Consider the following 144,179-nt stretch of genomic DNA (forward strand, 5'->3'; position numbering starts at 1 on the left):
CGTGGGTTCAATTCCTGGACCATGTACCCAAAAAAGAATTTTAAAAAAAGGCAAAAAGAAACATATCATATGACGTTCTGTTGAAGTAAGTGTCTCATCTTTCTGCATGCCCTTAAGTCCATACAAACACATACTGTGTCCTATAAAACCCCTGTTTTGAGCTGCCTAGGGAGACATATAGCCACCTAGGTTTTTCTTCTCTTTGTCACCATCCATGCTATGCATTAATGAATCATACCACTACCTGGTCCTTAACCTTGTTGCAATTCTTGATTTTTGAGTTTGAATTCTCTGACTTAAAATTCTGCATCTTTATTTCTGCAGTGCAGTCATAAATTAAGATACCCAAGATCACACCAGGCTAATACCATCCCTAATCTCTCTGACCCCCGTGTGGAAGGTGCCACCTGGGAGACACTAGAGAATGACAGTCTTAGTTATTTCATGCTGCTTCATACAACCCAACCAAATTTCCTATAGAGGCTTGGCATTTAGCTGGCCTGGAGCCTGAGGAAACAGTCTTCCCTGGACTTGACTTCCAGGTAGAACCATCTTCATAATGCCAATTAGATTGATGTCGTTTGTACCCATTATCATTATACCACCTGTTCTATGTTATTTCTCTCTCTAAAGCATTACTCAAATAATTACTTAAATTAGGCTTCCTTTGTAGCACATAGACCCAAACCATGCTCAAAGAGTGGTTTCTTTGCCTTTGATGACCTACTGTCTTCTTGTCAACATAAGGTTATTTTTAATGGACAAATCAGAGAGATATGTTTACTCTCGAGAAATTAAATGGCAATCAGTCTAAATACCCAGCACACAGAAGAGAAGATGAGGAACATTTCCCCATTTTCTTGTCATTCCTTCTGCAACCTTGCCAGATACTGCATTTTCATTTCTCTAAACCTGTCCATTGCTCTTTTTTTGGCTCCAATTTCATATTGGTTTAGGAGACAGTAACACTTGGATGAGCTTTTTGTCTTTGGCATTTATCAATTGTCTGTGTCTCAATTTCCATTTGTAAGATGGCATTATCTCAGTACTTATTTCACAAGCTTTTTGAGAAACTTCTACTTGACAGTGATAGACTTTTTGATCAAATGCAGATGTAACATTAGATTTATTAAAAATTAGGCAGTAGATCTAGAAAACTTTAACATCTTACAGCTCTTATTTTTCACTCAATTTGATATTGATAGAAATCTGTTGTCTTATTTCTGGAGACTGGGAAGGAGTGTTCACTGAAAGAGAGATATACACTTAAATCTTAGTTACTCACAGGACCTGAGATAATAGCTTCAGATTTATAAATACTCAGATCTTGATTCTGTTTCCTTAGCTGATAAAAAGTTCACAGTTGTCTTCTCTAGTTATTACAGATATTGAAAAGGGCCGTATTATAATTAAATATACCAAGAGATATGAGCTGAATGTGATTTTAATATGCTGGCTTGTTATTATACTTCTGACTTTGAAAAGTATCCTGCATGATTAAACCTCTTCACTTTTCCTGAAGAAGGATAATTTGCTTCAGATTAAAGCCAAAACAATGAATCTGCATATGGAAAATGACCTTTCTTGTCCTTACATGTATCAAATAGATTTTCAGGGAAGCAAGCTCAGCAGGGATTCCATTTAACTAACTGACTGAATCCACAAGACATGAAGAAACCATTATTTACTTTATTATGCTAAACCAATGTGTTCTGTCCCTGGAAGCCTACAAGTTTCCATGGAGTCACCTTGTTGAGACAATATTTGTTAGACCCAGCTTGGTGACATTAGCTTTCTTGTTTAAGTCAAAGGTTATATTTTCATTTTTAATATTTATAGCAAGATGCCTGTGATGTAATCTCATCAACATCTGATCACATCAGGATTGAGAACCTGGTTTGAAATCTTGCTCACACAGGTAAGGCTGAATATGTTGGTGTGTGAAGATGCATTTTCATCTGCTATTTCTTTCTTCCTGGAACGAAGATAGTCTGCACATTTCATGGTTTTAGGTTTTAGTTCCTTATATATTCCTATATATTCTTAGGTATGTTCTTGGTTAAGATAGATCTAGATTAGGATAGATTCATTAATTTCTAAAGAATCATCTGGAATAATAAGTGGAGCTGATTTACATAAAAAGGTAGCAGAGAAATATAAAGATGAAAAAATAGAACATCTCAAATGAGTAATCTACAATTGGCTGCATCTGTAAGAAGAGTATATAGCAAACAGCATGTTTGCATCATTTGCTTCTATACTCTTATACAAGAGGTATATAAAGGTTTTTAAACATGTATGCGGGCAAAATATTCATTGGTAAGTCTGCTTCTATCTAAAGAAAAATTGACCTCTTTTTGTGTCATTTTTTCAGTTTCTATGATGATTTCTTTTTGCAAGTGCTGCAAAGGGTCTTAGATTTTACCATTCTTGCACTCTACAAGGTGAGTCTACCATAGTTTCTACCACAGCTGGCAGAGGGCACAAGATTCTTGAGTCTGAGGTAAAGGACAATATATCACTCAATGCAATTATAGTTACCTAAATAGCAACATTTTTCTTGTTCTGGTTCCCGAAAACACAATTTCCATCGGGTGATACAAAGAGATCCAGGTGACAACTGCATACACATTGGTTTGCATCACAAGCATGGAACCCAAAACCTAAGGATCCCATATCTTTGATAATGAGCAATAAATATGTCTGACCTTTGCTCCATCTTCCAAGACTACAAGCAACCTTGCCCTATGTCAGAAGGTGTCATTATCTCTATCTCCCAAGGCTATTCATATACAAACATGCTTGAAAAGATAGTCCAGAACAAAGGCCACCAGTGCATATGCTTACATGCAAACTCAAGAGATTCAGGAAGAACTGTTTTCCAACATTTCATTCTTCCCCTTTAACTCCATAGTACTGTGTCAAAACTTGTGACTAAAGTAAATTATTTGCCCCATAACAAGACTGATTTACCTCTCATCTCATTTTTTCAGGCATGCTTGTATTTTAAAAATAAGTATTGCTAATTGTAAAATTAGAGACTTTATGTTGCTGTTACACAAACTTCAACTTTCTTGAATAAGTTGGAAATGTATCTGTGTACCAGGCAACTTTCCTGTATCATGGGTACCATGGCAGAAGTAGTGTGTTTGGCTCCCAGAATTCATGCTCCTTTTTCCATCCTAGGAAGTTGTTACTCAGCCAGAGATCACATTTTCTAGACCCTCTTGCAACTAGATGCAGCCCTGTTAATGAGCTTTAGGGAATGGAATGTGGGCAGAACTGGCGTGAGTTATTTCCAATCCAGGCCCATATAAACTCCCCATGGGGCACTCTTCCCTGCTCTTTTCCCTTTTGGCTAGACAAGATGAGTGACCTTAGGAATGAATTGGTAAAGCTAACAGAGTCTTTGTTTAGAAGTTGAGAATCCATTAACTGTTCACTCAGTCTGTTACATTACACTATTCTGTTTAAACTGTTACATGTTTTGGAATAACCCGTTATAGCAACTAGCCTACCCTAATTCACACAAGTAGATTGACTTGGGGGAGAAATGTGGAATAATCTCCTGTCTGCCTCAACAGTCTCCATTCTGCCCTTCATAATCTAGGTGAAATGTTTTGCCAAGATTTTAAGATCCTCTTTTCTGTCTTGTAACAGAACATAAAGTTGATTAGAATGAAGACTGCAGGAAGTTGAAGTAACAGAAATGATTAGTTGCCCAATACCTTCCTTACACTTGAGTTCATGTAATTTATGTCATCCTGTGACTGATGAATTAACTCAATATGCCTATTCAATAGTTGAGCTCTCGTGTCATGTGGAAGATGGACACCTCCACAGTTTCCAGACATCAATATATTTATTTACTTGCTTGTTAAAATAAAACACAACAGAAATCAAAGTAATTAAAAGAGTTGGTGGGTTTGTGAGTAGTATGTTGTATTTAAAAAAATACATTTTTGGCTTACTGGAGATGGATGTCCACTGCTAAGAAGAATCTTGTCTTATACCATTGATTTGGGAACACCAGTGCCCTGACTGGATACTCATTTACTAGAAAATAAATGCATATATAATTTGGCTTCTATGAATTAATCTAAAGCAGTGTCAACAAACTTTTTCTGTAATAAGCTAAATAGTAAATATTTTAGGTTGCACGCCAGACAGTCTCTGTCTCAACTACACAACTCTGTTATGTACTTGTGGAAAGCAAACATAGCCATTACTTGGACAAATGGGCATGGTTGTTTTCCGATAAAACTTTATTTACAGAAAAGGTATCCAGGCAGGATTTGTCCCATGGGCCTTAGTTTGCTAGTCCCAGATCTAAAGAGACTGTGTTCTTGTGAATGTAGAAAACACACCACACTGGCCTTGAGATTACCTTACTATACCACCTTTTTCTAAGCAGCATAAAGAATGTAACAGCTCATTCTGGAGATTACTTAAATTGGTTTGTATATATAGGTAATATAGAACATACACAAAAGTTAAGATTTACTTTTCAAATTCTAAATTTGTGTCATTAGCAAGTTTATTAATGCTTTAGTCTGTTAACTAATTATCAAGTTTATATGCAATCAAGTTTATATGCATTTTTCAAAGTTATTTCTTGATATAAGTCATGATTTTCCAGAGGGAAAAGCAGGATATGTGTATAGATACACACACACACACACACACACACATACATACATGCATATGTAAACTTACATATATACATATATAAACTTAAATATATATGTATATAAACTTCATACATGCATCTATAAGCTACATATATATATATGAGATTCATTTTAAGGAAATGGCTCACAAGATTGTGGGGGCTGGTGAGTCTGAAATCTGTAGGGCAGGCTGACAAGCTGGAAACTCAGACAGGAGTTGATGTGACCATTTTGAGACAGAATTTCTTCTTCTCCAGGAAACCTCAGTTTTTGCTTTTGGGGCCTTCAACTGATTGGATGAGGGGCCCATCCATATAGTTGAGGGCAAACTCCTCTATTTAAAAACAACTGATTTTAGATTCTAATCACATCTACAAAATACCTTCACAGCAGCATCTAGACTAGTGTTTAACCAAACAACTGGACACGATTCCTAATCAAGTTGACACACCATATTAACCATCACACTACTCAAGACACACTTTCCCCTTGATATGAAGAAATAAAGCAATCTCATAATAAGCTGCAACTCATAAAGTGAGGCAGTTAGAAAAAAATTATGGTCTGCTGGTGCCATGAAGAGAACATACAACAGCTCTCTGCCTTCCTGAAAGTTAAAGCAGGTAGCCTTTTCAATGTTGTTTGTAAATTCTTTAAACTTGAGCATTGTGCAGATTTCAGGAATAAAAACTCAACTGGAGGAACTTGAGTGCATATGGATGGAAGTACCTGTAAAAGCTGATTTCAGCTTCTGCTTAGAATCATGTACAGGAGACTAGAATAATAGATTGCAAATGGCTGAATTCAGGGTCACTCCAGTTAATAGTGTTGTCAGACAATATTTGAATCTCTTCTGTTTTTAATCACATGCAAGGAGGTAGACAAAAGATTACTATGTGCATTCATCGGATCTAGGACACTATAACAATATGTGACATGTCTGAGCATTTTCCAGAATAATTATAGGAAAAGTGTGCAGTGTTTCTATTTTAGAGTTTGATGGAGGAAATTTTCAGAGTAGATGATCTTGCTCATAAGACTATATTTCAACTAAAATTAGTATTAAGTTTGTTAGAGATTTGAAGGAAGGCGTAAGCAGATTGTAGACTTGAGGCTGACATTTTCGGAAGTTTTTACAGAATCCAATTTTATGACATTGAGGATTTACATTTGCATTTTTTCTTCTATTCAGAGACAATCAACACTATATATTTTTTCTTAATATTTGAGGAATCATTAGGAACTCTGTTCTTAAAAATACATAAAAATACAAATTTGTTTACTATTTTTCACCTCTATGATTATTGTAGCACTGTTATATTATATATTATGTATATATAGTATGTATCCTAAATTTATACATGGCTGAAGAACATATGGAATGAAACTTATGATATTTAAACTTCTATTTACTCAAGCCACTTAAATTTGAGATATTTAATGCATCATTTTAATTGTTCACAGCTATTAAATGCCTGAAATTACTTTCCTATGTTTAAGGGTAAAATTAAATCCCTGATACACTTGTCTGAATATATTTCACTTTTATGATAAGCTGATGGATACTTAAAGAGAAACTGTATGCACGTGGTTTCAAAACCACCAAGGCTAGCTCACAAAGACTTGGGTTTAAAAAAACACTTATATATACATATATATATATATTTTTTTAAGAAATCCATTGAATATATCTTATGAATCAATAAGAAATCAGGAAGAGAAAGCTGCAGATTCCAGGAAGAGAGAAAACATATCCCAAAAGGTAAAGTTACTGCTGAGACTTGGAAAACAGGAAATTTTAGATGGTTTTTGGCAAACCACATGGGCCCCTCCTTCTCCTTGTGCATTAATTTTTTTCCCCCAGTCTATGCCTTCCTTATAACTCAGGAATTCTCTAAAGGCCAAAATTTCAGTTCCAAAAGAAGGATTAGTAACAACAACAAAAACAAAAACAACCTTAACAGTAACCAGTAAATAACATCGCCATTGTAGTTACACAGCAAAATCGTACATTTCAAAGCGCTTCCTGCAGAACAGGACTTCTCCCAGACAGCTGGGGAATAACCTTCCTAGTGGTGGAGGGAAGGAGCTATTGTTCAGAAAAGGAAGTTGTGTGTGTGAATGAGCCTATTATGTGGCTCACCCATGATGATAGGATAAGCTACATCATAGGGTTGGGCAGGGCTGTGTGTCTTCGAAATATATGTGTCTTTGTTATGCCAATTCCCCAGGAGATAAGTGAGAACACAGACTCACCCCCTCTTTTTTTCAGTCCGGAGGAAAACACCCATCAACAACAACATCCACAACGAGAAAAATAGAGTGGGTGTGTTAGAAATTCCATTTCCATGAAGTATGTGGGGAAAATCCTGGCAAGTAGTTGTGGATGGTGAAAAACAGATCCAGTGCTTATTGTTTGGCTCCCATGAGTAAGTCGGTAAAGAAATGTGGGTGTGTGCAGTCGGGAGAAAAATAGAATTAAGCAAAATGGATGACTCATTTTAAAGTTGTTAATGAAAATATAGATTAAATGATTGGACCTCCCCTAAAATGATTTTAAAAAAATAAAAATAATCAAGTGTCCTCCAGCCTCCAATACAATAAAAAATGCACTTAAAATTGAAAATGGTAAACAATGCAAACCAGTGCAGTCTGACACAGTCAACTAAGGAGGCATGTATCTCCCAAGATGATTAAAAATATTTTAGTGTAATGAACCTTGGGCTATTAGAAATGTAGCCAACCCTCCCTCATTAGGCTCTAAGAAGGAATGCAGTGAGCTGGAATTTTGAAAGTTAGGACTTAAATGATGATCTAAGGCTTTTCCTCCTCCACAATAGGTCACCATGAATCAGAGCTATTGCGGTTAACCTATTCAAACAGGCAAGCACTTGGTGGTTTGCCTTTTGTTTAATTTGCTACAAAATCACACAAGATATTTTTCAACAGAGTTTCAGAAAGCATCTTGGGAAATCCACAAAAATGGGCTGAATCATCTAACCCAAAACAGTCCATACCACATCTGACTGACTCTAAAAGCCTTGCCCTTCTTTCTCTTGAGACAATGTTCTCAATCTCAGTTAGACATGAGAACAGGGATGCAGTGATTGCTTTTGAGTCACACAAAAAATGTAATGCAGACTTGTGAGCACTGACACCCTGAGCACACTTTAGTTAAGAGGGGCAAGTACATGTGGTTCAACTGGCCAATGGCTTTTTGTCCTCTGGTTGCTTATCAAAAGGGTCAAACTAAAATGGACATAATCTTATGCAAAAGTTCCTAGGTAGTAGCAAAAGCAGCTATTGTTAAAAGTGGTGACTCAGTAGAGGAGAAGCTGCATTCCATCTTTCTCCATGTCACCTATCTCACCTTCCCTTAAGGTGGAGATCAAGCAAGTTTTTTTTTGTTTGTTTGTTTTTCTTTTTCTTTGTTGTTGTTGTTCTTTGCTTTGGCTTGATTTGGTTTTAGCTCAGGTACAGCACATTTTTGTCTAAATCCACAAAGCAGGTTGTGTTTCCTTTGGCATGTGATCTAATCCTTAGTATTCGAAGAGGTGCTAATTTGTTTGCTCAGATGTAAACCCCAAGGAGAATTCGGCTTCTTGATTTCTAACAGGATTAGATTTCAGGCGTCTAACAGTTTAACCTTGTCTTCATCATAGAAATCGAGCAGGAAGAATGAAAAGAACACCGAGTGTGGATGAGCTGCTTGGTGTTTTTACACAGTCTGTTTTTTAACCAGAATCACATTTCAAGCAGGAAGGTGTTTCCCCTTTTTGAAAAATGCTTGTGAAACTCATGACTCATTATGGCATTGGCAACAGCCAAAGAAGTTTCACAGAGTCTAGGGCAGGACAAACCAGAGCTAGTCTAATGTTTCAGACTCTTGCTGAGACAGATTTTTCCCATTTTGGTCTAGAGAGAGGTGGGAGTAGAGAGTCCCCCACTTCAGTTCCCTAATGTGTTCAATTGCTCCCTTTCTTAGAAAGAAGTGAGTCCAATATAAGGTAGCCCTGGGCCAAACTGCCCTTGAGCAGAGCCCAACTCTGATTCTCATGGGGACTTTGGGTATTACTGAGTCTCAACATTTTTCTTTGCTTTGAGGAATTTGGCTCAGAGCACAAAGTGGACAGGGGAGAGAGAGGAATACCGAAGCCTCAATTATTGAGAGAATGGGGACAGGTTTTCTCTAGCAGTGAACCTGAAGTATGAGATTGCTATTTTCCTATCCCCCCAAAAAAGGTAAAATGAATTTTTCCTAACATAGCTGGAGATATCAAGCTGAAAAATAGATGCTGGCCCAAACATGGCCCAAGTTTTGTTTGGCTTCCATGAGGGATGTATCACTGTCCCTGTGCCATTGGATGCCTGTGTTTTCTATTTGCCATTATGTCACCGCAGTTACGATAGCTTTCCCTCTCAAGGATGACTAAGCTTGGTTTCCAAATGGAGAACAACAAAAAAGGAACACAAATGTCCATAGTGAAGCATCTTCTTTACATAATCATGTTGACTTACAGAAAGCTTGATAATGAAGGCCAGTTTTAATAATGTCTTTTAGACTGATGAGGGAAATGTGCGATTGTATAGTTGAAAAACAACACCAGAGATCACCATCACCGATTTATGTCCCCACTGCACTTACGGATATTGTTCTGGGTAAGCTCATACATACTGAGGAGATAAATGCTGTCAGAGAGGCTCCTGTCCCCTTGTTCCAGAAGGGAACATAGCAATAGAGGGTTGACTTGTTTAGATTTTTTTTTTCTGCTACAAGCTATGCGTTGAGTTTCTAAGGGGAATTTCTAATTTTTTTTTTTAACTCCAAAAAATATCTTGGGCATGTGTGTGTGTGTGTGTGTGTGTGTGTGTGTGTGTGCAATAAGTCAAAACTGTAGAACAACTGGCATACATTTTGGCAATCTTATATCTTTGAACAAAGTTACAAAACAACTTGACACTGGCCCAGGATGCATTACCAGTGAATGCCATTAATTGACCTAAATAGAGGACCTTTTGTAAAGGCTTTTCCCTGGTAATCAAGTTTCTTCCAAGCTTTTTATCTTCTGTTCTCACCATTATTCACCCAGATCAAACTTCCCATGTAGTAAGTTTCCTCCTATTCAAGTGGATTCTTTAAGAAGTCTCTCTCTTTTTTGACCAAAGAAACTTTGATTGCATTCTTAGTCATTAAAGCCTCAATATGTTTATGTTTATAGGCATCCTGTAGTTTCTCAAAAACTGTAATGAGGAATATGGAAGCCAAATAATCTTCCTGAATGCAGATTTTGTTATCTGTATTGTTATATAGACATATTATATAACAATATGTTACTATGTTGTTATATAGACAATCCTCTATGTTTATTGTTATATAGACATATTATATAACAATATGTTACTATGTTGTTATATAGACAATCCTCTATGTTTCAAAGCTGTCATTTCCCTTCCAACAATACACTAAGGGTTTTTTTTTTGTTTCAAAAATTTCATTGCTTTTACTTTCCATTAGTTATTGAATAATAGTATCTCTTCTCTGCCTGAACTCATTACTTGTAGGATGGCATTTTTTCCATGTAATGAATGGTTTATCTTTGATTTGGGAAGAAGTAAGCTGACATCTTTATTTGGCGTGGTTCTTCTCTCCAACCTGAAAGAGTTAAATCATCAGCTAAGGACAGCAGTGTACCTTCAGAGAACACGTTATAGTGATTATGAGACTAAGCTGGCATTTTGGTTTTCAAGGCATGCAATAAACTCAGCTAAAATGCATTTACCAAGCCACAAGCAGAATCAAAAATCCTCAACAGCACATTTTTGCTGGGGACAGAGGGAAAAAGACGATCCGAATAAGGAAATAGTGTGTATATTTACTTTGCTTATGCTCAGAAGAATAAGAATGCCAAGAAAGGAAGGGTCTGGAAAGTGAGAGAACAGGAGCCATTGTGTTGAAATAGTGTTGGCAGCAAACAGAGACTTTCAGTGTGTGGTGAATTTACACTGTTACTAAGGACAGAAAACAATGAGGGTTTTATGAGACTTGTTTACACACCCAGAAAAGACATTTAGCTTTTAGAAGCAGAGTGGTGTGGTCAATGTCGGACATTCAGTTATTAAACTCAAAATAGTTCCTTTTTTAATGGGTCAGCAAGTTCTGGAAGTCCGTCTATGTTTCAAGGTACTGTGAGCTATAAATCCATATTTAATTAGCTTTGAATGAAATGCTAAAGATGATAGGATCTTTGTGTTAAAAATGAAACCAAATTGGGTTTGGTTGATTTATGTCTAATTCAGAGTTATAATTTAATTAAAATGACATACTGAATTTAAAAAATCTCCCTGGCAAAGTCCTTCCCACGTGAAATTCAAATTCAGTGTCTTATGGTTTAGGAATCTCCATGTTCTATTTCTTTGTTGCATTGCTTAATGTGTTTATTCACTCCTCTTCCAACAGCTTGCTGTCTTAACTGGTATGTTTCTTATTAAATTACGGATCCTTAGTGACTCAAAATCATAAAACTAAAGTTTGAATACAAACACATCTTTACTTCTTAATGCATAACTTATTTGACAGTTCTTTGAACATTTGCTCTCTTCTTTTACCAGGCTTATATTTATGGAAGAAGGAGAATGATGAGTTTAAGTATAGTGGCTGAGGCAAAGTTACAAACAAAAAGGTAACTGCTGTGATGGAACTTTTCAAATATTTTCATATTTTATTAAAGGGTAAAACTGAGATATCAATATGAAAGTAAAATTTTTATAATAGATCTGGAAAATGCAGATTTTCCATCAAACCCTTAATACATGCCATTTTTACAAAGAATAAAACAAATCCCTGTAAGTAAAAGTTTTCTATCTTCTTCCACTCTATTAAGGACAAAATGTTTCAAATTCAATTAAGTTATAAGATCATACAATTCAAAAGCAGTTTAATAAATTACTTTAAAAGAATTTGAAAAACATATTTGCAATATTCATTTGCCAGGATGCCCAGACACTTCGTTTTTACTGAAGTATAGTTTGCTTACAATAGAACGCCATATAACTATGACCTGTGCCACCATCTCTCAAAATGATACATAGAATGTTTCTATCATGCCAGAAAGTTCCTTTGTATCTTTTTCCAGTCAATCCCCCTAAAAATCACTTTCAGCATTCCTTATGCCGACCTTCTTTTGCATAACATGATGTTTATGAGAATCATCCATGCTGCTGCCTGTTTCAGTAGCTCGTTCTTGTTTATTGCTGTGTAGAAGGGCTCAGGTAGAGACCCGGGTGGTGGATGGAACCTCCCTCTGTAGCTGGGTTCCTTGGGAAGCCAATCCAACATGGCAGCCCACACTTGTGAAAACTTCAGCTGGGTTCTCTTTATTCACATCTATGGTTAATTGCTCCTTATCTCAACACTTCACCAGGGATGAAAACAGCTTGCGTCACTTCCCTTTGGGAATGGGTTTGTCACTTTCTGGAATTTAGTTCATTTAGGTATTTCTGGGTCCTCGACTCTAGTGGTTTAAAATACCTATGGCTTTTTAGCTTCTCGAGCTATTTCTCACTGTTAGGATGGTCTGATGCCTTCTTACAACTTTTTATATCTTAACTAGAAGTGAAAGCCCAAAAATACTTTTAATATATACATTTATATAGCTCCTTAAAAAAAGAAGAATATTTATTTTTCTCCAAGGCTACTGAAAGTACACAGTAATATGAGTTACACATGTAGTATAGATAATGTTGAGAAGATTGAGGGTCCTTTGGAGTCTCACTTTCTCCCTATCCCCAATTCTGGACAACACTTTTGTCACAGAAAGTTGGCCCTTCTTTCCCAGGATGTCAATTTCTCCCCTTGAACTGGAGTTATTTTTGAAGGTAATCATCCATCCTGGAGCCTCAGACTCTTGTTTTGCAGAATTGGGGAGGTTATCTGATTTGAACAAAATTTTATTTCATAAGTTAGAAAAATGTGGCCCAGTAATTTCAACCATTAAATAGTATAATATAACCACTTTTCTCCAGGGTGAGATGATTTTAGCATTCTCTAGAACCCAGAAAATATTTAATTCAGTCCTTCTTTTCTCAGGTGAAGTACCCATCTGCCACTGTAACACCAATCTTCATTAACCAATCACAAAATAGATACAATGTAAAAAAATAAAAATCACCCCACCTTTTCTATTTTTATGAACTTTGTTTAATAAGCATTTCTTTTAAATAAAATGAACACTGACAAATAAAACAAGTATAGTTTTGAGTCAGATTTTCAGGAGGTATAAAAATTAAGTTCCTGAAATAAATTTACGTTTAAAATATTTAGGTCAATATTAAAATGTTATTTGAGTTGTTTATAATAAGAGAGAGATCTCCTTTTATGAACTTTTAGTGGACCAAATTAGAATTCTTCCCACTAAGTATTGTAAGAACTTATAAAAGAAAGCATTAGAAACTTTGGTTTAGCACTGTTGACCCACAGGGTTATGCTTAACCTTAATACTTAATTTCTCAAAACTGTGATTTTAAATTCTTCCTTTAGAGCTGAGGTTTTTTTGCATTTACTTTTTGATCCCAGGGGACTTTCAATTTCACTTAGAGATCACTTTCTTTCCTGCACTTTCAGCTGTGAAGAAAGAAAACAGATTCTTAGAATTGTAGGAAGTCAAGGCAAGAATAGTCCAAGAGGTCATTAGCTTGCCACTCTAGCACTTATCCTTTGGGATTTTGATCTTTCTGGGTCAGTCATCCCAAGTAATTATGTCCTCATTCTATATTCTGTGAATCTGCTGCATGGTCAACTGGCCACCCCATTTGGAATATTCTTCCCAATACGACACAATCTAAATTCATTTCACCTGTGCCTGGTTATTCAGATTGGGAGGAGGCATATTTGCCTCAGGTATGAAATTTCAAGCAGTGCCAACAACCCAGTAATCAAGACAAATATTTTAATGCAGTCTAAAAATTTAAAAATATCCATAAAGAGTAAACTGTCAAAATTTTAACTGACAGGATTATGACCCTGTTCTACTTATTCTTCCAAATTTTCTAGCTCTAATAAACATCAGTGCTTAAAATATACTGTTCTATGATCTATTTCTATAATATGTGTAAACTTTAACCTTACATTATTACCTTTGTACTTTTATTCCTATTATTTAATTTGTGAGGGGGTGGAGAGGTGGGGGAAGGTGAAAGGAGTTTTCTTTTTCATCTTTTGATTATCATTATTATTATTAATGCTGCTATTATTAATATTATTATTATTTGCTACTAGCTGTGTTACCTTCAATAAATCACATAGTCTTTCTGTTCTTCAATTTCTCTATCTGTAAAATGGGGTTAGGGTTATTGGGAGGATTGGTTGAATGGATATATGTTAAGAACTTAGAACAATGCCTTGCAAAAGTTGGCTTTTATTATTGTTGTTTTGTGGCTGCTGTTTATATTGTTTATATTGTTATTGAAAGTAAATTTTTTTTTCTGTATTGTTTATATTGTTATTGAAAGTAAATTTTTTTTTTCTGTATTGTCCATAGTGTTTGAGATAAGGAACACAAGGCCTTAGAACGGTTGCCATATTTCTCATTAGCATTATCTTTCCTCCTGAACTTGAACTCTTTTAGCCCTCAACTCCTGAGAGAGCTGCAACAGAGATTTACATTACCTGCCTCACATCTACTTAGATTCAAATGCTGTGGATGGGGAAGGCAGAATAAACTAGTTGCCTATAACTGGAGGATACTAGTCAATACTCTCATGCCGCTGAATTATGGCAGGTGTAAGGAAGCAACTAAACTCTATGTGTAAACTGAGGGATTAGACTTCCTCCTCCTAAACGAGCTATGAGGGTGGGCACTAACCTAAAATTCTACCATTCCTTTCAAGTTAAGCTTTAAATTCTCAACTTGAGGCCCTTCAAATGCCAATATCATGGAAAACTTTGCCATTTTAAGTAATTTAAGTAATTTAATGGATAGCTCAGAGGTGGAGGAGTCCAAAGAGGGAAAATATCTAGGAGTCCAAGAGCATAATTACCAAAGTGTCAAATAAAGAGGTATTAAGCATCTTCTATGTGTCCAGCACTCTACTGGGAACAGAAGACACAAAGCAATCAGTGACATGGTTCTTCACCTCATCCCTCAGAATTCAATGGGCTAAGTAGATACGTGCAAAGAACAGTAGAGTGGACATTGGCTAACTTGGTGACCCTAACTTTCCTGGGTCTCAGTTTCTATATTTCAAGTGGTCAGCAGAGAGAAATAAATGAAAACAGTGTACAGTAAGCTATTATTATTATTATCAACCATAGGAACAGGACAGTTTTGTTATGGCCAATGAGCATGGAGGCTTTCTTTTTGGAAAGGATGGTTGAGCTGGTTTTGAGGAATGAGTAGGAGCTCGCTAGGTAAGAAGGAAGTAGGGGTGGGGAAGAGGATTTGGAGAGAGGAAACAATAGAAGTAACAGAGATGTGACTGGTATGTGATAGTCGGGACTGCACATGGAGCGTGCCTCGGAGTTACTGACAATGCCAAACATCTGTTGACTATAGGCCGCAAGGAATTGACACTGCAGGAATAGCTAGTGAATAATGCAACATGCAGGGTGTTCAAAACATTTACATAAATAATGAAATAGCATTTCTTTCTTTCCTTGCAAATTTCTTGTTTTTTCTTCTCTTCTGACTTCTCTCCTCCACTCTCTCTCTTCTCATAGGAACTACAGATAACTCAGAATCAAACACTTGTTCTCCCCTACTGTCAAGATTTTAAAAGGTAGAAGCTGTGTGGTTTCACTGTAGTATCTGTCACGTTTGGGACAGTGTCTCAGAGTAGATACTGAATTCTTTCATCTGTGTAACAACTATTTACTGCTTGCCTATTATGAGTCAGGCACTGTTCTAGTTCCTTGGAATACCTTATTAAATAAAGTAGGGCAAAAATTCCTGTCCTTCTCTAGCTTAATATTCTATCAGAGGGAGTGAGGAGGTGGTGGTGATGGAGACAGATAATAAACAAGAAACATAATGCATGCCTAAGTTATATACTTTATAATATGAGAGACATTCTATTTACTTTTAGCAATGAATACTTGACAAAATAGTAAATGACAGGCTTGGTATGGAAGGGAGGTAAAGGTTTAATTAGGAACTTAGTGACAGCACCTTAAAATGTTTAGTAATAATTAAAGCTAACATGTATTTATGATGTTTATTAGCTGGCCTTGAAAAAATATTTGTTAAAATCCAACCAGGGTGGGCCATGGTGGCTCAGCAGGCAGAGTTCTTCCCTGCCATGCTGGAGACCTGGGTTCAATTCCCAGTGCCTGCCCATGCAAAAAAAAAAAAAAGATCCAATGATTCTCAAACTCTAAATAGATATTTTGCCCACAGGTTCCATATATGCAGGAGGTTTGGGATTTAATGAGCATCATAATTTTGTATTTGGGAAATAATCAGGATATGGAAGCTAGAGAACATACAGAGCCAGAGAAGAGAGGAATTAACTCCCAATCTCAGAGTAGCCTTTTAGTATCAACATATGGTCAAAATCCATTTATAGGTGTAGCATTTTTAAATTTCAGTCATCTTTGACTACTTCTGACTCCATGGAAGTGTAAAAGCAAGGACAAACTATTGACTCATGTTTTGTCACAAAGTCTCAGCTTGGCTAGTTGTTTCTTCACCAAACTTTCACGAAATACTTGACAGATGCTTTTTGAGGAAATGAAATGTTAAGTGTTAAATTTAGTTATTTACTGACCACTTTCAATGTCTAGGCGTTGTCAGGGGTGATAAAGATACAATGGTGAATAAAACCACACAAGTCAATGCCTTCCAGTAGGCATTCTAGTAGGAAATTTACATAATTTCCTATGATCCCAGCAGGTTATAGGTGAGTTAAAAGAAAGTCAAATGAGTTATTTTCTCTATTGCCTAACACTCTGCCAGTTGCAAATCCATTGTATTGGTTCTTCTCCCTTTGTCCCATCCCTGCTATTTCCTTACCCATTCTCCAAGATCCCTTTTCTGATCCTGTTCCCTGGAGGCTGACTCTTAAGAACATAGTATTACGTGGCTCCTTTGCTGGCTGGTTTCCTGTTGGGTTTGGCCCGTGAGAGTCACTGGCAGATGACAGAAGGATGGGATAGGGAGGGAACGTGGCATCTCTTCCTGCTCTCTCCATGGATCAGGTCTCAGGCAGTAGAGAAGTCCACACATAGTGGTAGCTCTATCAGGTGACCCCTCCTCCAGGACTCACATTCCCACTGAACTCTGGGTCCAACATTGCTTTTCCTTGTTCACTTAGGTCTTCCTACTAATTCTTGTCTCTAGTTGTCTTAATATCTCATTGGTGCTCTTAATCCTACCAACATGCCTGGAAATAGTTTTTTCATATGCTCTCTCAATTGAATTATCTGGGTAGAATTCTGCTAGCTGCTGGACCTCTAACTGGTATCCCAGTTTTACACCAAGCATGAAAATCTTGGTGAGGGTTGGGGGCAGGGTTTGAGCTTCTGCTCTAAGCATTAGAATCAGAGGCAGAGGTCACATTCATGCACAGATCTTATTGACAACTGAACATAGTAACAAAAACATATATTGATAATCCATTATTATGGCATCATGCTGAAGACCAGCTCCATTGGAGATTAGCGAGTGGAGGGTAATTTATGGGATTTGTATGTTGGTGTAAGACATTGTGTCTTTTTCAAGAAGCTCAAGAAAGTCTTACTTAAGAAATAGGCTTCTAGGAGTTACTTGGTTAAAGGTAAGGGCCTAGTCTGCTAGTATTCCACTGAATGTTTGAAGGTTCAGAAGTAGAAAAGAGTGCTGTTCAGTCAAAGATAAAACTGAGCAAATTCAGTGGAGATGACTATATAACCTATAGAATTAGATCAAGAAAGGAAGATTAAGGTTCGTAATATTTTCATGACAGATAAGAATTGCTGAGAAGTTGGTATTTTATGGGGAATGTGATGAAAAGCATCCACAAGCCTGAAAAATAGCAGCATGCTCAATTTCACAGATGTTTTAAATAACATTATTGTCCACATGAAGAAGTGACTGGCTGGGGAAGACTGTGAATTGGCACAGTCTTGGGGCCACATGGTAAGCGCTTATAAAATCCTGGCACATGGTTAAAGGAGAAGAACTGGATTAGAGAATTGAATAAAGCAAGATAGGTTTAGCAACCAAATTGTGGAGCAAGGAACAAAGTCACATTAAAAAGAATGTTGAGTGTCTGGTTTGGGAGGTTGCTTCTTACTTATTTTAATGGGTCACTTAGGATCAAGGCAGAAGATTAATTCTGACTTCATCCTGTTGGATTACAGTTAGTATAGGAACATATTTTCCAAAAGACTTGTTAAAAAAAAAATCAGCCAATGAAGATGGGTAAATTTATGTTTTGTGTATGACTGTGTTCTTCAACCTATTTTTGTATTGTACTGTACAAAATGGTACTGTATTTACCAATATACAGTGAGTATTTCTTATGACTGAAAGACAGCAGACCTTGTAGTAACATAGACCCAAGGTCAACCCACAGCTCTGTCATCACTGGCTGTGTGACTGTGGGACAGTTACCACGTTTTAGGTGACTCTTTTGTATTATGAGGATAGCAGCCTTATAGGACTGTGGTAATAAATAAACGAAATCAGTGTAAACCTGTAAACACATAACAGGCATTCCCACAAATAGCAGTTCTCATTTTGAAGATAAATTCCAAATTGTCTAGTTGAACTCTCTCTCTCTCTCCCTCCCTCCCTTCCTCTCTCTTTCGAAATATATATATATCACCCTCTGCACTTCAACCCTCTATACTCACCCCCTAAAAAGAAAATTGCAAATATTTTGAGTTTGGATTATGCCTTATAAATAAATGTTACCCCATTATCATAGGCTCTCAGGAATTGAATTGGATAGCTATCCACACTCATCAGCCTGACATTCATCAACTCTTGGGTATTTGAAAAGATGAGCAAAACATGAAGCTCAGAGTCCTACTGGGAAAGCAGATGTATTAATTAGAGTTTTCTAAAGCAGTGGTTCTCAATCTTGACGGTGCATTAGAATTACCTGGGGAGGATTTAAATATCCCAATGCCCAGACCTCACTCCAGACCAATTAAATCAGAATGTCTGGAGATAGGACCAAGGCCTCATTCCTTTCAAAGCTCCCTAGTGATTTTAACTTGTAGCCAACGTTGAGAGTCACTGTTTAGTCCAAATTATAACCTGAAGGAACAGTGAGGAATTATGGCTATATCAAAATTACTAATTCAATGGGACAAACTGCCTACTGATCAAGCAAATATAAGTTTTGTCCTTCTAAACTTGTTGATTATAGAATGCACTGAAATTACTCAAACTGAATAGACTGTGCTTTCATTTTTGAAATCTCACTTAGGAATTTTGTGACTTGAAAATATAAATATAGAAAAGAGGGTGATAAAATATTTCATTTCCTGTACTGCAGTATACATATCGTATTAAAAAACAAATTCCTAAATACTCTCACCATGTTTCTATTTTTGTAGTCTCAATAATGAAAACAGAGTTAATCCGCTCCTTTATTCATCCCTTCACTCAGTTACTCATTCTGCTGTAACCTTAAACTGTCATCTGACTTCATGTGACTTTCCTTCTAGAACATAAGCTCAAGAGAATATTGATTTTTATCTGGAAGGGCAGGGTGTCCTGAATAGCTAAAAATAATCCTGAGAAAGAAAAATGAAGTTGCAGGTCTTACACTACCTGACTTTAAGCCCTATTACAAAGCTACAGTGGTCAAAACAGCATGGTACTGACATAAAGATAGACATACTGACCAATGGAATTGAATAGAGTGTTCAAATATAGACCTTCTTATCTATGGACAATTGACCTTTGATAACGCAGTCAAGCCAACTCACCTGGGACAGAACAGTCTCTTCAATAAATGGTGCCTGGAGAACTGGGTATGCTCTTGAAAAAAATGAAAGAGGATCCATATCTCACACCCTATACAAAAATTAGCTAAAAATGGATCAAAGACCTAACCATTAGATCTAGGACCATAAAACTTTAGAAGAAAATGTAGGGAAATATCTTATAAATCTTATATTAGGGGGTAGTTTCCTAGATCTTACACCCAAAGCATGAGCATTGAAGAAATAAATAAATAAATGGGAACTCCTCAAAATTAAACACTTTTGTGCATCAAAGAACTTTGTCAAGAAAGCAAAAAGACAGCCTACACAATGGGAGACAATATTGGTAAACAATATATCAGATAAAGGTCTAGTATCCAGAATATACAAAGAGATTGTTCAACTCAACAACAAAAAGACAAACAACCCAATTACAAAATGGGCAAAAGACATGAACAGATACTTTTCAGAAGAGGAAATATGAACGGCCAAAAGGCACATGAAAAGATGCTCAACTTCCTTGGCTTTTAGGAAAACGCAAATCAAAACCACAATGAGAAATCACCTCATATCCATCAGAATGGCCATTATAAATAAAACAGAAAAGGACAAGTGCTGGAGAGGATGTGGAGAAAGAGGCACACTTATCCACTGTTGGTGGGAATATAAAATGGTACAACTGCTGTGGAAGGCAGTTTGGTGGTTCCTCAGGAAACTAAGTATAGAATTGCCATATGATCCAGCAATACCATTGCTAGGTATCTATTCAGAGGACATGAGGGCAAGGACACAAACAGAATTTTGCATACCAATGTTTAAGGCAGCATTATTTCAATAGCCAAGAAATGGAAACAGCCAAAATGTCCATCAACAGATGAGCGGCTAAAATAAGCTGTGGTATATACATATGATGGAATATTATGTAGCTGTAAGACAGAATAAAGTTATGAAATATGTAACAACATGGATGGACCTTGAGGACATTATGCTGAGTGAGATTAGCCAGAAACAAAAGGACAAATACTATGTGGTCTCACTGACATGAACTAACCTTAGTGAATGAACTTAGAGAATTTCAGTTAAGAACAGAGACCATCAGGAGATAGAAATAGGATACATATTGGGTAATTGGAGCTGAAGGGATACAGATTGTGCAATAGGACTGATCGTAAAAATTCAGAAATGGATAGCACAATACTACCTAACTGTAATATAATAATGTTAGAACACCGAATGAAGCTTAATGTGAGAATGATAGAGGAAGGAAGGCTGGGGGCACAAATGAAATCAGAAGGAAAGATACACAATAAAGACTGAGGTGGTATAATCTAGGAATGCCTAAGAGTACACAATGATAGTGACTAAATGTACAAATTAAAACTGCTTTTGCATGAGGAAGAACAAGGAATGTCAATATTGTAGGGTGTTGAAAAAAAACCGTAACTTATGGGTGAGGTGAAAGTTAAAAAAAATGTTTTTTGGTACAAAATTTATATTTGACAAGTACATTTCCTAATATAATTTATACGGACAGTTTAATTGAACACCATAAGTACATGGAACTTGTGTAGGGCATGAGATTTTGTATGTTTGTCCAGAGTGATGCCTCGATAAATCCCAGAGTGATTTGAACAGCGAATAAAAAAGTATTGGCCAATTCCCTTAGGGGAATGGTGAGAAAGGGGGGAAATTCAACTTCCCCATGTGGAGAATTTCTGATATTCTCAAAAGCAATGGGGACAACCAAAGCAATAGGCTGAGCCCTCAATTTTGGGATTTGTTCATATGAAACTTATCCCCGCAAAGGATAGACTAAGCGTACTTAAAACTAGGCCTAAGAGTCATCCCCAGAGAACTTATTTTGTTACTCAGATGTGGCCTTTCTCTCCCAGCCAATATAACAAGCAAACTCACTGCCCTCCCCCTCTCCATGTGGGATGTGACTCCCAGGGGCGTGAACCTTCCTGGAAATGTAGGACAAAAACCCTAGAATGAGCTGGGACTCAGCATCAAGGGATTGAGAAAACCTTCTCCACCAAAAGGGGAAAGAGAGAAATGAGATAAAATATCAATGGCTGAGAGATTTCAAAGAGTCAAGAGGTTACCCTAGAGATTATTCTTATACATTATATAGATATCACCTTTTTAGTTAATGTAAATTGGAGAGGCTGGAAGGAAGTGCCTGAAAATGTAGAGCTGTGTTCCAGTAGCCATGTTTCTTGAAGTTGATTGTATAGTGATACAGCTTTCGCAATGTGACTGTGTGATTGTGAAAACCTTGTGTCTGATGCTCCTTTTAGTTACGGTATAGATAGATGTGTAAATCATATGGATTAAAAATAAGTAAAGAATGTTAAAATGTTAATGTTAATGGATTAAAAATAAGTAAATAATGTTGAAATAAATTTAGTAAATTGAAATGCTAGCGATCAATGAAAGGGAGGGGTAAGGGGTATAGAAAAAAATAGGGGAAAGAAAAGCTAAAATATTTTGGGTAGATGGAATGAGAGGGAATCACTGAGAGGGAGGCGTAAGGGTATGTATGTATGAGATTTTTCTTTTTATTTATTTTTCTGAATTGGTGTAAATGTTCTAAGAAATGATCATGATGATGAATATAACAACTATGTGATGATATTGTGAGATATTGATTATATACCAAGAATGGAATGCTCATATGCTAAGAATGTTCCTGTTTATATGTTGTTATGTTTTAAAAATAATAATAAATAAATAAACAAAAATGAATAAATAAAAAAGAAAAATAAATTTTAAAAAAGAGAGAACGTTGTTTTTTGTTGTTTAATTCACCAATGTGTCTTCACCACTTCTAACAATGCCTGGCACACCGTAAGTGCTCAATAGAATTAATGAATAAATGAAAATGTTCTAATAATAAAATTAGAGGCAAAACATGGAAATTAATTTGGAATAGTTGTTAGATTCCAAAAGGAGTAAATGTGGGGTGAAATGATGAAAATTCAATGGTGGTCTGGGGTAAATTGTCTTTATTCTTTACCCGTGTCTTTTGGGAAAAGCTGTATGTCAGCTCCATTCCTTTAAGGACAGGAGAGAAAATCAAGGACAAGTTTATCTTTGCACGAAGATCCCCAACCAGAAAACATCTCCCGATGTGTATACAGGAGAACTCTTTTCTCTGAGGCAGCAAAACCTGAAGCAGTGATCAACAGAATAGGAAAAAAAAGAAGAGCAAATGATTGCATCCATTTACCCTTTAAAGTTAGCATCATCAGGCTGTGTGTAAGGTGCCTGTTGATAAAGAGATGGTCACTTCACACTCTAAACATTAAGGACGTGTCAAAACATTTGCTGTCAGCTGCTCCTTAGTTTCCTTCAAACATCAGTCAGAAAAAGTGTGCCAGGGTTTTGCCAGTAATTTCATTACCTGTTGCAACTTGCCACTGTTTTTGCATAAAGTTTGTAATTAGGACATTGAGCCAAGGAACCTGAAAAACCTGCCATGAATTCTCAGCAAGGTAAAAATTGTTGCAAGAGAAATCTTATTCAAAGATTGCAGTGTACATTTGGGATCATTTATTATATGCCACAGTCAGGGGAGTTAAGAAAGCTTTAATGAGATTATTCTTCCTTTAAGTCCAACTCATTGAGTATTTAGGGATTCCTGCCACCCTTTTTTTAAAAAAAAATCATATAATATTGCCATTGAAAGTGCTTATGATTGCATTGTTGCTTGCCTGTGCTTGATTGGATCAACACTTGAGTCAGTACTTTCTCAGGAAACGATCATGCGCTTTACTTAGTAGTAATATATGTGCGTACATCATTGATTTTAAATACACTAAGGGCATTTAAGAGGTTCCCATGGAAAGGTGAGTGAAGATTCAAGTTGGGGTAAATTTGGCAGGTGAGTTAGATATCCCTTGCTGATGAGACAGGAAAGTAGGAGGCAATTTGATTTTTAAGCAAACAATTATTACTATAAGGAAAATTAATATAAAGAATTAATGTTTTCTTTCCAAATGGGAGGGGATAGCCTAAGAAAAGTCAGTTTGAATACTGTGTGTGTATGTGTGTGTGTGTGTGACTTGGAACAAAATGTTGCAATAAAATGGGCTAGCATCACGTTTAGGAGATAGCTCATTCAGAGAAGAGAATAAAGTAAAAGCTACTAGGCATTTCCTAAATAAGGCAAGATGGTAAACCCTGGAAAAACAGGCTCTACCTAAAAGATTGTCTCCCTGGGGTTTGATCAGTCTTTGCTAACACCTACACATGTTTAAAGGGGGGACATGTTTTCCTACTGATCCCCTGCCTCCTAATAGCTTGGTTTTTTCTCACTGGACTGCTTCTGTCCAACACTTAGAATCTCTTCAAGTGGATGATGTAAGTGACTTTAGAGGTGGGGAATAAACAGTTTAAGTGTGTTTAATGGACATAGTATTACATGGTTCCACTTTTTTTTGCTATACTGGTTGAACCCACTGAACAATTCTTTCTAGGTCCTCCAAAGTCTTTACTTTTCTTTGTCCTTTCTCCAAACCCTACTGCTGATGGTTATATGGTTTTATGAAAGTTGTAATGATCACTGACATCAGCCCATTATTTCATTTGACCCTCACAACATACAGTGGAATTCAAATTCTGACAGCAAACCCAAGGCTTTTGGAAACTCATCTCCCAGGTTCCTCTTCTTTTTGGTTCCTAACAAAGTAAATTCCACTCTTTGGGATCCATTGTCACCTAATCAACTTCTGATTGAAACTGACTAACTTTATGGACCCTCCCTCATATACTCCTGCAGTACTTTGTGTTATTTATAATAAAATATAATATAATTCTCTGTACCAGGTATAGAGAAACAAGACTGTACTTTTCTAAGGCTACAGGGACTCTGACTTCGGGGAGCAAAAGCTTATGCTAAAACATCTTAACCTAAGATTTTTTTCATTGTATGACACTGTTAGGGCAGGGACAGTTGTTCTTAGGAAATGCCACAGGCAATGAGTTTATGCAAATAATTCCAGAGAAGGTGCCATGGGATTCTGGGAGAGAGTGGTAATTACAGTTTTCAACCACAGCATTTTTAGTGATCAAGCCTTTGGAATGTAATCTTTCCATATGCCTCCTTCAAACTCCTGAAGTGATAAACAATCATTTGTGATAATTGCAAAATAGCAGCCTCTACTCTTTCTCAGAGAGGCTGTAGAAGACTCTGAATCTCTGCCTTTAACAAGGGGGTTGTTTGGCCAAATTCCTCATCTGTTTTGGCCCTCATTTCTGCAACTGTAAAATGAAATTTTTCTACTTCACCGCCCATCAGATCCACCTTCGGGAATATAAGTTCTTTGAAAAATAGGGTCTATTTTTGTTTCAACACCCAGTTCAATGTGATGCCACAAATATGGCTAGCTGTTTGAAATAATTTAAGGAATTAAACATTAAAGACAAGCTCCAACCTTCCAATGTACACTTTAAGTATTTTATCACAAGTGTCAAGATTGTATGCATTACAGTATGCTCATGATATTTTCCCCATGTTTTATTTTGGGCATTATAAAATCTGTACCAATTAGCTTCTCACAAGTCTATTTTATGCTCAAGAATCTGTTATTTCCTATCCATGTGATTTCTACGGTTCTACCTTTAAAAGGAAGGTCTACATTTCCCAAATTGATATTCCCACTTGCGATTCTGCAATTTTCCTTTGCTTGTGCCTTTGGGTTATGCTCAGTCCTTTTTAAATGCCTATTTGGTAAGGAATCAAGTGCAAATTAGGAGGAAGCTATAGGCTAGTGAACTGTAAACATGATTTAAATAGCAAAGTGTTTATAGCTACAGGAAATGAGAGCCTGTGTATGTGAAGATAATGTTATCGTAATTTCATATTTTAATCTTGTCTGAAATGTATACATTTCTGCCACAATTGCCAGCCATAGAAACAGAAATAAGGTTGTATAGGACACCATAAGTAGATTACTGTTAGCTAGGGAAAACATTCAATTGTTTGCATAGAGAGAATACATTTCTCTGCATCCCTCTGAATTCTTCATTTTTACTCCATTTCAACCATTTTCTAAACCTTGGTTAAATTGTTAATTGAGACATGAATTCCATTTTAGAAATCTCTTATATAGAGTTATGTAGCAGATATTTAAAATGCTATTCTGAAATTAGGAAGAATGAAAGAAATAAAGGGCAAGCTTAAGACAGACTTTCTAATGTGTATGGAAATATTTCCCTTTTTCAAAAACATAAAAGTCTGAATTAATTAAAATTGTTGAGCCTTAATCCTTAAAAGCTTCCAATTGAGGAAAGAATATTAGTAAGCGCTGAAAAGACTTCACAACCTTCAAGCTATTATTAAATGTATATGTATATATATATATATATCACTGATTACCTCCTTTAGAGAATGACTTTTGGATTGTTGATGGAAGGCTTTTATTTGCTATAATTAGCAGGTTATTGTGACATTACAAACATTCATTAGGAAGTATTTCTGTATTAGATTTTGTTCATTTTCAAAAAGCATGGCTAGAGTGTGTACTGTGATTTTCCATCCTACTCTCCAATCTGTCAGGACAAGGGCCTGCCTCTCTAAAGAATCTACTTGGTGGCTGACTTTAGAGTATCACCTCCCACTTAGCAACCAGCATTTCTGGAAGTTCCTGTGCAATTTGAAAATATATAAAATATTTTCATATATACATGCTTTTTTTTTTTTTTTTTAGGTCCGCTTGTTTCTGCCACTAGGTCCGTACTCTCTATTTCTGAAGTCTTTCACGCCTGCTTTACTTTTAAATTTTTTTAATAAATGAGAGTTTGGGCAACATTCCCGCCTCCAACTAAAGGTAGTGAGCATATTCGGAAACCACCTGCTTAGAATGATGTTACCACAACTACCTTTCATCTGGGCATCTCCACGTGCTTTATAAGTGTTTACTCATCTAAGCCAATAACCCCCAAATGGGGAGGTAAATGACATTATCCTCAGAATACAGATGGGAGGAGAAGCTCAGAGAGATGGGAGTGCTTTCTCTTAGCCAGTGCCCCCGAGCTAAGCCTGGAATCAGCACAGGAAACCCTAGGTCCCTCACCTTCTTAGCTTTAGTGCTTTTAGTGGGGGCCAAATTTGAGACACTTAAGTAGCTCCATTGTGTATGCTCCACTTAGGTTAGGATCCAGCTAGAGTTTAATTTTAAATTCTTACCAGGTGAGAGCTAAACTTGGCCATAAAAAATTGCTGTTCAAACTATTTATAAAACAGAGCCCAGGATTTTGTCAGTCAATTTGCATTTGTTTATTCCTACCCATTCTGAGTTCTGAGGATTTTAACTGGCAAACATTCAGGTAGCTAGCTATGTATTGGAACCCAGCTATAACAAGCTCCGTGGGAGTTACAGTGACAGCTCTGTGATGCCCCTCTCCAATAAAGAGGTATTTGCTCTAATGGGGGCAGATTAGGCCTTTATGACATCATAATAGCTGTATGTCTCCATAAAACACATCTTGGAGGGGGCCATGTTTCAAGTTGTTAATGCTACATTCAATCTTAGTTATTGTCCCTGCTAGAGTTGGATTATTGACCTTAGTAGACAGTTCTCCAACCAATAATAGGAAAATTTTCAAATCAAATTCTTAAAAATATCTTTGCCAATAAGCTCTTATAAATCATGTTTCTCTTGGGATAATATTTAACAAGAATTTTCTGGTCAAAGCCAAGTTGTCCTTTCTGATTAGATTGTCCTTATTATATTGATACCAAATATCTACTTTGAGGCTGTTATAAAAACAAACAGAATTAATAAATCGGTTTTCTTGCTTGATTAAAATGCAGAGAGACCCCCAGGTGAAGCACTTGGTTGTTGTTTTTATTTCTGGATGAAGTATATTTCTCCTTTCTTAAGCGAGTGGGATTTCTGACTGTGCTTGTTATACCACAGCATACCAGCTTGAGATTTTGGAGTTCTTTGGACGATTCTGATTAAAATGAGTTTGTTTGTATTTTTTTTTTCCATGTATATTTTGCTTGAGGAAAAGGGGATGATGGGCACATGGCGAAAACAAACAAAAACACTACATTGCATATGAGTGCAGGAATAATTAAAACAGGTATTCACTGTTCCTTGCCTCTGAGTGCCTCCTTGATTTATGCAACGGCCCAATGTGCAATTATGCACCCTGCCATCTTACCAGGGCTAAATGAGGCACTTGGGGTCTTTTTTTTCCCCAAACAGTAGATCAGCAGAAATAATTGATCACAGGTGTTTGTGTAATTGGCCCACACTGGGAAATCTCACAGCACTCAGCGGCCTTTAAATTCTGGCTGCCACCTGTGAGTAGGAGCCCACTAGGCCAGCAGAGAGGGCAGGATTGGGATACTCTTCCTTGAAATGTTAATATATGTGAGAATGCTGCCAACTGTTTTATAACCTGCAAAAGGTTTTATTGTCTGCCTAAAGCTTATTTATCCAGGTGGGAGACTTTGGGTTGTACGTGCTTCTCATTAGGTATGTATTTAAACTAAGGTCACTTTCGTTTACAAAAAGAAAAGAAAAACAAAACAGAAAACTCTGCTGTCTGGGCCCAAGATCCGTGCCAGCCTCACATTATCAGTTTAAAAATACATGGCCTCGGAAAAAGGCATGAGAGTGATGACAGCTTTGAGAGTAGTTCAGGATTTCACGGTCTCCATGGTAACAGCGGGGTTTTCCCAGGTGGTTTCTCACATCACATTGGATTTGTGAGATGGGGTTGAAGATTAGAGGGTTAAGGATCACTTCTTTTTATCTTGCTCCAACTCTTTCTATTTAAGCTGAAGCAAGCCATTGTTCCCCATTTTAGCACCGAGAACCGTTTCCTCAAATTGCTTGGGTGACCCAGTGGGTCCTAAATGCTTTAGAAAGGGAAAAAAAAGGAACGTATTTTTAAATAAATGGATTGCTGGGCGGGATATGTGGGGAGTTGGAAGGGAGGGAGGGAGAAGGGGCCTTTGCTCTCTAAAACTCGATTCCTTTGCAGTGACATGACACCACAAAGAACTGAGTGGAAGTGTGTGAACCCCAGGACCTGAGACTTCTGAGGAAAAGCAGAAAAGGAAGGCACCTGTTTCCTTCACCTGCTCCTCCATTTTCCAACCAAGTTTTCTCCCAGGTTTGACTTTCCCCTCCATGATAGAATTTTGTAGGTTCCATCTTGAGGTCATGCTCATCCTAGCTGCTGCCAAGTTGCAGAAATGGAGATTTGCTGGGGAGGTGAGAGAGGTGGGTGCTCTCCCGAGGTGGGTGCTCTCCCTCCGCCAGCTGTAAGAGTCTCTGCCGTCAAGCAAGTTATAGTTTAGGTCCTAGACTACTTTTTCATTATGAAGTATGTGTATAATAGGAAAATTATGGGTTTAAATGAAGAGAGAGACTTGTTATGTGAAGGTGAAATATTTATGACTTACAGCAGGTATAACCATCCCAAATGCCTACAGTGGCAAGACAGGAGATATGAAAATATGGCAGAGGGTAAAACAATTAGGATTACTATGACCTGTGACTAGAAAGTATGTGCCCCTCATATAATAATAGCTGATATTTACTGAGTGCATAAATATGGCAGACACTACTCAAGAATTTTACTTATTTTGTTATTTAATCTTCACTCTCAGTCTATCAGATTTGTGCTCTTATTAGTTCTGTTTTACAGATGAAAAAGCCAAGGCACAGAGAGCTTAAGGGATTTGCTGAGGTCACACAGCCAGTGAATGGCCGAACTGGGAGTCAGAGCCAGCAGTCTTTCTCTAACACCTACTCTTCAGTGAAATCACACTGCCTCTCTGGTTGGCCATCAGAAAGCATATGTTTTACAAAGACTGGACTCAGAAAACATGATTAAAAAACGAAGATTTGTAAAATTCCATTCTCTTGTTTTATAGATGAAGAAACTGAACCGCCAGGGGCAAAGTTAGTTCTATTATAGAAGGGCCGCCAGACATATAAGATGCCCACTCAGATTTGAATTTCAGATAAAGGACAAATAATTTTTTACTGCAGGGATGTCACCAAATTTACTTATTCTAAAAGAAAAAATTGTTGTTTATCTGAAATTTACATTTAATTGAGTGTTCTGTATTTTTATTTGCTAAACTAGGCAACCCTAATTAGAGGCAATCTCACCAGTGGATGGCCATAGTTTAGGTGTGCTATAATCTTGACCACCTGTACCAAAGCTAAGTATTCCCTCAAGACCTGCCTGGAAAAAAGTATTAGAGGGCTGAATGATATAATCACAGAAAATGTTGATGAGGATAGATGAGGTAGGTATAAAAAGGAACAAACATGGCTGCATAAAGAGCCCTCTGATAAAAGCACATTGAAAATGTCATGGAAGGAAGATGAAAGGCTGGTCCCAAACCAGGAACAATGGTTGAGACATTGGTGGAAACTAAAAAAACAGAGTCAGCAGCACTGAAGTCCAGAATAGGTTTGGGTTTATTTTGTTCAAGCTGTCTGAGGAAGGTTTGGGACTTATTAATGATTTTAAGAAAAGCAGAGATGATTTTATTAGCTGCACTGGAGTAAAAAAAAACATAAAATTTACCACTTCAGGCATATGGTATAATATCAACAGATGACTGGCAATGCACTGATGACAGAAAGTGAAGCTGTTCAGCAACGAGCTTTCCTTTTCATCACCAAAAAAATGTAGCCTTCAATCTGGAAAGGGTAAAAACCATATCTGAGGGAACTGAAGCCCAAGATAGGGGAAGAGATAGAGAGGACATGGCCAACTTATTTGAATTACAATCTCAGGATGCTGAAAGATTGTGCAGAAATGTAGGTGAAACCTCTGATATCAAATTCTGGGAAATTGAAGAGACAGGGAGTGGTTCCAGAAGCTGAAATGTATTTGGTTTTCTCTTGCTTTGGACAGCTCGCAAAAAAATAGGCATCCCAAAGCTGACTGTGGGAGGAACACTGATTAGATTGTGGGACTAAATGTGCACAGGGTTGAAATATTTTGCCATGAGTTCCAGGGTAGGATGAAAGAGAGGAAGAGAGAATAAGAAAGTGCAATGGAGAACTGGGAAGGGCAGAAGAAGGGCGAGCTTCCTGGGTATGTACCTGTGCATTCCCACACCCAATGGCCAGAAGAGTTTAGTGCTTTGTGTTTGCCATCTGGAAAGACTTACTAATTTCATTTTGGAACTGTGTTTTGTAAGTGAAGTCTAAAAGGACAACAGAGCTCACTCACATGTCTTCTGCTGCCTCCCCAAGACAGGTTCTGGGACAGAATCTAAGCTGTCTACTCTTTGCAACTATACGCACTGGGAATGCATGGCCTATGGGGCTGTTGGGTTGATTGACTTCCTTGCCTCAATTGGCCCTGCATTTCCATTTTGCACTGGGTTTGGAGAATGATGTAGCTGGTTCCACTTTGAGAGAAGAGATGATCAGAAATTTGTAGTGAATGAATTTTGATGGATGATGTTTTAGTTCCTTTGGCTGCTCAAGCAAACACCATGCAATGGGTTTGCTTAAACTGTGGGAGTCTATTAGCTCATGATTTTGAGGCCAGGACAAAGTCCAAATCAAGGTATCATCAAGGCAATGTTAGCTTCCCAAAGTCGGTGACAATCTGGGGCTGGCTGCCAGGAACCTTGGTTTTTGGCTCTTCTGTCACATGATGATGTACATGGCAGCCTTCCCTGGCCTCTCCATACTCTTGTAGATCCATTGAACTTCAGCTTCTCACTTCCTGTGGCTTTCTCTCTGTTTGAATTTCCTCTGCTTGTAAAGGACTCCTAGAACAGGATTAGGACTCATCCTGATTGAGGTGGGGCTCACCTTAATTGAAGTAACCTCATCAAAAGGTCCTACTTACAATGATTTCATGCCCAAAGAAATGGATTGAGTTTATGAACATGCTTTTCCAGAGTACCTACAGCTCCATACCAGCACAGAGGATTCGAAATGAATTGGGTTCATGGCAAAGGCTACTTAGAGTATACATGTAAATTTTGGAATCAATCAGAAAAATTTTGAAGCCAACATTCAGATAAAAAAACAGGAAAACAGAAAATCAAGATAAAAGAAGATACCAAAAGATCAATTAACACACAGAGAAATTAATGCCACATATTCTACATCATTACTATATTTAAGTTGCTTCCAAATGGCTAGAGAAAAAGGAAAAATGAAACATATAATAATTTACATTCCATAAAATAATATGCCAAGTTTCCAAAAGAAACATTATTTTTCTGTTGTTTTTGCCTTTTTACCCCCAGGCACAGACATGTGAAGAGAAAACTTTCACTTGAGTATTTATAAGGAAAGGACTGAGTGATGAGTGAAAAACTTCCTAAACAGCATATCATCAAAAATGTGGTTGGAGTAATCTTCTTATAGTTTTCCTCCATTTTGGTGAAAAGCAGAATGCTGAAGACAATTCAGTAAAAGTGATTCCATGGGGGACCAAAAGGCTTGCCTAAGTTCACAATTTTTTGCTAGTCTAGTTTTCTCCAGTAGTCAAATCTAGACTAAATAAATAGATGAAATGGTTATCTTTTAGGCAATCCTACAGAAATATTACTTCTCCAAATCAGTCTTTTGAAATAATGTGAAAGAACAAATGCATCAAATTTATCATTGTAATAAATTTGTATAAGCATATCAGCAGGAGATATCATTGGTTTCCTCTCATGAAATAAGGATCTGCCACCTCTCATTTTTATATGGAGGAAGGCACAGGATGCTTCCTCCTAAGCCAGCATGCACATTTGTTTTAGAAGATAATAATTATGTTGATATAACCCATATCATGTAAATTAATCGATAATTGAAGTCCCAGTTCTACATTATACAACATAAAAATAGAACTCTGAAGTTCAACCACCTGGATAAGAATCAAGCATTTTACCTCTGGACCAGTGTGCTGGTTGGAAAGGAAGTGCGCCCCCTAAGAAAAGCCATGTTTTAATATAAATCCCATTTCATAAAGGTATAATAATCCTTATTCAGTACTGTATATTTGAAACTGTAATGAGATCATCTCCCTGGTTGATGTGATTTAGTCAAGAATGGTTGTTAAACTGAATTAGGGGATGACATGTCTCCACCTATTTAGTTGGGTCTTGATTGGTTTATTGGAGTCCTATAAAAGAGGAAATATTTTGGAGAATGAGAGATTTGGAGAGAGCAGAGAATGCTGCAACACTACGAAGCAGAGAGTCCACCAGCCAGCAACCTTTGGAGATGAAGAAGGAAGACGCCTCCCAGGGAGCTTCATGAAACCGGAAGCCAGGAGAGAAAGCTAGCAGATGACGCCGTGTTTGCCATGTGCCCTTCCAGCTGAGAGAGGGGCCCCTGAATGTGTTTGCCATGTGCCTTCTCACTTGAGAGAGAGACCCTGAACATCATCGGCCTTCTTGAACCAAGGTATCTTTCCCTGGATGCCTTTGATTGGACATTTCTATAGACTTGTTGTAACTGGGACATTTTCTCGGCCTTAGAACTGTAAACTAGCAACTTATTAAATTCCCCTTGTTAAAAGCCATTCTGTTTCTGGTATATTGCATTCCGTCAGCTAGCAAACTAGAACAACCAGGTACCAATCCAAGCTTCAAATTTTCTATCTATTGGTTGGGGATAATCATAGTCCTTGCATTTTTAGAGGTGAGAACTAAATGTGATTTTACATGTAAAGTATTTGGAACTGTGATGCATAAGGATATGTAGTTAATGATGAATATATATTGTGATTGTGTGTGATGATTTAGTTTGGGCAATAACAATGGCTCTTATGGGCATTGAAAAAAAAATCTCAAAAAAATTTCCAGCCAGATCAGTTTGTAAGTTGTGGACCTTTGAATAAGTTGCCCTTGTACCCCTAATTAACCAAATGAATTGATTTGTTCCATTATTATTAGAATAGACAGTTAAATGTTGAGTTTAGAGGAGTAGATCCTAAGCCATTTTTTCCTGACTTGCAGCAGAGAGAACTTGATATCTCTCTTCTGCATTCAGGAATGTGTGTGTGTGTGTGTGTGTGTGTGTGTGTGTGTGTGTGTGTGTGCGCGTGTGGTGGGGGGTGTCAGAGAGCACCTCAGCTCATTCAGATGTAATTTCAAAGCAAGACACAAATTAAAAATCAAGGGGCCAGAAAACAGTTTTGTTTCCATGACTCCAAATCTGTCTAGACACTGGAGCTGTTGCTCTAACTCTCCCATTTTATTAAAAAAAAAAAAAAGAAAAGAAAAACAAGATAGATGTCGGTTCTATATAAGCAGAAGTCACTGCAGCATTTACTGAGTTCAGACAGGTTGGTCGGTTTCACCAGCTGATAGATATTCCATAGAAGCAGATCACAGCTCAATATAAGGACAAAGTGTGAGTCCACATCTGACACAGTTGTTTGCTTCTTCTTTTCTTATATAATTTACACCTTACTTTGCTACCCAAATTATTTTAGCTATTTAGATGGTCTATTGTTTTATAGAAATAGGAAATCTTGTTACATTAGGGATGAGACACTGGAATATTTGTAATGATACAATTTAGTCTCTATCCCCTACTTTTCCCACTGAAACAATAGTTTATATAGCAATTCTTAACTTGGTAAGTAAGCTTTCTTGGAAACACAGCTATCCTGTTACATGCAAACAAAGTGCATTGTTGTTATTTTGAGAAGTAAATATATTTCTAGGGATATAATGCAAACAAACTTCATATAAGTAAATTTTAAATAATTTCTATTTAGGTGCTGGGAATATAAAACAAACTTTATATTAATAGATTTCAAGTACCGTTTTGTTTCAATTGAGTTCTTCCTGAAATGTTATTTTCATGACTAGAAGTTACTGTGGTGAAATTAAATGGTGCCTTATATCAGATTAGTAATTTAGTATTTTTCAAGTGCTTTCACATAAAACATCTCATTTGATCTTCACAACAATACCTGCTCTGACATCATCAGAACAGGCATCATTATCTTCCTTTTCATTTGGTTAAATTAAAGCTTGCAGAAGTCAAGTGACTTGCTTGAGACTGGTGCAGTATCTCTCTTCTAATCCCTTGCCTCCACTGCTCTGACACTTTGTTCACCAAACCTCTTAATATAATTTCTATCTGCTTGCTTGTTTGCTCCTATGGAGGAGGCTGATCTTTTTAAGCAATCCTACTGTCCATTTTCTAACCGGGAAATACAGACTTCCTTTCAGAAGATTTCCATCACAGGAGGTGTATTTAAAGGCATGCTGGGAATTGGCTGGCTTCTGCAGTAATGTACTCCAAAACTGGAGCACATCAAGAATCCAGTCCATGTCTGGAAGCATGGATGTTATGGATTGAGTCCTGTTCCCCACATAAACTCGTTCCAGTCCTAATCCCAAACCCCATCCTGTGGATGTGAGCTCATTTGTAAATGGTATCTTCAAAGACCATATTTCCGTGATTCTGTAATTGCTGCAGTACTTCTACTCTTTCCTCTCTACCACTCAGCCAAGACTTATTTAAAGCAACTTGGTTGAGTGTGGATTGTTATGTTTTTTATCAAAAGAACAGGGACATCAGAGAGACCTTGTGAATCCCTAACTGCTGGCTACCATCTGACTTGACTGCTCTCCCTTGGCTTCTATTGGGTGATTATCATCATGTTCTGTTACTTAAATAATAATGGCTTCTAAATACATAGCTCTGAGATTTATAGGAGTTTTTCCAGTAAAAGCACATGTCTAACCCATGAGAAAGAAGGTTATGGATGAAATGGCACTTGTGGTTGTGACTCATGTGGTTTCTTAGGTGGAGGAAGTGATGACACAAGGGGAACTGGTAGTATGCATTGGCTGTTCTTAATGTAGTCTCGGAAAGTTCTGTATGGGTCATCAGAACAGAGAAAGTATTTTTTGTTAGTTTGTTTTCCTTTTCTGGAGCAGCCATATTTCCATAAGAAAGTAACTTTATCATGCCATGCCACAGAGGAAAATGTAAGCCGTCTCAAAATTAACCTTATGCTCTGTGCAGTATTAAAGTTAAATTGGGCTTGGTTCACGAGTGAGTCATTGCACTGGTATGGCTTTATTTTTATTTCTTTCGCATTTTAGGGATTAAAGCCTCAAGGAAACTGTCAGGGGAGGGTGGCAAAAACGGGAAAGGAATTGGGACAAACAGCAGAGTAGCGATGGACAAAGAGGATAGCAACGGGTGCAGAGTACTCTCTGGCTCAGAAACTTTGAGCAGGGTATTTAGACTCTGTGTTTTGATTTCATCAATCGTAAAATGTCAACAGTGACAAACAACCTACAAAGGTGTGCTGAGTCCTGGGCAGTAAGGAGATGCCCGGCAAATCTTGGCTGTTGCTATTAATAGCCGTTAGAATGGAGAGAAATCTGTGATCTGGGAATATAGAATTGTCAAAATAATGACTCTGTACTACATTGCCAATTTTTCCAGAATAAAATAACAGTAAAGATATGACTCATTTATAAATCCCCATAAATAAATCTGTTTAGATTGAAAACATGTTGAGCCACATTTACTATCTGCTATTTTGGGAAGACAGTGGGGAGTTTGCCTAAGAAAAAGTTTATACTTGCTCAGCAGAAAGGCAATTACACCCAACCCAGTGCCTTTTAAGTCAATTTGAAGTTTTGTGGGACAAATGCTAAAAGTCTTCTCTTTCTGAAAACCAGGGATAGTGAGAAGAAGGAAAAAGAAAGAAGGCCAAGCATTAGAAATGAAAATTCTCAATGCGGACCCAAGATAAAAAAAGAAGTTAGAAGTATTTGTCCTTCCTTCATCTCTCTACACGTGTGCCATGTGCAGAAGCAATAACTCAGCGTTATAAAACATGGAGAGTAAAACTCTACATAAATGGAGTCTTTGAGCAAGTAGTTATTCTGGATGGCTGAGGTATTAGGCATCATCATTTTTAAAAACCAATTTTAAATGATAATATTCCACATAACTAATGTTTCTTTTGCATCTTTTCGTCATTGTTTCATTTTGTTTTTTTGATTATAGAAGCAACATGTGATGAATACAGTTCAATTTATATAGTAAAGTGTAATGAGGAAAACAAAATCACTGTCCACCTATAACCCAGAGATAACTTTATATTGTCTCTAAACTCCTTAAAGAGCAGGCAGAGCCTTCAGGATGCGGCCAGGTCTTCTTGGACTCATAGCTCAGTATAGGGTGCAGATTAAGAAATTAAGAAAGCAAAGAATATGAATGTTATTACAACTTGTGGTAAGGGTAAGTGTTATGAAGAAAATACCCTCATGCCGAGATAGAGAATAAGGGGCAGAGACAGGAGGCGTTTTTAAACAGAGTGATCAAGGAGGGCCCAACATTTAAGTGGACTCCAAATGAATGAAAAGTGAGGGAAAGGGTTTTCCAGGCAGAAGGAATGGCATGTGTGAAGCCCCTAAATCAAGAAGGAGATGGCATGGGTGAGATTTTACAAGGATTTGCTGACCTTGATAAGCAGTTCTTTTTTTTGGGGGGGGGGGGCGGGTATTATAGTAAGCCACACAATGATTTTTTTTTAACAGACCAAGTAGAGTAAATGAAGGAGCAAATGAACTTAAGTGTGGCTTAAGTGGCTGGGTAGATGATGACCCAGTTTACTGATAAAGAAGACTATTAGAGGAAAGAGAAGGGGTATAAATGGGGGTTCAAGGGTTTGGTTCCCTCCATGTTGGACATGCAGTGATGTTAAGAGATTTGATGGGAGAAGGTGTTAGGTGGATTTGAGGGTCTGGAGTTCAGGGAAGAGAGTAGGACTGTCTGTCCCTCTGTCATTAGAACATACATGATACTTAAAGCCAGGGAAATGGGAAGATGAGTGAGGCCAATGAGGGATAAAGTGTAGGGACAGAAATACAGAGGGGTCAGAATTATCCTGTTAATATCAACATCTACAGGTCAAATGAGAAGTCTGTTAAAGAGACCAAGAAGAGGGACCACCCAAGTAGAATGGAATTGAGAGAGCTTGGTATCACTGCCACTAAGGGAGACGTTTCCAAGGAGGGGAAGCTAGGACCTATGTAAGGTGAAGTAGGGAGGTTGAGGAAGGTAGAGTGACAAGACACATGCCTCAGTTTCAAGGAACCCTGCCTCTGGTCCTCACTCACCCATGTACTTACTCTCAAGCCACAGATTTCACTTCATGAATATTGTTACTTACATCTGTCTGTCCTCTTCATTCCTTGTATCAATGTTTTAGTGTCCTAGACTAACTAAACAGCCTTCTAATTGGCAAAGACTCATCTAGTCGAGGCCAATAAAATGCCTCCTCCAAGCTACTGTCAGAGAGAGCAAATTCCAATAACACAAGTTGATAATGTTATTTATGGGCTGAAAATTAATCAATGCCCCCCACCCCCATCTCACTGTCTTTCAGGATAAAATTTAGATGCTGTACTTTAATATATACAAAGCTCATGAAAGGCCAACCCCTTGGAGATATTGGTCTGGTCTTGTTTTTTGTCCCTTAAGGACATGTTCTTCTTTAATCTAGCTGCATCAAAGTACTCAGTGTTCCGAGAACAAGTCAGGTCATCACAGGCCTCTATCACCTCTCCTAATCTTCATTATCCAATTGTCTCAACTCCTGCATTGCCCCAGATACCCCAGCTCTGCACACCAGAGGCCCCTGTGCAAATCTGTAACCAGTACCGAATTTACTGTGAAATTAGCTAAGCTAAACTTCTGGGTCCGTTGCTTCCCAGGCTTCTTCCAAAGCTCTTAAAGGTCCCAGCAACAAGCCCACATAGTCATATGTTTTTGCCAAAATATTTTAACTACAATCAAAGACCACTGTTTCTAAAATCTCTCAATTCCCCTCCGTCATATTTCCTCTTATGTCAGGTGGTGTTGAAGTGGGATTTGATTTCAGAGAGGTTGGTTGGATATACAGTTTAGGTTTTCTGTTTGTTTGCTTAAATATAGTTAAGTGGTTTGCAGTTACTTCCTTGCATAGCTAAGCTATTGCTAACTGTCTCCACGTTGAAAAGGCTTCCACATGTGCTCGAAACATACTTGTTCTGTGACAGGGCCAGAGGACATATCACAAAGCAAAGTCTTCTCATTCTCTCAATGAGGTGGAGAGTGGAGAGAAACAAAGGCCAAAATAGACTGAACCAGAAGCTAGCCTGTGGAAAGCTTTTCTGATCATTAGATATGTAAAATGATAAATGGAGGAAGAGTTTCTCATCAGCTTGTAGTCAAAATGGTACTTCTCCCTCATCAGGAATACACTCATTTAAGGAGCAAATATAATTATAAATATACATTTTCTTTTCTTTTGTGTTGGAAAGCACATAAAATGGAACTTTCCAGAATTCCTGTATTTATGGGACACAAAGAGGAAGCAGTGCTACATATAGTGAATATGTTATAAAAGGCCATTTTTTAAATCTAGTTGATAGAAGTTTTCCCAAATTAGATGACAATTATAAAAATGTACATGTCACTTCCCATGTTAAAGGAACTTTTTTGAGCTATCAATAAGAGGCAAATCTTGATCAACCAAACATCAATGAGGGTCTGCTAAAAGGTAGGCTCTGTTTGAGGTGCTGAGGATTTAGTGGCTAATGAAACATACAATATCCCTCACATTCTAGAGATTCTCGTAAACTACCTGACCTAATTCCATTTATTGTGCTTCTAATTACGGTGAAGATATAAATTCATCACCCAAATCAGGACACTTGTGGTAGTGAAAGGGGCCCTATTTTATAAAACATTGGGACAAAAGACATAATTTGGGACTATTCTATACTATTTCTGATGCATTCTCTCTTGCATGCCTAGTCTAAATATTCCCTGTATATTTGTGGCTAAACATTTTATCAAGCTACCTTGTTTGTTTTTGTCACATTCTCCTTATTTCTTTCTGCCTCTAATTTCAGGTGCTCAAGAGACAAGGACTTTGCTTCAAAATGACTGAATGGTCATCACAAATGAGAAAATTAAGAAGAACTTCTTGATTTGGGGGATGAAAATGAACTGTCTGTTAATTTACATGAAAATACACAATTGGAGTTGATTTATCTTCCTGATTATGAAGGACAGTTTATAACTGATTCCCTCCCACCAAACTGAATTTAAAAAGCTGGATAAAATCACAACCACAACAATAAAATAACAGCTGTTTGTAGGTTTATTCTAATAGCCAAAGCAAGCAGCATTACAGAACCCAACACCTTGGAGTGAAAGCAAACACGGAATAGTGAGAGTATATGTACTGCTGCATTTTATCTTAGGGCATTAGACAATTTGTGGGGGTGGGGGTGGGAGCAGAGAGACCAAAAAGAAAGTGACAGCTAACAGTCTCACTGTGACCAAAATCTGAGTTTAGAACTTTCAAGTCAGCCAGGATTAGTGAAGCTGAGATTCTGGGGAAAAGAAAATTTCAGACAAGCAAAGCCAGTCTTCCACAAGCACTTTCCCCTTGAGGTATTTGCAAATTTTGAACGTGAGTGTGTAGAATAAAGAGGGGATAAACCAGGCAAAAAACAGCTGCTGAGAAGCTAAAATGGTAAGTAAAGATTTGGGCAGTTTGATGGTGTTAGAGAGATGATTAGCTGCAGAGACTGCCAAGAACAAAGGGTCCTGGTGAATACCTGGAACCCCCTCAAGGGATATTCTTTAGGAACAATAGCAAAACAGGAACAGACTTTCACTTAGCGTGAAGCACAGCCTGGCATGATTCTGTCTCTGAATGAATCAAGATGATATTCCTATTCTCTGGCTGCCTGCCAGAAGACAAATCCTTTTTGAAGGATGATAAACTTATTCAAAATCTATACACCATTCCCCATATACACTACTATCTGCCATTCAATCTAAAATTGGCAATAATGCCCCCAAATAGGACAGATGATCAGAAGCCAAGGAAACAGGTTACAGAAGCAGATCCGCAGTTGATTCAGCCATTGCATTTTAAATATCAATTATTTGTCAAAAAATAAGTAAAAATTAAAGAAAAGATGGTGAAAAGAATCAGAGAACAGGTATTTATAAAAATAATACATTCCTTGATCTGAAATGCAATAAGTAAAATTATGTGTTCGAGAGCTGGGTTTACCAATATATTTGGATACAGCAAAAAATAGGATTATTGAACTGGAATATACTCAGGAAAAAGAATATCCACATGAAACACAGAGTAAGATTTGGAAAGAATAGAAAATAAGAGAAAAGTGAAATAAGGAAAGCCCCTAGAGGCTGCATGGGTTCCTTGATTCATGGCGTCCTTTGGCATTGCACCACTCCAATCTCTGCTTGTATTGTCACATCTCCTCGGACGTCTCTCTTGCTCTCTTTTACTTAGGAGGACACTTGTGATGATGTGGGCCCACCCGGATAATCCAAGATAGTCTCTCCATTTCAAAACCCTTAACATAATCACATTTTTGTCATAGATCCCAGGGATTAAGATATGGCTATCTCTGGGAGTCTGTTATTCTGCCTACCGAAGAGACTTATTAGAAACAAGGTTAGGCCAATCTAATATATTTGAAACTTTAGATGACACAAACACATTCCTTGAAAACCATAATTTACTAGAACCGAATCAAGAAGAAATAGAAAATCTTTACATTCCTGCTTGTATTCATGAAATTGAAATCTCTCATTTAAAACATTTCCAGGAAGAAAATCAAAGTCCTGCTAAATCTACTAAATGTTGTTTAGCATTAAGTACTATTGAGTAATACAAATAAAAATGACAATGAATGGATGATAATGAGTTGACAGTATACACCTGCCAGAATGGCAAATAAAAACAAAACCCTTAACAATTCCAAGTGTTGACAAAGATGTGGAACAATCTGTACTCTCATACAACTCTGGTGTGAGCCTCGTTTGATACATCTACCTTGTACACTTGTTTAACAGTAGCTGCTAAAAGGAACATATGCATGGGCATGACCAAATAAATCATCTGTTATATATATGCCCAAGAAAAGAGAGCACAAATAACCATCAAAAGACAGTAGCCTTATTTGTAATTGCCTCAAATTGCACGTGCTTACTGTCAGTTACCAGTAAAATGGATAAGTAATTTGTGTTATTTTCATGCAGCAGTGAAATGAAGAAAATATGGATGCATGCCCATCCTGAGCACCTCTCCCAGACATACTGTAGGCACAAGAGTATACATCGTTTGATAATGTATGATTCTACTTACATAAAGCACGATAATTGGCCAAGTACATTTATAGTGGTAGAAGTCAGAATAGTGATTACCTTTGAAGAGGTATGACATGCTGGAAGTGAAGGTAGGTTTGGGGACGCTGGTAAGTTTTGGTAACTTTATTTGAATGGTGGTTGTATGCATGTGCTTATTTTTTTTAATGTAATGAGCTATGTATTTACGATTTGTATACTTTGCAGGACTTAATTTAAAACATTTCAGGACAAACCAGTGAAGGAAATGTCATAAATAAATTGGTAAATAATTGCATAGTTTTTGCAATTGAGAGAACTTATTTGTTATATGAGCTGTCATTTCGATCACTATATTATTTTGCTAACAGAGATTTTGAATTTTTCTGGATTTTTTTTCTAAGATTGTCTCTACACAGAAACTGAGTATCTGAATTTAGCTAAATGCTTCAGGGAGTTGGGAAAGCTGGAAGATTTGGGGAAAGAGCTTTCTGATTGACTCCATCTACTTTAAATTAGTCATATGGACACCAAGATTTTTAAAAACTACAGCAAAATATGAAATCCCCTGGGAATAGCTATAACCTGGGATTCAGAAGACAAAAGATACTATTCACGATCCTGCTACTTGCTTTTTTGACTTGTGAACCTTACTCAACCCTGCAAATTCTCATTTTTGTTCCAGCCTGTGTCCCAAGGTTGTTGTAATAACATGTACTGAAAGAAGTGTTTGCTGGAAAGGAGACATGTAAAATATGAATGGAATTTTGCCGATAACATTTTATATACTGGTTTCCACAGTCATTTATCAACAAGGAACCAAGCATGCTATGAAGTCCTCAAATGGAAATCACCCTTTGTTCCTTCAGGGACACATCAAATCATCATTCCCATAGCAACACTGCAGTGATGTCAAAAATAAGGGGTCGGCCTTGAATGATAACACAAAAGAGAGTGTTGGCCAGCTAGCAAGGAAAAACAAATCATGAAAAGATAGTGCTGTGTCTCCAGTAAAAGATGGAATCAGTGCATGCACGTTTATATTTTTCTTTTTGTTATGCTTGAGGGTTATAAATTATCTTATTTTTAAAAGTATATATATTTTTAAAAGTCAGTATTTTTCTTGATGTGTCAGATCTTTTAGAAAAGAAGGCTTTCATTAACACATTTTTCTCTGGTTGGCAGTCAAGAAGAAACTGAAAATGAAAGAATTCATTTGCACAAGCCCTTGAGATGTTATGACTTTTGCCCTCAGCAGGGAGATGCATAATGCCAAAGGGAGAAATGAATGAATGAAGGACTGTTTTGTAAAGATCTAAATTGCATAAATGTGCATATTTTCACGACATGCACAGATATTTTGTGAGTTTTTGAGAGTTCTCATAGGATAGTATAGAAATGTATCCTCTTTAAGAGGCAAACCTTTTATGAAATTTCTAACTTAGTTGTCAGACATTGACTTCTATTCCTACAGTTTTCAGGGAAAGAACTAGAAACTCAAATGTAGGTGTTCTGCTCTAACTTTTTAAGTCACCCTTTGATTGGATATTTTACATATGATACTGTGAACGAGAGACACAGAGTTCCTTTTTCTGATTTTTTAAACAAATAAATTTTAAAGATAAGAGAAGATATTGGTTTAGAGCAATTTCTTAACATAGTATTGAAATGACTGATGAAATTTTCAAATTCTTCAGTTAAATTTCTATGAATGTCATGACTTTATCCTATAAAAAAGGAACATTATAAATCCCATATATTCTCACATACTATCTTGAAATGCTGATTCATTTGCACACTTGCTGTTTATAACAAGTGAAATTTTCCACTGCATTTTACTGAAAAATACTATTATGAGAGATCTTTAAAATGACCTAATTAACATATATGCACACAGGAATGATGTAATAATAGTTAATTATTATTCCTATTATATGTCAACACATTAATAATTCTCATTCAACCTCATACTTCATGAAATCATGTCTATTTCATGCTCCACAGGCCAAGGATAATTTGTTAAAACAATGCATTGATATTCTATATTTCGAAATACTTTTTACCATCTGTTCAATCTCAGTAAAAATGTACCATGCAAAAAACACTGAAATAATTAAGGTAATGTGTATCAATAATTAGGTTAGCTATTCTTACGAGTGTTTATTTTCTTTCAGCCATGGGACTGTAGGTTTTTTTTTTTATTATTTTATTTGCATGGGCAGGCACCAGGAATTGAACCCGGGTCTCTGGCATGGCAGGTGAGCACTCTGCCTGTTGAGCCACTGGGGCCCACCCAGACTGTAGGCTTTTGAATCATTATCTTCTTTAGTCTTCACCACAACTCTAAAAGCGACTACTGTTAGTCCCAATCTGTGGGGCATGGACAGTATAAGCAGGCGGCTGAAGCACACACATCTAGCAAACCCAGGTTTTACTGACCACAGAAATAAAGCTTTAATCGCTCCAAACACTGTTTCAAGAATTGATGGTTGTCAAACACCTTAAAAGATGGAGAAACTCTCATATCCCATTTATACCTCCACTGTGGGGAGTTGTGATGATTAATGCCGAAGAAACATGCATCTGCCAAGAGCGGTAGATGCCACTTAGATGCTGGCTATTTGTGACTAGAAAGAGAACAAAAGGCCTGTTCAAGGTGAAATTTGATCTTCACCCGTTGTCCCTCAGGTGGCATGGTCTCCAAGTATAACAGTGAATCCCTCCTCGAGGCTAAAAATTATCTCAAAAATATTGTTGTGACCTTTTGCTTGCTGTTGCCATGGAAAGTTACGCTTCCTTACTGTTCGTGGAAGGTCAAGAATTGTATTTAAATAGAAAGAGCCCTGAACATCTATAATGCATACAATCTATTATTTCTTTGTAGGAGGCTTATTTCAGGTTTTAGTGTGTAATCTAAAGTAGATGTCTGCAGAAAAATAATGCTTTCACATTTTGAAAATTTTAGAGAATTCTCCGAGTGAGTGCCACTCTTTAAAATTCCATGAATTTCCCGACAACCTTTGAAGTTTCTCTTTCTTTCTGAAACTCTGAGTGTTATTTTCCCCATTCTTTGAGGAAACCTTTCCTTTCAACCAGGTACAACAAAATGACTTTCTTTTATGTTTATGAGAAGTTGGATGCAATTATTTTATAATAAGTCCATCTCTGTAAACAACCCTATAATTTTTAGGCTTTTAAATGGCATTATCACAGATGCAAGTTAGTGCTTATTCTGCTCCTGCTTGGCTTTGAAATGACATTTAGAAAGTGCATGCCTCTAGACCCTCTATTAGACTGCTTTACTTGGGTAAGTAAATTTATCTAGCAAGTTACTTTGGGTCCCATGGTAAAGTTATTCAAACTCTTGATACTGTGATATGTGGCAGCAGCCCACTTGGAAAATGGAATGTGCCATTTCATCCTACTCTAAAGTGGGTGGAGAGAAATACATATTTTACTGAGGACATTTGTGCAATGCTACAGACGAGAACTAAATGACCCACAACTGGAATTTTGCCTTGCATGGTGGTGATTGGTTGTTAGTTTTCCTAGCAATCATGGCTTTATAGATTAGAATTTGTTAGATTATATTTTAGACAGAGGAACCTTATAGATCATTAAGTCTTATACCCAAATTTGAATCCTAGAGAGATTTTGTGACTATGGACAAATGATTTCGCTCTCTCTGGAGCGAATTTTTTAAAAATGTGGGTCATTTGAAGTATATGATTTTTAAGATATGAATAATCTCTGATTTGTAATGCTATGCTGACAAGAGGGGGCATTGACGGGTTTTGCTTTACTCCAGCATGGCAGATACAGGATAGAGATAAACCATTTCTGATTCCTTCCCATAATTTCCCCCATCATATCCCAGGCCAGTCATTCGCTAGATGTGTCATTTTGAGCAAGCCACTTCACCTCTGTAAACCTAAAAAAATACGAATAACAAATTGCAGGAAGTTGTAAGGATTAAAAGAGATAATGCTTCTAAATCACTCAGCATGGTACATAAAATATATCCCCAGATATTAGCATTATATAATATAACTCATTAATGACACATAGAAAATGACAGTACTTGCTTGTCCCACTGGGGTCAACCAGGTGGTTTGCTTGCAATTTATACATGCAGCCCGAGGCTTCCATCATGGGTCCTGCTGTTCCAAGAGCTGAAGGGATCACATCTATTTTATAGGGAGGTGGGACGCAGGGTGGAGGGGTGCCTGTAAACCTATTCTTCAGCTCTAGAAGCTCCTTGTTGACCATCTCTGGTTTATTTCGCATACATTCAGTTATAAGACCTGAGATATAAGTACCTGGGCCTACCCCCGAGCTAACCACAGAGAATGCACCTCTAGGCTTAAGCAATCCTTATTTCTGAATATACGAGAATTAATTTATGTATGTGTGCATAGTTTTAGTAGCTTTAAAATGACAAAAATGCCAGTCCATTAGATTTGGACTATTGTGCCATTGGGAAAGTCTTATACAAAAAAGTTACGAGGACCTCTGTATTTTTCCTGTACATACACAGGCAGAGCAAAATGCTGCAGGGCTGAATGAGGGAAGAACACATTTGTGTTCTTGCCTTGCCACCAATAACTATCTAACATAGGCGCATCTTCTTAATCTTTCCAAGCCTTTGTTTTCTCACCCGTAAAATTAATGGTTTAGACTATGTAATCTTTAAAATCCTCTCCTTTGAAAATATTCTGTGAGTCTTAAAAAATTCCTTCATCTGTATTTGGGAGTTGAAAATTCCCAGCCACATTTATGGGAATACACCAATGGCACTGTTCCTTATACTTTTTAAAGTGCTTAGTTAAGGAATGCAGTGTGACAATGAATCTAATGAGTACTGGGGTTTCTCATCGCATCCTCTTTTAATTATACATTGACTGAAGGTCAGCACCAATATTCATCATAATAAGTGGAATAAATAATTATGAGAAGGGAAAGTAGATCACTGTATATGTTGTTTTTTAGGCATAACTCAAATTCTTCTAGCTTTTACCTCTCTTTTCTTAGCATGAAAATCCTTTGTAGTTTTTGATTCCTTGGACATGAACAAAATTTATTTTTTTAGTGATGAAAATAATGGATTGAATTATAAATTATATTTCTAGTTTGGCTCTAGTGTATATCCTTTTAGATTCGTTTCTCCCTACACAAGTGGGAGAATATGACTGCATGAGGTCTGATGTTCAAAACCAGTGTAAAGCTAGGAAATGTACCGTGATTTGTTTGGCTGAGATATTGATTCAGAACAGGGTAGGAGCTTAATTTTCCTTGAGATGAGCATATTGCCTTCCCTGATGTCTGGAAATATATACATATATATATATATATATATATATATATATATATATATTCACTCTTAGGAAAAGATCAAACTTGTAGAACAGTACTTTTTCCTGGTCTTGATGGAAGTGAACTTGCACTAAGAGTAAAACACGTTTTTCTAATCTTTGTGACCTTAATAGAATTCTCTTTGTCCTACTCTTAGAGGTTTGACTCATGACCAGTCATCTGAGTTATCCCTGACTTTGACTCACATAACAATGATTTGACTCCAAAGAAGAAAAAAATGGGAGGTGGGACAGTTCTCCCAAGATAGGAGTATTAGAGCTTCTCATACAAGCTTTTCTTTGGGGTGTGATTTATTCTGACTGTTTCTCAAACAACTTTTAGGGAAAAAGAACAAAAAACTAAGAGATTTTTATTTGGCTCTGGAGAATAATGTAGAGACATTTTGCCAGAGAGTGTAGGAGTGTATACACTGAGCTGAATGGAGTTCTGGGAGAGTGAAAGGTCTCCTCACCTTCCAGGCTCTACAAGGTATATAATATAATTTCATGCTCTGCAGAGCAGAGAGTCAGAACTAGGCTATTTGAGAAAAGTGTCTTTATAATTCTCAAGAGTGCCATTCCTGAGAATAAAAATTTTAAACTTTGTGGCTTAAAACAATATTTATTGGGCAATGCAACAGTGGCTTAGTGGCAGAATCCTCACCTGCCATGCCAGAGACCCTGGTTCAGTTCCCGGTGCCTGCCCATGTTAAAAACAAAACAAAACAATAGCCATTATCTAACAGTTTCTGGGGGTGAGGAATCTGGGCACAGCTCAGCTGGGTCCTCTGTCTCTGGGTATTTCAAAGCCTGCAGGTATCTCCAGGCAAACTGGGAGGGATCCACTCACATTCCTGTTGGCAGGATTCGGTTCCCGTAGGTTGTGAGTCTGAGGCTTGGCGACTCAGGAGCTGCTGACTGGTGGCCTCCTCAGTGCCATCTCATGTGGGTCTCCCCAGAGGGCAACTCACAACATGGCAACTGACTTCAGTAGAGCGAGCCGAGAGGGCAAGTGAAAGCACCTGAGTTGGAAGATGCAGTCTTTTTCAGGCTACCACTGGTGCCAGGTTCTATTCATTAGGAGCGAGTCATTCGGTGCAGCCCACACTCAATAGGAGGGGAATGCATGAGGGCATAAATATCAGGAGGTGGGAATCACTGGGTCCCTTGTCAAGGACTGCTTTGCTACAGAATGTTTATTCTCAATTTTAGAGCTCGGGATTGTTTTTGTCAAACTACATGAAGCTTATTGTCTTGATTTATCAAACCTCATTTATCTTTACTAATATTTTATCTACTTGATTGAGCAATTCTGAGAGAGGCATTTAACAGCCTTGCATTTCCATTCTTGGGTTTGTCAGTGTTATCCTGTGTTCTAGTTTGCAAACTGCTGAAATGAAATATATCAGAAACAGAATGGCTTTTTAAAAGGGGAATTTATTAAGTTGCAAATTTACAGTTCTAAGGCCATGAAAATGTCCAAGTTAAGGCACTAATAAGAGATTACCTTAACTCAAAAAAGGCCAATGGAGTTCGAGGTTTCTCTTTCAGCTGGGAGGGCACATCTGCTAGCTTTCTCTCCAGGCTTCTTGTTCCATGAAGCTCCCCCAGGGATGTTTTCCTTCTTCATCTCCAAAGTTCTCTGGCTGTGTGGGCTCTGTTGGTTCTGGTGACTCTAAAGCTTTTTTTTTCAAAATAGTTCCCTCTTAAAGGGTTCTAGTAAGCAACCTCACCTTGAACGGTTGGGGGCACATCTCCATGGAAACCATATAATCAAAAGTTACCACACACAGGGTGGTGCAATGGTGGCTCAGTGGCAGAATTCTCACCCGCCATGCTGAAGACCAGGTTCAATTCTGTGGGTCTGCCCATGTTACCACACACAATTGGGTGGGTCACATCTCTATGGAAATGATCAAAAAGCTCCCACTCAGCAATATTGAATGAGGATTAAAGAGCTTGGCTTTTCTGGGGTGCACAGCAGATTCAAATGGGCACATCCTATAATATTGTCCTTTTTGCTGTATGTATGTTGAGGCCATGTTGTTAGGGGAATACACATTCCTGATGGTCAATTCTTTTGTAAATTGATTATTACTTTTGTTATCATGTATTATTCCCCTTTGTTCTTATTAAGGTTTTTTTTTTTAATTCATCTTCTACCTTTCTTTGGAGATAACAAACATCATTACCATAGCTTTAACCTGGTTAAACTTCATCTGGCATATTTTCTACTATTGCTGTCATGTCTACTTTTCTATATCATTTTGCTGTAGGTATACCTCTTATAAGCAACTGAGTGGGATTTTGTGCATTGGCTTTTGTCTACTCAGTTCATCTCTATCTTTTCTTGGGTTAGTTTAATAGTTATATTTATTGTGATTACTCATATGTTTAGAATTATAACCTCTGTTTTATGATGTCTTTATTATCATGCCTTTCCTTTCCCTTCTTTTTTTGCCCTTTGTTGTTTTAATAACATATGCTTTTCCCTACTTTATTCTCTCTACTAACTTGCTATCTCTCATTTCTTAGTTGCTATCTTCAAATGTTTAACAGATATTGTAAAGAGTTTTTTTGAAACAATGTGTAAATTAGTTCTCACTTTTCTAAAATCAGGCAAGGACTTTGCACATTTTAATTACCTGTAAGTTTTCATGCCCCAACTTTCATTTTACTATTGCCTAACTGAATATGAGTGGCAGAAGAAAATAGCCATTACAGTAGACTGAATAATGTCCCTCCCCCAAAAGTGCCCATGACCTAAGCCCTGGAACCTGTTAACATGTAACCTTGCATGGTAAAAGGGACTTTGCGCATGTGATGAAGATATGTACTTTGAGATGGAGAAATTTATTTTGAATTATCTGGTGGACTCCATGTAATCACAGAGTCCTCATAAGAAGGAGGTGGAAGGATAAGGATCAGAGAAGAAATAGACATGGGAAGCAGAGATTGGAGTGATGTGTTTTGAAGATAGAAGAAGTGACCATGAATCAAGGAAGATAGATGGCCTTTAGAAGCTGGGAAATTCAAGGAAATGGATTTTTTCCTTGAGCCAGACAAGACAGCCCTGCCAATGCCTTGATTTTGGCCCTGAAAGAACCCTTTCAGACTTCTGATCTACTCAACTGTAAGATGATATAAGTCAACAACTTTGTGGTAATTTGTTATAGCAGCAATAGGATACTAATACAGATTTCAGCATCTGTATTTGGGATACTGCCCTAAAAAAATCCTAAAAATGTGGACGTGGTTTTGGAATTGGGTAATGGTCAGAGATGGAAGAATTTGAGAAGCATGATAGAAAAACCTAGATTGTGTTCAACAGACTGTCAGTAGAAATATGGACATTAAAGTTGCTGTTATTGAGGGCTTGGAGGAACGTGATAACAAAAACCTATATTATCTTCAAGAATACCTAAACCATCTTAAACAGAGTGTTGGTAGAAATAGGAAAGTTAAAGGGACTACTGGTGAGGGCTCAGGTCGGGAAATTAAGAACATGATACTGAAAACTGAGGGAAAGGGGATCTGTGTCATATAGTGGTTGAAAATTTAGCTGAATAGTTTCCAGCAGTTGTATAGAAAGCAGGACTCCATTATATCCAATGACATTGGATTTTAGCTTAGGAGATTTTGAAGAAAAGTATTGATGATGTAGCCAGATTGTTTGTTTTCTTTCCCTCTTGCTGCTTATAGTACAATGGAAAAAGAATAACTCAAGAAAAGAACTGTTATGTGAAAAGGAATCAGGGCTTGATGATTTGGGAAATTCTCAGCTCATCCAGGCTGCAAAAAATGCTAAATCTAGGATTCAGTGTTAGAAAAGAGTGCTCTGGAGAGAAAACCAAGGGTGTGACTGGATAACCTTTTGCTATTGCCTTGGAAAAATCAAAATGTCCTTGAATAGTCAGTCGTTCAGAGGGCGCTTTGAAAAAATTAGACATGTAACTCACAGATCCCCTCTGCTATCTCAGCAGAGGCCAGGATAGAGTTGGGAATATCCAGGAAAGACTTGTGGAGGAAAACTCTTGTCTAATGGAGTGAATCCCCATGGCACAGGTGAGAGAGCCATAAAGTTTTTGAGAATGGTTTGCCAACAAAAACACCGCCAGCTTGAACGGGAGGGAACAAAGAGAATGAAGCATGCTGTTGGACTTCCAATACTCTACAGACAAGGAATGAGCGAATAAAATAGCTGATTGGCAAGCACATGCTATGGTTCATAAAAAAGGATGGATGATGATTTAGAGGGTGGAGCTGGGGGCACAGGGGGAGATTTCCATTCAAAACCTAATGGAATTTTTCCGGTTGGATTTTGAAACTGCTTGGGTCTGGTGACTTTTTTTTCTTATTTTTCTCCCTTTTGGAATATGAACGTCTATAACTGTTATCCTATGCCTGTCCCACTATTTTATTTTGGGAGCCAATAAAATGTTTTTCAAGTTTCACAGGATCACAGTCAGAGAAGGAATTTTGTCCCAGAAGGAATCATAGCCAGAGTCTTACCCTTCTTTAGATGATTTAGTTGTTGAGATTTATGACTTTTGAACTGTTGAGACTTAGGTGAGCTTTGGGATGTGAGTTTGATGCTGTCCTGAGTTGAGATTTTGGGGGAACTTGGGATGAGGTGAATGTATTTCATATGTGGAAGATGTAAATCTTTGGGAGCCAGGGGGAAGATTGTGGCAAGCTCAATAATGTTTCCCCAAAGGTGTCCATGTCCTAATTTCCAGAACCCACGAATATGTTAGTTCATATGGTTACAGGGACTTTTCAGCTGTGATTAAATTAATGATTTTGAGATGGAGAGGGGTCCCTAGATTATCCAGGTGGGCTCAATGAAATCACAAGAGTCCTCAGATGTGGGAAAGGGAGATGGAAGATGAGCCAGATGACTGATAGCACATGAGGGACTCAGCCTGAAGGTGGAGAAATGTGGTCACAAGTCAAAGAATTCAGGTGGTCTCTAGAAGTAGGAAAAGCCAAGGAAATAGATTCTCCCCTGGAAGCAAGGATTGTACCTGGCCAACCCCCTGCTTTTAGCCCAGTGAGACTCATTTCAAACTTCTGACCTCCAGGACTCTAAGGTAATAAATCTGTGTTTTCAAGCTATGAAGTTTTGTTACAGTAGCAATGGAAATGAATACACCTTTATGAAGCAAGGTTTACAACTACCCTTGCTGCCCCTTATTTTTCTGTCAAATGGGTCTACTGAAAGTTACATTTTATAAATGAGAAACAATCTTCCTAAATGATTTTTGTGATCAACTAAAAGATTCAGAGACTTTGAGTAGATGACTCAGCCCTGGGCAGATGGATTTTACACAACACTGGTAGGGAAAGGAAGCAACTTCTAGGACTCCACTGCCATGGACCAGTGTTGAGATGTACTGGGTGCCTGCCTCGGATGGCAGTTCACATCGGTCAGCCCAATCCTGGAGGCACTCAGACTTAGAGGACCTAGAGATAAAAAATCAAATGCAGTAGAGGCACCTCCATAAGTGAAGGAAAACAAATTAATCAGGGCTAGATGCCATAGAACCACAAATCATATTGGCATGAGCTTCTCACATACTAACGTGAGATTGAATTAATGTTCTATTTCAAGACAAACACCATGGATCAGGTCTAAAGCTATACTTATTTTAAATACTTGTCTGCTATTTATACAAAATCCTTCTTAGGATGAGAGACTGTTTTTTTTTTTTTTTTTTTGCCTGCCACAGAATCAATAGAAAGCTGAACATAATATATTTTTGTTTGTTTGAATTAAATTTCAAAAGGCACACACACACAAAATAACCTAGCTCTATCAGTCTTAGAAATGTTTTAAACATATGGGTTCAGGAAATGATCATTACAATTCAACTATCAATATATGACGTACCTACTACCTTATGAATAAATGTGGCAGAGAAAATGTCCATATGTTTTGGTTTAATGACTGAAACATCACAAATGTGTTGCATAGTTACTTGAATAAAAACTGTAGAGAAAGAGGGATCTACAAAAGCATCTACTTGTGAAATTCTTCAGGCAGATCCCTGGAAAATGGCCCAAACCCTCAGGGCTTCAAGGTCTGTCGCAGCCTACGTGTCACTTTAAGCCCAGAGGTATCCATGTGTTTTTCTACCTTTAGTCCTTCACAGGAAAGCACATTTCATATGTCACACTGCAATGGATGCATAGAGCAAAAGCAGCAAAAAAAGCCCTATCATAAATATTCAGTACAGTCAGCTTTGTTTTCACCTATCGAGTTTTTAACTTTTTTCAAAATAAACTTCCATAAAGCAAGATTAAAAGGCAGAACCAATTCAATCATTCTTAATTGCTCAGGTGACAAAAAAAAAAAAAGTAGACTGTAATGTTTTAAAGCAACCCTGCGGATAATTCTCAACCAATCTTCCCATTTTAGAGCAAGCTGAGACACAGCAAGGTTAAGTGACTTATCCAAGGTCACATAACAAGCTTGCAGCTGAGACAAGACTCAAATGCTATCTCCAGGATCAATGATGTTTCCACCAGATCAAGGACAACAATTAATAGTGATGATGATTTGGAAGGAAGAAATGGCAGTCTTCTGTTTTTATTTAGGTGCATTTTGAAGATATTGCATAATCTGAATGCATCAATTAGAAAGCCACCACATCTTGGTGGCAATGCTGGAAACTTCACAGGATTATGTGGTTCCCTCTGCAGATAGTGGTAGGCTGTGCAGGTGGATAAAGTCAAGTCCTATTTACACCATTAAAATTAAGTAAGTTACTACTCTGAATCTCATTTATCACACAAATGAAATGGGTGTTATAATAATACACTATACAACAATGATAAAAAAAAATCTCATAGGATTGTTACAAAGTTTAAATAAAATAATGCATTTAAACTGTCTTCCTATTATATAAGAAATAATCAATAAAAGTGAGTTATTATTATCACTTCTGTGTTATGAACTTAGAGTCTAAATTGTTACAGCAGCTTTCAGGACTCTGGGGCAATCCTCGCCAAGACTACTCTACAAAAAGCCAATTTTTCTAAATTAAAGAGTAGAAAGACCTCTGATCTCTGTGCTGGCTTTTTGCAGATCATTAAAGTTAGGGTGAGGCATCCTCTCTAAAGGCTCAACAAAGCTTCTGTTCAATTTCCATATTTGGGGTCTTTAGGTAATGAATATACGTAAAAAATTCCACAGAATCAGCTCAGTTTTACAGGGACCACTGGAGTTAATGAGTCATCTACTAACTTTTTTTCTGGATTCATTCTAATCAGTAATTCCCAAATCGTGAGCTGCAGACTTAGAGTATACACAGCTACAGCGGGAGATTCCTTCATCCATATCCACTCCAGCCAAATCAACACTGTCTCACACATATTTCACTGTGACTTTGCATATATTTACTTGGGCACATATTGTGTATCTCTTACAGTGCTGTGCCAGGTGCTAAGAACATAAAGATGAATAAGACACAAACTTTTGGGGGAGACAGTTATATACATTGTGACACATGATATGATGTGTTAAATGCCAGTGCATCTAGATTAAGGGAAATCAGAGGAGAGAAGCCAGTGGAGGAGGAAGCAAGGCAGGAGGCAGAAAAAGTACCGATGGAGAAAATGCCTGCTGAGATTATTCTTAAAGGGTAAGAAAGTTTCACCCGTGGGGAAGGCGGATGAGAAGTGCAGTGGGTAGGGGTGGGGGACAGTAATTTGAGGCAAAAGAAACAGCCAGAGCTTTTATACAGAGTTCACTGGCAAATGTCCACAGATATGGCTTTCAGTGCCACTTATAATACCCTTTTGCTAGTTAAGAAAATAAAATGAAATAAAATAACAACAGCAAAACAAGTAGTCCTCTTGGTGCCCAGACTACTTGCCTTATTCAACCCTAACAGTTGTATGTAAAGCTCCTCTGGAAATCTGACCTCCTCAAAGCTTTCTCAATGTGATCTAGCCCAATTCAATTAATCTTCATAAAGGCCTGCAGAATGGAATTGGAATTTGACCCCCTCATGAAGCTCTTTAAGGAAGAGGAAAGGAGATTTTTTGGCATCTGCAATGGACATGAAACTCCCATGGTTCAACTTTTCCTTTATTTTTTCTCATGATGTGTTTTACCATTCTTGAAATCCATACTTGCCTGGCTGTGCCTCCCTGACTTTTATAATGTTATTTAGACTTATTGTAGGCCATCACATCACACTTTGATACAATTAAATAATACCATTTTTGTTGTTACAACTTAGAAAAATGCTTTCTTACTGACCCATAGATAGCCAAAAGTCTGTAAACCTGGGACCAGATCTTCTATTCCACAAGTACAGATTAGGCTTGAGAAGAAAATGCTTCTGAAGAGGTGATATGTTGATTTAATTCACCCAGAGGTAAAATAAACTGACACTCTGGTCTTTTCTAAGAGCAAATATTAATAAGTTCATAGGAAGAAAGAACAAAATGTTCTATACAGTGTGAGAGAGAAAGATCAAAGATGTGTTTTGTCTGCTGACCATGTAGAATATTTTATAGAATTCAGACAGAACTAAATGTTGCTTGACAAATACGGCTCTTGTCTGCTTAGCCAGCCACCAGTTGGCTCCCCATTGCTCTGTCAGCGAAGCTTGTGCCATGGAGAAGAATCCAATTACCAATTTACCTTTCGCCCTTAAACCTAGCCTTCTGAAAGTAACTTTTGTTTGCTTGGCCTGGGCTGTTGCAGTAGCTAATTAAGATGAAAGGCATGTGGAGTTACTTTAAAGGCTAAAGCTATTATATTGTCTGTCTTACCAACTGCTCAAAAAGGAATGCTCTTAAATGATTTTTTTTTCTTTCTAAATATACATATATATTGTTTGAGACCCCATCAGGAGTGATTACTTCTGAAAACAGTTAGTTTTCCTGCTGGGGTGCTTCACAATGATTCTCCATAGAGTACGTTTTCTTTGTGTCAGGAGCTTAAAATACAAAGTTCTCTGAAAACAGCTGTTTGTGCATTGTATGACACTTTAATAAGGAACTAACAGGCATGAAAAGCAGGATGGTGGTGTCTCATGCTTTGTTGTTCTTTCCTTAAAGGAGGGAAACATCCACTGCGAGGTCATTAACAGGAAAAGGACTTCGAACGCAGACAAAAAAGTATAGAGGAATTAAAATGAAAAGCATGTTTTTTTTTTTTAACAAAGGATAGAAAGATGAGGAGACCCAGCATTTAAAAGAGCATTCACGCACGTGTCTGTCTGAATTCTGTAAGCAGGAATGAGAAAATATATCTCATTATTGCCTAGTTTGGGAGCCAGATCCTAGGGTACTGTGAAAGCCAGGCACGGAGTCTGGGATTTGTTAGGAGATGTGAAGCCCCTCGCAGCTGTTGCAGAGGGAATTAAGATGAGCCATACTCAGGAACGTGTCAGGTATAAGAGAGAGGAGAGGTAGGAGAAGCTACAAGGCAGGACGACCCGTGGAGTGAGTGGCTGTTCCATTTCTTTAATGGGTCTTAAATAAATTAAGTGACTGACTGATGGAGTCTTTGAGCTGGAAAGCAATGGATGGATTTTTGACAACATTGTGGAAAAAAGAACCTAAGGTGTAGATGCCCACTTTCTACTATCTTTTACTTTCACTGTGTTGCTTCCCCACCCCCCCCACCTCACCCCCAAGAAAACGAAGCATGAGCTTATTTCAAGTGATGATTTCAACTTTCTCTGCGGCTGGTCACAACCACATCATCTTTATCTTAAATTATGCTTTTTGAACATGGGTGGGTGATTGTGAAATAGACTACTAATTGTCACCCCATATCTATTCCCTATTTTTTCCTTTTAGTAATTGACACCACCTCCTACTCTCACATATGCCCAACTGAATTTTTAATAGGTATGAGTATATATTGCTACTTTCTAGATATAGGTATGATCAAAGAGATGTATGCACTGTGTACTTCCCCTCTCTTCCTTCTTATAGTTTGGAAAACAGGCTTGGTAGTAGTGGAGCCAGGTTTGACTCTGTAGATGAGAAAAAAGTAAAATATCATGGAGGATGGTGGAGTAGCAAGAGAGAAGTAACTAGGAGCCTGGATCATCTCCTGGAAGAGAGCTGCTTGCATTCCCTGCCCATCTCTAGGCTGTGACATAGGGAGACATTTTAGCCAGTACCCTAACTAACTCTAGCTAGGGTACTGAGTTAGCTAGGGTATTAGTCTGAGGACCCCTTTTGTTTTGTGGCTGTAAAGCAGCAAATTTACTGGATTTGATCAGAATAAGTGGCATGTTAGAGAAAGTTCTATCATGCAGCCTGTAATTCAGATCTAAATTTGCATGCCTTCTATTTTAATATATTGGGGCTGGGGTTGGGGGTGGTGGTGTATGCGTGTTAGAATTGGTGCTAAATCTTCCTCCATAGATTTTGTAGGATCAGAACAGGGTTCCTAGTAGATAAATAGCATATTCAAAGCACAAAACCAGGAGGATATTTTTACATGAGACATTTGAACAAATTTTGCCTTAAAAATATCTTTGACTCATTCAAAAAAAAAAAGGAAAATGGTACTTTTATTGATATTTATCCTCCTGCTTTTCCCACTTTCCAATAAATAACTGAAGCTACAAGGAAATTGTTCTTTTTAAAATTTTTAAGTGAGATAATAGGAATCTTCCAGTATATTCTTTCTGGTAGAAAAATAAAAATTGTACTGAATGGAAATGGAAGAATAAAACAGCTAGTGAGAAATTTTTCAAAAGCTGAATATTTATAATCATCAGATCAATAGGATTAGATGATAGATATTATTGGTACATCAGGAAAGATTAATATTTTTGTATAGGGACAAAATTGCCCCAATGACTCATGGGAAGAATGGTTTATCTGACACTTGTCTTAGCTGTTTATCTGGCAAGAGGCAACATGGTTCACTGTTGAGAAAACAGCCCATCGAAACCAGGGTTCTGCTATTTTCATGTGTTTCTAATATGATTTTAATCTGGCAGGTACCTTTAGGAACCTTTGGATTTGAACTCATATTGTGAATTATCTCTGATTCTGTCTTTTAAGGTTCTTTTTTCTTATTTATCTCATTTTCAAATTTATCTGCTTTCCCTTATGTTTGAAATCCTTGTTCCAAATCATCTGTGCTTTTTCATTTCCCTGGCAGAGTTTTGTTATTCATTACATGTTAGCCATTCTGGAGTTCAACCCCCTCATCCTTACTGTTTCTTACTACAAAGAAAGACACAGTTCTATTGGATTTTTCACTATTTCCCTTTATTTAAAATGCAGCTACTTTCAAGTACAGATGATGGTGATTGTTTCCAAACCATTTTGAACTTGCTTATAAGAAAAAATGTCATAAAAATATTATATCATGTATTTTTCTACAAGCATATATGCCATCTATTCTACTCCCCTTTGTTATCAATCTTATAATTCTATGATGACATTAAATCAGGTTTGTCTGATGTGGTTTGCACAATCAATGCCCATAAATGTCAGGACTGAATCCACGATGATTCCCCTATTCCCCAGCTAGCCTTCTGGTTAAAAGTTGGGAATTTAGTTGCAGGCTAGGCACAAAATAAAAGGGATTCTCTTTAAACTATCTCCAATTATGTTGCATCCAGTATGGGCAGACAAGTAGCAAGCACTTTCCAGGGTTTGTTTTCGGGTTTTCTCTTCTGGGATATCTGTCTTATCTCAAAACTGGACATAATTTTCATTTAAAGAAGTTTATAGATTGCTCTTACTTCTAGTTTCTACTTGAATTTTAAGGTAATAAAATTGCTATGCTCTTTCCATTAATAATCTTTGCATTGCTCATCTTGATTAAGTTTGGAACTTTGAAAATCCTGCATTTATTAATATGTGTAACCCCCTTACTGTATAATTTTGAGATTATGCCATTTCTACAATGGGGAAGTCACTACCTTTTTAAGAGAACTAAGTAAGATAATGCCTATGAAAGTGCTATATTCATAGGCCCACAAATAAATACTACGAGATTTGGTCTTAGCACTTATAGCAGCATATGTCCAAATAGTTACTTAACCTCTCTAAGCTTCAACAATATAGATGAGTAAAACTCATTAGCAGAAGACATTTATGTAAACCTCAGCACATTGCCTGGCTCTCAGTTAATGCAGCTATGACTTGTTATCACTAACATGTCCATCTGAGTCATCTATATGTATTTCTCTCTCTGAGATGCATTCAGAGCTAGAAATCTCTACTGTGTGGTACAAATCATCATTCTTAGTAAAGTTCTGGCTTAGCATGGCTGAAAATCAGCCCTGAATTGTGGGAAATTTCCTAAGATACTGCCAAACTCTGAGGCTTCTTCAGCTAAACAGCTGACCTCTGTTGATCTTTAACATTACCAGCCCATCTTCCATCCAGGCTTCTACATCTACCATTTTACCATTTACCAAACCAACTTTTGAGTGATATTTAGTATTGGTGGAGATGCTCCAGGGCAGATCACAACACACTGCTCCTCTCTTCAAGGGGCAGACAGCCTACATTAGAAGATAAAATATAGAATATGAAAAAATCAACACTACAAGTAATGATATTATTATAAATGTTATAATGACAAATGGATAAATGTCATGTTGAATGTCAAAAGAGCAGTGCAGCACTCTGATTTTATAAGAGAAGTGAATCAATGCAGCTTAGATTGGCCAGAGAGAACTTTGTAATTACCCAGGAAATGAGCTGAGCCTGCAAGGATGCAGGCGTGGCCACTTAGGCTGCATATTTCATAATTCCAGTGGGAGCCTCTGGATGGATTCGAAATAAAATATAATACAACGTCTGATTCACTGAGAACATTCAAGAAATATTGGTTAATTGACTGACTGATAAGTGGAGCAAATGAAGAAATATATTCCACAATCAATTTCATAAAGTCTTTGTTGAATCAGATACTTCCATTATGCTAGGAAATTCTTGCTCATGATATTTGAATCTTTAGTGACACTAAATGTCAGAGCTGATGGAAGTCTCAGAGATTACCTACCTTAACTTGTTGAACTATCTGATGAGAAAACTAAGACCCAAGGACACAGATACTTAATGACAGGGGCTGGATATAACCAAGAACCTTGAAAAATCTATAGCAAAGAGAAGAGGCACTTAAGCTAGACAAGAGACTGACCCAACCCGCACTAACTAGCTTTGAAAATTTGAAAAAATTGTGTCAAGTCTGGGCTAACTTGAAAATGAAGGAATTGAACCACATAGTTCCAAAGGTTCATTCCTGCTTGAACGTTCTAAGAAGGGGACAAAGTAAAACATTTAGTTTCATGCAGATGCTGACCTGATACCAAAAAAATCAACAGCAAACATGTAGATCAACTCAAAAGGAGCTTGCTTTAATAATTTCCCAGCATCTATCCAGCAATACTGTGAGTGTTCACATGAATTACCCTACTTCACTTTCTCTTTCTCTTACCTAGAAATTAATTTAAAATGTCTTTGGAAGAGAATGGATATCCCCTTATTCTGTAAGGCATATAAAGTTTTTCTAGGCATAACATTTATGTGTAAAAGCAAATAAATAAAGAGAATATGGCACCTTTCATGAGTTAATCTTCTATATAAATTGGAATTTGTTGTGTGTGACTTTCCTTGTGACTGAGCTGTGTTTGTTTTTCTTTGAGGTTTTATATTAGACATTTTAGATGCCTCCATGATGAGGTGTCCTATAAATAGTGCTTTATTGCATAAGACTCATTTCCTCAAGCATAAAACTTCTGGACACTGTACTTACATAGTGGCAAGTGTATAGATTGAGCAGTACTATAGCATCATTTCCATGAAATATTGTCTCATAGAGATGATACTGTACTTCAAAGAATCATACTTCAGTGCAGCAGGGAGACGGATGAAAAGAAAGAAGCTGATACCCTATTACCCTTAAATAACAATCGATCATCCTTCCATTGACTTTGCAACCCCAGACTTCCAGAGCCATTTTCCTCTTTTCCATGATACTCGTTTTAATCATATAAGCCCACAAAGAACCATACCACATGGTTTTGCGTGTGTGTATGCCTCCCCTTTAAAAATTTTCTACCATGTGTAAAGAGAATCATTAGGGGTGACAGACAGGCTGTCACTCCATAATGGAAACTTCGGAATAATTCCCCTTCATTACACATCTCCATACCAAACACAGCGGGGGTGGGGGTATATAGATTGTCTATTGCTAGTTTGCTCTGCCAGCTTCCCATTCTCAATAAAGAAGCAAGCACTTGTCTCCGTATGTATACTTGCCTCCAACCTCCCGGGAACACAGGTCAACTTCTCAGAACCCTCTCCCGTTTTCCAATTTAGGAGCCACACAAGGAAGGCTTACAAGTTTCTGCTGTTGTATAAATGCTCAGCCAGGGAGTGAGATGTCTGGCACCCCAATTTCCAGGAATAGCTCTCTTAGCAACCCATCATTTAGAATGGAATTAGGGAGCACCCATTTGCTACAATACCCCCCAAGGGACCAATAACTCAAGCAAAATTCTCAACTCAAGCAAAATGCATTTTAGCCTTCAGTTTTTGTAGTTTTATGCAGACTGGATGGGTGATGGGGTCTCAGAGCATCTAAGGTCAGGCCATCCTTGTCTTAGAGAGCAGGCACAGATCTGGCAGCTCTGTTAGGAATGTGCTAGCACTCTCACTGGAGTGTGGAGGATACTCAGTATCTTCATTGTTGGCTTTTGTGCTTTAAGAGAAACCCGCTGGGTATCATGAAGAATCTTATTCGAAGTACCTATTGTATTTAAAGATGGGAAGATAACTGAAGAGGGAAATGTGATGATGCTCTGCACTCATGCTGTGTGGAGTCTAAGAGGAAATTTTTAAAAAATGGGCAGAACAGGAGATGTTGAAAAATCCTTGTGGAAATTTTGAAACATGCTACAGCAGGCAACAGAAAGTGTTAGGGCGGCTTGCTGTAGGAAGTGGTGCTTGAACTGAGCAGAAAGAAAAGGAACCAGAGATATTGGGCCAAAACCTGGAAGCAAGAAATTGTAGGAGAGCACGGGGAAGGAAGCATAGTCATAATTGTAAGACTGTGGCATAGGGGTTTGGGAACCAAGCTTGAGACTTGGGTAAGCTTCAGAGAAGATGTTGCCTTTCGAGAATCAGTAATGAGAAGCTGCTTAAGGTTTTGTGCATTAGGACAATAATTCTGACTGAAGATGGTGGGGGATGGGGGTGGGGGTGGGGTAGTGTACAAAGATTTCAATATGGTAAGTGGCAGTAGTCAGTGTCTATAAAGCTTTTCTACATGAAATTTGACTGTGTGTGTGTGTAGGTGTGTGGATAATCTCATAGAAATAACTCAAACGTCTTCATAGTAAGAGTTACTTCATTGCTGATATTCAGCTTAGAGTATCTTTTTTTCTGCAGTACAAATCATACTTTTTAAGCCTAGGGAAAAAATAAGACAAGCTAATATTTATTGAAGATTTATAGGTAGTGTGCTATGGCTTTATGTATATCTTTCCTTTTAATCACCATAACAATCATGTTAGGCCCATTTTACTGATGAGGAAACTGAGAAACGGAGACCTTAAATAATTTGCTCAAGATATTGAGCTAGTAAATGGCAGAACAGGAATTCACACTCAGGCAGTAAGACCCCAGAACCACAATTCCAAAATATCCATCCATTTTGCCTCTCACAAGATGACTTCTTGCTTGCATTTTGCTCTTATTCCTTCAATTTTTGTGTGTAAGAAGGCAGTTAGCAAAGATTATCATATTAAAGAGATGTGTTTCTGAAGGTTCATGTCTGAAGAAAGCAGTTAACCCTAGAGACCAGTACAAAGTTACAGCTGTTTTAGGGGCAGGTTTCTGGTGGAAACTGAGGAAAATCTATGGAATGTCCTTCTGAAGCCAAAATCGTTAGCACAAATTACATTGGAGGTATAATCCCTTGGGTCAAATAGCAATATCTACACATTCAACAGATGTTAAATGTGCATCCACCAGGCACTGGTATGTACCCAGCACTGTTCTTGGCATTTGCAATGTATCAGTAAGCAAAAGAGGCAAAGATTTTGATCCTTGTGGGTTTTACACTGTGGTGGGGGCAGGATGGTCATTGAATAATAGATCAAGTAAATAAATTATACAGGGTGTTATGAGATGATAAGCATCATGGGGAAAAGATAGCAGAGTGAGGTGGTCAGGGACGTAGTGCAGGACGGCAGGGCTGGCCAAGATGGGTTTCACTGAAAAGATGCTATTTGAACAAAGGCTTAGCAGAGATAAGGGAGTTGATCATATGGGGATCAGCGGGAAGGCCATTCCAGCTGTAGGTGCTATTTGGGGATAAGATCTGAAGGCATGAATTGCCTGCTGTGTTTTAAGAAGAGTATGAAAGCAGGCATGGGTGGAGAAGAGCGATGCAGGTACAGAGAAGTAGAGTTGAGATCAAAGGAGATAAGGCACCAGAGCTTGCAGGGCTTCACTTTTGCTCAGGGTGAAATAGGGATACATTGAGCAAATGAGTGAGATTACCTGAGTTATATTTTACATGCACAGGGGTACCCTGGCTGCTGTGTCCAGAACAGATTGCAATGGAGCCAGGAGTAGAGGCAGAAAGCCCAACTAGGAGGCTACTGCAATAATTCAGGAGAAAGATTCGGATGACACCTGCATCGTTGTAATAGCAGCAATGAGAAATAGTAAGATTCAGATATATTTTAAGGATAGGACCAATGTGGTATGCTGAGGGATTGGATGCATGAGTTGACAAAGAAGAGTCAAATCTGAGTCCGATTTTTTTGTCCTGAGAAGCTAGAAGAATGGAACTGTCGTGCACTGATAAAGGGAAGACTGGAAGATAAGTGGTTTGGGGGAGGAAAACCTTTAGCTTAGTTTTGGACATGTTTGTTTTGAGATGCTAATAGAACATTCAAATGGGGATGTTGAATAGGTGCTTTGATGTACTATCTGGAATGGAGGAGAGAAGTGCACATTAGGAATACAAATTTGGGACTTATCAGTATAAAGAGAACTTTTAAAGCCATGACACAACTATCACCAAGGTTGTGAGCACACTGAGAAAAGAAAAGAGGACCCTGAGTGCTGAATCTTGAAACACTATTTCCTGGTTTATCACACGTTGAAGTTTAACTCAGTAATGGCTCCCAAGTCAACTTTTTTGCATGTATCAATTTAAAGGACACTTCCACGAGATTGAAGATATTAGTAATCAGTCCCCACATTTCCCAGGGATTTCCCCTGAATTCTTGAAGAGATCACGTGGGAAATGGGGTGAGATGGCAGTGTCTCAGTGGCACCTGGCTTGATCTCGAAGTTGCACCCATAGAATTCATGCATGTTTCAAGTTGCTCAATTACACAGCTGACACCAAAGCTGCTCCATTTCATGAGAGGAGAAATCAAAGCCATCATTCAAATAAAATGATGGCTTAGCACCACCATTAAGGTGAATTAGAGAATAGTAAAACATTTTTGCTGTGATTTTTCTCCTGAGTCATTACTTCTGAAATATGCTTTTGCCCTAACTGTCTGCATTTCCAAAAATCTGGGTTTTGCAGAAATGTCTAAACATATGTCCATTATATCCACTTAGAGCACAGGAGCTCACAAATGGGTAGTCCTCTCCCATTTCTGTGCTTGATCAGCACTCAGGAGATATGACCACCAGCTCTCAATTCCACTTGTATAACTGTGATTTGATCTGAATCCATCATGTCAGCAGACACACTGCCTTCTTCATGATTAAGATATTTGGAATTTCACATTCCGTATTTTACAGCTCCACGATGAAGCAACAACATCCTATGTGTTCTAAGACATTCTTTGCCAAATCCTAATGATCAAAACATTCCTTTAAGTCTGTGATAACCATACAATTCCAAAATGCAGTAATATGCTCATATATTAGTTGTGTGAAAAAAATTCAAGGGTTGGAATGATTATAATGGAATGGGAAAAATAGGAAAAAAAGATGCCAAAATATTAAGCCCAAGCCATCTAGCTTAGAAATGGTTTTAAAGTAAATGTTTGATGTGGTTCTTTGGTACACTGGTTTGTACAGGACCTGTTTTATATGTACTTTGCAAGAATCACCTTCGTAAAGGTCAATTCACCATCAGTGAAACATTAATAAGAGAGATCAAATATTTAAACTGTTGTTTCTACTCCTTTGCTTTATTCATTTTTGTTGAATAAGGTTGAAGTGCAAGGGTTTCTTTTTAAAGGCGAGAAAGATGAATTTTAGGCACATGCCTTTGCTTTGATTTTGTAATACATCCACTTATGTGGCTGTAGTCAGACACAAGAAAACATTGATGATTACTTGTCATATGGAACAAAATGTGATAAGTGATGGCCACATCTGCAGATGTGACTATGAATCACAAATAGTTGCAAGCCCAGGAAATATTGTGGAAGAGGAAAACTGGGGAAGGGCAAAAGTATTACCGGAAGAGGTGAGCAAGGTGGAAATTTAACCACACGTGGTTCTTCCATGGAAGGGTGATATTTCTTTGAAATAGTTCCATGGAAAAATTGTACTACTCCGAGAGGAAAGAAGTAAGATGACCAGACAGCACAGTTCTCAGGAAACCACAATCCGGTTTCAGCCAAAAAAGTATTATTCTTATGAAACAGCCTTCCTCTGCAGAAGTCTGTGTTACATAACTTCATTTTGGTCAATAATGAGAGACAGCTGTGTTGTGGAGGAGTGAGTACAGGATGCGAGGCTGAGAAGTCTGGGTTCGAGTCTCACTGATACCCTGGACTGTGTTAAGATGACTTAACCAGCGGTGGCCTCAATTTCCTCATGTTTTACATTGAGATTTTTGGATGTGGTGATTTGTCACGTAAGTCCTTCCCAGCTCTGAAATTCTGCTATCTTTTCCAGGGAACCAGATGTGACTTAAGAATCTCAAAAGAATTGTGCAATGGCTTCTTTCAGGGGGAATTTCACACACCCAAACCCAGATTCTCCATCGGCTCAGGCCCAAACCACATGGAGCTGAATAATCAGAACTTGTGCCTGCCCAGGATGGCTTACAGTTGTCATTTACTGAGCCAAACTGCTGCAGCAGAAACGACAGAAATGACAAGTTTCCAGGACCAGGTGGCAAGGTCACTTCTAAACATCCCCTAACACTTTCATCCAACATTTAAAATAATTCTGTGAACATTACTATTTCTAAAAATTTCATGCCAGCTTCACAACTAAATATAACTTCCCTTCAAATGATGAATCAAATGCATTTTGCATCAATGGCTCGCCATACTTGAGAAACCAAGTTGTTTCTCAAAGGGTCTTATTTGTGGTGAAGACATTTTTTTTTCATGTTGCTGCTCTGGTACAGCTCATTTCTAAGAAATTTCTAATTTCCCTAAAGTAAAATAAATGATTCAAAGTCAAAAGAGCAGAATTTTCACTCCACAGAGGCTTCTGAATCCTTTTCAAAACTGGCCTTTTGCCTTTGAGACGAAACTATGCTCCAGCCAGCTTCAAAGATCTTTCCCTTTTTTTTGTCTGTCTCTACCCAGTGCTTGTTCAATGATGCAAACCTTGAGTATCATTGCAAACCATGAGCCTCAGGTTTATCCTTTGTAGTACTTATAAGTGCTGTTATTTCCACTTCTTCATATCCCACCAGTTAGAAGTTTCCCTAAAATGAGTCTTGTCCTCAAACACCACAAAAGCGTTTTTAAGTTTATCATTTTTATTAGCTTTCTCCTTGCATTGATCAGAGTTTCCCAGGGAGTGCTAGGTCCCTCCCTGTTCCTGACCCTCAGCTGCCCTGTCTGACATAGCGCCTGTTCAATGTTGCAGATGCAGTTTTGTCATTTGAATCCAGCAAAATGTCAGCATGAAATCACTTTTGGTTTACATTATTTTTGGAATCTGAAGATAGTTGTTTCTGTTATTTAGATCAAAATTTGAAATGTCATGAAATGCACTAAAAATGAGCGCGACATAGAAAAAGTAAAAATGAATATGAAGTTCTTTTACTTTCCGATGGATTATTTCACAATTTGTACACAGCTAGTCAACTAACTAGGACCATTATGGTATCAAACACATTTTATAAGCAGTTGGGGATATAAATTATAGATGAAAACAAACAAAAAAATCAAATGATTTTATTTTCCCTTCTAAGCCATTTTTGCTAGAAGGTGGATGTATAAAGAAGCTACACGCAGAGAAAAATAACTAAGTCATATTTTTGCTTTGTGGCTCCTGCGAAGTCATGGATTTATGCCGCTCTCACATAACATTAACACTAATTTTATCCTTTGTTCCTACAGGCCAAATTAAGTAAAGGGGAGAAAAGATCATTTAAAAATAAAGATATATTCTAGAAAAATCTCTTTAGCGAAATGTGATTAGCATGATGGATAGTGTGCATGTCAGCAGATTTGGGATATTTCCACTCCCTTTGGGGTGCCAAGTGGTTTTCTTCTTTATCATTGTTACAATAGAAACCTATCACCTCATAGGGTTGCCTCAGGTTTGGTTTTCTCATCTTATTACAAATAAGTTAGCCCCTATCATTTCTGACATAGTGTGACCTTTTGAGTCTGAGTACAATTAATTACACATTTAAATCCTGTTTTTCATTAGCTTCTCCACTTGAAAATTTTGTTTCTCTGAAATGTTTCATTGGCTTCTCTTTCTTTCCCCTTAGATGTACTGTGTTTTGAAAGTGCAATCGAATTATCAGGCTAAGCCAGCAAAACGTATGTTTTTCTTAATTTGTGTTTTTATTATTCCTTTGCATGCAAAATTTATTTTTGTTTGAATACAAATGCTCTCTTCCCCACATCTTGTGATGCAGTTTGTGTATTGAATGAGGATATTTTTTCTCTTCGTAGACAGCTAAAGGGAAATACTTGAATGAACATGTGTGGTTTGATGGACTAGCAATTTGTTCCAATGGAAAGGCAGAGACAGCAGTGCATTTAAGCAGAACACAACCCACATACATGCAAATGGTTTGCATCTATTATTAAGATTTTATGCAATGATTATAGAAACCAATTAACAGAAATTTTAAGTGGTGACCATTTCTAAGTGGTGCTCATTCTATAACTAATGACATGGCTTTATCCTATCCTTAGTGATAGAATTCCTTTATAGTCCTGATGCATGCTTTCAGATGCTGGCAGGTGACCCTGGTCATTGACAGGCTACAGCGTATCAAGCTGGGATGATATCAGGGCCTTATCAAGTCCAGGGACAACACAGCCAGGAGTCTCTCTGTCTTCCTTCCTCCAGGAGAGAGGAAACTTCTGCTGGGTTAGTGGGTTTGGTGATGTTGGCTGCCTGACTAGTACACTCAGGGTCAAAACAATCAAGGCTGTTTTAACAGGATGAGAATGATGAAGCCACAGGGGAGTGTTTAGTAAGCATAAATCATTCAAGAGACCTTTGTTGGGCAAGGAAGGCCTCCACTTCTTTCTCTGACAAATAGCCATTCAAATGATGGTGTATGTGGTCATCAGATGTACCAGTTAGTCCTCATAAGGAAGGCAAATGGGATGCGAACATAATAATGGGAGACATTTCCAAGTCAATGATAAGAGTAGAAAGATACACCAGAGCCATTATGAAACCAGATTTAGAATTCATTGCTTTACTCACTGATCCTTGCCTCATATTTCCCTCTGAAGCATTTCAGACTCTTAGACACATTCTTTCTTCTCCCTATGAATTCCAAGAAAACAGCAAGAAGCTCTTTTAAAGAAAATAACCAATTATTATGCTTAAAGTGACTAAAAACATAATCATAAACTCTTCCAAGGTCTGGTTCTAAGCTATTCATAGATGTTAATAGAGATCCATATTCTCTGGTCACAAAGAAATGAAGGCAACAGATTCTAGAGTTTTGAGGTTTCTTGGGAAGGCTGAGGTATCTTTCCTGCTCCTCCTTTCTTTAACTGGTTTTGCCTTCCAAACCTTGCTCCTTAAGTCTCAAAAACTGTGCCCTTCCCCAACATGAATGCATTCTACAGTTTTACTCTTTTACTCCTAGCCAAGTCTTTAAATTGGCACCCTCTGGTTCTGACAGAGAAAATCTCAGCAGGGTTCTGAGAAATACATTCAAATGTTCATGAATACTAAAAGCAGTGAACACAACAAAAATCATTACTATCTGTTTTATATTTATATGAAACATAGCTGGATTCCTGGGATATGTGAATTAGATGTGGATAGGAGTTTTGTTAGAGATGGTTTCATTAGCTGAGTTGCCATAAATTATTTATAACCAAGTCTCAACATCCAAGCTTCTCGTTCACATAAGCTGATAGAGTAGCTATTTAGTAAAGTCAGCATTTGTTCAAGACTTCATTGGCTTTCAGTTTTAATGATGTTTTCAGAACACATTTTTCTTAACAAGATTGTTTTAAAATTAGGAGTATCTGGTTTAGTCTTCAGCAGTAATTTTCATAAGCTTTTTTCAGTACAAATAGCTTACTCCCCACACGCTCTCTTGCCTGCCATCTTTATCCAGAGAATTCTCGTCAAGTATAATTGTATGAAGCCCAATGCAGCCATTACATCATATACTATCTTTCACTCACCTCCTGTACTCCTAAAAGCACCGTGGTAAATCTTAGCCCTAATCCAACTGATTCCACAGTGGGCTACTAAACAATTAGTTAATACAAGGGTGGAGTATGCTGTATAAACGACAGATCCCTGGGTTGGAAAGTTCATAATAAAAGTGCTTAATAAATTCATTAATTTCCTAATAAAGTCATTAATTTCCTAATAAAGTCTTTCTAGGTTTTAAACTTGTAACTTGAGAAATCTGAGTTATCTTACTGATAGACCATTAGATGTTAGTAATAACATCAATTGCATTCAGCTGATGTTCAGGTTATATGACAGGAGCCAAATTATTTCATCTCAACTAGAGTTTAACACCAAATATTTATGCATCACATAAACCCAACTCTAATTCAGTTAACTTGCAGGTAAATTCTACTGCTTGGGGATGGGATCTGCAAAGGTATTCCACATATTTAATTTCAATTTAAAGTTAGATGGGGACATAAAGCTCACTTGCTCCCAAAGTGTCATGGCCCTTTGAGGATTAAAATAACCTTATATTGAGTGATAATCTACTTCCAAGTAACTTCCATCCATTAGTCCTAGGTTTTTCCTTTGGTGGCTTAGAATATCAGTCTACCTCCCTTTCCATATGGTGCCTCTCAAAATATTTGAAGAGAGCTGTTATGTCCCTTTCTAAGTCTATCCATTTTCATGTGACATATCCTCAGTCTGTTATTAATTGTACAAAATGGTTTTGGACCCTCTGCCATTATTGTTGAATCTCTGAATATACACTCGTTTGTTCACAGTTGCTACTGGGTACCAGGATATACAAGATGCAATGCTTCATATAACTGATAATAAATCTCCACATATGAAAAGTTTAAGGTCATTCATAGATATGAATCACTGACCTGAAGATAGTGATGCAGAATTGTCAAATTGGTGGAACACAGCTCAAGCTTTTTATTTCTTCTGATAGTCAAGTTACAGTGTTGACTCTTCTCGGAGTCAAACATTGCCATCGGCTTTTTTTTTTTTGAATTAACAGATCTCTGTTACTCTGTGCTTTGAATTCATACTGAAGATTAGGCAACTATCCCTTCCAAATGTATATATTGCAAACCTGAAGTTCCTTTTTCTCTGCCTCCATATACTGCTGTTCTCAGGGTGGCTGCCCTTATCATCTTCAATTAACCATGTCCTTATAATGAGGATTCCCTTGCTTTCTAGAGATGTTTGTGTATATGTGTGTGAAAAATAAAGAGAAAGTGAGAAGGAGAAGGGAGAAAAAGAGAGATGGAGAGAGAAGGGGAGAGAGAGATACATTTTCCTAATGCTATTCAGTTTTTCATTTACACACATCTTTTATCAAATACTCTCAGGTCCATCACATTCTGAATTATGAAACAACAAAACAATCAAATTCTCTCCCATTTTGTATCAGCTGTATATGAGCCACTTTTTCTCAGCTTAACTTTGATGGTTTATGCATGCATGGCATAAGCTGCTGTGAAAAAAATAACTTCTTTTGTAGAAGCTTAAGGTAGATAAATTTTTGATGCATATTGGTGAACTATTTTAATCTTTGCAGTCATCATATGAACTACCAGCTCTTTTACTATTCATTCCTCTTAGAAAGCTGCACAATTGATCTATTGAAGATCTCAGTAAATTTTGGATTTACTACTAGAAATAATTGAGATACACCTTCTTAAAGATACTTATAGTACTATTAATGCTATAGTAAAAGTGGCAACTAATTTTCAGTGTCAAAGATGTACAGTTTATTTGCATGGAGGCTTAAAATTAGGGGATGGGATGTGTTGCTTTTGGTCCAGTATTTCCGGCAGAATTTCAACTGTTGTACAGAAAAAAAAAATCTCATGATCGAATTTGGTACATGACAGTGATTTGCTTATGTGTGCCATCTGAACAATGAATGGAAATCATGTTATAGTGCCAATAAAGAAAAGTTAATCAACTTCTCAGCACTCTGTGAATGATGTCAGTTATTCCTCCTCTTAGACCGAAATAAGCATTGAGTGAGGGTGATCTGTAGTTATGTCTCCATCAGGCAGTTGATTATGTTGCTCCCTTCTCAACTCATATATTGTTTTGCTGTTTTGTTGAGATTTGATTGGGTTCCAGAAAAACTGGCAATGTTTACATTGGCAACCATTGATGTCTGCAATCTGGGAATCCTCTACAAGCTGTGGTGTAACAACTCTGGTTGGCTGTAATGTGACGTCTTTAAGTTGGTTCTCATTACCTACTGCTTCACCAGCTACTGCCCTCCACCTCCCCATCCAATATGGCAACCCACCTCACCATTTTTGGTCTGCTTCAGATAGTATATGGTAATTACAGTCCTCCTCACCAGGGGATCCAAATTGGGACAGTAACCAGTACATGCAACGTGGATTGGATGCCTCGTGGCTGAGCTTCCTCAATTGCCTGATTTCCTCTCATCATCAACATTTTCAGCAACAGACTCATATATTACTCCTGCCACTCAAAGCAAGCCGCATGCCCCATGATTTGATTTCATTTGCATTCCTGTCTTATTCAAGCTGGTCTTTTTTGGAAACATTCTGAGAAGCATTTATTTCTCTTATTTACAAAGAGATTTATGTTTCTTAGATTATGCTGACAGACTCTTCTCACTCTCTTTTCTTGCTCTCAAAGCTTTCCCTTCTCATTTCTGAAAGCAGGTTCAGAGAGGAAAATCTTCACTTGCTGGAAACTTATTTCATAAAGTTAGCAAGGAGAGAACCCCCTTACCAGACGATTGAATGAAAGTGAGTGGAGACTGAGAAGCAGCGGCCTTTTGTTGGAAAGACCCAGATGTTCTGGGATGTCCATAGGAAGGAAGACCTTGCCACTGGGGTTGCTTGACTTCCACATGGGATAGAGTTCTAGTCACCTGGGTTGTACCATAAAATGGGTCAGGTTAAACAATGGAAATGTATTTGCTCACAATTTGGGGCTGGGAAAATGTCTAAATTAAGATCTCATCATGACAATGCTTTTTTCCTGAAGGCTGGCATTCCAGGGCTGGCTGTTGGTGATTCTCGGTCCTTAGCTTGTCACACGGCAAGGCACCTGGAAGCCTCTTCTTGTCTCTCCCTTCTCTTCTTGGTTCCATTGATGTTCAGTTTCTTCCTGTGGTTTTCTCTCTCTGTCTGAATTTCATTCCCCTTATAAAGGACTCCAGTAATAAGATTAAGAACCATCCTGATTGGGCTGGGCCACAACTTAACTGAAGTAATCTCATCTGGAGGTCCTATTTACAGTGGGTTCACAACAATAGGAATGGGTTAGATTTAAGAACATGTTTTTCTGGGGGTAGAAACATGTTTTCTGGGGTTTGCAGTTTCAAACTACCTTGGGCAGACTACCACAAAGGGCTGCTGATAGATGTTTCATGCTCAAGAAAGAAGGAAGAGAAGTACTTTTTTAAAATATGTATATTATTGATCAAGGATAGGCAAATACCAATGACCATGCCAAAGGAGCTCTCAAAATATACATTTTGGATTTTCTTCCTCCATACCTGGACATGGTCCAGTGAGACGGGTTTCTGCTTTACAAAACCTGCTTTCCATTTGCAAAGACTCAGATAAAATGTAAAAATTTGAATGGTGGTTATATAGCCCTAAACAGTCATGTTCACTGGGATGGAATGTTTTGAATTCTTAATATATATAACCATGTGGATTATTTAAAGTGATAAAATGCTTTTTTTTTTTTTTTTAAGTTTGAAGACTCACTAATGATGAAATCAAAAGAAAGAAAACATGTCATTTTGCTCCTGGATATGGTCTGTGGTTGTCCATGCCACCTGTCTCTTTCTACATGTCTATGTCTGCCACTTCCTCTCTGATCTTCTTGATAAACTCAGCTGTGCACCCTCATGCAGAGTCTTCATCTTTTATGCTTCACTGAGACCTTTACGCATAATTATTCAAGATATAGAGAAAAGTGTGAGTCTATATGATACTAACAATTTTGGCTTGTGCATCAAAGTAGTATTCTAATTAGACAGAAATTCAAATTATTTGGGATGTGTACTCCTCATTTGCCTGTGAACTCTCTGAGGGCAGGCCTTGTATTTTACTCATCTGAGTATTCCTTATACCCATCATTGGCCTGGCCTATGCTGAGGATCCAATAAATTTGGTGAGTGGAATCCTACACATCATGAGTAATAAAGACCCACAAAACTTCTATTACTTGGATTTACCTTTTACTTTTACCCAATTATATTTGAAATATATAGTCAAAGAAAACAATAGACAAATAAAGAAAAACAAACCTCCTACATTTATACTCTAAGGAAAATTATTCTCAAGCTTAAAAATTAACAAAGTAGAGGAGAATTCCAAAATTGATAAAAAGTTTTGTTTCTAAGATACTGGAAATCAAATCTAAGCTCCTAGTCGCAGGAACCTAGAATAGGAATCTGCATTATGGAAGCTTTGGGAGATGAGACACTTAGGGATGACAAAGACTTGAACCCAATAGTGTTGAGTACATTGCACTGCAGATAAATGTAAATGGCTCATAAGGTGGACAAATGTAACCAGCTCTGACCTGACATAATATGGAAAAGAAAGTTATCCTACCATAATTTCTACTTAGTTCACCATCCCTTATGGATCATAAAATAAGCTCAGACTTTACTCAGAATAAAACAAGCAAAGATTTTTATCCTGAAGTCGCAGTGGTTGCAACGGTGTTTGTTTACATATATTGCCATCAGGTTGTTCATTCTCGCAGTTCGTTTTAAAAATATTAACAAACAGAAAATGACACCAGCATATCCTGAGCACAAACTCCTTGGCTTCTTGAAAGTTCATTAACTCAGGATGCCGCTTCAATGGTTCAAGTTATCCCATTCTAAACAGACATTTGTGTATGGGATATATTTCTTTACTAAAAGAAAAGGGGGAGAGGAAAGAAAAACATTGAGCAAAACTGGTCTGAATAAAATCAGCTGATTTTTGTTTCTTCTTCACATTTCTGAGGACCCAAGGAAATGGGAACGCTGGAGAGGGAAAGACCTTCAGTAATTAATTCTCTCTCCTATTTCCTCTAGACCTATTCTGTGCCTATCTTTTTCTATTTATTAACGAATTTTAGCTTAGGGCTATTTTTTTATTTATTATTTATCTTGGGTGTTTTTTCAAAAGGAGTCTAAAAAATCTTGCAGAGAATGCTTACAATCAATGTGATGGCATAAAAGGATAAGGGAGAAAATCCCTGTTCTTTGCTGGTGGGTCTGCTGTACAGTGTCAGGTAATTTTATGTGTCGTGAATCGCTTACAGGTATATGGAGATATTATTCCCTCAGCCCTTGGGGCAACTGGGTGGAGCCTGGTGGGGCTCTAACCTCAGGGTGGACAACTACCAGCTGGGAGTAGAAGCATCCAATTATCTCATGGGCTATTACTTATTACCATCTCCTTTATCTACTTTGATGTGAAAAATACAGGAAAGCACGTGTTAAAAGCATAGTACCATATTACAGCTTAGATCCTAAAGGACTGGGCTGCTCAAAAATTATTAAATAGCCACAGGTGATGGTTATAAAACCAGACATAGTTCAAAGCAGGGTCACCAAGAAGGAGTGCAAATAACTCGGGATAGTCCATCACCACGTTTAGAATATTTGGTCTCTTCAGCGATTTATAGTCCTTTATGTAGTACTACACTCCTCAATAGAAAGCACAGGTACCAATTAAGTCGTCTCTCTATTCTGTAGAAGTCCTCCACCCTCTAAATGGTCAGCACCCTTTTTGGTCTCACTCTATTCTGTTTTCATATTTGAGTTTGGGAATTGAAATATGCTGATATCTTAGTTAAGACCTGCCTTCTCATCTAACACTGTTCTTGGTTGCCTTAGATGATGCTTTACCACCTCGCAGCCTCCTGCAATTTGCCAACTTATAGCACCTAGTATCCTGAAAGCAGCATGATCCCATATTTCTCCTTGACCTCAAAGGTCAGGCCAAGAGGGTAAAAACTCAAATCTTATTATCAAAAGGATCTGGAGACCCTTAATAATAAAAAAAATTATTTTTAACTGGTGAAGCACTGCAGCATTTCAGGTGGCCTTTGGATTGAAGGAATTCAAGACGTCCAACATTTGTTGGACCATCACCTTTTTATACTTGGGCTTATGTCACCATTCATGAAGATGTGTGCTGCCATAGCTTCACCTATTCTTGAACAGAACTCCACATCAGCTAGTCCACATTCTCATCCAGGAAGAGAGATCAGAGTCAATTTCTAGGTATCTCTAAATCTTATCGCTGCTTCCAGATTTCTAGTGTTCTAAATAAACCATTGCCCCTTGAATCTTATTTCAGACATTTTTATTTGGATGTTTCTTATACTAAATTTAGCCCAAGGAACAGGATCAAATAGTTATTTCTCTGCAGGGACATACATTTTCTTTCATGTAAGGCAAAAATGGATTCTTCCTCTCTACATTTAAGGCACTTTGAAGATACACTACTAATTGCTTTGCACAGTAAGTAATAATTAACTATTTTATGTGTCATTTTACCTAAATAAACAATGACTTCATGTATTTATTTTTTAATTCAAAGTCTTTAATATCACTCTTGCTATGTAATCACTCATCAAGTTTTTGATGAATAAAAATATTAGTAAGTATCTCTCTGTTCTTTCTTAATGTGTCCTTTGCAATAATCACAAACATTTGTAGCATTCTTATCATATGAAGGGACTAGTTCCAATATACCTCTCACATGTTGACTTTAATCCTCACAGTAGCCTGACAATATGGAACTTTCATTGTCCACACTTTACAGATGAGAAAGTGAAGCCAATTAAATCACCTAATAAGTGGCAGAACTAGGATTTGCATCCAGATAGCAACTTATACTTTATTTTACTTAGGCTTTCCTTTTTCTTCTATCAAAAGCTCATTACTAGCTTGCTCCACTCACCAGCTGACCATCGGCTTCAAAGGACCCTCTGCTCTTGGAGGGGCTAAGGAACCTGGAAAGCACAAGAATAACTACTGTCACCATCTGAGGCCATTCACGGCAACTCAAATAATTAAAAAAAATATTCTCATTGAGACAGTGGAAAAATGGCATAGTGAAGAGAACTTGAGCCAGAGGCATATGTACAAAGATAGAAACTTATAACCGTATATTAAGATAATATGGCATATCTTATTCCCTCAAGACTCCACAGAGATAGTTGCAAAAATAAGCAAAATGGTTTCTTCTGAAAATACTGAAGTCCTCAGAACCAACAGCAATCCCAAAAAGGAAATAAAATATAAAATATTTATGATGCTGTAACAATGGAGCAATAAAAAACATTAGTAATACTTTGAGTCTGGAATTGCTAAACTTAATCTGTGTGTAATTGGACTTGTGTAATTTAGTATGGTTAAAAAAAAATACCAAAATGTTTTTGAATTAATAATTTGAAGCCTCAAGAATGAATTATCTTGGTTTCCAAAATGTTCCATTCTCCTTCGTCAGAAATAGGAACTTCAAACCTGTGCCAGTAACGTAGCGATGCTTAGGGGCAAAATGGAATTTAAAAAAAAGTCCTTTAAAATTATGTTTTCGTGTAGATTCAGAAAAATTTATAGAAATTTATTTTTCCGATAATGGAAATATTTAATTTGATCTTCAATTTTGGGATTGCCACTGTTTAGGCATTTCTGTAATTTAATCCCCACTACTGTCTAGCTTCATTATTCTAATTTATGATCTTACACCTATTCAATTACTTTCCTTTAAATATTTTACACACACACACACACACACACACACACACACACATATATATTTAAATGCTATATGGCAGAGGTCACATTTCATTCTTTTTCCATGTGAGTATCCCCTATTGCAGCATCATTTGCTGAATTTTTGTTAATTTGATTTTTCATTTGTTTGTTTAGGAAATGCATGGGCTGGGAATTGAGCCCAGGTCTCCCATGAGGCAGATGAGAATTCTACCACTGAACTACCCTTGCACCCCCATCTTACTTATATTTTAAAGCGTCTTCGGAATTTAACCTCATCCAAGAAGGCTTTCTGGATGACTACATCCCTTTTCCTCCATTTCTACCATATTTGTGCAACACCATTTAAATTATATCTGGTCTTCTCAAATGTAGTTTTGGGCTACTCTAAGGTAAAGATTAGAATCTTCTTATATTCTCACAAAGCCCAGCACTCTGCTGGTCAGGGACCTTATTGAAGACTTGTTTGGTTTCCAGACCAGCAACTCTCAGGCTAGTGCAGTAAACCCAATTACAGGGAGAAGGCGTATGCGTAAAAATGATCTGTTTCCATGTGCATCACCCATCTCCAGGTTGCTTTCCCAACCAATGTCCCTATTCTTGACTACTGGTCACCAAGACAGAATTGAAGTCTATTTTAATTAGTCTAATAGCTAATTGAAGGCTTTCTAAAGCTTTTGAATATAATTTAGCCCTTTGCATATAGCGACTCATAATATTCTTTAACAACCCAAAGTTATATGACCATCATGCCCACTGGAAATGAGGAAACTGGAGCACAGAGAGGATAGCAAGTTTCCTAAGTGAGTGAGTGACCAAGCAGAGTGTGATGGTTAGGTTCTGGTGTCAACCTGGCCAAGTGATGATGCCTAGTTGTCTGGTCAGGCAAGAACTGGCCTGAGAGTTGCTGTAAGGATATTTTGTGGCTGGTTGATAAACCAGAAGCTGATGTATTAAATCATCAGTCAATTAATTGCATCTGCGGCTGATTATTAACTGAGGCATGTCTCCCACAGTGCACTAATCCAATCAGTTCCAGGCTTTTATGGAGGAAGAAAGACTCTTTAACTACTGCTTCAGCGAGCAAGCCTCTCCTGTAGGGTTCGTCAAAACCCTTCATTGGAGCCACTAGTTACAGCCTGCCCTGTGGATTTAGGACTCTTGCACCCCACAGTTGCAGGAGACACCTTTATAAAGCTCAAATTTACAGATCTGTCCTAGAGAATGCTGATCAACACACAGAACTAAAACCCATGCAATCTGATTTAATGTCTGTGAACACCCCCAAAGTGGAGCTTCCACACCTCCTGCTTGGGCAGTCTTTGGTTTTGTTTAGCTTTGTGGTTTGTTGCTCATTTCTTTGTTCTTAGGAGTCTGACCTGTTTGTTGTTGTCACATTTACATTTCATGACATTGATGTACAATCACTGAATGAGGTCCCTGATTCTGAAATCTGTCTTGGGTAACTGTTCTAGATCTTTGGGAGTGTCAGTGTGTGTAGTCCCATTATCTCACTGGAGAGGCCTAACAATATTGTGAAGTGGGCAAACATTACCATCAGTGTTTTATAGAGTGTAAACTGTAAAAGGGACGCAGATATAATGGTATTGTTATCATACAACATATTGGAACTAGGACATAGTCTTCCACATGCAGTATTATTGTACATCTACGCTATGGTGTTTTGCATGTGTGCGCAATAAATATTTCTTGATTAGATCACTGGTTGATCCTGGGAGGGGATACTGATTAGAAATAAACACCACCATATTATTTTAAAAAATTGTGTCATTTTTTTAGCATGATTATTTTCTCTTTAGAAAGAAAGCAGGCTTGGATTTGGGTGACTAACACCATAAAATGGGATGTTTCCTTTTTACTAACCATTATACTTGAATTATAAAACCCTTGAGGCATCACCAGTTAATTCAATGCACACAAGTAAGATATTTTCTTTCCACATTACATAAAATGCCTCTCTCCCCTATTCTTATGATCCTAATGAATCTCTTAGAATTTCTTACTGTGGGCTGTGGGTTTTGCAGAATCTGAATTCATTCATCTGGGTTCTCAGTAAAGGAGTCAAATCAGAGCTCCCTTTCTATCAAAGCTCATGCAACTTCTTAAGGAAAAGCTGCAGTGTGGGACAACTCTGGCTTTAGGGAATGAATTTGTAACCACTGGTTTTTCACAGCAGGATGTCCGCCTACTGCCTCTCTTCATTTGCTTGTTTTCTGGTTCAGTAAGAGTTGTGTTCTCCTCTTATGACTTAATGGCTTCATGATTTTTCTAAACTTGCCAGAACTTTCTGTAATATACTTAAAGAAAGTAGTCAGTCTGCTTCTTGTTAATTCACATTCATTTGAGGCATTTGTGTCAGGGCTGGAATCAATGAGTCACACTTCCTGATCAAAGGATAGATTTCAGCAGAAGAGAAAGGGCTGTAGTGCTGCTCCCACAGGCTTCCTAGAATTATGCATTAAGTCAAATGCAAATGTTGATGTTTGGGTGACTAGAGATTTAACCACCACTGATTATTTCTTAAGACACTTTAATTTACACTTGGAAATCCCAGTCTAAGAACACTTGCCATCTAATTCATTTCTTCCGGCTCCAACTCCCAACATAGCTCTGGCTGGGTGGGTAGAGAGAAGGTCAGAAGGGTAGGGGAGTGTCTATTTTCATGGAAAAAACCAGAACGCAGTAGAGAGCAGAAGTGAAATGTTTCCCACTCCTGTAAGATATGCATAAAACTTCCTTTAGAACAGTATTTTTTAGTGATTAGGGGTCATAGGTCCTTTAATAATTTGAGGAGAAACTATGTTCTCTGCTGTCTTCTCTAGCTACAACACTTTGCACATCATGCTAGAGACTTCCTAAGGTCTCTTAAACCATTCATGGACCTGACTTTGAAAGCTCAGCCTTAGCATTTTGTAACAGCCCAGATTAATTGGGAGAGATGGTCAATGGATCCATGGATCTGGTACACCCAAGCCCACAGAGAGATAGTTTTGTTTTGAACTGGGCTCTGTTCTTTAAATTCCTTGCTGAAATAGACCATTAAAAGAGAGGGCAAATGGATGGCACTGCCCCGATGCTTCAATTTTTGACTCGAAAAGTGTATTTTAAACCCTTTTAACACACATTTCACCTTATGTAAATTAAACAGGAAATGCACAGACTTGCCACGTCAAGTGTTAAGCCAGATGTTTAGTGGCTGATTATTTGTAGTGACAGTTGAAAAGGAAGGAGACATAATTTATGCTACTGGAAATCTTTCAGTGGTCCAAGTTAAACTCCATTTTAAGAGTAGTGTTCAATTTTAATAGTAGTAATAAGGGACAGGCTAACTTCACATGTTATGGAATTACTCTCACAGCTGGTGAACAGATACTTGTTTAGGTAGCTAATTCATTGGTCTTCTTACTCTTCTTAGATTTCTGTGGAGCATCAGGATGGAAATAATGAAATACCTGAGGAAAATCATCTTGTTGATGGCTCTTCTCCCTTTACTTTTCTGTCTGACCCTTTAGGAAATTCCTGGAACTGCAGAGTGTCAAAGGATGCCCATCACAAAGAAGTTATTAACATGACAAGAAATGGAACCCTGTGCCCTGGCTCACCATGGCTTTGGGACAGAATTTCTGAGTTCAAGTTCTAGCTTTGCTACCTCCTAGATGTATAACCAGGAGCACTTGTCCTTATCTGTAAAAGACAATGACTGTAATTCCAATTTAGAGGGTGTTCTAGTTTGCTAGCTGCTGGAATGCAACACACCAGAGATGGATTGGCTTTCAATAAAAGGGGATTTATTTAGTTAACATATAGTTCTTCAGAGAAAAGGCAGCTAACTTACAACTGAGGTTCTTTCTTACGAAGGAAGGCACAGGGTGATTTCTGCTGGCCTTCTCTCCAGGCTTCTGGGTTCCAACAACTTTCCCTGGGGTGATTCCTTTCTGCATCTCCAAAGGCCTGCACTGAGCTCCAAGTGCTGAGATGAGATATGCTGAGCTGCTTGGACTGTGCTACATTGAGCTCTCTCATTTAAGCACCAGCCAATTAAATCAAACATCTTCATTGCAACAGGCACGCCTCCTAGCCAATTGCAGATGTAATCAGCAACAGATGAGTTCACATGCCATTGGCTCATATCCACAGCAATAGGTCTAGACACCTTCACCTGGCCAAGTTGACACCTGAACCCAACTACCACAAAGGGTTTCTGAAGATTAAACAATATAAGGCTTATAAAGTACTATGGCATATAAATGCTCAGTGAACCTTAGCTATTATGATATTATTATCATTATCTCATAATGATGGAGAGGGAAGCACAGACTTACTTTGTTCAAGTGTTATTCTGTGATTGGGTGTCTAGTACTTTATTGCCATGGGGATTGTTGTGTCTTGGCAGTGGAAGGGATTGAGAATCCTTCCTCATTTTCACCCTTTGTCTTTCTTTACAGTCAGACCAAAAAAGACCCACATATTCTCTGGTCAATATTGAATGAAAGATACTTAACCCCCACCAGGGGAGAAGATGAGGCACAAATTATATATGTGGAGAAAACTAAGGTACATGGAGTAGACATCAAGAGCCTAGCTTGGTTCAGATTAGTGCACTCTCCTCATCCTGGAAGTCCCTGAGAATGACTTTGATATAGTACAACCAGTTAAGAGTTGCTGGCTCTATCCCTCATCCTGCCATGAGAATCAAGGTCTGACATCTGGGAACAAAGTCATTTAACATCTTAGGGACACAGTCCCCAAATTTGGAAAATGAAGGTCTCTTCCATCTTTAAAGTTCTAGGCTTCTAAGTCCAAACTCTAGAGACTTATATCCAGGTACTTAGTTGGAAGGATGCATTACTCAAGACCCTTTTAACCTGGTTACCCAAAAGGACTTAATTCTTCACAGCCTTGCTCAAGTTTCAGGCAGCTCATGTTGCTCTTTGGTCTCCTGAACAGCCAAAACCCTTTTTGTTCAGGAATGTTTATTTTTTTTAATTAAATCAGCATTTTTCAAATGGTGCTCCATTAAATTCTTAATAAGGATGACCATACCACTGTTTTCTGTGGTAGAATAAAGATCTATAATGAATAGCATTAGCATATTAAAATATTTGAAAAGACAGGGAATAATTAAGCTTGTTTAATTTAACCTTTTAAAGGCCCAATTGGTCAAATAAATATTTACATGCATGTATGTGTGTGTGCAGGTGACTGTGTATGGTGTGTTTCCTTATCAAATTTTGAGAAAGTAGTTTTCAGTCAAACAATTTGGAAAATACTGTTCTAAGCCTTACATAGTTGTGTTATGGTATTTAAATATTTTGTGTTTATATGTTTTTCCATATCAATTTACTGAATTATAAACTCTCTGATGACTTGTTTCTACTCTATCACTCAGCGTTTCTAACACAGGGTTGAGCATATATAAACTTCACACTACCTCCTTGCGGTGCATTCTGATTCTAATCAGCTTCTAATTTTGCTAAGTCATCATTCTCCTCTTTGACTATTCAATTACTATTTATGCCCTACGATCTCTTAAGCAACCTAAGTTTTCTGAAATCTCAGTCTTTGGCCTCTGGCTTCTCTTAAACTGGTAAGTATGGAATAGCTGGGCTGATCCAACATTTAAGGTAACACTTAGAATGTGAAAAAGGCAGGTAGTCTATGTTTGTCGAATGACTTACATTTGTTGAATTACTTATATACATGTGTCTCTAACTGGTCTCTGCCAACTGCATCAAAATCTTAATAGACATCCCAACTAAAAGGAACTCCCAATCATTTCTGATTTCTCTGCTGTCATAAATCAATAATTTATGGTTTACTTCCAATTTCAGATGAGATCTCAGGCCTCCAGGCTAGCTCTCACACTCCTACCAAATGAGACACCATAACTAGAGAGGATCTTTGAAACCACCTTACTGAAGGACATAAATAAGATTAAGCCTGAGTCATTTATAATTGAAATCTTTTTTAAAATTCAGCATATTGACATTTGGGTGGAAATGATTATTTTTAAAACTTAGAAAACATGTAAAAAGTGTAAAGGAAATAAAATGCACTCATGTTAGCTAAACTTAGCAGTTAAATTTATTATTTTGGGGAATAGGATATGTACTCCAATCTTATTTGGAATGGAAATCTGAGCTTGTTTATAAAAACAACTCTACGTTTCTATACATATCATGGTGAATATGCTGCCTATTCAACTTGAAACCTTGCTTTTTTCAATTAACATTTTCAAGTAATTAAAAATACTTTAAAACAATAATTTTATTCACCTCATAATATTTCACCTTATTAATGTACCAAAATTATTTAGCCATTCTCTTAGTCTTAATTAGTTTGGTTAACACTTCACATAATTAGGGCAAACATCATTGGCATCAATCCTTGTTTGATAAGTCATATAATTCATTAGGTTATATTCCTAGGAATGGGAATATTATCAGGTCAAAGGGCATGAATAATTTTAGGACAATTTTTATAAAGTGACAACTCACTTCCTGGAAATTCTGTAGCAATTCAGACTCCCACCAGGGTTTAATGAGATTGTCTATCAGAAATTCTAGCAGCAATGGAGAATTTTAAGTAAGAAAAAAAAAAAAAGAAAAGGAAAAGTTTTGAAAATTTGTTCCGCAAAAAAATGTTGTCTTGATATTTTAAGAATTTAGAAATTCAAATTATCATATCAAGATATCAAAATAAACTTTTCCTTTTCTTTTTTTTCCTTACTTAAGAATGAGGAATTTTTAATTTGCTTTTAAGTCTACATTTCCTGCTTTATGAGTAATACTTGGCTTTTTTCTGCTGGAGACAATTTGCCTGTATTCCTTTTAGCATATGGTTCCCTAGCTTCTTAAATATGTTTTAGTTTTGTTATAATGGATGCTTTTTCATTCATCCAATTTCTTTTTTAACACTTCATCCAAGTATATGAAATCCCAGGATGGTAAGTAGATTTTGTCTTTGGTGCAACATAGTTAATTGGTAGTAGCAGTCTGAAGGTCTGTGTTGTGATGGATTTTTAAAACCAAGCCAGGATCCAGCACTGATAAAAATTATTGACTCAGAGGAGAAAATCAGTACTTTGATGTCGTTGCTGACCCTAAAGACTAATCTGTATTTTGTTTTATAATTTCTCCCATTGATATCTGCATGGAAAGCCTTTTTCTCTTTTTGAGATCAAATGATCCTCTTTTTTTAAAAATTATTGTTATTTAAAATATTTTAGCTCTCTACATTTTCCATCTAATTCTTCTTCAATTTATTTTGATCTTAATTGAGTTTTTCCCAACTAAGTTTACAAATTTTCCAACATCATTTATTGAATAAATTTACTTTCTTGTCATCTGTTTCTTTTTTTTCCATCAGCATTTGCTTCTGGGAAAACTAATTTTACCCAGTGATTAAACTACCCACTTTTCTGTCAGCATTGCACTATTTTAATTCCTGTAGACCCAGTAGGGCTAACTCACCCTTACTACATCCTCATATTTTTAATTTTTTTTCTTTATTTTTCCTTGGAAATTTGTATTTTGCTTGTGAGTGATTCAATCTTTTATGAGACTGCAGCCTTACCATCTGAAAATTACAGAGGAGAAAAATCCTGGCCAAATGCCAACCAGGACCTGGTAAAAAAGGAAGAGGCCTGGAAGAGGGCAATAATTCTGGCTGCAAGATAAATCTAACATGAAACACATTTGTAGAGTTAAGTTGTTGAACCCAGACCTCTGATCAAAGGGGACTTTTTATGGATTTGATCCCCTAAGTTCCATTGGCTATTGAGCCTCCATCTTGATACCTAATTTATCTTGTGGATTTCTTGGCTCCTATTTTACACCATTCACACTCTGTGTATCCCCACTTTGTTCAATTTCCATGGACTGTCTCCCACTCCTAGACCAGTGCTCTCTAAAAGATGCTGCTATGATGAAATATTTTGTCAGTCTGTGGTGTGCCATATGGCATTCACTAACCACTGTGGTTAATGAACAATCAAAATACAGCCAACACAACTGAAGAACTGAAGAGTTTTTGTTCTACCTTAATTTTAATTTTTTAAAATTAGCATTTAAATGCCACGTGGGACACTGGGCTGCCATTTTGTGACTGTACCATTCTTGGCATAAGAATTGGATTCCTATCCTAACCACACTGTGTGGTTCCTGCACTTTGGCATTGACACAGAACTCAAGCCCCATGTCTTTGTTCCCAGCCAGACAGAGAGCAAAAAGATTTCCTGCTGTCAAGGGTTGATTGGAACAACTCGCCTGAGTAGCTAGTCAGAATACAAGGCTTATTTATTATGGAATAATGGTTTTTGAGGTATACCTAGATCACTAAATTAAGAGGATGAGGTACAGATAGAAAGACCATGTCTTCCCAGATTAGCACATGCATGCACGTACACATAAAGCCAAACTATACTCATTGTTGCTCGTGTTGCCTGGACCCAATGTTTCCATTTTTTCACCTTTCACTTACTCTTCATTGCTTTGCAATTTGGCTTTGGATCCAACCTCTCTTACAAACTGCTTTTACCAACCAGACTGTTAAATCCAATAGATGTTGTTTTCATCTTCATTTTGATTGACCTCTTAGTATTGCTTGGCCCTGTTTATCGTTTACTCCCTCTTGAAATCCCATTTAACTGAGCTCATTCTGATACCACACACACCCCAGAGTTTTGCCCTGGCTCCAAGGCTGTTTTACACACTTTCTTCATGTGGTCTCAACTCATGCCAAAGCTGCCCTTCCCACTTGATCCCCTCTCTGAAATCCAGAACTGAACACGCAACTACCTATTCACCACCTCCAGCTGGATAGTTCAAGCACAGTGTTTCCAAAACCAAACTCATGCCCTCCATTGTCTTCAACCTCCACAACCAGGAGTTCACAGAGTCCATTGATTCTTCTGTAAAACTTATCTTAAATCTATATGCTTTCTGTCCTAGACTAGACACTGCTCTGCTTCAAGCTACCATATTCCCATGCCTGGGTAACACTTGCCTGAATGACTCCTTTTACTGTGTTTCCTTCATCACAGGTTGTCCCTCTTATATTCATTTATCCATGCAGTCAATTACATAGTTTTAACCTGCTGTCCCCATTTAAAACCCTCCAATGTTTCCCATTGCATTTAGGAAAATAACTAAATTTCTCAGTGTTACCTACAAGGTCTTGAATGGTCTGGCCTCTGCTCACATCTCCATCCCACTTCTAACCACTCTGTTCTTTCTCTCTGCCTTTCCTATTAGCATTTTTCATTTCCTCAGAGCCTCACTCGTCTTCTGCCTCAAGGCCCCCATTTCAGTAGTTTCTTCTTCCCAGAAATCTCTTTTCCCAATCTCCTCCATAGAGTTTTTGCACTTATTCAGCTCACCAGTAACTGGCCTGGTGCCTGACTCCTAGTGGGATTTCGTATGTATATGGGATTAATGGGTTAAAGTCTTTTGGTCCCCATGCTCATGAGGCATTGTTTTTCACAGGTGAAGGGTTCCCTGAGTATGTTTTCTTTGATGATCTAGGGAAATGGTAATCGTTTTCCTTTTTATACATCAAATTTGTTTTGATTTGATTCAGAGACAATCCCCTTTAATATTTACACCAGAGTTATTTAAAATTCAGAAGATATTTACATGGTCCTAATAAACTTAATATGTGTTATAACCTATTAGGGCACGTTAAGATAGGATCACCCTATAAATGACATTTACAAGAAAATGTTTTAAAATTTTACATAAATACACGACAAGATTATATATGACATAACATAAATCATTATCTGTGCTAAGCTGGCCAGGAGTATATTGGCTCTTTAAAATAATACATCATACCTGATGGCACACTGGAGTTTAAAGCAGTTCACATTCTATGCCAATCAGTCTGCTTAGCAACTTTGCATGGAAGTTGGAGCTCAGGGGGCCTCCATTTTACAAATGAGGAAATAGTGGCTCAGTAGAGGTGACTTCTCCAAGAAAAATAAGGTGAAACAGTGAAGATATTCAGCACTCGAACCCAGGTTTTTTTAATTCTAAGCCCAGAGCTTTTCCCACTACTCAGTCTACCTCTAATATCATATTCTGGATTTTAATTTCAGATTCTGTATCAGAAGGAATCTCTATGATAAATGAGAAAGCAGATTATTCACACATATACACTGTATATGTAGATGCATAAATATAAACCATAAATATACGTTCTCAGGTATCATTAATTAACTGCACTTAGAAAATAGACATATTCCATGTAGATAGAACAACTTATTTCTGTTGGTTAAATAAAAAAAGAAAAAGACAAAAACTCATATGCATGTAAAAAATATTTATTGGCTTTGGATTCAATTGAAATATGTCAATTTAAAAAAGTCATATTCTAATCAAGCTTTCTAATGCACATCATTGGCTCCATGTGCAATTGTTTTTTTTTTTCAAATGGTCTTTACGAGATAACCATATAAACTCTTTCAGAATAAGTGAGATAGATGGATGCCATGGGAATACATGTGTAGAAGTAGCTCGAAATGTATGATTTCTGGGAAATATTTAAAAAGAGTGGAGAATTTTGTTTAATACTTTCAGTTCACGGACAAGTACACCCCCACAGGGCAGCTGCATCCAAAGCCCCAGATGGACAGTGGGCTCCCTCTGTGTCAAAAACAGTAAAGTCACTTCTAAACCATGATCTGTAATTTGCATGAAGAATGATGAATTGTGCTGTGGGAGCATCACTTTCTCCCTTGGTTTGCTTTCCTTTGCCTGTAGCTGTGAAGACTTCCAAGTTGCCAAAACCCTGCAAAGAGCATTTTCATTTATTGTGAAACTAAATCGGTTTGGGGCTAAACATATTTTAAAATGTCAGCCTACTTATTTGGTCCAGGGGATGAGAAATGCAAGATTCTCAGAAAATGCCATGTTTGGTTTGGATTTTGTCCTGGAATGTGGAATGGAACAAATGCTAAATCCTCAGAGGGTGTTTTGAAGACTAAAGGAGAAAGCATGTGTGAAAGCACTGGTAAACTCTGGTTTGGTATATTTTACCTAAGTTCCATTGTTTCATTACTGTTACCATTTATCATCATCATCATTATTGGAGTTGCCAGGTTTATTGTAACATGCATTAAATATTGAGGGTGTGGAATCTGAAAAAGGTCTTTCTCAGGATTCTGAAATTCCACTATTTCAATTTCCTTGCTGTGATCATAAATATCACAAAATGGGGTGGCTTCGACAATGGAAATTTATTGGCTCATTGTTTCACAGGTTAGAAGGCTTGCTTCCTCCTGAGGTTGGGATTTTTTGGCTGGCCAGCCTGGTTTGTGGTTCAGTCTTTGTTTTTTCTCATCACATGGCAAAGTACATGGTGGCATACTCTCCTTTCTCTTTTGGTTTCTGTTGAACCCAGCTTCTGGCTGCTCACTGTGGCTTTCTTTCTTTCTATGTCCAATTTGCTTTGCTTATAAGGTCTTTACCCTTATAACGAATTAAGGTCCACTCTCATTCAGTCTGGGCACACATTACCTTCATAACATCTTCAAAGGTTCTATTTACAAATAGGTTCACACTCATATGACCAGGGGTTGGGACCTGAACATGCCTTTTGTGGGGGAGATGATTCAGTCCTAAACAGCTTCCCACTCACCAAAAAAGTAAATAAATAACCATTTCTCAATGCTGTTGAACCACCTGAAGGGCTGAAAGTTAGAAACATCAATAAAAAGCCTTTATAGCTCTAAGAGTAAGGTGCAGTGGTCAAGAATTGGCATTGCTATAATGAAAGTCCCAGCAAGGCTAACTTTTGACTTATTGACCAACACCTTAAGATACCTTAAGCAGGACTTTTTCCTTTTTTTTTTTTTCTGGTTTGGAACTAACCCAGGAAAAAATCCCTATCTGTATACTCATTTCTTGAATTCAACATTGGTTGAGAGTAGTGAAGATGTATCATGATTTAATGCTTGCTGATAAATGGGGTTGGCTCTGTTGGGTGCAGGCAAGGAAAGGTCTCCAAGCTGGAAAAGTTTCCCTCATTCTACCTGTCCAACCACAGGTTCCATGCTGCCAGAGATTGAGTTGGGTGCCGCCCTGTATCTTAGATCCTTGCTATACAAAGGGTGGGCTGCAGATCAGCAGCAGTGATAACACCTGGGAACTTTTTCAACATGTAGAATCTCTGCACCACTCCCTACCCTAAACTGCTGAATTAGAATCTGCTTGCAATAAAGACCCAAGATGAGTTCTTTTGTTTTTAACACTTAAGAGGCACTGAGTTAGAGCACATTATGAATTCTTCCTTGCAGAGCCAAAACTAGGCTAGTGCGTTGGGGTGGGAGAGAGGGTGACTTAAGGGGCAGCACCCTCTTTAGTCCTTTGTAGCCACACTAGAGTACCCCTGTGGATTTTAGCCCTGCCCCCCACCCCTTCATGGTCACCTTTGTGCAGTGTATAAACTGTACAACATACTCAGCAGCTCTTTCTCCCCATTTAACCTCTTACACTTTATAATAGCATCTACATCCACTCATTGCATCAGTTCAGTTCAATACATTTCTCTAATGATGCTGCTGAACTTTTCAAAAGGAGATTCTGCAATTTATTGATTTGCTTGTATTTTCTCATTTATATAGCAATCAGTCATCGCACCAGACACTAAAATTACCAAGAATAGGAAAACAGCCCTGTCGCAAAGCAGTTCATGAGTCAGTGAGGTAGATAGCAATTCAAACAGAGTCAGTCTCTGATCAATGTTGTGTAAAGCTTTGTAGACCCAGAGAAGGAAACAACATTGGGCCACAGAAATGGTCATTTCCCTACATTTCAGCTTCATTAAAGATAAACATGATTAAAATTTACTCTCATTGAGGCCAATTTTCCATTTTAGGTAAGCAGCTGTGGAGTTACATGCTTTAGAACTATCTGTCCAATGACACCAATTGAATTATTTTTTGTGTCTATTTGATTTTAGGACTAGTGAGGAAAAGGCCCTTTTGCTGGCCATAGGTTTCTGGCATGATATACTCTCCACATTTCCAGACCAGCATATTTTGCTGAGGCAAAAAGCTGCTGTTTTTTATCTTCTCATCAACAAATCTCTTTTTTGCCCATTCAATCCCTTCATGTTTAACTGCCTCATACACAATTCAACTTTATTGGTAAATTGGCTGCTTAGATAACATATCACTTTGGAAATTAATATTCCTCTTATTTTGCAATTATTTTATGTATGCCTAAAAATTATAGCCTCAAACATTTTGGAATTAAATTTGCCATAGGATTTTTGAAGTAATTAAAAGGAACTAGAAGACATTCCGATTATTTTACATTCATAATAGTATTTGTTTTTTCTTTCTATTTTCAGGAGCAACTGGATACACAACATGTTTTATGTTTATTCCTCTTGAAACATTTTTAAATAAATAGAGAAAAGTGGTATTATTGTAAAAGCATGTACCTTAATTTTCTTTCCATGCCTTTTGTGGCTTGAAGCAGGTTTGTTTATGGGATGCCTTAATTTAAGCCTCATAAGCTTGACAGAAAACCAAATTAGTACCATTTTCCATTTGTTAACATGGGTTTCCCATTCAGCTATAAAAGAATGTCTTTATTGGAAAAGTGAGAACAGAAATGTTAAATAATTTGGGGGCTATGAGTATGGCTGAAAATATCCTTCTAAGCCAGTTTGTGATTGAATCAGTTTGTGCAAATTCCTCGTTTGTGTTGTAGGAGTGACAGTGAGGAAGAATTTTGGCTAGCTAGAGAGTAAATTACAACAAATCTGGAGGTAGAATGGTTCACACCAGCCACCACAGAGAAGGGAAAATCAAATCAGAATACTCATGATAAAAAATGCGTAGTGGGGTATGGTGGAAGTTGGTGGAATTCTATGAGATGTTGAATAAAAAGTTTTGGTCAAGAGAAAATAAAGTAAACAAAGTTAATCAAAGGAAAATGGCTTTTCTTCCAGGCGGGGATCCAATATAAGTCATTTTTGTAAAATAGAGTCCATCATTTATTTTCTCACTTCCTAAGGCCAGCAGGCAATGGTGTTGAACATCTACAAAACCATACACCTGCTCTACCACTTGTAACTTTTCCCAACTCAGTGAAAGAGAAATCCCTCCTTCTCATCCTCCAGGCCCCCAAACATTGAATTTTCCTTGACCCTTCTTTTTCTTCAATGCTGCATCCCTAATCTCATCATTTCTCATGTGAGAATAATCTGGAATATTATGACTTCTCTCCATCTCCACCATCACATTCCTTGTTCACACCTTCATCCCCCCTCATCTGGGTAATTTCAGTGCTTTTCTACCTCTTTCCCCTTCTCCAACCCTTGCCCGATCATCTATTTTCAACCCAACAGTCCCAGTGACCCTTTTAAAAATATAAGCTTCATGATGACTGTGTTCAGGTCTCTTCAATTCTTCAAGGATTGCATAAAACCCTGTGCCACGTGGTTCATGCAACCTTTTTGATTTCATTATTTACCACTCTTCCCCTCATCAGTTTCCTTTTTCTTCTGCAAACTAGCCAGGAACTATCTAGGACCTTTCTATTTCCGTCTCCCTCTAGAAAACTCCTCTCTCCAAATTCACATGGCTTTCTCTTCTCATGCTTTCAGGTCTCAGAATAAATGCCAAGTTTTTGAAACGCTATGTCCTGATTCAGTATTTCCCCTCCCCTTTATCCTGATTTATTTTTCTTCATTGCACTTACTGTTGGCCATACTACGTAGTCTCATGCTTGTTTGTTTAGTGTCTGTCTCTTCCACAAGAATGTACACTCAGGTACTTTGACTTTTATTCATCTATGTAGCCATTAAATGAATGCTTATTGAATGAATAAATGGAATAATTTATTTTGTCACTAACATTAGCAAAGTTAGCTATAATTACTTTGAATATAAAAACAAATAGTCCTAAACCTGAACATTCTAAATTATTTGATTCCCCTAAATCTTTCACCTATTCATACTTTCTACCAAACTATGGGCCTACCCAAGGTTAAAAAGCTGGTTAAGTAAAAAAAAAAAACATAGAAATTACATTTTTTAAAAACTTTTTTTATTGTATAATATAGCATATATACAAAGCAAAGGAAGAAAAAAGCATTAGCTTTCAAAGCACTCTTCAACAAATAGTTACAGGACAGATCCCAGAGTTTGTCATGGGTTACCATACCATCATCTCAGATATTTCCTTCTATCTGCTCCAGAACATAGGAGGCTAGAAGGAATAAATATTTTATCATCACAATCGACTTTTTTTTTCGTGAAAAATAACATATATGCAAATAAGCAGTAAATTGCAGCACAACAATTAGATGTGGAACAATTCCACAATTTTAGGTTTTTATTTCTGCCTGAACTGAGATACTGGAGACTAAAAGAAATATCAATTTAATGATTCAGCAATCATTAAACCCTACCTTCTCTGTATAACTTCACCATCACTTTTGATCTTTCTATCTCACTTTTTAGGTGTATTTGGGCTATGGCCATTCTAGCTTTTTCATGTTGGAAGTCACTGTCAACAACATGGAGTAGGGAGATGGAACTATCTGATGTTCTGGAGAGGCTGGGCTCTCTCGGTTTCAGGACTCATCTGGTCCAGGGGCCCATCTGGAGGTTGTAGATTTCTGGAAAGTTACCCCCGTGCATGGAACCTTTGTAAAATCTTATATATTGCCCTAGGTGTTCTTTAGGATTGGCTAGAATGATTTTGGTTAGGGTTTGGCAAGTTATGATAGGTAGCAATGAATAACTGAAGCTTGTATAAGAGTGACCTCCAGAGTAGCCTCTTGACTCTATTTGAACTCTCTCTGCCACTGATATTTCATTAGTTATATTTCCCCCCCTTTTGGTCAAGATGGCATTGTTGATCCCACGGTGCCAGGGTCAGACTCATCCCTGGGAGTCATCCCCCATGCTGTGAAACGACATTTTAAAAACCTGATTTCTAACCATGAAAGCTTGTCAACCATGTAAGGAACCTCTACACTATAAAGAATCATCATTTCACTCAACAATGAAGCTGGAATGATAAATATCTTCTTACCTCACAGAGTTCTATGAGTATCAGATAAAATTAGGTGTGTGTTATTGTCATATAAACTCTATGAAACTATTCAAATGCTTATTATTATTAATAACCAGTGGGTTCATAAGAGAGGCCACTGTAGTTTTATAGCAATCTGAGAGCCTCAAAGTGCTTTAGGGTTTGGTTATTTAACCTGGCTCGTTGAAGAAGATATTATAAATAAGGGAATAGTAATCATATTGGCTAGTAATTCTATGTGGGCAGATAAACTCTTATGGTTTCTATGATTTCATAATTTATAAATTCACTTCTTTAGGACCTTGAACCTGTGAAACAATGTTATTTTGCATTCACATTCATAAGTAGACAGAGGAGCCAGCTCTTACCTTTCAGTTATTATAATTATATAGGACATTCTGCCATCAGAGTATCACAGCCAGCCTTAACATGTCCTCATTGTCCCTGGATGCACAACCTTCAAAGATGGTAGTTCCAGGAAAAGGAGGCAAATCCCATTCATACTGTCTTCAAATTTATTCTCACGTGGACTAACTTCCTAGTTCTAGAAAAGAGTAGCAATACATATCACATGAGTGAGAGGTACTTGTAATTTACTCATAATACCAAGTGCAATACTTGCTCTTTTAATCACAAGACTGTAGAAAGCAATATTAATCCAGTTTCAGTTGCCATTCTCAGCACAATTTCTAAAAACCTTCTGTTTTAGATGTGTCTTTCTTCTCTGGGATGCCTAGGACCTATTGCATATGAGTTTGAAGAATTCATCTCCTTCCCTAAATATACATTTTTTAAGATTTTGAAGTATGGGAGGCTTCCAGTTAGTTCAGGGAATTTTACAGACAAGGAAAACATATACAAAGTACCATGTTGCAAATCTCTTCAGAGCCTAAGCAGGGAATGAGAGTGTGATAAAACATAAACACAACACAGAAGCCCCCTAATCAGGCTGAGCAGATTAAAGCCCAGTTGTAAACAGAGTTGCCACTGGCTTCTTACCCAAGCCTCTACAGTCTTCCAGAGTTTTCTGTGAATTTAACTCTTTGTGTTTCACAGCATAGTATCAGATCCTTTCAATCAATAGAGGACACTAGGTATTATAAATCCCCATTTACCTAATGTTTCTTAAAGACCAGAGGACACAGAAATTGTAATATAGGGATAGACGCCATTCATTTCACATGCTTCATTCGAAAGGACCCAGGTACTAAGCAAATAAGGTAAACCTGGGATGACACACAAAACTACAAACACTGTAGTTTCCTGGGTGATATGGTGTCTAGTTTCTGCAAGATACCACAAAAGATGAAAAACAAGAAAGTGACATCAATTCACAAGGTACCTGGTGTACTTCATTGTCCACAAAGGATCTGACTGTTTGGCTACAGCATCAGGGAAAACCTGTTGTGTTGCAATGAACAGAAAACCCAATCCAAACCAGATGAAACATAAAAGGGGATTTATGGGCTCCCACAGTAGGATAATCCAGGCCCAGATTCTTCACATGCCAGATGCAGATTGGTTCAGGGTTCACATTTTTGTCTCTGCTCTCTCTCTACTGACTCCATTCCAGGCAAGCTCACCCCTCATGCTGTTGACAGGGTTGCCCAGATCTCTGCTCTATATTGCTCATTTATGAGAGAGAATGTTTTCCACAGGTGTTAGGGAAGTACAGATAAGTGCTTGTGTGTTTTTTTCCCCAAAAATCCCAACAAAACTCCCCTTATATGGATCACATTGGCTTTCACCCTGGAGCCATCCCCATGGAAAGGGAGAGGACCCACAAGATGCAGTGACTGGGTCAAGCCAAGTCATGCTCATCCTCAGGGCAGCCTTCTAAGCTAGCAAGTGGGGAAATCAGAAACTGAGGTCCTATTTTTAAAAATCTAAACTTTATGCTCATTCTGTCATACCCTGCTGTCCATCTTTTGGTCAGCTTTAAAGTCAATTGTGCATTGGATCCAAAGTGGCGTAATTTGGGGGGATCTTTGGAAAGACTCCCCTGCCCAAAGGTATCCCCCTCATTGACCCGCCATGATGTTCAAAGAACTGAGGGGTAGCAGTGGAATAGTAAGAGGAGAAATTTGTCAAAAACACAAAAGCCTATTATCAACTATTGCATTCCTATTAGGAATCAGTTTCACAGATTAGTCCTTGGACTTATAAAGATACAGAACAGGTAAATCTTGAGAGGCAAACAGGGATGAAGCATCATGTGAGATGAGTAGACTTCAATGGGAAGTCAATTTATTCAGGGAACAAATTGTTTCCTTGTGCTGCTGCATTTGCTCAGTGTGCCAATCCTATGATGAGATAACTGAGGTTCAGGATTTTAAGTGGATTGCTTAATGTACAGTAAATATGTCATAAAACTGTAGGGAAAAATACTTGAGATCTTTTGATTCTAGATTTAGTGTCTTTTCAGCTTTATCACCTTTCCTAGTGTGCTAGGTGAAATGGAGGAACATCAGGACATAGAAATTTGAGTTAAAAAATGCAAATATATACATGACCCCATTTTCTAATTTTGCCCAGGACCACACTGTCATGGCTGATTTGGAGCTAGGTCATATTTGTTTCCCCAGATACCATATCTACCTCATTACATTTCTAGGACACTCCCCAAATCCAGTAGGGAAAATGACAAGGTCACCCTTAAAAGTGTTGGAGAAAAGGCTTCCCACCGAGGACTTAGAGAATTCTGAAGCTGGGGAGCTTTTTACTATGAATCGAAGGTTGTTGCCATTTTTAATTTGTCTGTACTAAAACTACTTAGACTTTATAATCCTGCCACATGCTAGGAGATGCTCCAGTTTTTTATAGGAATTATGCCACTTGTATCCCACTCTCTGACAACTAAGAAAGTTAAATTATGAATATGTGTTTGCTGAAAACCATCTACTACGCTCAGCTGAAAAGGTGCATCTTTCTGTTTTAATCAATCCTCAACAGCCAATCCATAAAAAGCAACAATATATAAAAAGTGTCATAGATTTGGCTCCAGAGCAATTTAATTAATTTAGTCCATTCGGGAGTAGTAGATGACAAGGCTTTTTTTCTTCATAAACCTCCATTGATCCTCTTAAAAATAATGCTGACACACAAGTGGAAGTAATTCAGATTAATGGCAGATAAAGTTGTACTTCAGGTCAAGATTTCTGAACCAATTTGGGCCATAAACAGAATTAATCCACTCTGAATTAATGATTTTCATATGTATTAATAGTAAACAAGTCCAGGCGTTGTCTTTTATTGGGGGATTAAAGTAATGAGTGTAAACTTTTCAGACCATTTTTCTTAGTCTCTTTGTTAAGTAACTGCCAGCCTGAAATTTCCTCTGCAAGCTCAAAGAAAAGACACAGGTCAGAGACTCAAAACAAAACAAAATTTTTTTCTGAAAGAAAACAAAAATAGGAAAATCAGAAAATGACTCATATTGAGAAAAGTGAAGCTATGGCAAAAAAATGATGTTCTCTGTTCTCTGCACTGGTCACAAAATTGATTAAGTGAGATTGTCCACAAGCTAGCTTTCACCCCAAAACTCTCTTTCAGACTCATGTCTGAATACATTTTACACGCCATGCTCAATCCGTTTATTAAAATAAATAGCCTTCAAAATGGATATACATCACACTTCTATAGGCGTACAGTGCCTTAATATTTGTCATAAGAGACACAAGACTTACTGGAAGTTCCAGGTTTCAGAAGGGCCTGAAGGAGCCACAACCTAGGAAATTCTCAAAATTAATAATAGCGCTATTCTTAACAGGAAAGATGGAATGATTCCCTTGTAAGGTCTAATGGGGAAGCAGGGATTTGTGCCACCCCACCCCCACCTCAGCTACCATCCTTGGTAATGTCCAATGTGCCATCAATTACCTAAGTCTTCCCCTGCTTATATTACAACCTATTCTCTAGGGTCACGTGAATACCTGAAAACCCAAACAGATTTTCTAAGTCAGATACCCACCTTGGCATTTTGTAACAAACTAAAATTCACACTAATCTTAAAGGTAAGGAAGTTCCACAATGTTCTCATTTTTCCCACGAAGAAAATTTTAGTGCATTTTGTTCCCTCTGAAGCATATGAATTACTTTTACAAGCCTTTGTCCCTCAGCTGCTTTGCTGCAAGCCTGAGCCTTTCCTTTCGTCTGTTTTTCTGGAAGCTCTATCTTTTCACCATTGCATGGCTTGTGCTCCTTTTCAGTCCTGTTTTGCAACATTTAGTAATTGCTTATTAGGATGACAACCTAAGGGAAACCATTCATTCATGTTGCAGTTTAATGATAAAAAGTACAACAGCTACTAATAGTCATTTATTCAATATGTACCAAACGGTATATGAATATATAGTGTCCTATTTTAAAATCTCAAAACAACTGTATGTAATCAGAACTTCTATCTCCATTTAATACTTGCAAGACTGAGGCTCAGAGACATTTAAGTTGAAGTTATAGCAAGCATTCTAATTAAATAGATTTATTTAATAGATAGTAAAGTCCACCTTCTTAGCCCACTGGGCAATACGGGCCTAGAATTCAATATAACTTTTCTAGTCATGCTAATACTTTTGTTTTGAAAATGGTATCGATATTATATAACTTATTTGCATGTTGCTTTTCTCAATTCTCAATTCAACCTAGAAATCCCTCTAGAAATTTTCCAAAACACACACACATGTTAAATGGTTCCCATAAAATGATTTTCTTTAAGTGGCAACATAATATTCCATAGTAAAGTTGAACCACAATTTATTCAACCATTATCTGCTAATAAAAAAACTGAGGCTGTTTTCATTTTCAGGGCTTTAAAAAATGCTGCTGTAAATATTCTTATACTTTGTTCTTAAATTTGATTGGAGATTTTTATTTCCATGGAATAAATTACTAGGAGGGGAACCATTACAGAAAATAATGTGCATCTTTAAGTTTAAATATACAGTTTGCTTAAGAAAATGGCTATCATAATTTACGTCTACATCAGCAACATATAAATGTACTCTTTTCTTCATGACATCCATCAATAGATAATAGAACTCTATTTTTTATAAACTTTGCGTCAATCATATAGTTGAGAAGTAATACCTCACTGTTGCTTTCATTTGCTTTTACCTGACTACCAATGGAGTCACGATTTCCACATGTTATTGCCATTTGGATTTGGTCTTCTAGGAATTTTCTGTCATGTCTTTCACCCATTCCTGGCATGAGTTCTATTAACTCTATCTTTCAGATGAATTATAAATATTATTTTCCCAATCCATCATTCATCTTGCAACTTGCTTTTGTTAGCCTTTGCCATACAAACATAAAATATCTTCTTTCCTTTTACCAATTCTTGATTTTGTATCCTACAATTCAAATTTTATTAAATTTTAAATTTATTTTACATTTATTACTTTGTTTCATATGAAATATTTTATATATGGTCTGAGGTAGGAATCATCTTTATTTTCTTCTTGTTTTTCAACATGATTTGTTAAATAATTTATGCATTTCCCTTCCAAGCTTTAAATTATATGTGTCATTTATAAAGCCATCACATAAACAGCTGTATATCTGAGGGCTACTTATTCTGGTTTGCTGACGTATTTGTCTCTGTGTAAGCCAATACCAGGCTAACTGGATTGTAGTAGTGCTGTCAGGTTTTAATATGTGGCAAAATCCATTGGTATTGTTCTTATATCAGAGTTTTCCTGGCTAGTATCAAACATTTACTCTTCAACATGACTTTCATGATTATTTCATCCAAATTTAAAATACAAAAGGGGTTCAAAATTGGAATCAATTAAATTTTTAAATTAATCTTGTGAGAATTTATATTTCATGACATTGATTGTCATTTCTACTTGTAATATGTTCTTCATTAATTTTGAAGTTCATATAGTTTTCTACCTTTTCTTATATTTCAACAACAAATTATGAAGGTAGAGCACTAAATATAGGATTTTAGACATGAAATAGTCATTTCGTGAATTTTGGTGAGCACTATGATATTCCTTGTTTATCTTTTAAATTTTTTATTATAGAAATTTTCCAGAATACACATACAGGATATGTAAAGCCATATATTGAGCTTATGTGCATCCAGTTCCAAAAATTATCAACATTTTTCCATTCTTGTTTTATCAATTACCTATTTCCTTCCCCACTCACTTTATACATACAGATTTTTTCCCTGGACTATTTTAAACCAATTCTCAAATTTCATATTATTTCATATTGGTTATTAGTAAGCACAGTTAAAGATGTAATCATACAGCATTATTAACTAAATTAATGATTTTTAAATATTATCTAAAATGCAGACAATTTTTTTTTTTTTCTTTTTTGGGCATGGGCAGGCGCTGGGAATTGAACCTGGGTCTTGCAGTTAACTTTTAAAATAATTCCTCGTATACTCACTGCGTAGCTTCAACAATTATTAAAATAAGGCTAACTTGAAAAGCTCACACAAGCCCTTCTCATTTCCCAAGTATTATTTTGAGGAGCTATCAAGCTTCACATCACTTCATTCAGAAATACTTCAGTAGGTATCACTACAAGACAGATCCTGTCTTTTAGAATCTAACACAATACCATCAATACACCTAAGAAATTAACTATATTGCAATTCCATCAAATATATTTTTGAACTATGTTCAAATTACCTGATTGCAAATATATATTATAAATCAAATCAATATATTTGATCAGCTTATTTGAACCAAAGTCCAAATAAATTATAGACATTATATTTGTTTGATAAGTCACTTACGTCTTCCTAATCTACAAGTCCCCTCTCCTTTTAATAGCTTGCAATTTATTTGTTGAATAAACTGGATTGTTTATCCTGTAGGGATTTTCATATCCTAGATTTTAGGGATTGAATATTCATGATGTCTTTCATCTTGTTCATTGTTTCCTGTGTTTTCCTATAAACTGGAAATAATTTCTGTGTCTGTACTTTCTTCACAGTTACCACTAGTCCCATGTGGCTACTGAGTGCTTGAAATGTGTTTTTTGCAAGCGAGGAACTAAATTTTTTATTCTACTTAATTTAAATTAATGTAAATTTTAAAGCTGATACTCTGCTTATTGGAAAATTTTCAAGATTGCTTGGGATAGCCTGGGTTTCAGAATCTACCTTTTAATTATAAATTTTATTTAAAAAAAATCTAAACACAAAAGAAGTTTTTACCAATGACAACTTTAAAATGGAAGTAAGATGTACTATAAGTCTAAAATATACAGAAGATTGCAAAGGCTTCATATGGAAAAAAAGATAGTAAAATATCTCAATATTTCTATGTTGATTATGTGCTGAAATGATTTTGGATACATTGGACTAAATAAAATGTACTAAAAACAATTTAACTATACCTTTCTCTTTTTACTTCCTTAATGTGGTTACAAGCAAATTCAAAATCCTGTAAGTGACTTGCATATTTCGATTGATCAGTACTGATCTAGAGGTTTAAATCTGTTTCAGATTCCTGTTTCTGGACAAGCCTGTTTTATGGGTGATGGTGTGTAATTCTTATCACATCAAAGCAAGATCCACAGGATAGCTAGGAGTTTCGCTTCAGTGATGTTAGGATTGAACAATCAGCCCATCAGTATTAGAGCTCTCCATTAACTTGATCCATTCACTATCAAGTCCTCTATCGGCCTTTCACCTAATGGTTTTAGTAGCATTGATGACCATCCCCTTGGTGTCTGTTTTATTAGGGATTGAAAAATTGTGATATTCTTTTATTACTCAACCTTCTTTTATAGAGAACTTTCCTTAAACGACTTTTTTTCATCCCAAAGTAGGTCCATTAGGGTGAAGTCGTATAAATGCTTACTTTTAATCTTATGTTTACTAGATTTCAGATTAATAATTTATTCTGAAAAAAATGTGAAAAGGGATTTTCCTTTCATTTTTTTTTTCTGATTTTCCTTTTACTAGTAAAATAAACTGATGGATTTTAACAACCTGATGTGCTGCAATCTTTTTTTTTTTTTGCACTACTTTTTATAATGTTCACATTGCCTCCAATTTTGCTAACAGAAATACTTTCAGGTTGGCTTCCAGTCCTTTGTGTTATATTCTAGTACTCCAGAAAGCTTTCTTACTCTCTGGAATGAGAAGCTGGCCCAGGATCTTCTTGTACATTTCCTGCCCATACGTGATGTAGTAGTTGGATTCAGTTGTCAACTTGGCCAGGTGAAGGTACCTAACTCTGTTGCTGTGGACATGAGCCAAGGATACGTGAACCTCCTCTGTTGCTCATTTCATCTGCAGTCAGCTAGGAGGCGTGCCTGCTGCAATGAATGATGTTTGGTTTAATTGGCTGGTGCTTAAATGAGAGAGTTCAACGTAGCACAGCCCAAGCAGCTCAGCATACCTCATGTCTGCACTCGCAACTCAGCCCAGGCCTTGGGAGATGCAGAAAGAAATAACCCTGGGGAAAGTTGTTGGAACCCAGAGGCCTGGTGAGAGGAGCAGAGACCACCCTGAGCCTTCCCATGTAAGAAAGAACCTCAGTTGAAAGCTGCCTTTCCTCTGAAGAACTAATGAAAAAAATCCCTTTATTGAAAGCCAGTCCATCTCTGGTGTGTTGCATTCCGGCTAGCAAACTAGAATACCTGGAATCAGCATTTTCTCCAAGGAGCACTTTTAATAAGAAAATGTATTTAGAGATTGTAATCTAGATGCTGGTGTTGCTTAGTTTTTCTCAATGGGTTACATTTCCAGGCTTTTTTCAGTGGACAGCACTAAGAAAAAAATAATTGAGAAAATACGTAATGAGTACATACTTACACATTTAATTTGAATTTATAAATATAGGGTTTTTACTTAACTTTAAAATTCTGTGGCCTCATCATCTTTTCCCCTCATATTAAAAACATTAGTTTCTAAAGAGATTAGCACAATTATTTATTTTAACTATGAATATATGGTCATTTCAAAATAACAAAATCAAGATTATCACTAATATCAAGATGACCAAAAAGAGTTCATTACATCTTTATATAATTTTTGCCCATGGAAAACTATCTCACTACTGATGTACAGTTCAATTATGGCATTTTAAAATTACTTGATAAATATCTTTTTATGTGTGTGTGTGTGTGTGTGTGTGTGTGTGTGTGTGTGGGTGGGTGGGTGGGTGGGCAGGCACTGGAAATTAAACCAGGGTTTCCAGCATGGCAGGTGAGAACTCTGCCTGCTAAGCCACCATAGCCCATACTGAAGTTACTTGAAATAGTACTTTATTTGCAGGTTAGTTGCCAACTTGATGAATAATTAAGGTCATTTATTTTCTGTATTTGTAGGTTACTTTTTTAATTTTTGTTTAATTTTGTTTTATGTCAAATATATAGTACAAAAATACAATCTATAAGGCAGGAGATATTCAGAGAAGTCTAGATTTCTTCCCTGACACTTCCAGCTATAGCATTTTTTCCCCTCCACTGTATTATTTTTTATTTGTAATGTTTAATTCTCCTCCAGTTTTAGTGGTGGGCTTTATTATCTTGTTTCTGATGGTGGCAGGAAAAAAAACAGGTACTTCCCATTCACTTTTAGACTTTGGACTCCTCACATTTAAGGCTTAACTTACCCAGCTATAATTCTAGCTTTCCACTCTTCAATCCAGTGTGACAGCCTAGGTATGTTTGGTGAGACTTACATAATTGTCCCGCAAGATCAACTTGGCCATTGCAGGCCATTCCAGTTATTGTACTTCTTTCTTTCAGCCAATCCATATACTTTGAAATAAAGAGAACTCAAGGATATTCAAAGAACACTTTATACTTGTCTACAATCTCTCCTGCTTCAAGCTCTTTCAGGTTCTCTATATACATTTAAAAAACAAAACAAAACAAAAATACCTTTCTAATCCCTAAAGAAGTACTGCTAAAGTATAAACAAGATCTAGAAATGAGCTGGCTTTCTCAAGGACTCACTCCTTTAGGGCAGAAACCATACTTAGCATTCCTGAGTCCAGGCTCTTTCCACTCCTTTTAATTAAGCTGCAGTTTCTTGCAAAAACTCCTCTTAATAAGGCTCAAGTTTAAATAATTAAGACCCTGGCATAGAATAAGTTACAATGGTAGAGCTGTGCATGAAATGACCAAAGAAGACCAGGAGCCAAATAGTAATACAAATGGAGAGGCTCTTAGTGGAGAGGAGAGAAGAAACATGGCTTTATTGGGCCTCTGATGGTTCTTGGGCTCTGTACCAAGTGCTTTACATACATTATCTCATTTGATTTTTATATATTAGCCACTTGTGAGGTAAAACTGTTCCTTCTTATAGATGAAAAAATAAAAACCACTGACATTTGGAAACCTTCTCTTAAATCATCTAATGAAAATGTTGTAAAATCTTTACTAAATGACCATGTCACTGTTATTCATTGATGGGCACGATAAACATTGCATATATATTGAAATAAGTAGATAAACAGATCAATTAATCATTGTGGCCAAAGAGTAATGGGCTCTGATTAACTGAATTTTTCATTTTACTTAGAGTTAATAATATTACACTCTAAAATTGCATTGGCAAAAAAATATGCTTGGGAAGAATGCAAACACTTCAGACTTCAGCAGTCCTTTTCAAAGCAGGATATAATTTCTGTAAATTATTTTAACATAAAAATGTTTAATGCTATGATTTAATTTCATTGATAACATTAATAATATACATAGATTATGCTGTCATCTCAAATCACCTCATGACTGAATATTACCTTGGAATTTTTGAGCATACACTTCTGCATATCTTTATAATCAAATTGGTAGAAAATGGTACTAACTTAAATTTTGTCTAATGCTGAAGCAGCAGAGGTATACTTAGTACATAAATGCTATATTTCTATGAAGTGAAACAAAAATGATATGCCTATATTATGATAACTGTTACTAACATGTCACAGAAGTTTTTTCTGCTTTTTACAGAAAAGCAGAAGTGAATTATAATAAAGTCAGGCTGAAATCAACCTACCAGTGTTGTAGCATACACTATTTACATTTTGAATAAGAGTGTCTTGATGGCAAAACTTAAACATACTAAATTCTGCAATCTTAATTTGATTTTTATTGGTTTTGTAGTTTGTATCTAATGTATAAATTTATGTTTATTTTATGTATTGCATTTATAACCATAAAATATTTATACCTAGTTTAAAGTTTGTGTATATTTACATAAAACTATATTTAAAATTGTTTAAATCAACATGGGAAGTCCATGAGAACTTCTATTTTTCCTTTAAAAGGCATCTGTGTGTGAACCAAGTTTGAGAGACACTGGACTTGATCACTTGTTTCTAGTTCTACTCAGTTGAACTGCTGAACTGCGTTTTCCGGAACACTAAATGTTAACAAAGTAGACTCTAGATCTGGTAAGCAAAGCTTTTAACAATATAATCATTCAATTACTTTACAAAAAGCACTAACTGAGAGGTGACTAAGCGCTAGATTCCCATCTGAAGTGGTGGTACAAACAGACAGATGACAAAGTAAGTGAATAAGATGTTACATGACAGAGGTGTTTACGGAGTACTAGGAAACACAAAATTTCACCTGGGCAGAGGAGGTTCAGGAAGCTTGGTCTTTACAAGTAAGCAACTGTTTGATAGGTGATCACATGAGAAGAACATTCCAAACAAGAAAGCATATACAAAATATAATGACCTCTAGTCAATTACTTAGGGAATGCAAAAAATACGTCACATAGATAGCTATTCTCTCCCCTCTTTACCTGAAAACACACAGAGAAGCAAACCTAAAATGTAAGTTGCTAAATTTAGAATTGAATAATAATGGCTTACTTGAAGGGAACTTTTAAATTACTAATAAATATGTAAATAGTAAGTTATTTCTAGACGTCATAAACATTGGGCAAGTCAAGACATGAAATGTATAATTTCTGCTTAGACTTCTAAGACTGTAATTTTTACTTCAGTGCCAGTTGTTGGAGAATGCCAATTGTCTGGATTTCAATTACATGGAATTAATTCATTCACTTATTTGTTCAATCTGTCAGGTATTATAAAGAATGTTTACATTAAGCAGAACATTCTGCAGTTAATAATTAGCCTCTCCTACTTAGGGGCTCTATACCCAGGGAAGCAACCTATTCAATGTCCTCAATAGGACTATAAAGGTCATAACCCAATATTAGGATATTTAATATACAGTCCCAGACTATATGTAGTCCTATGATAAAAGGATTCTCATCTCAAATAGAAAACCTTCCTATTAATTTCCCTTTTGGGTGATTGAAATTATCATTAGCACATTAAGGCACACAGAGGCCATGCAAAAAAGCAGATTAACCTAGGCTTTCTCAAATGTTTTAGACCATGACCTTTATCATTAGTATTTTTAATACCATCTTTTAATACTCATATATTTAGGAAATGTAGATCTAATGCATAATGTAGTATCTTAAGGGAGGTGCAGATAAAGCACTACAGGGTGTATTTCAACGTAGAAGTCGCTGCTTGCTTAGTATATTAGTCAGGGTTCTTCAGAGAAACAGACCGACAGGAGGCATATGTATATTTATGCAAATATTCCTAAATATGTACAATTTATGTCAATATTAAGAGATTTATGATAGGAATTGGTTTATGCAATCATGGAGGTCGGCGATTCCAAATTTCATAGGGTAAGTTGGAGACTTGATGAAGGTGGCATTGAATTCCCCAGGAGAACTTAACTGGTTGGAGTAGAGATGAAAATTATTCTTTTTGACTTTTGAAATCCTCACATCTGCTTTTAGATCTCCAACTGATTGGATGAGGGGACACCCCTCATTGCTGAGGGCAATATCCTTTGTTGATTTTTGAGCAGTCAGCTGTAGATGCAATCAATTGATTAACCATGCCAATCCATCTATGGAAAACCCTTGCCGTAACAATCAGTCCAGAGATTGCTTCACCAAGCTACTGGACACCATAACCTAGATATGTTAACACATGAACTTAACCATCAGACTTACCATAAATATCTTGCTGAGTTCATGTACTCTTTGTTAAAGTATACTAGCCAAATGATACACTCATACATTTTGTATTTTAACTGGAAAGTAATTCTCACCATAGGCAAAATAGTTTTTAAATTAGGTTGCTATTTTTCAGTTATATGTACATAAACATTTATCATATGTATGTATATAAACACATATATTTAATGATATATTTTGATTTGTATTAGTGCATATATAATACTGTTGAATAAACTTAGCTATAATCTCTGAAAGACTTAAAATAAATGTATTAATGTCTTAACAGTTATACTTTTCTTTGAAAATATTATTACTTAATATTTTAAGAGAAACAGCATGTGTTAAATATATAAAACTACCGACAGAGTAAGGACTATGCCAACTAGGAATTTCTGAGGAGTTTTAGTGCTTCTTATAAAAACATTTCATGTGAATGGCTGAAACATCCAGTGTTTTGAGGGTGTGGAGAAATCAGAACTTATATATGGTGTTGGCGGAACTGTAAACTAGTACAAACTTTTTGTAATAGTAATTTGGAAATACCAAAATTTTGAAATGCATATGTACCTTTGACCCAAATATTCTACTTCTACCCTGCAAATAAACAAGCACAAGTGCAGAAAAATTCACATAGGAGGATAGAAGAGACATTTGTCTTTTTTCTCCCCTTTTATCTACACAACATCTGACACTTCTTCCTCTATTTGGGAATATCCCCAATGTTTACATCATGGTAAGAAGGAGAACCCACAACTCGCTAGGTAGCTGAAAATGCCAGACACTCCCTTTCCAACAGTCCCCCTTGCCCAATAGTGTCCAAGAGTCACTGCATGAGACAATGACCAATTACCTGCTACTGGGCAGAATTTTAACTGAGAACTTGATACACAAAGAGGCAAGGACAATAGTTTTTTTTGCAGTAGTTGAAAAGCAGTATCCCGTATCTATGGAAAACAGAAGTAGCAGTACCAGTGGCAACATCCGGGTCTCAGGGGCAAAATTGGGGGCCCACTACTGGCTGTGCTGACAGCGCAAGCTGCAGGATCCATGCTCACTGGGGTTGCCACATGTCCCCATCAGGCTGATACTGGGCATGAATTTTGACTATGGTTCTTGATGTCTAAACTTTTTCTCATCTCACTCTCTGAGCCTGTATTTCTGCTGATTTGAGCGACTCTGTGAGCTACTCCAAATCCTCTCAATAAATTCTTTTTTCTATTAAAATCAGAGCCTCAATTTCTCCCAAATAGGAAGAAGCTTGACTAAACAAAAGAGTGCTGCTCACAGAACTTTCTTTGTTATGGCAAAGGATTAGAAATAGGCGAAATGTTTATAAATAGTGACTCGATAATTGATTGGATATTCATATAACACAATCCTATGTGGACATTCAAAATAATGTAGTAAATCTCTATATGTTGGAATTCGTGGAAAAACATGTCTCAGGTATATTATTCAATAAAAAAATCATGTTCATAACAGTTTTTTCTATGAGTTAGACGTTTTTACTTTAAGAAACAGAAATATCAGTAGAATGGCTTAAACAAATACAGGGTTTTTTCTGTTATGTAAGAAGAAGTGTGGACACAGGAAGGCCAAGGCTAATATTTAGGCTCCACAGTATCATCGATATTCTACCTTAGAGTCACAAAATGACCACTTCCTCTCCAAACATAAAATCCATATTCACATTAGGAAGACTGGAGAAGCAATAACGTGCCAAAAGACAGCATAATGCATTGATTAAAAACACAGGGTCTGGAATGAGATTTCCTAGACTTGAAATTATAGGAATATCATTTACTATCCTTGTCATCATGGGCAAGTTACTTAATCTCTGTGCCCTCAGGTTCCTCATTTGTAAAATGGAGATACAAATAGCACCTCTGCATTGGGTTCTTGTGAATATTGAATGCATTAACACATGAGACACATTTAGAGATCTGCCATGCACATTTAAAGTGCTGTTTAAAGTTAGATATTACCATTATTATTATTATTATTTTGCAGCTTTTCTTTTTGCTGAGTAAGGGAAGACTTCTCTAAAGAGAAACCCATACTTCATTAGCCAGATATGCATTACATGGCCAGAGAGAATGACCATTCACTGGCCACAGGGAATGAGAGTCCCATGACCAACAGAGACCAGGTAATAACTTTTCACCTGACCCCAAGGTAGGGGTTTACCTTCCCTGAAATCAATAAGTCCATAGAACAAACCAGGATTTTGTAGGCCTGAAAGAAGAGTGAGAATGATTCTTGGGTACTCAAGAGATGACATGCATAGGTTTAAAAACAAAGCTGTTAGAAATAGATAGACAAAAAATAATAAATGTAAGCAGTGTCAGAAAAGATATATGAGAAATTGCTAACTATAGTTAATCTGTGGAGTTAAACTGAAGAGGAGGGAAAATTCACTTTATTTACTTTTAAACTTTATATTTTGAAATAATTATAGGATTACAGGATTTTGCAAAGATAGCACAGAGAGGGTCCACCTATCTACCCTTCAATCAGGTTCCCCCAATGACACATCAGGAACTTCTAGTGTATATCTCATGTCCTTCTATGTATGAAAATTTTGCAATGACCATTTATTATTTATGTAATTAAAACAATAATTTATTAATTTAAAATTAATAAATATTTAAATATTTAATAAATTTGGTAATTGACATTGTCCATTGCCGATACAACATGGTAGACAGAAAAAGTTTGCAGCTGCTACCACTAAGACCTAGCTTGAATCTGCACTTGGCCTTGAGATCTGCTTTGGACTGTAGGATATTAGTGAATGTGGAACAAGCAGAGTCTTAAAAAGCACCTGAGCTCTGAGCTTACTTAATTCTGTCTCTCTTTCTCAGTGCTGTGCAACACAGATGCCATAACAAAAAGTTTAGGCTAGCCTGCTGGATTCTGGAAACATGTGGCCCATTTGCCCCCATTATCCACACCAACCACCAGATATACAAGAGGAGCCATCCAGGAACAGCCAGCTTCCAGCTAATGTATAAGTTTATTATAGCTGAACAAGTAAGCCATGCAAGCTCGGGCAGATCAGTGGAAGAGCCTTCCAGCTAATCCCTGCCCAAAGTGCAGACCCACAGAATTGTGAGGTAATACATGATTGGCAATCTAAGATGCTAAAATTTGGAAATGATTTGCACCTGGTGAAAGCTAGCTGCTACATAAAGTTAACACACAGAAGACAAAAAGTGATATATCTAAGAAAAATATCTATACCTACCATATAGGATGCTTTCAGAAAAACAGAATGATTTAGAACAAAGACTAAGAGAAATGTTTGGCATTTAAAGAGATACCTGTATCTTGTTTTCGATGTTTCTGAATACATATTTCCAAAACTAGGTATTCAGAGAGCATTTTGTTTCATCATAGGTTATGACAGCCCTGTGTACCATGCAGTAAATGTAGAACTTAAGCATAGAAAATCTTAAAAACATGCAAGGAAGAACAATTATGTATCAGACTGCATCCTTTTCTCAAAGGTATGATGCCACCATCATCATTCATCATTTAAGACCAGCAATGACCAGCCACTGGATATGACGATATTAAACAAAGTTCAGGTTGCTATTCCATCATTCTTATCTCTTTCCAGCTGCCAGTGGAGATCGTAAAGAAACAATAAGAACTACAGAAGAACATAAGGATAGCACTGAAATATTACAACAGCAAATTTCCACTCTTTTGGTTATCTTTCATGGAAGTTTAAAATGTTTTTAAAGCAATAGACTCTAAAAACTAGGCAAGTTTTCAGTTATCTCATTCAATTAGTTACCTTTTTAAAAATCAAGAATATTATCTTATTGGCAGGCTATTAATGCACCTAGAAAGCAAAATGGAAACAACAACCATCTATGCACAGTTTATTTCCTGAGCCATTCACCCACTAATGGTCCATCTCATGTAGATGTTGCAGAGTGCCACAAGGGCTTTTCTACTCTTAAATTTCAACAGAGGCAACAAAATCATCATCAGGAGCAAAACAAGTGCCCAAACCTCCACAGAGTAAAAAAGTTACTAGAAAGCTACTTGGGCAGTATTTGCCCATCTCTGAGCTCTCTGTTATGTATGAGAAAGTGAAAAAGTTGTTGAGGTATTGAAGAGGCCTTTAGAAGTGTTCATAATGTTTTAACCTATAGGAAAGGGATGGGTTTTGCTTTCTCTTTCTCATATACTAATGAAAGAAGCTTCAGGAAAAACAGCTAAAGAGTTTGAGTAAATTTGAAGAAGGTAGGAATTAATATTTGATATGCCTGAAAAAGGATACAGACAGGTTCTGGCTAGATTTTCCAGAAGAACGAGAGACCATACTGGGAGCAGGCACCTCTTCCATGGGCCAAAAGTATGCATTCCTGGGGGATCAGATGTGGAACTCACATGAGAGCTGGACTCCATCACTGTCTTCCATTCGAGAAGACTTGCCAATAAGAGAGGTGTCCCAACAAAAAGACACTTGTGGGACAGATCCAGTGGGGAGACAATGGGTGGGCTGAAGAGGTGATTGAAAGCAGCCAGGCAGAGGGGGCACTACCAGCATGTGGGAACTTAGTTGGATGTCCCTGTAGGAAAAAAGCCCCAGAGAGCCCCCAGACAGAAAGAACTAACAGTTGGGTATCAATCACCCCCAGAGGGTATCATCATTAAATGAACCTGCACCAACCTTGTAAGACTGTGCCCTTTTCCCTCTAATCACTATTCTCCTTACCGAGACTGAACATAGAGGTGGGGTTGGCAAGTAAAACAAAGACAAAACTGACCCACCACTACTGCCTCTTTTCAGACTACCCAGGCTGAAGCCAGTCCCAATTTTTCCTATTGTAATGCAGTGACACTCATTCATTTACGTATTGAATATGGCTGCTTCCATTCTATAACTGCAAAACTGAGTAGTTGCGGCAGAGACTTTATAACACCCCAACCTAAAATATTTCTTATCTGGCCTTTTACAGAAAAAGTTTGCCTATGTCTGGCAAACCAGACCCTAGAACTACTGGATGAATGCTGAAGAGGAGGTCAAATTCCAAACCCTCTTTAATCAATTCTAGGTATACCAGCTCCGTAAGACACATAACTGGGAAATGTTTGCTATCCTGCCCATTTTCTTTTTCTGATTACAGAGGTAGCCATTCAGTTATTATATGTGTTCCAAAATCTATAGTGCCCCTTAAAACTAGAACTCAAATAAAATAAGCAATCATACTCAGAGTGAAACAACATCATAAATGGCTCAACAGTATAAGATTTCAATTTTTAAGTAAATGAACTCCTTTAGAGTAAATTTACCAAAATTTACAACTCATTGAAGAGTGAGCCTTTTGCATCCTGGTACTGGATCAGAGAGGTGATATGAATATTATCAGCAAGGAACTCCCAATGACAGTACTGTATTTTCTTTGATTTTGTATGCTGTATAAGAGTGATGGTTTGTGTAAAGAATAAGGGTCAGTTATTGTGCCATATCCTAACTGAATAAACAAATATAATTCACAAACATCATGTCACAGATGAAGCCGAAAACATTAAATTACAATGGAACAGATGGGACAAATATACCTACAAACAGATGTGAAATGGACTCAGCAGCTTTCCGGTTATCACTCTAATTCAAAATATACCTGTGAGGGTTTCATTTTCTGATTCCACTCACTTCTTTAAAAACAGACATACACATACATACTAATCACATAATTTTCATAGGTAGCAGAGCGATTCCAGATACTCATGGAAAATAATCTGAGGAATTTAATGGCAAATCATTAGAGTTGTTCTTAATCCACCTACGGGCAGGGCTGGGTATATAATCTGCAGGGCCCAGTGAAAGGTTGAAATGTGGGGCCTCCTTGTTAAAAAGTTAAGGATTTTGAAACAGTGACATCAAGAGCACTAAATTACATTCAGATCCCTTCTGAGCATGGAGCCTCCGTGTCTGTACAGTTGTACCCTCATGAAGCTCACCCTGCCCCTGCGTGTCTTTCTCCTCTGCTGCCCACCCTCTCAGCCCCTAACTTCCAAACACATAACACAGATGGAACCACACAGTAACAACAAGTTCAGGTCAGAGCAATGAAAAACTAGCAGATGTCAGGCTGGCCACAGTGGCTCAGCAGGCAAGAATGCTTGCCTGCCATACCAGAGGACCTGGTACCTGGCCATGTAGAGAAAAAAAAGCTAGTGGATGTCAAGAGGAGATCTGCACAATGATGCAAACCATGTAACTGAGCAAAGGAAATTCTATAGGAAGTGCCCCTTTTCTAATCTTGGTCAAAACAATTTCTTTTTGGGGTGCTCTCATAAAGAGCTTTCAATTATACCAATCAACCCTGTTGTTCAATCTGGCTTCATCGTTTCTGACATTTAGGTGACAAATTGTTACCAAAAAAAGGAGTAATGGATAGCTTAGTGGTTAGAATGCCTGCCAAACCATGCACACACCCCCGAAAAAAATTGTTACTAAAAAAAAAAGATGATTTTTAAAATTTTCTATCATTCTCTTAAGCAGATGTTACAGGGAGATAAGTGATGCCACATAGATTTACACTTTAAAAATCAGGTTCCTAATAAAACCGTGGCCTTTTATCAAATGGCTGCAGGTCAACCTTTGTTCATTTAAATGGTCTCAAAAGAGCCAAGCCAGTAAAATATTTATAATAATAATAAGTACCTCTTTGCAGGAACTGAAAGAAAGCAGAAGACCTCTGGAGGAAGGGAAAATTTTCAGCCAAACCCAAAGGCAATGGAACTTTGGACATTTTATTTTGCATTGAAAACAGAGCTTCCGGCTTTAGAGAAAATGGTATCATTGTTCTCCTCTTGATGACATGTTCATAAACTGCTGCTGCCTCAGCAGTGATATCACAGCTAGGTCACTCTTCCCAGTTTGCCTCGGTGCAGACTTCTGAATAGGGGCAGGGGGTAAAGAGGGAAAACAGGAAAGGGTCAGACAAAAAGGAAATAATTATTCACTACAAAATCCTCATTCGCAGTGAGTGTGAAGGGTTGCCAGGGCCAAAATGGTTCATTTCATGGGAACTGGACATCTTCATTTGAAAGTGTATATGAGTGTTACTTGTCCCATGCTCCCCCACCCCTGCCGCTCAACCATCATCTCATATCTATCAAACAAGGGCACATGGAAGGTCAATGAAAGGAAATGAGTCTTTTAACTGCAAAACAGCCTGTTTTCCCTGAGCCTGCTATAAGCCTGCCCTCTCCACTGAAAGTGGCTGTTTTCCCACAGCAGAATGTTCAGGCGATAGGCTGTGTGCCTACAGGGACCATGAGGGAGCGGTTTGCCAATGGAAGAAGGATGTGGTGGCAGAAGCCCTGGATTTGCGAACTTGGCTCAGCCACTTTCCAGCTCTGTCCCTCTAGGAAAATGAGTTACTCGCTGATTTTGAACATCGGTTTCTTCATTTGGTAAAATGGGGATAAAAGTCTGTTTCTCCAGGACTGGCTACATCATCTGTGGGACCCAGTGCAGTATGAAAAAGTGGGGCCCTATATGCATGAAAATTATTAAGACTTTCATAACCCAAGCATAGGGCTGTGTGAGTTTGCAGGGTTATCATGTAGAAGTCCACCTAAGTCTGGTAGAATATTGATGAAAAAATATATATATGTGATAGCATGGAGGACAGCTGTGCCTGATACTTAATAGATCTTCAGTGAATAAATATTGCATTCAAATAGATGGCAAGGAAAGAAGAAAAAGTATCTCTGTAGAAATAAGATAAGCCAAGATGTAGAGTCTGATTGTGAAAAGAAATGGATCTTTAAGAAGTCATTATTATTTCTTTAATTATTTTGCATACCTTGTTGGTTCTGTTTCCCTGAAAAACCCTGGTACAATCTTACTGAGGCCCTTGTACATGACATGTTGCTTCTCTCTTTCTGCTTTCACAATTATCTTTATCTTTGGCATTTGACAGTTTGATTACAATATGCTATGGTGAAGGGCTATTTGGGTTTATCCTGTTTGAAGTTTATTGAGTATCTTGGATGTGTGTATGCATGTCTTTCATTAAATTTGAGAAGTTTTCAGCCATTACTTCTTTGAATATTTTCTCCACCTTTTACTCTCTTTTTATTGGATTTCCACAAATGCTTATACTGGTATGCTTGATAGTGTCTCACAGCTTCCTCAGGCTGTGTTCACTTGTCTTTATTCTTACTTTCTTCTATTCTTCAGATTGGATGATTTCAATTGTCTTATCTTCAAGTTCACTGAGTCTTTCTTCTGCTAGTTCAATCTGTTGTTGAAGCCTTTTAGGTAATTTTTAATTTCTGTTACTGTGGCCTTCAGCCCCATTTGTTTCCTTTTCATAATTTCCATCACAGTTGATACTCTCTTTGTACTTATCTATCATTTTCCTGATTTCCTTTAGTTCTTTGTCCATGTTCTCTTTTTGCCCTCTAATATATTTAGGACCATTAAAATAAAAACTCTTTGTCTGGAAAGTTCCCAGGTCTGGTACTCCTCACTGATGATTTCTAATGCTTTAAATTTCTCCTTTGCCTGAACCATCACTTCCTGTTTTATTGTATGTTTTGTGATCTTTCACTGAAAGCTGGACATTTTTGTATTTTAAAATGTCCAAATTTTAAAATTTAAAAATAAATTTAAGAATTTAAAAATAAAATTCTTTTGCTAAGAATTAGCAAAAAATAAAAAAAGAATTAAAAAAAGAAAGAAAAGGAAGGAAGGAAAGAATAAAAGAATGCTTTTCCCAGTCATTGCAGATTGACCTGTGCAAGTGCTTCCCTTCAGGGTTTATCCATACAATGAGTTTAGAGAATAGATTCAGGCCAAATCATAGGGCCACCCTAATCCTTTCTGCACATGTATCTCGTCTTGGGAATGCACAAGTCATTATTTAGATAACATTGCATTATAGTACAAAATGAAAATGTAATGGAAATATGAGTTTTGTTTGCTCCTCTCAATGATAAAATGAAGTAGCTTGTCTGTCATCTCCCAAGATGTTGAGGATTAATTGTGTTCCCTATAAAGATGTTCAGGTCTTAGTCCATGTTCCTGAAGGCATGAATCTACTCCTAACTAGGCCTTTTGAAGTTGTTATTATTAGTTAATATGTGGACTCATTTGTGAATAAGATCCTTTTAAGATGAACCCAAATTGAATCGGGGTGAGCTTTAATCCACCTGACTGAGTCCTTAAAAGCAAAGGAAATTCAAATGCAGTCGGTCGGAAGAAGCCAGAAGTCAGGAGAACCTGGAAATAGAAGACCACATCAAGGCAAAGGAAAGAGAATGGAGTGATACATCTATAAGCCAAGGAACCCCAAGAGCTGCAACAAATCTGCACCAGAATGCTACAAACTCTAGGAAACCTTGATGTTGGGTTTCAAAACTATGATACAATAAATTTCTGTTGTTAAAATCAACCCATTGTGTGGTATTTGTCATAGGAACCCTAGCAGAATAAGACACAAGGCTGAAGATAGGGTTTAATTGTATCAATGCCCAAATGGCTGCGGGTGGCTAAAAATAAGAAAGCAACAGGGAGTCATTTCTTCTACAAACAGAGATGTCCCAGTGGATCTGATGGCACAGAACTAATATATTCCAGTAAGAGGAATTTTAGAAATCGGTCAAACTGGCACTGACATGTTAGTATAAAATAGTAACATGATGTCATGTTACTATTTTATACTAATGCCATGCATGGAAATTTATTAGTGAATGTGAACATCTTTTAGAAAAATAATTCTCCCTCTCTCCCTCTATACAGATATAGATAGATAGATAGATAGATAGATAGATAGATAGATAGATAGATAAGTATAAAATGTTCAGAAGTTAAATTTAGTGAATGCTACAAAGGACATGTTTAATTTGTTATGTCTAAATGTTTTGCCTGTACCTCAAGCTTCCCTAAATAAACCTAAGATGGATCTATTGTGCCCCTGAAAAGGTTTATACACTATTTTTAGACTGTAACTTCTGAAAAGTTCCATAAATTTCCTTCCTACTGCAAAATAGTATTTCCGTTTGTCTATCTTAAGACAACCCTGTTCAAACTTCAAAGATAACCCTACAATGGAATTATTCTGGGATTTTGTTAAGAGGTCCATGATCATCTTTGCAATGCCTTTCACAAATTTATAAATGTTAATCATATCTTCACCTCAGCTTTCAAATTCATTCAGAAAAATGAGCCCTAATTTTTCATCATTTCCTACCATAAAGACACTCCATTCAGTTCATGATATTTGCCCTCCCCAATCCCTTTCCCTTCAATATTGTAATAATCTGTCTACCTTTTTTCTTTATTTTTGTTTTTTTCTTTCTCTCTTACTCTCTTAAGCCTCATATTATCTATCTCTATCTATCTATCTATCTATCTATCTATCTATCTATCTATCTATCTATCTGTGTGTCTGTCTATCCATCCATCCATCTATATTTATAATCAAGAGCAGAAATCACACATTTACATAGTATTCCATGTACAGACTCTATGCATTTTTTAGAGCAGCAATACATATGTTGTTTATATTTTTAAATATAAGGGTTGATCATTCCAGGAACTGTTAACCTTTTCTTCTGATGTAGTAGCACATTAGATCAACTTCTAGATTGCATACATTCCAAGCTCATGTCTCACATCATTTTTTTTTTTTTGGCATGCATTCATTTTTTTAAAAATTTTTATTTATAAAACCAATTAACAGGCAATATGAACATTCTTTTTTCATCACATAGTGGATATTCATCATCATGATCGTTTCTTAGAACATTTGCATCAATTCAGAAAAAAGAAATAAAAAGAAAACAGAAAAAAATTCATATATACCATACCCCTTACCCCTCCCTTTTGTTGATCACTAGCATTGAAATCTACTAAATTTATTTTAACATTTCTTCCCCCTATTATTTATTTATTTTTAATCCATATTTTTTACACATCTGTCCATAAGGTATGTAAAAGTAACATCAGATACAAGGTTTTCACAATCACACAGTCACGTTGTGAAAGCTATATCATTATACAATCATCTTTAAGAAACATGGCTACTGGAAAACAGCTCTACATTTTCAGGCAGTTCCCTCCAGCTTCTCTGTTATGCCTTAACTAAAAAGGTGATATCTATTTAATGCATAAGAATAACCTCCAGGATAATCTCTCAACTCTGTTTGGAATCTCTCAGCCATTGACACTTTATTTTGTCTCATTTCTCTCTTCCCCTTTTTGCTCAAAAAGGTTTTCTCAATCCCTTGATACTGAGTCCCAACTCATTCTAGGATTTCTGTCCCATGTTTCCGGGAAGGTCCACACACCTGAGAGTTATGTCCCATGTAGAGAGGGGGAGGGCAGTGAGTTTGCTTGTCATGTTGGCTGAGAGAGAGAGGCCACATTTGAGCAACAAAAGAGGTACTCTTGGGGGTGACTCTTAGGCCTAATTTTAAGTAGGCTTAGCCTATCCTGTGCAGGGTTAAATTTCATATGAACAAACCCCAAGATAGGCTGCTCAGCCTATTGCTTTGGTTGTCCCCACTGCTTGTGAGAATATCAAGAATTCTCCACTTGGGGAAGTTGAATTTTCCCCCTTTCTCACCATTCCCTGAAGGGAACTTTGCAAATACATTTTTATTCACTGTTCAAATCCTTCTTGGATTTTTTGAGGCATCACTCTGGACAAACCTACAAAATCTCATGCCCTACTCAAGGTTCCATGTACTTATGATTTTCAATTAAGCTGTCCACATAAGTTATAGTAGGAAACGCAGTAGTCAAAATGTAAATTTTGTACCAAATAAACATTTTTTGCTTTAGTCTCACACATAAGTTAAAGTTTTAAAATATTAGTTACCATCTATTTTCAACACCCTGCATTATTGACATTCCTTTGTTCTTCCTCATGCAAAACATTTTTAAATTTGTACATTTAGTCACTATCGTTACACACTCTAGGTATTCCTAGATTATACCATCTCATTTTAAGACCACAATTTGAATTCTTTTTCCAAGTGCCTTCCTTTCACTTACTCACACTAAAGGTAGGGCCACTTTTCTACTCATTTTTGCACGGAAAAATTAGCTCTGAATAGCCTGTGATAGTTTGTGATAGCTCATGGTATTTTAATCCTTCCCATTTAAAATACAAAAGCATTTGGAATCATAGAGTTAGAAGAAATACCATTTGCTTTAAGAAATTATTGACCATCTGCATATGCAAAGAATGCAGTGATAGCTTCTGAGTGTTGATGTGAAGGACAGAAACATATTGATATGAAACTTGTATTTTATTCGGCCTCAAGATCCTTTGACAGACTTTTGAAACAATAACCCAAATTCCATAGGTTCTTAGTCTTGTTTGTTCATATAGGGATTTTAGGCCCTCTGATGGGATCTGGATGTCCTCAAGAGATAGCTCATTTGCAGTAGCCAAGGAGTCTTATCCCCTTTGCTACCCTGCAAAATATCAGAGATCTGACAATGCCAAATTTAATGTTAATCTGTGACAAAACAGTGAAAAAGGTGGCTTTTCCCTATGTTTTGCACTCATTTGAAAAGATTCCAAAGTAAAATTACATGTGCCCCTATGTTTCATAGTTTTTATCTTATTTCCTAAATCAATCTTCATTTTTTTTTTTTACTTACCATTTCTACTTTTCATAAACTTCAGAGAACAAATACTCATAGTTATCACCACACCCTTACTGAGCAATGCCTTTGTCACTGGCCTATGCCTCTTTCTATCCTCCCCACAACCTTTGATCCCAACAATGGTGACACACATTCAATAGAGTTAGACACCAGCAGTTGATACACCTAGGCTAAAGCTCAAATCTTTGTGCCCAAAAGAGTTTGGAGTCCAGGAGCAGACAGAGTAGGAATAGGGGAGAAGTGGTACCTAAAAATATTACTGTGAATGAAGAGAAGGAGAGTATTGATATGTATTGATAAGATGTATGAATGAATTCAAATTTCCAGTAATAGGATGTCAGTGTAGCTTTCAAATTGAAGGTAATTCAACCACATTGATCTGCTAATTCCAATTTTCCAAGCGACGGCATTCAGGCACAGATGGGTTAAGCTACTTCACTGGTTACATAGAATATTGTTAACAGAATATGATCTAAAAGAAAATTCTCCAAACACAAACTAAGAGTAAATACTTTGTGAAGAATTAAGAAAAATCACAGGTAAACTATAATGTCAATGCTCTTACCTTGGACCAGACAATGTATAAAAATATTTTAAATATTGTTTCACCTATAGAGTCAAAGGAATTTGTTTCTTCATATATTAATCAGAGAAGAGTTCATTTATTTCTATCTTTATCTTTATCATCTTCACATTAGTCAGTGCAGAAGCAATAGTGGTGACCTATTATGAGTTGACTGTACTTGTGTTACATCTCAGACAAAACATTCCCTCTAGCCCATACCAAATACTTTCAAAATATGAACTGTAATGGAAAACTTTAATTTAAAAAGCAAATATTTACTAAGCACCCACTCTATACAAAGTAGTAATGCACGTACTCATACTATGGAGAACAGGTAGGTGGTCTTACTTGAAAGTCAAAGCAAATTGTGTAGAACGGAGTAAATGATGTCTTTTCTTTTTTCTTTGACCACCTGCTTATGTACAGCCCTAAAGCATCATTGATGGGTTATATAGGATATTCCATTGTAGAAACCATTTTACCTTTTACCACTGAAGAATATTATATTTAACTTCTCAGGAAACCTAACTCTTGTTATGGTTTTTAATAATTTCATTTAGATAGAAGTGAGATTCATCAACTTGTAGTTATAAGGATCTTTTCCACAGCCATTCTTTAGGATTGTGGTCATATAGCAACCCTTATTCATTACATACCAGATATTTATGCTCACAAGATACACATTTTGCCTAGAGATTGCAACTTCATCTTTGAGTTCTTTAAAAAAAAAAAAAAAAATCTTTAGAGGGTGCCATCTGCAGCCAGCTGGTGATGTGTTTATATCAAGTCTGTCAGTTAAGTGAAGCAGCCTGGGCATTCTTTGTCATGAGCTCTAACATATCTGCTAGATAGAACTTAATGGTTTTGAGAATAGAGTTATTTTTATTTAATCAATCATTTTCCAGGCCTAGGAATCGAAGTCTGAGATTAACTTCCAGTGATGTGGACACAGACTCTGACCTAGAATTTCAGTCACCTGGTTAAGTTTGGCATTTTTTTTCCCCTCTTAAAATATAGACTACCTGGTGACTGAGTCCCGCACAAACTCATTTGCAGAGAAAGAGTCTGGTCTGATGCTCAAGAGACTGAAGCTGAGTTCTAACTGATTAACTTCCTAACAGCCTTTCATCCCTTCTATCCAAAAAATGGGGGCACCAATTCCTGTTTTACTTATCCTATCACAAGATTTTATGAAAATAAGGGGACATAAAGAATTTGAAAGTTTTTAATAAACTGTAATAAATAATTTGTGAGAAACCTATTTGTTGATATTAATTAAGGACAAGTTAAAGAAGCAAATATTCCAAAACTAGCTTTTTGTATACTATTGAGATAGACTCAATACTTCTCCATAAGTAGAAGGACACACAAATAATATTCAGCTGTCCCAAACAATATGTGAAGTACAAAAATGTATAGATGCATACATTTACTTTAGCTGGTAAACATGTGTATCAGTATATATAAATTCATATTAAGAGTTCCTTGTTAATTTGCCTCATATTTATCCAAAAACATATTCATCAAATGCTGAAATGCAAATTAAGAGTCAAATTTCAAATAATCAAGCAGGCTATAGTCATTTCTGCCTTATACTATCATGCCCACCATCAGTTCAACTTTTTTTTTAACTTATCTTTATTATATAACATATATACAAAGCAAAGAAAGAAAAAAGCTGTAATTTTCAAAACACTCTTCAACAAGTAGTTACAGGACAGATCCCCGAGTTTGTCATGGGCTACCAGTCCATCATCTCAGATTTTTCCTTGTAGCTGCTCCAGAACATTGGAGGCTAGAAAGAAAATTTTTTATCATCACAATTTGACTATTTTTTTCATTTTTGAGAAAGATAACATACACAAAAAAGCAATAAATTTCAAAGCACATCACAACAATTAGTTGTAGAACAGATTTCAGAGTTTGGTATGTGTTACAATTCCAAAATCTGAGCTTTTTACTTCTAGCTTCTCTAAGACACTGGAGACTAAAAGAAATATCAGTATAATGATTCAGCAGTCACACTCATTTGTTAAATCCTATCTTCTCTGTTATACTCCTCCTTTTCTTTAAATAACATATATACATAAAAGCAATAAATTTCAAAGTACTTCACAACAATTAGTTGTGGAACAGATTTTAAAGTTTAGTATGGGTTACAATTTTACAATTTTAGGTTTTTATTTCCAGCTGCTCTAAGGTACTGGAGGCAAAAGAAATATCAGTATAGTGATTCAGCACTGAGACTCATTTGTTAAACCCAACCTTCTCTGTATAACTCCACCATCACCTTTTATCTTTCTCCCACTTTTTAGGGGTATTTGGGTTATGCCTATTCTAACTTTTTCATGTTGAAAGGGGCTGTTGATAATATGGGATAGGGGAATGGAAATGGAACTAGTTGATGTTCTGGAGAGGTTGGCCACTCTGCATTTCAGGACTTACTTGGTCCAGGGACTCATTCGGAAATTGTAGGCTTTGGAAAGTTTCCATAGTGCATGGAAACTTTGTAAAATCTTATATAATGCCCTAGGTGTTTTTTAGGATTGGCAGAAATGGTTGTGGTTGGGGTTTGGCAAGTTAAAATAGGTAACAATGTCTAACTGAAGCATGCATGACAGTGACCTCCAGTAGAGCCTCTCAACTCTATTTCAACTCTCAGCCATTGATACTTTATCTTTTACATTTCTTTTCTCCCTTTTTGTCAGGATGGTTCCATGGTGCTGTGGCCAGATTCATCCCTAGGAATCATCTCCCATGTCACCAGGGAGACTTTCATCCCTGGATGTCATGTCCCAAGAGGGGGGAGGACAATGGTTTCACTTACAGAGTTGGGCTTGGAGAGAGAAAGTCCACATCTGAGCAATGAAAGAGGTTCTCTGGAGGTGACTTAAGCATACTTATAGGTAAGCTAGGCTTCTCTATTACATACATAAATAAGCATCATAAGAGCAAGCCTCAGAATACAAGGTCTTGGCCTATTGATTTGGGTGTGTCTAATGTTTGGCACATGTCCAAGTTTTCCCTGGTGGTAAAATTTAATAGTTCCATAATTTTTCTCCCATCCCTCAAGGGACTTTGCCAATACTTTTTGATTATCTGCTTAATATACTCTGGGATGTATCCAGGCATTACAGTAAGCTATGAAGAATTTAAGGCCCTCGCTCTTATTCTGGTCTCCCTGTTTTCAGATTGTTTAAATGATCTATCCAGACAGTTTGAGTTAGATTATGTGCTACAGAAAATGTAGGTTCTAGACAAAATAAACCTTTCCTTCTTTGGTCTCAAGGAGTAGGTGAAGTTCTGAAATACATGCAATGCCTTCCTTACCCTTGTATTCTGAATTACTTTAATCCCAACCTTTCAGCTTCATTCTTATCTCTAAATACCAGATTGTAAACATACAAAACAGCCTGTCAAAATCCAACATTAATAATTGCCACTCCGAACTAAATGTGACTGCTATAAGAGCTTAGAGTCTAGGCCCCTGTTTTCTTATAAGCATTTTCTAAATGAGACCATGCAATAATTGCTCTTTTCTGTTTCTGGTTTATTTTGCCTCACAAAATGTCCCACAGGTTCATTCACAATGTTGTATGCCTCACACCTTCGTTCCTTTTTACAGCAGCACAATATTTGATCACCTGTGTACACTATTGTTAGCCAATCTGCTTCTCAGTCAGTGCATCCTTCAGCCACCTCCACTCTTTAGGCAACATGTATAATAACCAAAATCAACAGTCCATCAACACTCTCAATTTTAGATAATTTCTTTGTTCCCAAGAAAAAGATAAGCAATAAACACACTCTCACCAAATAGAAAATCTAAATTTCCCCTTAACTCTTGTCCCTCCCCCCATTATTTACCCCTGGTGTTGCCGTGGTAGTGCTGGTGTTTTCCTGTTAAACATAGCCCATAGCTTGCAATAGCAATTTTCCTCTATACCCTGAACTTACAAACATTTTGTACAAGATTCATACCTTTGAGGTAGTTCATGCAAGAACTTATTTATATTTCTATGTTAATCAGTGGGACACATGAGTCTATACAACCCCTTTCATTTATGTTTACCTTCAACATGGTAATATTACTTATAGACCCACTAGTGAACTGCCTTCACTTCTATCTGTTCCCTTACATTGGAGTTCAACCTCATTAGCTAACCGTTCACCCATCTCTAGCTTCTATGTATCTCTAAGTCCCCTGTATTCTGTATTATAAGTCTCTGATTTTACCTTTACCATGGTCATAAAAGTTGAGTCATAGAGTATCTATCCTTTAGTGTCTGGCTTATTTCACTCATCATTATGTCCTCAAGGCTCATCCAACTTGTCATGTGCTTCAGTATGTCATTTCTTCTTACTGCTGCATAATATTCCATCATATGTATATACTATGTTTTGTTAATCCATCTTCTGTTGATGGGCACTTGGACTGTTTCCATCTTTTGTCGATTGTAAATAATGCTGCTATGAACATTGGTGTGCATACATCTGTTTGTGTCACTGCTTTTCACCTCTTCTGGGAATATACCTAGTAGTACTATTGCCAAGTCACAGGGCAGCTCAATATTTAGTTTCTTAAGGAACCGCAAAACTATGTTTCATAGCGGCTGTACATTCCCACCAGCAGTGCATAAGTGTCTCAATTTCTCCACATCCTCTCCAACATTTGTAGTTTCCCATTCATTTAATAGCAGTCATTTTTATAGGTATGAGGTGGTATCTCATTGTAGTCTTGATCTGCATTTCCCTTATAGCTAATGAGAATGAGCATCTCATCATGTGCTTTTGAGTCATCTATATTTGCTCTTCAGAAAAATCCCTATTCGTATCTTTAGCCCATTTTATAATTGGGTTGTTTGTTCTTTTGTTGTTGAGTTGCATGATTTCTTTATGTATACAGGATATCAAGCCTTTGTCAATGCGTGATTTCTAAACATTTTCTCCCCTTGAGTCAGTCAGTTCAACTTTAAGAAAGATAAGAATTTAAATAAAATAAAGAGTACAACAGCATTCAAATTGAAAGAGATTGAAAGGAGCTTGACTCTGTTATAGTAGATATACAAAGGCAATTTTCAGGAAGTTTAGATCTTCTAGGACATATTGTAAAAAAAAAAAGTAAATTGAGTAAAATATCCACTGATTCATTCATTCATTCACTCATTCATTCATCCAGCAGGTACTTGTCAATATCTACTAAATGATGGAAACTGCATTAAATATAAACTTTTTCTTGACACAAAATTCATAGCTAGTATTAGAGAGAAAAATAATATTAATCTCAATAAATATCTTTGGTATTAATATCAAAATTAAAGTATAATGAATAAAGTACTATAGAAAATATATTTTCTATTAAAAATACAATTATTAGAATGTAATTTTGCTGGGCAAAGATAGGGTACATGTTCTTAATAATCTTTCAGTCCAAATTGAACGTACAGTGGATGTTCAACAAATATTTGTTGAAATTCAAAGGGTATAACTAATATTTATTGAGAAACTCAGGAAAAGCTTATGAATGCTATGACATTTATGTCATGATGTTATTTTAACCTAATTATTGAAGATAGAAGATTTGGAAGAATATCTCTTATTCTGGGAACTGGAAAATAAATGGGATATTCATTTTAACTTAGAAAGAAAAATATTGATAAATGTTAATTAAGAAAGAGGGTGGTACCATCTCAGATTCCAACCTCATGGTTATTTTCTTATGCACTTATTCTTAATTGGTTTAGAAGTTTTGCTGAGGAAAAAAGTTAATTAGGGTATATTTTAGTTTTCCCAGCTGCTGAAATAAATACAATGCAGTGGTTTGGCTTAAACAACAGGAATTTATTGGCTCATCGTTTCAAGGCTATGCGAAGTCCAAACTCAAGGTGTCAGCAAGATGGTGCTTACTCCAGAAGACTGTGAGTTTCTGGGGCTAGCTGCCAGTGATCCTTGGGCATTGGCTTTTCTATCATATGCAATGCACATGGCTGCCCTCTTGGCTTCTCCCTTCTTTTACCACTTGTTGATATTCAGCTTCTGTCTGCTCCCTCTGGCTTTCTCTCTGTGATCTTCCCTATGAGGCCTTCAGTAATAGGATTAAGACCCATCCTGATTCAGCTGGGCCACACCTCAAGTGAAATAACCTCATCAAAAGGTCTTAATTACAAGGGTTCACACCCCCAGGAACGGATTAAATTTAAGCACATGTTTTTCTGGAGTTCACTGCTCTAAGCCAGCACATGGATAATTTGGTAGTATTGGAAGAGTGGGCATTTGAAGCAAAAGGTATTTGGTGGGATACGGTTACAAAGACTTGGGCAAGGAAGTAAATTCAGGAATTGTGTAGTTAAAGGCACCAGTCTGGGATCAGACTTGGCGAAAGTATGTCTAAACAGAATCAACCTCAGTGTATTATTGATGTTTTCTAAGATTTTGGCCACACAATACCAAAAAGAAATGCCAAGCCAGTCAAATTATTAATCAGACAACCATTCCATTTTGGGAGTGGGCTAAATCTTTATTTGGCATATATGAAATTAAAAAAAAAGCGTCTAGCTGCATTTAAAAAAAATTCTGTTCAGTATGCATGGATGGTTCAGTGGTAGAACATGCTTACCTTCCATGCAGGAAATCTGGGTTTGATTCCCGGACCAGGCACCACGCTCCCCCCCACCCCCCAAAAAAGTTCAATTGTTATGTCGTGTAAAATATAATACTAAAAAACATCAAACTCATTAAACGAAAAGCTGGTAAAAAAGAATCCTAGGAAATAGTTTCTTTTAGAGATCTTTTTTACTTTATTGAATATATGAATGATAAGACTTTGGGAACATAATTAGAAATTGGAAATCAAAGTAAGTTACAAAATTCTTAAGAATGAGGTATAATTTTATAGATCTGTTTATTTGGGAAGTCTGAACATTTCCTTTTTTAACTTATTTGACGTTAATTGTTTTGGCAGCTCCCTAGTAATTTGCCTTTCTCTAGTGGTACAATGCTAAAAGGATGCATAAAAACTACCTCAAATTGTGATCACAAACATGCTGCTGAATTTTGTTGATAGCCTATGCTATGGGTATAATGGAGTTATAAATTAAGAAAATATGAAAAATAAATGTAAGTTTTAATACTATTAAATGCAGTGGCAGTTTACTAGCTAGTAACATAAAATGATATAGTAAAATTATATAAGGAGTTGTTTGATGTGTTCAACTCATACAAATTCAATTTTAGGAGAGAGAGCATGAGAGAGAGAGAGAACACTTCATACAATTTTGAGATGAGTTTTCATTTCAGTGACTCTGTTTCACAAACAACAGGAACCTCCTTTACTTACCGTTTTTAATATTTCAAAGCTTAATGCATCCACCATTTCCTACAATTGGCTTCATCTATTTTGACTTAAAATAATGACAGCTTTGGATTTTGCCTGTTCAACTCTTAGCAAACTTAATAAAACAATTATATATATAAACCTATTTGTCCCCACTTTTTTCCTATTGAATTATTTTATGAATTATTTGATAAAGCTATTGAATTATTTATGACTAATTTTAGTTGAAGATGTCAGAGAACTGTGCCATCTATATCTAACTTACATGAAAGAGCCTTTACTGGAGAAGATATTGGGGTGTCCAAAATTGGACAGCCAAACTTCAGCAAAGGCAAGTATTTTAGCTAACCTCAGAAATAAGTAAAACCTGAAGCCTGAGTATCATCTGAACTCTCACCCCAAAGCTCTTCTTTCCTTTTTTTTTTTTTTTCAAGCATTTTGCATCCATTCTTTCTCCATTCTGGTTTCCTTTGCATGGTGGAAAACATGGCTGCTAACAGCTCTTGACAGTTTCTTTTAAAATTTCAGCCATTGGTGAGATTTGCTCGATGTCTCAAGTCTGAAATACTGGTAGGAAACAGTTTTCTGGCCAGGCCTTTAGTCAAGTGCCCAGCTCTGGACCCATCTGCTGGGTCAGGTAAATTAAAAATAAGGTAAATTAAAAATATGGTAGCTCCCTTGTGAAATATGTAAATGGTGTGGGCAAAGAAGTACTAGCCAGGAGAACTGTAGATGGGTGGATAGATAGATAAACAGATAGATGTTCTCTGCCTGAAGAAGAAGTAGCACAACAAATTAAAATAATGACTAAATAACTGAGGACATTCCAATCAAAAGGAGAAGTAAATTGAGACAAGATAAGATTTAGGCCAGAGTGAGTTTAACAGAAATCAATTACATTAATGTTCTACATATTAGCTAGAAGTACATAGCATTTGTCAAAAGATGAAAATGCAAGAGAAAATGATTCTCAATAACCTAGTTACAATGGAAAAGCTCAACTAACTAGTACCAAGACAAGAGAAGATTTTCTTCTTTGGCTCTAGCAGTCAAGATAAAATGTATTAAATGCCATCAATACCACCCTAAAAGTGAACACAAGAATCCAGGCTGATGGTTTGGAGGCAAAAAGCAGTTCATCCAATGAACCACTGCAATGTAATCCAGGATTTATGTTCCCTGTTACTGGCTTTTATAAGGACACATATTTGAATACCTAGAGGCCCCGCAGATCACAGAAATGTGCAGAAGCTGGATACAAGACAATAGACTGTGGAGAGTGTAGGGTACATGCTTTGCCTAGAGATTCTCAAATTCGAGGATTTAAAAAAAAGAATTCTGTGCTGTCCAAACAGAATTCATCTGTAAAACTACCAGTCTACAGGCTTCATTTGATTCAAGAGACTTCACCTAATGAACTCTGACTGGTCAAAGGGATTGGTATTTCGGGAAATCCTCCATTCATGGTACTTCTCTTACAAATGATTCTGACAAACAGTGAGCAAGAATGAATTTGGCACATAATAGTCCAGAACTCTTCTGAGGGATGTTGTAGCAGTGCCTCTTTGAAGCTCTTGTTCTCAGGGCTTGTCATGAATCAAGAGGACAGGTAGGGCAGTGTTTGTGCACACATGCACATGCATATGCAGACACATGTTATGTACTATATATTCACACACATGTACACACACGTTTACCCACAGAATGCTCACCCACATAATATGCACCTAAACACACACATACACACACACACACAAAATCACCACTTATATAATTTTATCCTTGAGACACAACAGAGTTTGCTAGTACTTTTGAAGGTGATGATAACTCTGTAACCACTGGGTCCATGTCTATAGCGGCACTGTCCAATATGGTAGCCACTTGTAACATGAGATAATTGAACACTTGAAATGGGGTTAATTCAGATTCAGAGGTGTACAAAGTATAAAAGGCTCACTGGATTTTGAAGCTATAACATCCAAGAAAGGGAAAATGTTATCTAATTAAAGTTGAATAATTAAAAATTTACTACATATAAAATGATAACATTTTGGACACACTGAATTGAATAAAATTGTTGGTAAAATAAAAATTCTCTGTGTCTACTTGCTTTTTCATGTGGCTACTAGAAAATTTAAAATTCTCTCTGTGGCTTACATTATATTTCTATTGGACAGTGTTGGACTAGATTATAAAAGAAGTGCTTCCCTCTGTGTCTATTCCTACTGCTGTCACAGGAGTTCTGAACTCACTGGTGGGTCATCTGGTCTACTCACTGATCTCAGTACATCTGATTTCTTTCCTCATTAATCCATTCTTCATAGGGGATCAGATTAGTCTTGTCTTAAACAGCACTTCCTTCATATTTTACCAGATTAACAAATTTATGGCAAGAGATGAACAGCAGTGAGATTGACAAATAAATAAATAGAAAAATATCTCTCTAAGAAGTTGGAGAATGATTTGTTAGAGCTTTTAACCACTAATGGAAAAATTCCCAAATTCCTTAGTTTAATAGTCACAGCTCTTCAAATTGTGTCCTTATTTCCAGTTAACACCCTATGCAACTCTGGATTTGCTCATTCATCCTCAGGGACTGCTCAACCTGCTTTTCTTGTTTCCCTCTCCCTTTCATTTATCCAAATCCCAACTAATCCCCAATGATCAAATCCAGTCTCCTTTCTTTCATCTATCTTTCATCAGCAGTTCTGGACTACACTGATCCCCACATGAGTTTTCTCATTATCTTCTTATACCATGCATCTCAATACTCGTTCATAAACTCTTCTGCATTATTATTTATTTCACATATGTTTATAATTAGTTTAAAACATGCTTATAGCCCCAAACCAGACCTCCTATTTCTTTGCATCTTCATTGCAACAAGGACAGTGCTGGATTCAACATGTGTCTGCAAGGTTTCTTTTAATTAATTGTGTTTCCTCAGAACAGAGATAGTATTGGCTGTATGACACCTAATCTGTGGGTTCATCACTCTCTGGGTGTAGACGGGTCTGATTCCCATTAGAATGACTATTTTCTGGCAATCAGGGATTCCAACTTCTTCTCCAATCTGTGTGAACACAACATTCTGGAATAGATGTGTGGCCAGAGAATGCCAATGAGCATATAAAGTTCACTAGTTAAACTGTACATGTCAGAGTCTCTCAAAATCTGCAAAAGGTCTCTCAGAGCAGAAATTCTACCCACTCTGTGAACTCAGGACAGTTCCCAGAGGCACCTGAAATGACCTAAAATTGCCCTTTGGTTCACACAGTCTTAAGTGTTCTATCTTAATCTGGGTGATTCACCAATGAAGGTCTTGGTTCAACTTCAACAATTTTCCTGAGAGTAAATAAAATAGCTTCCATTCTCTGGAACAAAAATAAATAAATAAATAAATAAATGCTGCACTGTCAGATTGCAAAAGACGTTTCAAAGGGAAATTATGGATGAGATTTGTTTGACATTTAACTTTCTGTATCTCTCTCTCTCTCATACACACACACTTTCTCTCTGTCTCTGTACTTTCTTTATCCCACCCTTTCTTTCTGTCTTCTTACACAATAAAATGAGCGAGTATTTCAAATTTACAATGATTTATACACATTGATTGGTGTTATTTTCTTCAAAATCTACTCAGAAGGCCATATACTTGCCCTAGAGAAGGTCATTACTATTTGAAACAGTGTTCTTTTTTTAAATTGGGCACTTCACTGGCATGATTTCAAACTCTTCAATAACAACAAACCTCTCAGTTAAAGTAGAGAACATACAGGTGAGCTAGACACCCAGCCTGCATAAAGTACTCAAAATAATGATGACCTACCAGTAGCCAAGAAAAATTTATGCTCTTACAATGGAAGATTTAGAAAACATCCACTACCTAATATCCTTCAAATCTTATTTATTTATGTCCATTATTAATTATATGAGATTTTATGTTTCTTGAGAATAAAATTTTTTATGTTTTTATATAATTTTGTAGCTCTAGTCAAATATTTAATAGAGTCTAAGCATTCAATTAGCATTTGGAAAAAAAGAGAAAAAGTAGGGGATGAAATGGTGAAGTTGTCTCTTTTGATCCTTGCCTCATAAAAAAACTATTTCAGAATGAGACAGGAAAGAGTACAGGGGAAAAAAAAAAAAAGAGGTCCCTGAAATTCCCCCAGAAGAATTGCCTCTTCAGAAGGAACTTTAAGATGAGCTCACTGGGTGAAATCAAAGGGAAAGTCAGTGACAAAGAATAAAGCTTTGAAAGGAGGAGACGCTTTAGCTGGAGGTCAGATGTGTTGATAAGCAGGAACACAGGGGGGGAAGTGAAATGACACAAAGTAAAATGCACTCATTTTCAGGGGCTTTCCAGCCATATGCCAGCAAGGCTGATCATCCGGGCAGGGCCACAAGAAGAAAACTATTTGATGACTAACACCAACCCAAAGCCAAAGGAGGTGATAACTGTCTGATGATCTCTAGGATTCAAATTCCAGTTTACTGATACTAACTGGACTCTTTCAGGCAGAGGCTGACCTCCAGCATATCACAAGCGAACTTTTAATTCTTTTTAAGCTCAACACTGCAACATCTCAAAGAGGTTGCAATATATGTAGGCACAAATGTAAAACAGGGGAAAGCGAAGATGTTTTACACGGAGGTCTACTAAATCCAACCACAAGCATAGAATTTATAGGTGTCTGTGTTACTGATATCTATTACAGCGAGGAAAACATAAATCAGAAAATGGAGGAAAATGTCATTTCCTTTAGCACTGATGCAACATGGCAGTGCTTTGGTTCCTCTTCAGTGGTCTTTCCATCTCATCTGTTTGGAGTTTTCTATTAATAGCTTCTTCCTGTATGGATCAGTTTCAAAATCTCAATGACTTATAATAAGGTTGGCCCTTCATACTAAGGTTAATATGTTGGTGGCTAAAGGGATTGCAAGGCTTAAATGAAGCACATCATTTCCCTGGGGCTGAAGTCCAACACTTTTCACCTCTGCAACTTGACTCCTAGTTCTTTCCTCATAATGCCTTCTGCCTGCCCCACCAGACCCCTCCTCTATCTCAAACCAGTCCTTCTGCTTCTGGGCAGTTGATGGACTACTGTCAACGTCTAACTCAAAACTTCTCTTTCCCAGGAAATCAACTTTGATTATCCTTGCCTTCCCTCAGTCATATATATATATATATGTTTTTTTGCATGGGCAGGCACCAGGAATCGAACCCAGGTCTCCAGCATGGCAGGCACACATGGCCTGTCCAGTCATATTTTTGATACCTGCTCATTTCTTTTATCCAATTAAATTGTAGAGTCAACAAAACTCTGTCCTTTTCTTCCATTTCTATCACCTTTTAATATCTGGTAGGATGTTTCAAGTCGAATAAGTCATAAAAGTCTCCAGCTAGGAAGAAAAAGAACCATCATTTCAACCTGTCCATGTAGTTTTATCAACAAAAAAAAAATCAGGCTTTGAAATTCTGTGACTTGCCCATCATTGTTCAGAAATTTAATACCAAAAAAAGTTGAGGCTAGACTCTAGTTTTCCTGAATCCCAGAACAGTGGCTATTTTTTTTATTACACACCTTCCATCTACAAGTGTGTATATCCATTTTATAAAATGAATATTGATAACCACCCACCACATTTATCTTGCAAATTGTTTCAAACAAAGGATTGAAGACTAAGTCACATCCATTAAATATGTGGCAAGACATTTATTTCCTGGAGGGAGAGAGAAAATAAAGAATGTTACACTCATTTTTATTCAACTTCAACAACATGTGTGAATTCATTTTCTTTCCTTTCAGGGTCTCTGGGCTAAAGATCATGCAGACATTAGACTCTGCAAAATGTCACCAAAGCAGAACTTTTTCACACATAGAAGTGGCTGCAGGGAAGCAACTGGCAGCAAACAGACTTTGCTGGCATGAAATAGAGAACAAGCCGGGTGTGAGGGGAAGAGCCTGTGAAACCAGCAGAGTACAAAGAGCTACCTGGAGGGAGAGACCCAAGCCAGCAGGGCAAATATACCTGCCCACCCTGGCTGTGACATCGTTAACAGTTGTGTTTTATCTGACTATAATAAGCAGATTTATAACCAGAGCTCCATGTCATCCCTTTCATTTCCTAACTTACTCTAATTCAGAAATCTTTGCTGCGGTCCAAAAACACCAGGGGAGTATTTCTTCTCCTGAGTGACGGACAAACATACACAAAAAGTTAGGCTACATTTGTGTTGCCCCAAAGAGTTTCACATGAATCAATTTGTCAGCACGAGATTGAAGCAAAATTGTTCTAATTCATGAAAGTAAGAAATTTTTTTAAAGAATTGAGGCCTTTAGAAATCCAAATCACCACAAATTTTTATATTGTGACAGACTGACTACTTTTTGAGATTCTACAAAGGGAATTTCCATATTAGATAAGAGACAAGAACACATGATTTCTGGATATTTATAATGCTGAAGCTCGCTGATTCTGACTCTTCCTAGGGTTCATTATGAACTCCTTTATAGGTGTGTGTATATACATTTATATATATATATAAATCTGTTCATTCTGCAGAATATAAAATGCAAAACGCCTTCTGTAGAGTCCCAGATAGGTCCATCATTTGCCAGTGCAACTGATGATCTAGAAAAATTGCAATGATGATGCCAAAAAATTATATATACTAGAATGGTAACTCAGGTTCCTCTATACAACTTTTGCATTTTCTATTCAAGTCATTTTCAAAACTAGTATTGAAATTCTTTTTAATTGTTTCTAGGTTCACTTGTTTGTTTTATGTCAAATCCAGCTAAACTAAACTTTTCTATTAATATTTAGAAATACATAGTATTACATTGTCACACCTACTCCTTTTTTTCTTAGCGAAACAGTCAAAGAGAAAGTAATGATATAGCGACTGCCATTTATTTAAAATTATTCTATGGAGACCCACAATTTGGACCCCTAATGTGATATTCTCTAGCATAATATGTTTCTGAGTTTTTGACAAGTGTAAAAATCATTTATGGCAGCATAAAAACCAACTTCTAAATTGTCTTAGGTAAACTTGACAGATTGTAAAGCTACTTCAAAAACAATAAGAGGAACTTCTGAAAGATGATGATTTGAAATATTTTCTCCATGTGTCTTGCTAGCAGCCTATGTTGAAGGCATAATTACAGTTTATCATATGCTTAGAATTACTAATATTATGATATAGTAATTTGTGACATTCTTAAACTTATGATTGTCTTTTCTCCTTCCCCTGCCTTGACAGGTAGTTGTCAAGAATTACTGAAACCTGTTGCTTTTTAGCAGAAATGTGTCTGCTTCTTCTTGACATAATTCTCCACACAATCCACAAGCCTCAGCTGAAAAATATACACATTTGTGTCTGTTCAATGTAAATCAAGGTTATGACATGATCTTGATGTTTTGAGAAAGGAAAATATATATATTTTAATCTCACAATTAAAAAAATGGATACATTTTGCTCTTCTTTGTCAAATTTTAAGAAATATATGTGTGCTTTCTGATGAATTGGTATAAAAAGAGGAAACAACATGGATGTTATTATTGTGGAGTTATTTTTATTTCAGATATTAATGCAACACATTGCCTATTTAGGAAGAGCAGAACGTTTAACTTTTGATGTAAAATTTTTGTTTAAAAATAGTTGCATGTGGCCAGCAGAAGGAGGATGGAAGGCAAAGTCAGGGTTTATATGTGATTTATTACTTATCATTATAAAATACGAGTTATGTAGTTTTAGGCCTATAAAACGTGTCTCATAAATAGCACACTCGCTGTATCGCAACTATAGAAATCATCATAACTCTGCAGTGGTATTTTATTCAACACTACTTGCTGATTCATGGCTATGTCTTTTGTCCAAACTGTTCTTCTGGTTCAGAGCTCTCTGGGTTTGAATGAGTGAAGAAACATTGGCTCCAGACATTCCAGAAGAATCATAGACAAATCATATTGTCATGTTCTTTCTGCAAGGACTTATATTGCTGAGTGGCTCTATAAATTCTGTAGTAAACCAAAGCTCGGGCTGTAAAATCTGTGAGACTGTCTGAGAGGAGGGCCGATGCCTTAGATTTCTAAAGCTTCTCTGACAAATACTATACGCTGGGATGGCTTAAACAAGGAACGTTTGTTGTCTTAGAGTGTTTTAGGCAACAAGTCCAAAATCAAGAAACCATAAAGGCCATGCTTTCCCCTGGGGACAGTAGTATTGTGATGACAGTCCACTGTTGTATGGCAATCTCTCTGTCCTTGTGTCTGCTCTTCTGGTTTCTGATGACTTTTGGCTTCTCTGAGTGACCCAAATTTTCTGTCTTTATATATCCTCCAGTCAAATGGAATAAGGCCCACATGCATTCAGTTTGGCTACACCCAGATAGGATCTTAGAAAGTCCTATTCACAAAGATCTTGACTGACAATGACTTCTCCAAAGGCCCTATTTGCAAATGGCTCCACATCTACAGAATGCATATTAAAGCTTGAAAGTCTTTTGTGAGATAAACACCTCAATCTCCAGCAGTCAGAAAGAACTGGATTTCCCAGGGCTTCTTGTATTTTGGGTGATACTGGACTATTAAAATTATCACCCACTATGGTGCCTAATTCCCATAATCCTTGACTGCTCTTGGGACATGACCCAACCTTCATCCTTTATCCAAAGAGAGTGCCAGTCACAAAAGCAGAAGAGAATTCAAATGGTGATCCCCCTCATGGTACTTGGCAGCAACTGATAGGCTCTTTCCGTGGTTAGTTGCCTTTGACTCCTCAGCCTCTTTAAAAGGACTTACTTTTCAAAAATTATATCTTTGTGGCATTATGTTTACTGCCTATTCTGTGCATACACAACTTCTTCCCCTTTTTTTTCTCATATCACACTGTAGACCTCACATTCTGGTCTTTTATATGGATTTTAATGAATAGAAGTACCATAAGAATGAGAAACATTTCTCCTACTGAAAATAGAGTAGCCTTTTTCTACGTTTCAAATAGAACTCATTGCCATAGAAACTGAACACTTAGGAGCTAAAATACATTGAAAGGCAGTTTGTTCACCATAAATGGGAGAAGGTGGACGAATTTAGGTGTGCAGGCCAAAAGTGGTGCAGAGATGATTTTGAGCCAGTATTTGGGCCAGCTCTAGACACACAGTGAAGTAGATAAAATGCATCTGCAATTCCTGTACCTTCCTTTTTGTCTTTGAGCTTTTTTTTCCCCGATTGTCACTCTTCCCACTCATCTTGCAGACAATTTGACCCTTAGCTGGCTGTATCTTTGCTAATGTTATCTAAGTATGAAAGGTTTACTAGCTAGAAGAAGAAATTTGCATTCTAAAAGCGTATTTAAAATAATTTTTATTACCATTTTTTCCCGTTACAGAAGTGCTATATGTTCACAAATTTCAGAGAAAAGAAAATAAAGCCAACCTATATTCCTACCACTCAGACTTAATGTCTTTTAACACTGGTATATAGCCCTTCAGTTCTCCTCTCCCATCCCCACGCCACCACCCAGCTGTACATTTATGAACAGTAAGAGGCAGTATAATATAACAGTCAGAAGACAACCTCTGCCATTTTCTTACTATGTAACCCTGAGAAGTTTACTTCAGCTCTTTCCATCTCAATTGCCTCATTTGTAAAATGGGGACAGTTTTTCAATCTATGGGATCATCAAAGAATTCAATGATCATTCATAAATGGTATTTAGAATAGTGGTACCACTCAATAGTTGCAATTAATGGCAGCTTTGATTATTATCATAATATATCACTTTGTACGTGTTTTGTTTTTACTTAGTGTTCATTTGACATACTATATGGCTTTTTTCGAATTAGAGGATATATATATGAAATGTATACCTAAGTTAAAAATAAGCACAATTTTCTCAGGTTTGCAGAAACTTATGAGCATTCAAATAGAAAAGTCATGTCAGTTGCTGAGCACGTAAAAATATAAAAATCCATACTTGTGTTCATCCCTGTGAAGCTACAATATATCAAGGATAGGGAGATTATGTTTTAGAATACATTATAGAAAAAAGAGTCTTTCTACCAAGAACAAACACAGCTGCAATAATTTGGACTCCCAATTTCTTTATCAGTGATAAAAGATGAGGAAACAAAAGGAGGGACAATAACGGGAAACCTGAAATTTTATAATGAAATAAAAATAGTGTCAGACATACAAGGGTTAAGATATTTTATTACTCACAGGCCCTCACAGAAAAAGTTAATGAATAAGACCCTTCAATAGGAAAAAATTCCTTAGTGGGCTAGGATACAAGGATCAATAGTGAACAATAAAATCATGAAAAGACATTTTTAGATCTATAGTATCATTATCTAAGAAGTAAATAATAATGATGATGATGACAGCAATTTTTATTTGTGTTTTAAAAAAAGTTTAACTAGGTGGGCCACGGTGGCTCAGTGGCACAGTTCTCACCTGCCATGCTGGAGATGTGGGTTCGATTCCCGATGCCTACCCATGCAAAAAAAAAAAAAAAAAAAAAAAAAGTTTAACTGAATTTGAGATTTGGAAGGTAGTTAAAGCATGGTTTTGCTGAAAAGGAGAGAAAATTTCTAGAAAAAATGAAAGAAAATACATTAAAAGTGAAATTATCTACTAAATTAATAGAACTGGAAGAGGGAAAAGGAAATAATTCAATCAATTCAACACAGGTTAAGAAAGGAAACAAAAAAGATAAAAGAAAAGCATGAGAAGTACAAACTTAAAAACATGGTAAAATGAATTTCACTTATTTGTAGCACTATAAAAGGTAACATATATATAAAAATATTATGTCTAGTAGGCAGAATAATAGTCCCCCCAAAATGTCCATGTCCTAATCCCTGGAACCAGCAGATGTGAGTTTGGTAAAGGATCTTGAAATGGGGAGATTTTCATGGATTATTCGCAAGGGCAGAAGGTATCCCAGGCATTCTTCAAATCACTTAACTTTTCCCAGTGGTGTCCAGAGAAAGATATGACAATGGAAGAGGTATCAGAGGGACATTACCTTGCTAGCTTTGCAGACAGAGGAAGGGGGCCATGAGCCAAGGAATGCATGTGGCTCTTAAGAAGCTAGAAAATGCAAGAGTTCTCCCTAGAGGAAAAGCTCTGTGAATATCTTGATTTAGAGACCCACATTAGACTTCTAAGCCATAAACTGTAAAATAATAAATTTACCATGCTTTAAATTACAAAGTTTGAGATAATTTGTTACAGCAGCAGTAGAGAACTAATGCAGCCTGTCAGTTTGTATTTCTTTGAATCAGCCATGCTCAGTTCTAGGAACATAGAAAACCAAGAAAAGAGAAAGCACTCACACTCACACACACACTTACAAACTCACGCCCAAATATTATCACACTGCATATTTACTTTACAGAATCCAAATTATTTTGGTCACACAGATTTCTTTCTTTTTTTCACCTAGTAAGCATACTAAGGTAAAACAAATTTAATGATTGTATAATTTTCTCATGTAGGACAGTAGACTTTTATTTACAGAATCCTAGTTATCAGGCATGCATGATTCTTTCATATGTTGAGTTTTTATAATCAGTGCCCTAATGAACATTCTTGATGTATTTCTTTGTCTACTTGTTTCATGTTTTGGTTGTTGTTTATTTTTTTAAGTTGACGTGAAATACTAATTCAAAGGGTATGAACATTTTTAAGAGTTTAATACTTACTACCTTATTTCCTAAGGAAATATCCTGCCAGTTTTCATTCATTTTAGCTGTAGCAATATTTGGTCTTCTAAAGAAAGAGGAAGGAAAAGAGAGAGAAGGGAACCTAGAGAGAAGCAGGGAAGAAAGCCATGGCATTTCTGTAGATCCCTTCTCTCTTCTCCTGGGTTTCTGTTCAGGCTTCCTGAAGCCTGGTAGTAGGTGGGTCTATAGGAAGCTGTCCCTAATTTCGGAAAGGAGAATCCTCCCATCCTAACCAACCTTCTGTTCTATGTTCTTGGTTTTGCATGCTAGGATTGCTGATTGCCCCAATTTGAACCATTATGGAGGGAATTCAGATCTCCAAGGAAGCAACGAATGAAAAAAAGCAAATAAGTAGGTAGATAAATTTAATAGTGAATTAAATGTCTCTTTTTACTCAATAATTCACCATTTGTCATAAAAATAAAATCACCTAGGCATTATAGTTGGATTAATCTGTGTTTACAGATAGACTTTTTGGCAAGTCATCTTATTTCTCTGTCTTAGCTTTCCCATTTATAAAATGCAGGCAAAAATACTGAACTTATGGAGCGCTAGTGATCAGCTATGCACACCTCCCATTCAAAAGGCTGACAGTAACCCTACTGAGCTCAGGGCTACTGATCATCTCTTCCCATTCTGAAAGGTTCTTTGACATCAGCACAGCTTTTCACAAGACAATGTGGGCATCATCTCCAGGAGACACGCAGGGGTCCAAACATAGGCGTCCAACCACAGGCCGCCGGAGGAATTGGGTATGAGAACAGCAAGGTCAAAATGAGGAACCGGCATTTTCAGAAACCTGATTCACTCATGAAGGAGACTCAACATAGACTGTGTCTCCTTCATATCTCAGATCATTCTGCAATAGGAGTGTTTCATAGTAAAGCACATGATATACGGATAGCTGCGGATAGTTGAGGCACAGAGGCAAGAGGCAGTTTTGAGAAGAGTCTTTTTCAATTGTGGAGCATTTTATACCTTTCACAGATAGTCATTGTACCATTTCAACAATCCTGTCATGTATGTTTTAGTATTGTTCCCATTTCAGGGATGAAAAAATGGGGAGCACACAGCTAAGTTACCTGGCCAAGGTTATCTATTTGGAAATTGAGATGGAGACTGATGGTAATTTAGAGTGTCAGGAGCAATTTGAATGGGATGTAAGCTAAGACTTCTGTTTACTTCTCATCTGTCACTAAGGGCAGTTTGAGATTTCTATCATATGCCCAAACAGAAAGTTGTGCCTTTTTAAAAGGCATATAAATGCTGTATTTCCCAAATGCATGAAGACTTCTCCATATTAAGATGCATTCTTATACAAAACCAGAACAATAGTCATCCCATGGCTCAGAAACAGTAGCTCCATTATCATGTGTTTTGATGTGAAGAAAAGTAGTTTGGATACATTTTCAAGGAGCCATATCTAAAACCGTAACCTGTTCACTAACGTACTCTGCCTCAAAGCATGTTTGTCTCAAATAGTGTTAGAGAATTAATTGTTCATAACATTATTTCTATAGTGATACTAAGTCTGAATTTCCAGTCTGAGGGCCCATAAAATAGTCTCAGGTGAAACTCTGGGGGTGGGAGAAGTTCCAAGCAGTGGAAGGTGGCGGGGGGGAAAGGAAGGGAGGAAGGTTTGTGAGTTTCAAACCAGCACGATGGTGGGAATAAAGATGGCACGTTTTAAGCAGAGACAAGCAGACCAACAGAGCTCAGAGAATCTCATAAAGAGACCAAGATGTCCATTCATAAACAAGGGAGGGCAAGGGTTTGCAAGTCGAGAGCCAGTCCCTGCAATATTTCTCTAATCTGCTCTATGTAAAATTAACATTAAGTCCAGATTTCAGAATATGGAGACACTGATAACTTTATTATCTTTTCCCCCCAAAAGGAATGTCTCCGCTTAAAAAAAAAGTGAAAATTAGTCTTCAAAAGAGGTTTTGAAGATATTTTGTAGAATAATTGTCTACAGCTCTTATTATCTCAACCAAGATACTCTCAACTTTCATGTGGACTTCATTAAATGTGACTTACAGTGATATTTTTTCAAAACAGTATTTTGTGCCCCTAATACATTGAAAAAAAATGAAAGTACTTGAAATTTCATCATCTATTACCTTTCTTTATACCTCAATGAAATGATATATTGAAATATCTTAAATGTGATAAGGAGATTTCTATAGCTTCTTCCCAAAATACTTAAACTGCATATTTATTATCTTGCAAAATTAGTAAGATGGTATTCGGGATATATTAATATCGAAAGAAAATTTCCATTTATTTCATTTATGTTGGGGTTATTTTTCTTAATAAGGGAGGGGCTGTATTAAAGCAATTTTGGGATTCCTTAGATGTAGACTTGTCCTAGGTTAAGAAAGAAGCAAGCACTATGGAGAAAAAAAAATCTCATTTTCATGAGAATGAAAGAAACAAATAAAAATAATATTCAATATAATCAATGTTACTTTTTTCATCTAGATAGCATGATATCCATGGCCTTGTGTTCTATGGCTTGACAGTAACAACAGGAATTACAATAAACCCTACTGGTTCAAAGGTTAGCAGTTTAATCAACCATTTAATTACCTGACTTTAATCTGATCACAATCAAATGGTTTGATAATTTACTGTGTGAGTGTTTGATATTATTTATTTTCAAATAAATAACATTTTTATTTTTAAATAAGTAATGTTTTAATTCTACAATTAATTTTTAGATGCCTGTTCTAGTTTGTTAGCTGCTAGAATGCAATATACCAGAAACAGAATGGCTTTTTAAAGGGAGAATTTAATAAGTTGCTAGTTTACAGTTCTAAGGCAGAGGAAATGTCCCAACTGAGGCAAGTCTATAAAAATGTCCAAATTAAGGTACCCAGGAAAAGACACCATCAAGAAGGCCAGTGAAATTCAGGTTTTCTCTATCAAGTGGAAAGGCACATGGCAAACACAGTCAGGGTTTCTCTCTGATCAGGAAAGGCACCTGGTGACACGATGTCATCTGCTAGCTTCCTCTTCAGCTTCCCAAGAGGCATTTTCCTTCTTCATCTTCAAATCTTGCTGGCTGGACTCTCTGCTTTGTGGTTCTGCTGCATTCTCTGAAGGTCACTGGCTGGTGAACTCTGTGCTTCTCTTGGCCTCTTGGTGCTGCTCAGGACTGCTGTGGATTCTTGTCATTCTCAAAAGGCATTCTCTCCAAAAATGTCTCCTCCTTTGTAGGATCCCAGCAAACTAATCAAGAACCACCTGGAATGGATGGAGACATGTCTCCATCTGATCAATTTCAATACCCACACTTGATTGAGTCACATATCCATGGAGATAACCTAATTAAATTTTCCTACATACAGTACTGAATAGGGATTAGAAGAAATGACTTGTCTTTACAAAATGGGATTAGGATTAAAACATGGCCTTTCTAGGGTACATAAATTCTTTAAAACCAGCACAGAGCCTCCCTGACATTTCTTTATAATACAGTTCTAGAAGAATGCTAAGAAAGGTGTGTGAATATTTGATCTTTTATATATATATGCATCCAATTTGGCCACTAAAAATTAGATAGCGATATATGTATATATACGCTTCAGTTTTTATCTGACTAATTGGAGTTTTTAAAATATGCAGACTGAAGCAAAATGTTCCTTAGGTTTTATGTAAGTATGCACTCCTATACTGATTGTAGCTATTATTTGCAAAATCCGGAGTCTTGTTAACTTTACTGGACCACAACTGAGGCAGTGATCCATGAGGACAGAATACTCGTTGCTCGTGTTTTGTTTTTTTTTTTTTTTTTTTTTTTTTTTTTTTTTTTTTTTTTAAAGGAAAGACAGAGAGAAGGAAGGAAGGATAGAAGGAAGGAAGGAAGGAAGAAAGGGAAACATTTTTAAACATTTTCTTGTTTTATTGTATTCTGTTTCTCCGTTTTTGTTACATGGGCTGGGGCCGGGAATCGAACCGAGGTCCTCCGGCATAGCAGGCAAGCACTTTGCCCGCTGAGCCACCGCGGCCCGCCCTTGTTTTGTTTTTAAAGAAAGAACTTCATTGGTGGTACAAATATTTCAACACTGCCTTAACTGTTGGAATTTGTATGCAATTGAGTCATGTACCCTACAAAGGGACATGTTCGTATCTCAATATCTGGTGCCATGGGTGTGAACCCATTTGCAAATAGATCCTTTTGAAGATATTATTATAGTGTGTCCAAACGGAATGAAGATGGGCCTCAATCCAATCTGATTGAAGTCCTCATGAGAAAAAAAAAAAAAGTGGACACAGAGAGGAAGGCCAGTGGGTGCAGCCAGAAGCCAGAAGTCAATAGAATCCAGAGGAGAGCAGAGAAAACATTGTCATGCGCAATGCCATGTGACGGAAGTGCCAGGAACACCAAGATTGCGAACCAGTCAGAAGATAGTGACTGGGAGCAAGCAAATGGCTTAGCTCTGAAATCATAAGCCAATAAATTCTTATTGTTGAGCCAACCCATCATTTGTTTTAGCACCCGAGAAACTAATACAGAATTATTTTGGGTCAGTGCTTAGTGCCTGATTTAGTTTCAGGGAATGAAGGACAGCTATAGCCTATTTATAGAACTATTTAGGTCTGATTTAATCCTTTTTTATATGAGAGAATTTTGAATGGACAGAAGCATGCATGAGTGTGTTCAGACATTTCTTTAGGAAACCAAGACTCAGAGGTATTAGCTGATTTGCTGTAGGGTTTAAAAACAATTCAGAGTCAGAGTCAGAATAAAAAGTCAAACTGATTCACTTCAGGTTGAGTGTTTTTCCTCCATATTAAATTGTCTCTCAATTTTCTTAATTGTCTTGTAGATTTTATTCAAACATTCTACATTATCCCAAAGTAGATCAGTTTGATTATATATACATATATATATAGACATACACATATACACATATATATTTAAGCACTTGCATTTGTCTCAGACATAGTATAAGTATTACGAAATAAAAGTGAATAAATGCCAATGTCTGTCCTAAAGGACTTAACACATAAGTGTTGTAAACAGAATTGCAAGCAAATAATTTCAAAACAAAACTCTATTCAGTGGTAGCACAGAAGAAAGAGTAACAGACTGGTATCAATGATGTAGAGGAAAGTTTATGGTGAAAGAGTGCGTATAGATCTGTTTTACCTTAATAAATCTGAGTTACAAACTACCCCAAAATTCAGTGACTTAAAACAAGAGTCATTAATTCTCCCTTCATGATTGTAGGTCATCTGAAGGGACGGTTTATATAGACCAGGCTGCTCCACATACCTCGTTCTCTTTGCACCAAGTATGAGAGCCTGTTATTCCATGCCATGAAAAGGCTCAGAGGGCAAGCAGAGGCACTTCATGTGCCTTGATGCCTCATCCTGGATTGCACACCACCGCTTCTCCCCAC

The 144,179-nt window shown here is 37.0% G+C and overlaps 2 long non-coding RNA genes across 7 annotated transcripts; both read left to right on the top strand.

Annotated features, from left to right (window-relative positions):
- The first annotated feature begins 10,735 nt into the window (after nt 1-10,735).
- Nucleotides 10,736-111,917, top strand: LOC143676176 (uncharacterized). Of its 6 annotated transcripts, XR_013171897.1 has the most exons (6): nt 10,736-10,851; nt 11,280-11,350; nt 28,585-28,716; nt 104,739-104,864; nt 109,339-109,590; nt 110,097-111,917. It is a non-coding gene; the product is annotated as an uncharacterized LOC143676176 (long non-coding RNA). The 6 variants fall into 6 exon arrangements; XR_013171889.1 differs by lacking the exons at nt 104,739-104,864; nt 109,339-109,590; nt 110,097-111,917 and adding exons at nt 36,239-36,458; nt 39,464-42,016; XR_013171891.1 differs by lacking the exons at nt 104,739-104,864; nt 109,339-109,590; nt 110,097-111,917 and adding an exon at nt 39,464-42,016.
- On the top strand, nt 54,264-73,528 carry LOC143676202 (uncharacterized). The gene is made up of 3 exons (XR_013171911.1): nt 54,264-54,720; nt 67,749-67,800; nt 73,380-73,528. It is a non-coding gene; the product is annotated as an uncharacterized LOC143676202 (long non-coding RNA).
- Nucleotides 111,918-144,179: the final 32,262 nt, after the last annotated feature.

This window comes from Tamandua tetradactyla, chromosome 1 (assembly GCF_023851605.1).
Source record: "Tamandua tetradactyla isolate mTamTet1 chromosome 1, mTamTet1.pri, whole genome shotgun sequence".
Classification (NCBI taxonomy): domain Eukaryota; kingdom Metazoa; phylum Chordata; class Mammalia; order Pilosa; family Myrmecophagidae; genus Tamandua; species Tamandua tetradactyla.